We start from the raw sequence: 144,179 nt of genomic DNA, 5'->3' as shown, positions 1-144,179 counted from the left end.
ATTACAATGTAATCCCTGCATTGGCAAAGAATATGAGCCGCAGGGTACCAGTCCATTCTGTGAAAACCACACATCAATAGCACTTCCCATTTGCACATATTTGCGGTGCATGATTAGGTTTCACCCTCTATATTTCACATACATTTAACATATTTCATACATATATATGTATTTCATCAACCTCTGAGGCGAATTTCACTCCGCAGTTTCATCTGAATTACGAGAATACTTGTGATTCTACCAGTAACTGATTGTCTAAGAGGTTGCTGGTTCTTTAGCGGACAGGATCTCACTTGACCAATCGATAATTCGAATACAAACTGCCGAGTTCCTGCCTCTTTTCTCGATGCCTTTCAAGGCGTTATGAGAAAGGGGTTCCCCAAAATTACCAACGACTAGCGGTATCTTGCCACTAAGTGTAACTCATTTCTATAGTGTTTTGTGAAACGAAATGAGAGAAATAACTGTTACTGGCAACTGTCTTACGTTTCCACAGCGCAAATCGGGAATGTAATTAAATGTATCTGTGATATTGAGCCATGTGATATCAACTTTGGCCCCAAAACACGCTGGCAAAATTACTGGTTCACTGCACTAGTCATTGTAAAGATGACTCAGGCACTGAGCAACGGAAAGACACATAGCCCTTCATACTTTCAAAGAAAAATAAAATAACATGTCGTTTTCAGACGTTATCGCGCGTTACCCCTTCCCACCATTAGCCCCACCCATAGCTGTAGTAGGGCTGTATTACCCACACGAAATTAAAAAGAAGTAATTAATTATGTAGATACGAAATACCGAGCGAGATGGTGCAGTGGTTAGCACACTGGACTCGCATTCGGGACGACAACGGTTCAAACCCGCGTCCGGTCCATCCTGATGTGGGTTTTCCGTGATTTCCCTAAATCGCTTCAATCAAATACCATGATGGTTCCTTTGAAAGGGCTCGGCCGACATTATTCCCCAACGTTCCCTAATCCGTTGACTGCGCTGTTTAGTCCCTCCCCCGATTCAACCAACCAACCTTTATAAGAAATTTTGCTGCATACTTTTACGTCACTCGTTTTCACTCCAGAAAGCGGGTGATAGGTGTGCCAGGTTTGGTCGAAATTCCTTCAAGCATTGTGGAGACATGCTGACGTGTCACTGTCTTTACACAAACGCACACCCTTATCCTATAGCCTGCAACTCTTCGTGAGTCATTAAGATGTCTAGCGACACCGAAAGCTACAGATCTGACACTGATTTCGGCAGTTATCGAATATTTTCGCTTGTCACGTCCTCTTTCCATCACCTTCTCAGTAGGGATGGTTGAGGTTCATTACCGTAGAAGATCGTTACAGAAATAATTATACAAATGATGAGTCATATATAAACAAAATCTGATTGAAATCGCTCCAGACGTTGCAGAGTTAAGCTTCTAAGTGACTCACTTTTCAGTCCCATCCCTATGAGTAGTAACGGTTCTTACTCCCGTGGAAACCTTCGAAGACGTTGGCACAACTCACCAAAATTACAACGTAATCGGGTAAATGCTATAGCAACGCATAGAAGACGAACAATCAAATATTTGTTTTTATATATTCGATTTGACATTTGTTATTTCTGTAAGGTTTTGGTTCAAATCAAATGGCTCAACATCTGAGGTCATCAGCCCCCTAGACTTAGACCTACTTAAACCTAACTAGCCTAAGGACATCCCACACATCAATGCCCGAGGCAGGATTCGAACCTGTGACCGTAGCAGCAGCGCGGTTCCGGACTGAAGTGCCTAGAACCGCTCGGCCACGGCGGCCGGCTGTAAGGTTTTGGGACTGGTGTATTTATGGGCTATAGGAATTTATTAAAACAATTTATTACGTATGAATAGGAGCACTTTCTGTCGAGTAAGTTTAGTACCACAAGTACAGCTGTGTGCGATCAGTAAAAATGTTTCCCATGTGAAATGTCTTCTATTGTTGATTACCATGCACTCATAACTGGCACTGATATTGGATTCCATGTGACAATATTAATACTTGTAAATGAAAAACGTAGTCGCTGGTTGTGAACAGTAAAACTTCACGTGCTGACAACGGAAGATGAATATCTACAGATATGTAAGTTCTGATAAAAAGAAAACGCTAGAGATATCTAGATTTTTGTGGTAACAGACTGAGATAAGCTAGGAGCTACTGACGAGAATATTGTGACTCTCTATCGAAACCGGCTGGACATAATAAAATGTTATAAAAGTAAGTTATAGCATTGGTTCCTTCGTTTGTCATGTGATTAATTTCGAGTAAAGAATTCTTAGAAGCAAGGGACGAATCAGACACACTTTGTTTGCAGTTGTTGTTTTTGTTGTTCCTGTTGTTCTGGTATTCAGTCTGACACCTGCTCTGGTGGAGCTCTCCAAACTAGTCTAACAAGTGCACGTCTGTTTCTCCTTCATAAGAACCGCGATCTATGTACATTTGAATCTACTTACTATGAACAAGCCTAGCTCTCCCTCTACAATTCCTACGACCCCCCTCGACACACACACACACACACACACACACACACACACACTCACACACATACACTTCCCTGCACCATCAAACAGACCATTCCTTTCCGCCTGAAGACGTATCCTATCAACTGATCCCTTCTTTTAGTCAAGTTGTGCTGTAAATTGCTTTTTTTCTCCAGTTAGATGTAGTAACTCCTCATTAGTTTTTCGATTCATCCATTTAGTCCTGAGCATTCTTTCTCTGAACTACATTTCAAAAGCTGTGACACTACTGTCACGTACCGCTAAGCGATATGGTTTCATTTTTCTGCCACATTTCGCGATTATTTTATTGTGAGCACTGGACATATTTGCTAAAGAATAAATCTTTGCATTTCTCTCTCAAGGGTGATGTGTTTACGCTACGGTGTCATGTGCTTGTTTGTCAGCAGAAGGCAGTCGCTGAACCTCATTAGGAGAGGCGACCATCCCCAAGGCAGTGGGTAGTTTTTGTGAAAGTGGGGTTGCAGCTTACTCCGTGCTTTTGCGATTAGAGCCAGCACCTGTCGGTCTGAAGGTAGAGGATGCCTTGATGCCACCGCCGTCCACAGAAAATAATTCAGGGTGAAATTTTTGCCTTTTCTGCACGTCACCGTCTGATGCTGATGGGCGCACACCTTGATGATTTTGAGAAAATTTATATGTTGCAATGAGCGACACCATGATCCATATTCTGAGCAACTCGCTACTCACATGTTCCGGTATGCAATTTTACTTGCTGCATTGACTTTTTATTTGTGAATTTTTCTCATTACCCTTGAACCCAAAATCTGCCCAGAAAAGGATATCTCATTGCGTTTTCTCCGTGCGGTCTTTCAAATAATTTGGGACCTTCCCACAGTGTTAGCGTCATGTTGTGTAAATAAAACCGAATTTTTAGAGAATTTTGCTCTCTGTCAACTTCTTGTGAATTGTGTCCATCAGTTGGAGCAAATTAGAAGTCTGTTATCAGGAGACATGACTTAAATTTCCAAATACTTTAATTGTCCTACAACTTCTCCGTTGTTGGAAGACCCATTAAGAACAAATACAATCTACTGTGTACCTAAAGTTGTTCTCAATGGGAGAGTGCTATCGTTGACCAGTGACCAAACTCACGATCAGTTACTTACTACTCAGTGGAGGTAACGAGCATTGCACTCGCTCGTTTTGCATGGTTTTATTTGTTTTGTTTGTTTATTGACTACGGAGCGTTTTGTCGATTTCCTCTAGGATCATAAGTCTTTTGTGAGTTGTTTCATGATAGTTTGGCTAGCGAACTTCTGGTATAGCAACAAAGTTTTCAGTGAAACGTCATATCATAACGCAGATCAAAGGCGCACTGTCCTCTCTAACAGAGACGTCAAACTCACACCTTTGAAAGCCTATCTTAACTGTTTATCGACCATGTTCCACTCCCATACCAGAGTACACTTCAGACCAATACCTTGGGAAAAATTCTTCACACTTAAACTGGTATTAAGTAACAAATTCCCGTTTTTTCGAAACGCTCTTCTTTTTATTGCCTGTCTGCGTTTTATATCGTCTCTGCTTCAACCATAATGAGTAATTTTGCTGCTCAAATAACTACTAATCTACTTGATGTTTCTCACTTCCTAATAAAATTCTTCCAGCATCGCATGATTTAGTTCGATTGTACCCCGTTACTCTTGTTTTCTTTTGTTGATTGTTCCATTGTTCCACCAAATCCTTTTCCATCTGTGACAGAATTACAGTGTAATCAGGAAACCTGACAGTTCATTTGCTGCTTGCTCAAAGTGCAGACTGAATCACATAGGCGATGTACTAAGACCCTGTCTCATTCCCTTCTCAGCTGCAGCTTCCCTTTCATGTCCTTGGTTTGTTGGTGCACTACGAAGTGACTGCGTTTAATACAACAAAGAAACGAGTACTGTGCCCTTGAGAAAGTTTTATCCGGATCTGCATCCCGTTCACCCTCAAACTTCATTCTCTGAAAGGCTGCTATCAACCATTTTATGCTTCTAGTGGGAAAGATGTACAGTTTTTTTTTCGTATTTGAATTTGAATATCAAAAGTGAATCATAGAGTCACGTAATTTGTACGTAGCCTTCCTGTACATTAAAACAGCCACCGAATCCGGGCTCCCACCGATTCATTGGCGCTGTCTCTGAAATTGAGAATACGTATTTGAAGATTATACTGCTTCATTATCTCACAGTAAAATTGCAGTTTATCTACTGCACAATTGTGATATGTTACATGAATAATTTCTCGCTTTTTTTCTACTAATAACATCCTAAGTGAATCACAAAAAAATTTTCACTAAATGTAGAACTGGCCATGTGTAGAACGGTGTAAAATTTTGTCAGTGGACCAACGAGATGGATACGCTGTAATGGCAGATACATATATAGTCCTTGCACACATGTCATCTTCACTTTGAACTAGGTCCTAAAAGCGCATCTATTCAGGCTATGTAAGGAATCTAACTTTACAAGATCAACATTTGGGAACAGTTCTTAATGTGGATACACCAAAATAGCGAAATTACAAGTGGAAGCGCTTGCCACAGCCCCACCTTCCTTGTGGGTGTGCACACTACTACAACACCAAATAAATTATTTAATAAAAATATTGTTTGTTGTGAACTAGTAATTAATTATTACATTGCTAAAGGGAGCTGTTGCTGGTTACTGAATATTACGGGAGTAATTCAAATTAGGTTTTGTATACGAGTTGCTCGTGGTGTCAGCTGTATCATATGTACGTACATCCATGTGTATGCATGCAAATGTTGGTTTATAACCAATTTACGAGAATTGAAGCCCAAGAGTATTTTATTCAGTCATATGTATTCAGTCATATGCCCATGCATTCATACAACATAAATTTTATTTTTAGGTAGACTTCTTGTAGGTTTAAAATTTGTCTGGCAAAGAGTTCCAACCACATCACTTGCATGAAAATAATTAAAGTATGAACATTCACAAATTAATATGCTCCGATAAATATTAAATTTGATTTTGGCTCTGAAAGTTTTGTTTATTCATGGTTGTTGTCTTGTTTACAAACTAGTGCACTAAATTATCAAACTGGAAGCTGTACTTAAACATCATATTATCAAAAATTTGTAACAGTGGGGTATACAGAAACCTTCACACATACACTTCTCTTTTTTTAAAATGTATTTTAAGTTTCGCTTGCGTTTTCCCCTTCATTTTTATTATAGTGGGTATCACTTAACACACTCCAGCATTGGCTGCGTTCAGCGGGGTGTATACGCTATGAAGCTGAAATATGTGTATAGTTCCCGTTGTTGAGAGGCAAGCTTCGTACAGTTCAGGGTTAAGTGGTTTAGGTCTGGATCTTCATTCACACTGTGAGTCGTCCATATGAATCGTCACATATTATCTGCTTCTCCGTACTTGTGACTATGTTCCCTAGATTGAAACTCCAATTGCGATCTTACTTTCTCTTCCGACATATCCTGCAGAGAAAACAGCCGAAGCGTATTGCTGACGTTGGTAATTGCGAGACGTGTGTATTGACTGCAATGACAGTCCGGGAAAATTGCTATCTTTGCTGAAGGCGGAATGAACATTACGTGGAATAGGCAGGTACCAGCTGCAAAGTTCAACTCGAAAAGACGTCAAGTTTTGCAGATAATGGCAAGGGATCACGACTAACTCTTAGAGCGTAGAAATATAGAAACATATAATCGCATTCAAAGTACAGTTAACACATCATGGTGCGCACAGCACACATTCATGTAGCATGTGGATGCAAAGAGAAAATTGAACGAAAGGCAAGCAATATGCGTTGAAAATACTGAAGGAGCTCATTAAGCGTGGATGTGGTGAGCTCAAAAGCCCTAATATTCGAAAGGATTAACGGAAACCGGCAATACAGTCAGTTGAAAGAATGTCATGGGATAGCGATATGAACATATCCAGATGGCAGTAGTATGGCCCTCACAAAGTATGAAAGGGCAGAGCATCGGCGGAGCTGTCATATGTACCCAGGAGATTCATGTGAAAAGATTTCCGATGTGATTAAGGGCGCACGACGGGAATTAACAGACATTGAAAGCGGAATGGTGGTTGGAGCTCGATGCATACGACATTCCATTTCGGAAATCGTTAGGGAATTCAATATTTAGGAATCCAGAGTGTCGACTTTATGCTGAGAACACCAAACGTCAGGCATTACCTCTCACTAAGGACGGCCTTTGTTGTGTCTAGACAAGACAGCCTAGACACAATGAGAGGAAGCCGAAAGGCACGCGCTTAAACTCACGCAGGCTGGCGTGAGGTCTGAAACAGGATACGTAATGAATGCTATAAAGAAAAGTACGTAGCTCCTGGAATACTTAACTTTAATCCACATTTGTAGAACATCGCTCTTGATGATACATTAATAGAATCTCAATATAAATTGCTAGGTCGCAGCAAATGTAGCTGAAGGCTATGCTAACTATCGTCTCGGCAAATGAGAGCGTAGTGGTCAGTGAACCATGGCTAGCAACGTCGGCTGTACAACTGGGGCGAGTGCTAGTACGTCTCTCTAGACCTGCCGTGTGGTGGTGCTCGGTCTGCAATTACTGACAGTGGCGACACGCGGGTACGTCGTATACTAGCGGACCGCGGCCGATTTAAAAGCTACCACCTAGCAAGTGTGGTGTCTGGCGGTGACTCCACAGCCTTCACTTAACGGTCGAGAGCAGCGGCATTTGCATAGAGTTGTCAGTGCTAACTGATAAGCAACAATGCGTGAAAAAACCGTAGAAATCAACGTGGGACGTACGACGAACGTATCCAGTAGGACAGTGCCGCGAAATTTGGCGTTATTGGGCTATGGCAGCAGACGACCGACGCGAGTGCGTTTGCCAACAACAAGACACTGCAAATAATAAGTGGAATGTATAGCAGAATTGGATCGCTACCAAAAATCAACACCGTGTGTCAGGCGTCATTACGGCAAATAACCCACGAACAATAGAGGCTCTCCATTGGAACACAACGCTACATAAAATAAGAGCGGTAGCAAAAACCCACACAGAAAAAGTCAAGCTGTGCAACACACAAATACCAGGTGTTCCGGTATGAAATGAGCGTTAAGATACAAATGTGTCGTTAGGGAACATTTGTTGTGAACGAGCCTTAACTTTTTTTTGTTTGGTTGATATGACATCTGTCAAAGATATCTAGTATACATCAAGTCATGGAGCTAAATACACCATATGTTTTCGTCGTGTTAACAGTGTCGAATTTTGTACCAGAAACTCATGATTTGTAGAAAGCATTAATTTTTTGTTTTCATTTGAAAAAAAAGGGCTGCAGAGTCGCATCGAATGATGGTCGAGGCATATGGTGATCATGCTCTATCAGAAGCAACATGCAAAAGATGGTTTCAACGGTTCATAAATAATGATTTTGATGTAAGAAATGAAGAACGTGGAAGACCAACAAAAAAGTTCGAAGACGCCAAATTGCAAGCAATATTTGATGATGATGATACCTTGAGTCAGAAGCAAATAGCAGCAATGCTAAATGTTGCACAACAAACAATTTCTGACCGTTTGAAAGCTATAGGAAAGACCCAAAAGTGTGGAAAATGGGTGCCACATGAATTGAATGAAAATTTTGCTTCAAAGACATGAAAGAAAATCAATTTTGCATCGAATTGTGACTGGCGATGAAAAATGGGTTTATTTTAAGAATCATGGGTTAATCCGGGACAACCATCTGCATCGACTGCAAAACCAAATAGATTCGGCAAGAAGACAGTGCTCTGTGTTTGGTGGGATCAGAAAGGTGGCTTCTAAAACCCGGTGAAACTGTGAATACTAATCGCTACAGACAACAAATGATCAATTTGAACTATCCATTGATCGAAAATAGACCGAATGGGCCAGAAGACATGGCAAAGTAATTTTTGTACACGACAACGCACCTGCACACAAAGCAAAACTGGTTCAGGATACAATCAAAACACTTGGCTGGGAGCTGCTACCCCACCCGCCGTATTCACCAGACTTAGCCCCTTACGACTAACATTTTTCATCAATGGAACTCGCACTGGCTGAGGAACGCTTCGATTTCTACGAAGAAGTCGAAAAAGGGGTGTCTGATTGGTTTGCTTCAGAAGACGAACATTTCTACAGGCGTGTTGTCCACAGAATGCCAAAAAGGTGGCCAAAATGTATAGAAACCAATGGTCAGTATTTTGAATAAAATGTTTATACTTTTATATTGAAAATTAGTATTTCATTTTCACAAAAAAAACTCACTTTATACCGGTACACCTGGTACTCGCAAAAGCGTGGTACTTTGTTCAGGTCCTCCCGATACCCCAAAAAAATAGGAAGGACTATAGAGCACGTGATATACTGATTTATTCTGCCAACCTGCACCCTCAGCTTAAACGAGGATGGACTAGGACTACAAGGACTTTCACGCAAAATGCGCGGTACTAGTCTTCTTCAGAACCAAGTGCGTAATAGAAAAGGGACCACACTCGCCAACTGATCTACCGTTTCACAAATATCGTCCGACATCAGAGCTAGCGTCGGTTTATATTATCAGTGTCGCACACTCACTGAATTTTGTGCAAAATTATTATCTCAATAAAAGCTACAAACCAACAGACGTCCTAAAGCAAGACCATAGATCTCAAAGGAGTATCAATTCCTAATAAAAGGGAGCTGCGATTACCGCTGCACAACTGGAAAATCGTGTGGGAAAATTTAACGACAAAAATAATACCAGAAGGTGCCGGATCGACTTGGTACAAAGTGATAAACCGGACAATAGCGACTAACTCCAAGCTTTACTGCATCCAATTAAAACAGTCAACAGCATGTGGAGACTGTAATTCGGAGGACACAATCGAACGTCGTTTTGAGTGCCCGAAACTGTCGAGATATGGCGCACAGCAAGGGACATCATTCCACTGATCAGAAAAACGGACATACGCAATATACAGGTTTCTAACGCTATGATAGCTGAATGGAAATCATTTCCCAAAGAAAAGCGACACGGAACAATGAGGATCATGGCACAAATAATACATACACTCCTGGAAATTGAAATAAGAACACCGTGAATTCATTGTCCCAGGAAGGGGAAATTTTATTGACACATTCTTGGGGTCAGATACATCACATGATCACACTGACAGAACCACAGGCACATAGACACAGGCAACAGAGCATGCACAATGTCGGCACTAGTACAGTGTATATCCACCTTTCGCAGCAATGCAGGCTGCTATTCTCCCATGGAGACGATCGTAGAGAGGCTGGATGTAGTCCTGTGGAACGGCTTGCCATGCCATTTCCACCTGGCGCCTCAGTTGGACCAGCGTTCGTGCTGGACGTGCAGACCGCGTGAGACGACGCTTTATCCAGTCCCAAACATGCTCAATGGGGGACAGATCCGGAGATCTTGCTGGCCAGGGTAGTTGACTTACAACTTCTAGAGCACGTTGGGTGGCACGGGATACATGCGGACGTGCATTGTCCTGTTGGAACAGCAAGTTCCCTTGCCGGTCTAGGAATGGTAGAACGATGGGTTCGATGACAGTTTGGATGTACCGTGCACTATTCAGTGTCCCCTCGACGATCACCAGTAGTGTATGGCCAGTGTAGGAGATCGCTCCCTACACCATGATGCCGGGTGTTGGCCCTGTGTGCCTCGGTCGTATGCAGTCCTGATTGTGGCGCTCACCTGCACGGCGCCAAACACGCATACGACCATCATTGGCACCAAGGCAGAAGCGACTCTCATCGCTGAAGACGACACGTCTCCATTCGTATGGACGCATACGACCATCATTGGCACCAAGGCAGAAGCGACTCTCATCGCTGAAGACGACACGTCTCCATTCGTCCCTCCATTCACGCCTGTCGCGACACCACTGGAGGCGGGCTGCACGATGTTGGGGCGTGAGCGGAAGACGGCCTAACGGTGTGCGGGACCGTAGCCCAGCTTCATGGAGACGGTTGCGAATGGTCCTCGCCGATACCCCAGGAGCAACAGTGTCCCTAATTTGCTGGGAAGTGGCGGTGCGGTCCCCTACGGCACTGCGTAGGATCCTACGGTCTTGGCGTGCATCCGTGCGTCGCTGCGGTCCGGTCCCAGGTCGACGGGGACGTGCAACTTCCGCCGACCACTGGCGACAACATCGATGTACTGTGGAGACCTCACGCCCCACGTGTTGAGCAATTCGGCGGTACGTCCACCCGGCCTCCCGCATGCCCACTATACGCCCTCGCTCAAAGTCCGTCAAGTGCACATACGGTTCACGTCCACGCTGTCGCGGCATGCTACCAGTGTTACAGACTGCGATGGAGCTCCGTATGCCACGGCAAACTGGCTGACACTGACGGCGGCGGTGCACAAATGCTGCGCAGCTAGCGCCATTCGACGGCCAACACCGCGGTTCCTGGTGTGTCCGCTGTGCCGTGCGTGTGATCATTGCTTGTACAGCCCTCTCGCAGTGTCCGGAGCAAGTATGGTGGGTCTGACACACCGGTGTCAGTGTGTTCTTTTTTCCATTTCCAGGAGTGTATAACTTTTGGACTTAAATTAATGGACAACTTACAGTACATGACATATTTATGCGATGAGTACGAGAAAGTAACTCGTCATCGTAAATACAGGCTTACATACGGGAATTGTCTCAAGATTCCAATTTGTAAAACTTATGATAGTACTTTGAAATGAAACCTCAAAGAAAAAAGAAAGGCAAGACAACGCGAATTCTACAAAAGCGTCATCTATGAATCTAAGAAATAACTCAATGGACAATTTTCTGCAGATTTCCTTACAAAAGACTGAAATGTGACGGCGTTGTATTTTATATAATTATTTTTCAGATGAGCTTGTTCTCTGTTGTTATGTGAAACTTTTAAATGCTGAATAAATCTATTAAAAAGTTCCTGTTTCAGTTAGGAAGAACTAATGGCAGTGTTCGAGAGTTGCGCAGACCGCACGAAGACATGGGCCCAAGTTGTCAGCAAGGCAGTGTGCAATCCAATGGTGGCTCCAGAACGATGTGGGCTGTGTTTACCTGGAATGGACTAGGTCCTCTGTCTCGCTGAACCAATCTTTGATTGGAAATGGCTATATTCGGCTACTCGGAGACAATATGCAGCCATTCATGGACTTCATGTTGCCAAACACCGATGGAATTTTCGTGGATGACAATGCGCCGTCTCATCAAGCCAAGATTGTTCGCCATTGATTTAAAGAACACAACCGTGTACAAAGTCCTGCACCGGTAACTTTGGCAAAGTAATGACGGCTACGGAGGCAGCACGGCTCAATATTCCTACAGGGAATTTTCAACGACTTGTTGAGACCATGCCACGTCGAGTTGCTGCGCGACACCGGGGAAAAAAAGTGGTCCGATATGATATTAGGAGGCATCCCGTGACTTTTGTCACCTCAGTGCAATAGCCGTATGTGACCGTGTGGTGTGGATTCACAAGCAGCTTTATCCTCGGTCCGTTCTTCTTTGAACGAATGCACTCAATGGCCTGTCATGGGTACCGTAACGCCTGCACGCTATCGAGATCTTCTTGTACACCATGTGATTCCTGCTTCGGTGGTACGCAGCTGTGTGGAAACAACTGTTTTCATGCAGGATGCTGCAATATCTCATGTCCCTCTCCACTGAAAGATCTGCTTAATGCAACCTTCCACAAACGTGTTATCCGCTGAAGTTTTCCACATACATGGCCTGCAAGCTCACCTGATTCGAACCCATATGACTCTTACTCTCTGTTACGGTCGCAGGTTCGAATCCTGCCTCGGGCATGGGTGTGTGTGATGTCCTTAGGTTAGTTCGGTTTAAGTAGTTCTAAGTTCTAGGGGACTTATGACCTAAGATGTTGAGTCCCATAGTGCTCAGAGCCATTTGAACCATTTGACTTTTGACTCTGGGGATACCTAAAAGCCGGCCGCGGTGGCCGTGCGGTTCTGGCGCTGCAGTCTGGAACCACGGGACTGCTATGGTCGCAGGTTCGAATCCTGCCTCGGGCATGGGTGTGTGTGATGTCCTTAGGTTAGTTAGGTTTAAGTAGTTCTAAGTTCTAGGGGACTTATGACCTAAGATGTTGAGTCCCATAGTGCTCAGAGCCCAGCCAGCCCGATACCTAAAATAACGTGTTTACCAGAGACACGTTCTGTCTATACCTGATCTCAAGGCCTGTAATTGGAACTCGTTGCTTCGACTCCATCGGAACGTCTACGAGCAATTGTTGATCAAGTCGTTTTACGGATGCAGGATCTCATCGATGTCTCTGGTGCTCATATTGAACAAGTTGTGTAAGCATCATTTAGTAATAAAATTAACATTAGTTTGTCCTTTTCTACCCACATACCATTCCTAATCCATTAAACCTGGGAGCTTTTCTATACGGCTTTCTTCCATTCACAGCTCCAGATTTGCATCTGGTGGCGTAAACTAGAACTAGAATTTTTTCAACGTAAATGAGTTCCACAGTAATGAGTTAGCATATCTACGAAGTTCAATTGGCATACTGCAGTTACAGCATCCTCAGGACCTCTGTGACTAGCTGAACTATACATTTACAACCTCTTAGACACATGAAACCGAATTTAGTGATCTCATGTACGAGTATGTTCAACTATAAACAATTCAGAGCTTTGGGTGGCCAGTTTAACTTCCGGCAGTGGTAAGCGTAGAGCTTGATCGAAGTCCCCAGACACCATCTTTTGGACACTAGCTTTGCCACAAGGCAAATGCTTGTATATAGCAGATAACATCATTCTAAGCATCGCACATGGAGTTACCTGCTGTTCTTGGATTCACTAGGTATAATTTACCAAACTGACTCAACTATTTCGCAAATTCATGGTTTGTTCAGTCCCCGAATATATAGAGTGACCTAAGGGAAATGGGTGTCATTCAGTTGAATAATAGTATGCTTCTTTTTCATCATCTTCGTTTACTGTATTAAGGGCAGAAAATAAAAGAAATAACTACACTACAAAAGCAGGAAAAGCACCATTGTATAAAAATATTATTAAAGAACACAAGAATACACGTAGAAAAAGCACATTGAAAACGTCAGTCACAACGGAGGAGATACGTACTGCAGACATGTGCCCACAGTTGCCGGTCTGCACCTTCATCTTTCGCCGCTGTCGGCTAGACTGCTTCAAAGATTTTTAATACTCTATCCTTCCATCGCGCCCTTGGTTGTCCCCTTGGGCGTTTTCCAGCACGTTGAGAATGTAAGATTCGGGTTTGGACGGATCTGTCAGCTGGAAGGATGTCGCCAAATAACTATAGTTTCTTGTGCCCTAATTTTAGGTCGATAGGTGTCTTTCCAAACCTAATGCACAAGTCTTCTTTCTTTCTACGTTCCCCTTCATCTTCAATGATATTGTAGATCTGCCCATAACAATTTCGAAGTACCCTCGTCTCAAAGGTATGTTCTTCAGTTGTTGAAGTCGTTCAGATTTCACAACCCTGTAACATAACCGCTGTATTAATATCTTGCTGGATCTTATTGTACTGTGATATCAGTCGTGACCTGAATAAACTGTTGAGTCTAAAGAAGATGCGATTAGCGTTTATTATTCGTTGATGTACTTCTTGCGTGACTCCACTTTTATTAGTCAGTATGGAACCCAGGTACGTGAATTCCTGAACTCGTTCAAGGGTACACCCATTAATAACATTTGAAGGAAGGAGATTTAACGGTGTGAGACGAAGATATGTCTGGTTTTGTCTTCATTGATCACCGGCTCAGGTTTCTTTTCATTGTGGAGAAATTGGGAAGTATCAGCGCATACTTACTCGGGGGTGTCACCAGGAATCACAACATCGTCAGCAAATGGTACTATCAGTGTCACCGCCTACTTTTTCCAAGGCCAAGTTGTACAGCATTGGCGCCAATAGATCTCTTTGTCTCAATCCATTTCGAATACAGAAGGTTGGTTGCCTAACAGCACCTGACAAGTTGATTGAGATTAGCAAGCTACAATTCGTCGTACATATTTAGATGGGATGTGCAGTTCCTCTAACATTTCCATAACGTGGAGCTGTTGTAAACTTGGCGAAAATCGATGCTTTTTTTATTCATACAAAATGAAAGGTTAACATATTCAATTTTATTTACGTGGTAACTAGTGGATAATTACGTCGTCTGGTTTTACCGGTTTGTCTGGTTTACTGTTTTCCTCACCTTACCGAAACCTACTTATAACCCCAGCCAACAGATACTGGTCAATAATATCCACCTTTTCTTTAATAGCAACTTCCAACTCCATTAAATTCTGGGATTTGTCGTCATAGACATGCACTTTTAAACAACCCCCGTAACAACGAAGTCACAAGCGAACAAGTCTGGTCATCATGGCGGGCACGGAATTTAACAGAAAAGAGAAATGAAGCGTCTTTACCTCTTCCATAGCTGCATTTTCTGTACACGAAGTTGCATTTTTTACAGAATATAAATGGTCTTCGCCTTACTTATCCATATTGCCCACAATTCCATAAAAAAAGTGTTCAACGTGTGTATAAGTAAAGTTCGGAGTTCAGCGTAACAGATAGGCGTTGCTTCCCAAATCAGTGCCTAATCTCGCCAACAGCAGCTACGAGCACCACACAGTCACACGTGATCTTTGAGGAACTACGCTGATCTAGTCTACTTAGCCATTCAGGGGGCCAAAAATGTCTGTTTCTCATACACTATGTGATCAAAAGTATTCGGACACCTGACTGAAAATGACTTAAAAGTTCGTGACGCTCTCAATCGGTAATGCTGGAATTCAGTATGCTGTTGGCCCACCCTTAGCCTTGATGACAGCTTCCACCCTCGCAGGCATACGTTCAATGAGGTGTTCGAAGGTTTCCATTCTTCACGGAGTGCTGCACTGAGGTGAGGTATCGATGTCGGTCGGTGAGGCCTGACACGAAGTCTGCTTTCCAAAACATCCCAAAGGTATTCTATAGGATTCAGGTCAGGACTCTGTGCAGGATAGTTCATTACAGGGATGTTATTGTCCTGTAACTACTCCACCACAGGCCGTGCATTATGAACAGGTGCTCCAACTTGCTGAAAGATGCAATCGCCATCCCCGAATTGCTCTTCAAGCAAGAAGGTGCTTAAAACATCAATGTAGGCCTGTGCTGTGATAGTACCACGCTAAACAACAAGGGGTGTAAGCCCTCTCCATGAAAAATACGACCGCACCATAACATCACCGCCTCCGAATTTCACTGTTCTCCCTACACACGTTGGCAGACGACATTCGCGGGGCATTCGCTATACCTACACCCTGCCATCGGATCGCCACATTGTGTACCGTGATTCGTCACTCCACACAACGGTTTTCCACTGTTCAATCGTCCAATGTTTACGCTCCTTACACCAAGCGAGGCGTCGTTTGCCATTTACCACCGTGATGTGTGGCTTATGAGCAGCTGCTCGACCATGAAATTCAAGTTTTGTCACCTCCCGCCCAACTGTCGTAGTACTTGCAGTGGATCCTGATGCAGTTTGGCATTCAGGTGAGATAGTCTGGATAGATGTCTGCCCTTACACTTCACGACCCTCTTCAATTGTCGGCGGTCTCTGTCAGTCAACAGACGAATTCGTCCCGTACGCTTTTATGGTGTACGTGTCATTCAACCTTTCCATTTCACTATCACATCGGAAACAGTAGACCTACGAATGTTTAGGAGTGTGGAAATCTCGCGTGCAGACCTATGAAACAAGCAGCACCTAACTGCGTTCGAAGTCCGTGGGTTTGCGCGACCGCTACGGTCGCAGGTTCTAATACTGCCTCGGGCATGGATGTGTGTGATGTCTTTAGGTTAGTTAGGTTTAAGTAGTTCTAAGTTCTAGGGTACTGATGACCTCAGAAGCTAAGTCCCATAATGCTCTGAGCCATTTTTTGAGTCCGAGAGTTTCGCGGAGAGCCCCATTCTGCTCTCTCACGATGTCTAATGATTACTGAGGTCACTGATAAGGGAGTACCTGGCAGGTGGTGGCATCACAATGCACCTAATATGAAAAAAGTATGTTTTGGGGCTGCCCGGGTACTTTTGATCACCTAGTGTATGTCACCCTGTAAATCGGTTCTCGGGAATCTTAGATTCATGGGCTAATACTGCACTTACGCTACTTTTATTTTACTCAACCAATACCTTTTCGGGTGTGAATCATTTTTGTGCATTTCCTTGTTGTATAAACATTTACGGATCTGTCTTACTGGGCAGTGTCTTACTGATGTAGCTTTGCGAGGCATTCATCAACCTATCTCTATTCAAAACTTAGGAATAGTTGTTTGCAAATTAAGATGTAAAACATATCGGAACAAAGTAAAACCAGATTGTACGTTTCCTGCTGTCTGACTCTGCTAAGGAAATAGCCGCGTTCTTTTCCCCTCGTGGACGTACAAGGTCGTATATTAGACGTCGTGTCTCTGTCTTCTGTCGAATTTCGCAGCTGTAGTTGGTCTGCTGGCATGAACAGCTCAACAGTGGCCACTTGGCGTCCAGTGACAGATAAAAGCGTTTGCGCAAAGCAGTCGTTAGCTATTCTCATCAAAGATTTATTCTATTGTTCTATCTTCCATCTGTTCACTTGGCTACATCTACTGTCGACCTGCATTTCACTTGCATTGCAGTTGTGGCTACATTTTCCACTCCCATCTCTTCTCTGGCCCTTTTTTCCCCCTCATCTCTTGTATTTGCTCGTTGAGCAACCCTTAGTATTTCCATGGTTTTCTCATTGAAAATCCACGTTTGACTGTCATAAGTAAACATGTTTTCCATAGTGATTCTAAACTAGCTGTCTGAGACATTTATTTTGGAAACTGCTGTATAGGATACGAAAATCATACTACGATAATTTTACTGTCTCCGTACACCTGTCTTCTGGAATGAACATGCTTCATCCGTTTAAAAAGGCAGAAATCTGTGGCAGTAAATTACCTTAAAACTACCGAGAACGTAACAAAAAAGTAAGCACCTCCAACGTATATTCTCTCAGCAAAAAGCTTTTCAAAGACTTTGCGCTGATATTTCTTTGCTAGCACTACAATAAGCGAAAACGGAAATGAAGTATGCTATATAAAAACAAATCAGCAACGATGTGAAAAGTCGTAATTAAAACTTAGCGTAAATATTTAGCTGTGTTGGTGGTCTGTTATAAACTCGCTTCAATCTTCTTTCTGGCTTTCCAGCTGTGGCTTTAATTAAATCAGAAACGGTAGGAATTCCAAAACAGTTTAGCACTTTTGCGGCAGTTTCCGTTCTAAATGAGTTCCTGGCGCTCTTCTGCAACTGGTGGGAGTCCCAAGTATGAGAGACCTCAGATTTTAGTGAGTCACAATGGACACTCATCAGGTGCACGTAAGAAAGATCATCTTACAGTAACAAGTCGGCGGCGCAGGTAATGAAGAAAAATAGAAAGTTCCCCTAGAACGTATGGTTGAGATTTGAAACTGCTGCTCTAGCTTTTGTTTTAATGATTGTTAATCACTCTAGCATCTTGGGCTACGTCACTAAAGAATGTGCCTGAGAAGTAACCGTAGCAGAAACCACGCTTCGGCAGCTCTTTAAATGTAGGCTTACAGCCTCTAAATGTTTCCACATTTCAGTGCAGATAGGTGCTATAGTACTGAGGTATCAGTGTGCACACATCAACATTTTTCGAATAAAAAAATGCAGCGTCACACTTAATGGCATACACATAAATTGTGACACTTTCGTGAATTTCAAGGCAAATATGTTCGATACACTCATGGGAATATAAGTTGTTTAATAATGGCCCAGACGAGATTGTTACGAGAGAATATCTACGAGTATACCTTGGACAAGTCGTCGTTTAATTTTGTTACCAAAAATTTCGAAAATTACTCGAACTATTTACTTCGAATTTTTACACGATACTCTAATGAACATTTGGACGGCCAGAGGTTGAAAGGATTGTATTATACACACATCCGAAAAATTTTGCAATACCCCAGTTCCCAGAACTCCTGATGATAGACGTTGACTGGGATATTGTATCACATACACAATCCCTTTGGATGTTCAGAGATGTCACTGAACCCTCCCAAAGATATGGTATAAACAACCATGCATGAGCAGCGCCTATTAGACAGAAGGGATCCGAGAGGCGATGAGTTCCAGTCATTCCACTAGGAAGGAGGTACACGGCTCGTGTTGTCTGTAGTTCAACCATGCCTAGACGGTCAATACCGTGGTTCGATCGCGTCGCATTGTTACTTTGTGCCAGGAAGTGCTCTCAACAAGGGAAGTGTCCTGGCGTCTTGCAGTGAGCCGAAGTGATTTTGTTCGGACATGGAGGAGATACAGGGAGACAGGAACTGTCGATGAAAAGCCTCGCTCAGGCCGATCAAGGGCTACTAATGCAGTGTATGACCGCTACCTACGGATTATGGCTCGGAGGAACCCTGACAGCAAAGCCACCACGTTGAATAATGCTTTTCGTGCAGCCACAGGATGTCGTGTTACGACTCAAACTGTGCGCAATAGGCATGATGCGAAACTTCACTCCCGAAGTCCATGGTGAGGTCCATCTTTGCAACCACGACACCATTCAGCGCAGTACAGATGGGCTCATCAACATTCCGAAAGGACTGCTCAGGTTTGCCATCACTTTCTCTTCACCGATGATTGTCGCATATGCCTTCAACCAGACAATCGTCGGAGACGTGATTGGAGGCAACCCGGTCAGGCTGAACGCCTTACACACACTATTCAGCGAGTGCAGCAAGGTGGAGATTCCCTGATGTTTTGGGGTGGCATTTTGTGGAGCCGACGTACGCCGCTGGTGGTCATGCAAGACACAGTAACGGCTGTACGATACGTGAATGCCGAACTCCGACTGACAATGCAACCATATCGGCAGCATATTGGCGAGGCATTCGTCTTCATTGGCGACAATTCGCGCCCCCACCGTGCACATCTTGTGAATGACTTTCTTCAGGATGACGACATCGCTCGACTAGTGTGGCCAGCATGTTCTCCAGTCATGAACCCTACCGAGCATGCCTGGCATAAATTGAAAGGGGTTGTTTATGGACGACGTGACCCACCAACCACTCTGAGAAATCTATGCCAAATCGCCGTTGAGGAGTGGGACCATCTGGACTTGTGGATAGTATGCCACGACGAATACAGGCATGCATCAATGCAAGACGATGTGCTACTGGGTATTAGAGGTACCGGTGTGTACAATAATCTGGACCACCACCTCTGAAGGTCTCGCTGTATGGTGATACAATATGCAATGTGTGGTTTTCATGAGCAATAAAAAGGGCGCAAATGATGTTATGTTGATCTCTATTCCAATTTTGCTGTACAGGTTCCGGAACTCTCGGAACCGCGGTGATGGAAAACTTTATTTGGTGTCTTTGGTGTTTTTTGGTGTTTTATAAACACGTCTTCTTAAGTGTGTGATTGGTAGCTGAGACAGTTACAAAATTTATTTTGATATCGAAGTATGTAAATCTCATTACAGGGCAAGAGAATTGTGTTAAAATTTAATTCTGAATAGGAATATGTGGAATTCGCGCTACACGATGCGAAATCCAGAGTAGCCAGCACATTAAACAATTCGGCTGCGAAAAAGCAATGTTTCCAATGAAATTCACATATTCTATTTGAATGCACAAAATTTGATCAGATTAAAATGTTGGCCCTGATGTAGTTAATCTTTATCTTTAGTCTTGCAAATAGTCACTGTTATTCTAATTACGCAGCAAATGAGCATAAAATTTAACGCATCTGACTTTCTGATAAAACTGCTTGGAAACTCGCAAGACAGCACTTTACTGAAATCTATTACTGATATTAAGCCTCTAAACCGATACGGTACTGATGTTATTTTCACAAACACACTTTGGCATTCTCTACCTTACAATGGACATGAATTTTGATGACAAATTAGTTGGCCTACCTGTACGCAAGGAACGCTCCTCTGCTCTGCAACCTGACACTATTAGGAATATCGAGCTTACTTCCAGAACCAAATTTCATTTGCCGTGCTTTCAATGTACAGTGCAAAAGGGTATAGTAATAATTTCCACGAAAATGCTTCTCAGTAAACAACTCGCGGTGAGCAGTTCGAATATGCCAACAGTCAAATTAAATGAAAATGTGGAACTAATGGTAATGGCTGCTAAATGGGTACAAGTCTCCAAGTTTAACTATACTTCATTAAGGAATGACAACAATGCACCTTTTCATAAAGTTCTCGCATCTAGACAAGTTAGCACAACGCTTCTGAATTATTTTCCAGTCAACAATTATTTTCCTTGGCACTTGTTTCAACTATAAAACCAAACCATAGTAGCATTATAAGATTTCTACAGCAAACTTCAACCGTACTTAACGTTATAACAATAAGAAACTAAGCAGTTGCAAATGTATATAAAAATATTGGATTACTTTAACGTTTCGTTTTAACATTCTTCCACAAAAATAATCTCGTCAATAATTTTCCTTAAAACATATTCTTGAAAAAATCCCTTTTTAAATAATGCTGCCGCGACTACAAGGCAGGTCAACTTCCTGCCTTTTCAAACCAAGGAAATTGTCAGACCGGCCAATGCACACTACTGCTGCTCTCTGCAAAAGAAGTAACCTCTCTGACCAACATCTGTGGTCTCAAAAAAAAAGACTTAAAAAGAATATGTTTATACACTCCTGGAAATTAAAATAAGAACACCGTGAATTCATTGTCCCAGGAAGGGGAAACTTTATTGACACGTTCCTGGGGTCAGATACATCACATGATCACACTGACAGAACCACAGGCACATAGACACAGGCAACAGAGCATGCACATTGTCGGCACTAGTACAGTGTATATCCACCTTTCGCAGCAATGCAGGCTGCTATTCTCCCATGGAGACGATCATAGAGATGCTGGATGTAGTCCTGTGGAACGGCTCGCCATGCCATTTCCACCTGGCGCCTCAGTTGGACCAGCGTTCGTGCTGGACGTGCAGACCGCGTGAGACGACGCTTCATCCAGTCCCAAACATGCTCAATGGGGGACAGATCCGGAGATCTTGCTGGTCAGGGTAGTTGACTTACACCTTCTAGAGCACGTTGGGTGGCACGGGATACATGCGGACGTGCATTGTCCTGTTGGAACAGCAAGTTCCCTTGCCGGTCTAGGAATGGTAGAACGATGGGTTCGATGACGGTTTGGATGTACCGTGCACTATTCAGTGTCCCCTCGACGATCACCAGTGGTGTACGGCCAGTGTAGGAGATCGCTCCCCACACCATGATGCCGGGTGTTGGCCCTGTGTGCCTCGGTCGTATGCAGTCCTGATTGTGGCGGTCACCTGCACGGCGCCAAACACGCATACGACCATCATTGGCACCAAGGCAGAAGCGACTCTCATCGCTGAAGACGACACGTCTCCATTCGTCCCTCCATTCACGCCTGTCGCGATACCACTGGAGGCGGGCTGCACGATGTTGGGGCGTGAGCGGAAGACGGCCTAACGGTGTGCGGGACCGTAGCCCAGCTTCATGGAGACGGTTGCGAATGGTCCTCGCCGATACCCCAGGAGCAACAGTGTCCCTAATTTGCTGGGAAGTGGCGGTGCGGTCCCCTACGGCACTGCGTAGGATCCTACGGTCTTGGCGTGCATCCGTGCGTCGCTGCGGTCCGGTCCCAGGTCGACGGGCACGTGCACCTTCCGCCGACCACTGGCGACAACATCGATGTACTGTGGAGACCTCACGCCCCACGTGTTGAGCAATTCGGCGGTACGTCCACCCGGCCTCCCGCATGCCCACTATACGCCCTCGCTCAAAGTCCGTCAACTGCACATACGGTTCACGTCCACGCTGTCGCGGCATGCTACCAGTGTTAAAGACTGCGATGGAGCTCCGTATGCCACGGCAAACTGGCTGACACTGACGGCGGCGGTGCACAAATGCTGCGCAGCTAGCGCCATTCGACGGCCAACACCGCGGTTCCTGGTGTGTCCGCTGTGCCGTGCGTGTGATCATTGCTTGTACAGCCCTCTCGCAGTGTCCGGAGCAAGTATGGTGGGTCTGACACACCGGTGTCAATGTGTTCTTTTTTCCATTTCCAGGAGTGTATATCGATACTATAAAGGTTGAGTACATTTATCAAATTAGTAACTTCCTTAACATTTGTAGTAAAAACTTCTCTAAAATCATTATGCCAATTAGGACAGCTACCTTTCAAGGTTGTATATTTTTTTAATACATGTAACATACTAGGTCGGTGTATAAGTTCTTAGCGTTTTCCCATAAGATAGATTTAACGCACACTTCAGTTATTAACAGTATAGGCTCATTCACTGTTTACGCGTATAAGTCTGTTAACGCTGAGGTAGCTTTCCGACTGCGATACTATAGGCAGCACGTGGTTTTGACGTGAAAAACTCGTCGAGTCATGTACGGAGCGCATTTTCATTCGGAAAGGAAGTTCGTTGAAGGTTGGCTGATGGCTCTGAGCACTATGCGACTCAACTTCTGAGGTCATCAGTCGCCTAGAACTTAGAACTAATTAAACCTAACTAACCTAAGGACATCACACACATCCATGCCCGAGGCAGGATTCGAACCTGCGACCGTAGCGGTCACGCGGTTCCAGACTGAAGCGCCTTTAACCGCACGGCCACACCGGCCGGCCGTTGAAGGTTGTTCGATAGTGAGTGGGAAAGATGAAATTCTGAGGGCGCAAGATCAGGCGAAAAAGGTAGGTGCGGAATGACTACCCAGCCCAACTCCCGCCCAGTGTTCTATGTCAGTCTAGCAGGATGCAGAGGGGCGGGCGTTATCTTGTAGCATCACTTCACAGAGTCTTCCTGATCGTTGTTGTTGAATTCAGTCTGCAAGAGCTCTCAGTTGTTGACAGTGAACGTCAGTAGTGATTGTTACACCTCGGGGAAGCTATTCGAAATACACCACACCATCACTATTCCACCAGATTCGTAACACAATCTTTTGTGGATGCGCACAGTTCTTTGTATGGGGAGTTGCTGCCTTGTTTAGGCTCAACTATTCCTTTACTTTCCTTATGTTAGCATAAAGATACTATTTCTCGTCAGCAGCAACGAACGGGATCGGAATAATTGATTTTGCTAACGAGCTAGTTGATGACAAGCATGCAGAGATGCACATACGACCACCTGCAGATTTTTGCGATTTTGGCTTAGACCATGCGGTACTCATGCAGCCGATCTTTGAACCTTCCGTATTGCATACAAGTGTCTCGCGATAGTGGAATAATCAAATCTCATTACGTTTTTGACAGACGTACGTCAAATTTTACACGATAATCTACTGAACACTTGGATGGACATACGCTATACACTATCTTCGTATTATAGTACCACGTCTCGCACTCTATCTATATGGACGTAAGCTACATACTTTTTAAATAAATGATACTTATCTATGCATGAAATATATACTGTTAAAATATTGATATTAAGGCTCTAAGCCGGGCGGGGTGGCCGAGCGGTTCTAGGCGCTACAGTCTGGAACCGCGCGACCGCTACGGTCGCTGGTTCGAATTCTGCCTCGGGTATGAGTGTGTGTGATGTCCTTAGGTTAGTTAGGTTTAAGTAGTTCTACGTTGTAGGGGACTGATGACCTCAGAAGTTAAGTCCCATAATGCTCAGAACCAATTAAAGCCTCTAAAATTCTAGACCGACTTAGTTCTAATATTTACACGAAATGTAATTACTAAAGGCAGATCCCACAGAAAAACATATTATAACTACACGATATTTAAGCATGCAGACGACTAAAAATACGAGCCGTTTTTTAAACATAATAAACAGATTTGCTGTTACAATCTACTGCGAGATAGAAAATACTGTGGAGTGCTTTGAAAATGTGCGGTTACATTCCTGTTGTACTTGCCACAGCACTACCGCTGTAATTAAAATTTCGGAGTCAAATTGCGTTATCGCGGCTGAATATTGACTGAAAGAGTAAGCAACCGCCTCATTGTCCTGCTTATAAACCTGTGAGAACATATGGTGACGTGAACTGCGCCGAGTCTGTTGAACTGTAACGAAAATGCACTGAGGGTAGGTATTTATAGGCGATTTCTAGATTTGTAAGCACAATAAAAGCTAATGGGATTGCGACTGGCTGGTGTGTGTCTTCCCTTCCTTACAATCTGCGGTCGCTGTGCGAAACGATTCCTAGTGGAACCAAAGTTGGTTAATAACTTTTCAAGACGACAGTAGGCTCTCACAAGTTAAGAGAATGGATACGTTTGATGTCTTCGACAGCCGCCGATATTTTGGCAGGTTAACCTCCTTCTTTTTCAAGACACAAGTGTAGCGAGAGAAAGGTGTGTTGGGAAATTTAAACTCTTGGCAGAAAGGCTACGCCTACCAACAACCATAATATGGATTATACAGAATGATAACGCATACACCGCAAACAGCTAGCCGAAGAAGGCCAACGTCAAATGTTGTTGACAGTGAATACTAATTACCAGCGGGTGAGTAAGCGCAGTTAACTCTGTCCGTCTTTTGTTTCACTAGGGAGAGGACAGGATTCCAAACAAATTAAGTAAAAACTTGTGTCTGACTTTTTGAAAGTGCACGCCAGAATCTGCATAAGGTAACCCTTACCAACGCAATGTTTCGTAACAGCAGATTTTCTCAGCTGTTGTAAGCGTAATGACGCTTACGCTCTATAATCTTGTCCCCCACGGTCCTGATGGTCTGTCCAACGCATGACATGCTACATCTGCATTTTTTTTTTGATTCATCAGTTTTCTGACTGGTTTGAAGCGGCACTTCAGGAATTCCTCTCCTATGCCAACCTTTTCATCTCAGAGTAGCACTTGTAACACGGGTTATCAATTCTTTGCTGGACGAAATCAAACCTCTGTCTTCCTCTACAATTTTTACCCTCTATAGCTCCCTCCAGTACCATGAAAGATATTCTGTGATGTCTTAACACAGTCCTATAATCCTGTCCATTCGTCTTGTCAGTGTTTACCATATCTTCCTTTCTTCGGCGATTCTGCGGAGAACCTCCGCATTCCCTATCTTATCAGTCCAGTCCACCTAATTTTTTTCCAGCGTTCTTCATTCAGATGCTTCAATATTTTCTGTCCTGGTTGTACCATAGTCCATGTTTCAGATCCCCCTTATGTTCCGGTTTTACCACATGTATGTTTCAGAAGCACACAGTAAAGTACTTCCAAACTTACATTCTCAGAAATTTCTTCGTGAAATTAAGGCGTATGTTTAATACCAGTAGCCCCTTCTCTTTGCCAGAAATGCCTTCTTTGCCACAGCTAGTCTGCTTTTTATGTCCTCCTTGCACTGTCCGTCACGAGTGTTTTGCTGCCTAGATAATAGAATTCCTTAACTTCATCTAGTTCACTATTCCCTATTCTGATGTCAAGGTTTTTGTTGTTCTCATTTCTGCTACTTCCCATTACTTTCATTTTTCTTCGATTTACTCTAACCATATTCTGTACTCATTAAGCTGATTATTCAACTGATCCTCTAAACCTTTCGTCGCTTATTAAGCCTGTAAGGTTCGTTATTTATTTGATGGTTGAAGAACACACTTCACACCATGTTTTCCAGAATATGACCAATCCTCTTGAAAACACTACCTGGGTAGTCAAACAGGCCAGAGACATTGTTATTTTCGTTGATCACCCGATTCACAGTGGACGGATAGTGCCAAGAACGCGTAATATCTTCATTTACCATTCTGGTGAAAGATGTCTTCGAGGTATGCTGACAATCTTTCAGGACCTGAGACCGTATGAATCAAGGTACGAAGGAGTATCTTCGCACTGAGTCGAATGCTGACAGCTATCAGACTACAGATACTGAAAGGTGGCTACACTGAGCCATAGCGCCAGAGATCGCGCCAGAGAGTTTTGTTCCGCCGCCTCCACTGGCAGTGCTTATTGAGAAGTAGCGGCAAGCAGTTCTTGCCGAGAAGTTGTGGTGGACACTGCTTGTCGTGAAGTCGGAGTGAGATGTGGTAGTGGAGAGTGTTGTTCCATGTTTTATGCAGTGGTTTGATGGGAGAGATAGCAGATGTTGTTCTAATGGAGATATTGTAATGGTCAGAGTGCATTTCGTCAATATACACTCCTGGAAATGGAAAAAAGAACACATTGACTCCGGTGTGTCAGACCCACCATACTTGCTCCGGACACTGCGAGAGGGCTGTACACGCAATGATCACACGCACGGCACAGCGGACACACCAGGAACCGCGGTGTTGGTCGTCGAATGGCGCTAGCTGCGCAGCATTTGTGCACCGCCGCCGTCAGTGTCAGCCAGTTTGCCGTGGCATACGGAGCTCCATCGCAGTCTTTAACACTGGTAGCATGCCGCGACAGCGTGGACGTGAACCGTATGTGCAGTTGACGGACTTTGAGCGAGGGCGTATAGTGGGCATGCGGGAGGCCGGGTGGACGTACCGCCGAATTGCTCAACACGTGGGGCTTGAGGTCTCCACTGTACATCGATGTTGTCGCCAGTGGTCGGCGGAAGGTGCACGTGCCCGTCGACCTGGGACCGGACCGCAGCGACGCACGGATGCACGCCAAGACCGTAGGATCCTACGCAGTGCCGTAGGGGACCGCACCGCCACTTCCCAGCAAATTAGGGACACTGTTGCTCCTGGGGTATCGGCGAGGACCATTCGCAACCGTCTCCATGAAGCTGTGTTACGGTCCCGCACACCGTTAGGCCGTCTTCCGCTCACGCCCCAACATCGTGCAGCCCGCCTCCAGTGGTGTCGCGACAGGCGTGAATGGAGGGACGAATGGAGACGTGTCGCCTTCAGCGATGAGAGTCGCTTCTGCCTTGGTGCCAATGATGGTCGTATGCGTGTTTGGCGCCGTGCAGGTGAGCGCCACAATCAGGACTGCATACGACCGAGGCACACAGGGCCAACACCCGGCATTATGGTGTGGGGAGCGATCTCCTACACTGGCCGTACACCACTGGTGATCGTCGAGGGGACACTGAATAGTGCACGGTACATCCAAACCGTCATCGAACCCATCGTTCTACCATTCCTAGACCGGCAAGGGAACTTGCTGTTCCAACAGGACAATGCACGTCCGCATGTATCCCGTGCCACCCAACGTGCTCTAGAAGGTGTAAGTCAACTACCCTGGCCAGCAAGATCTCCGGATCTGTCCCCCATTGAGCATGTTTGGGACTGGATGAAGCGTCGTCTCACGCGGTCTGCACGTCCAGCACGAACGCTGGTCCAACTGAGGCGCCAGGTGGAAATGGCATGGCAAGCCGTTCCACAGGACTACATCCAGCATCTCTACGATCGTCTCCATGGGAGAAAAGCAGCCTGCATTGCTGCGAAAGGTGGATATACACTGTACTAGTGCCGACATTGTGCATGCTCTGTTGCCTGTGTCTATGTGCCTGTGGTTCTGTCAGTGTGATCATGTGATGTATCTGACCCCAGGAATGTGTCAATAAAGTTTCCCCTTCCTGGGACAATGAATTCACGGTGTTCTTATTTCAATTTCCAGGAGTGTATATGGAGGTAATAAACACTATTTTCTTTTATTCTTTCAGTGTCCTGAAAAGTGTGTCATTACAGGTTCAGTCAACAAAGCATCTGGCGTGTGTTCTTGTATTAGAGTGTAATTCTGATTTTCTTGCGCAATTATAGTATTTCTAATTTTCTTTTATCACTTCAGTATAATTGGTATTTAAAAATTCTTGTCTTGTTGAAGAAGAACCGTGCCAGATGTGCGTTGAGTCATACTAACACATACAGAACAGCTACACTTGTGTTTGTTGTTTCGTAGGTTTTATAGTTGCTGGGGACTTAATTAATTAATTGTGCTAACAGAAATTTCATTTCATTCATTGTTGTTGTTCCATGCAGTCAGATTGCGTACAATTACTAGTCAGGGCCAGCCGTTTGCGAGACTTGCGTAATCGGACTAACAGCCACTAAAAAAATATTTGCATTAATATTTATTTTAATTAAGCCCCCATGCAATACATACCGTTAAGAGTTAGCTGCCTAAAACAGCATGTCCCAACGTAACATGAGCATTCCTTGTAACCAAGACATCAAGAAAGGGAAGGCATCCATCTTTTCCCACCTCCATATTCGGGTAGACTGTATTTGAAGTTCCAAAAACCCTTGCAGTTTCTCGTTGCCATGAGACCTGACAACAAAAGTATCGTCTGTACCCCGAGATAGCCATCAGATTTCAATGCTGCAGCGTACGTTTCTCGAAATTTCCATTAACAGGTGAGCAACAACAGGTGGTAGAGGGCTCTCCGTCGCAAATCCCTCTTTTTCTAGTCACTGAATGAAGGAAGTGGAACTTACTGGCAGATGAAAACTATGTGTCGGACTGGGAGTCGAGCTCGGGAGCTTTGCCTCTCGCAGGCAAGTTCTGTACTGAGCTCCCTAAACATGACTCACGTCTCGTTCGTAAAGGCTTACTTCTGCCAGTATCTCAGTTAGGTTGGTGGTGTTTAACGTCCCGTCGACAACGAGTTCATTAGAGACGGAGCGCAAGCTCGGGTTAGGGAAGGATGGGGAAGGAAATCGGCCGTGCCCTTTCAAAGGAACCATCCCGGCATTTGCCTGAAACGATTTAGGGAAATCATGGAAAACCTAAATCAGGATGGCTGGAGACGGGATTGAACCGTCGTTCTCCCGAATGCCAGTATCTCATCTCCTACCTTGCAAACCTCACAGAAATTCTCCGACATAGCTTTCAGGGCTAACACTCCTGGGGATGGGGTACTATTGGAAGTACGACTCTTGGGACGGGTCTTGAATCATGCTCGTCTAGGTAAGCTGGTGACGCAATTGCCTGCGAGAGGTAAAGGCACTGGGTTCGAGAACACAGTTTGAACTTGGTACGAAGTTTCGTATCATTGCGCTATCGTATGCAGAACGAAGTAAACGGAATTCGACGTATATGAAACACTTTAGTTAATTAAATCCCAAACCTAACTTCAGTTAATTGCAACGGATCAGACAAAGGAAGGAGATAAAAAATGTTCAAATGTGTGTGAAATCTTCTGGGAATTAACTGCGTTAATTCCGTTAAGTCCGTTAGCTTACACACTACTTAACCTAAAGTATCCTAAGGACAAACACACACACCCATGCCAGAGGGAGGACTCGAACCCCCGCCGGGACCAGCCGCACTGTCCACGACTGCAGCGCCTTCTCGGCTAATCCCGCGCGGCGAGGGAGATAAACATTATGTAAATATACAAAAATATTAGAGTAATTCAACCACAATTCCTCTAATCGACATAAGATATACGCCTGGGTTCTAACGTGATGTACGCACATACTAGTGGGCTGAAAACAATAGCGAGGTGTTCTGCTACATGATAAGTCGAAGCACCAGTATTACCGAAAACAGGCCTAAGAGGAAGCATCTCCTTAAACGTTTTCGAAGGACCATATAGATGAGAGGGGGGGGGGGGGGGGGCGAGGAAATCAACACAGTGAGAGGTAAGACTCTCGGTCTCTTGTAACAAGGAACTTATCTCTCAACCCATGTCATCCATTCTGCGATATGCTGCATAAAACAGTAAGCAATGCATATTTTGAACGTAATTCTGCTTGTCTAACAGCACCGTATTATCCATTACCCTTGCCCAGGTGTAAGATAACATATCAGCGTCGAACTTATTGAAGGCAAGGAAGCCCTCACAACTACATGTGATACTGTAAGCAACCTCATAACGCAAACCAAAAAATGGTTCAAATGGCTCTGGGCACTATGGGACTTAACATCTATGGTCATCAGTCCCCTAGAACTTAGAACTACTTAAACCTAACTAACCTAAGGAGAGCACACAACACCCAGTCATCACGAGGCAGAGAACGCAAACCAAGATCACTACATTATGTTCTTTGAATTTTTTGATAGACTGAGCTGATGGCCATTGGCCGACACTATGGGGACGGTATGCCGTGAAATTATCTATTTAAAAAAATAATCAAGGTCTTATGTTCAGAAACACGAAATGAGCGTGTGGTATTGTTGTCCGAAACCCCATCCGGAGAAGTTCAGTCGCCGGGTTGCAAGTCTTATTTCGGGTGACGCCACATTTGCCGACTTGCACGTTGGCGATGATCAAATGGTGATGACAACACACACTTGACGAGCGGAGATAGTCTCCACCCCGGCGGGAATCGAACCCGGGCCCGCTGCACGGTAAGTAAACATGTCACCTCTCAGCTAAGTAGGCGGACTCAAGTTCACATTTTGCCTGCAATGGATATATTAAAAAGAAGTATGGATTGTTTCTCTTAGTCTTATACCGTAAATTTCCTTTTATACAGTATTTAGGTGGTTGATGGGAAGAGGTTTCCGACGCACGACGGGAAATAACTGGTGTTGAAGGCGTAATGGCAGTTAGAGGTAGACGCATAGGCCGTTCCACTCGGAACTCGTTAGGGAGTTCAGTGTTTCCGAATGCCACATTTCACGCATTACGTCTCACCGCGGACAGCGCAGTCGCAGACGGCCTTCCCTTAACGTCCTAGATCAGCGGCGTTTGCGCTGTGTTGTCTTGTCTAACACAGTAGCAGCTCTGCGTGAAATAGCAGCAGAAATCAATGCGGGATGTACGACGATCGTATCTGTGAGGGCAGTAGGAGGAATTTGGCGTTAGTGGTTAGTGGCAGCACACGACGGACGCGGGAGACTTTGATAACAACACGACGATGTCTGCGGCGCTTCTCCTGAGCCCGTGGCCATATCGGTTGGACACTAAGACGACTGGAAAACAATGTTCCCGGTCACACGAGTCCCGATGGTAACAACTGATCGTTTCGAGTGTGGCCCCACGAAGCAAAGGACACAAGTTGTCAACAGGGCACAGTGAAAGCTCCCGTGATGGCTCGATGATGGTGTGGGCTGTGTATACACGTAATGGGACTTGGTCCACTGATCCAACTAAATAGATCATTGACTGCAAGTGTTTATGTTTGGCTTTGTGGAGACCATTTGCAGAATTTCATAGTCTTCATGTTCCCAGCGGTAGACACATTGGGCCACACTTGCACGCAGTTGGACTGAAGCACATTCTGGATAATTCGAGCGAATATTTGGCTACCCAGATAACCCGACACGAATCCCTTGGAACACTTACGGGACATAATCGAGACGCCATTTCGTGCTGAACGTCCTGCACCAGCAATAGTTTCCAAGATGTGGACAGCTGTAAAGGCAGCATGGCTCAACATTTCTACAGGGGACCTCCAACGAATTCCTCAGTCCATGCCACGTCGAGGTGCTGCACTAAGCCGGGAAAAAGGATGTCCGACACGATATGAGCAGATTTCCATGATTTTAGTCACCTCAGTGTGATCAAAAGTATCCGGATATTAGCATGGTTGCGCCCACTTCGCCTTTACGGCGGTTTGAACTCTGCTTGGTGCACTTTCATGGAGGTGTCTGAATGTCTGTTATTTATTTATTTATTTATTTATTTATTGTTCCGTGGGACCAAATTAAGGAGAAGTCTCCATGGTCATGGAACGAGTCAATACATGAAATTATAACACGATATTAGAAACAGATAAAATGAAATATAAAAAAAAACATATTCAGGTGACAAGTCGTAAGTTTAAATGAAGACAATCAACAATGTAACACTGCAATTTGCTTAATTTTTTAGCTCTTCCAGGAGCTCCTCGACAGAATAGAAGGAGTGAGCCATGAGGAAACACTTCAGTTTAGACTTAAAAGAGTTTGGGCTACTGCTAAGATTTTTGAGTTCTTGTGGTAGCTTATTGAAAATGGATGCAGCAGAACGTCATGTCCGGTATTGCCAGAACTACAGGGCTATTACAAATGATTGAAGCGATTTCATAAATTCACTGTAGCTCCATTCATTGACATATGATCACGACACACTACAGATTCGTAGAAAAACTCATAAAGTTTTGTTCGGCTGAAGCCGCACTTCAGGTTTCTGCCGCCAGGGCGCTCGAGAGCGCAGTGAGACAAAATGGCCACAGGAGCCGAGAAAGCGTAGGTCGTGCTTGAAATGCACTCACATCAGTCAGTCATAACAGTGCAACGACACTTCAGGACGAAGTTCAACAAAGATCCACCAACTGCTAACTCCATTCGGCGATGGTATGCGCAGTTTAAACCTTCTGGATGCCTCTGTAAGGGGAAATCAACGGGTCGGCCTGCAGTGAACGAAGAAACGGTTGAACGCGTGCGGGAAGTTACACGCGTAGCCCGCGGAAGTCGACGAATAAAGCAAGCAGGGAGCTAAACGTACCACAGCCGACGGTTTAGAAAATCTTACGGAAAAAGCTAAAGCAGAAGCCTTACCGTTTACAATTGCTACAAGCCCTGACACCCGATGACAAAAGTCAAACGCTTTGAATTTTCGGCGCGGTTGCAACAGCTCATGGAAGAGGATGCGTTCAGTGCGAAACTTGTTTTCAGTGATGAAGAAACATTTTTTCTTAATGGTGAAGTGAACAGACACAATGTGCGAATCTGGGCGGTAGAGAATCCTCACGCATTCGTGCAGCAAATTTGCAATTCACCAAAAGTTAACGTGTTTTGTGCAATCTCACGGTTTAGAGTTTACGGCCCTTTTTTCTTCTGCAAAAAAAAAACGTTACACGACATGTGTATCTGGACATGCTGGAAAATTGGCTCATTCCACAACTGGAGACCGACAGCGCCGACTTCATCTTTCAACAGGATGGTGCTCCACCGCACTTCCATCATGATGTTCGGCATTTCTTAAACAGGAGATTGGAAAACCGATGGATCGGTCGTGGTGGAGATCATGATCAGCAATGAATGTCATGGTCTCCACGGTCTCCCGACTTAACCCCATGCGATTTCTTCCTGTGGGGTTATGTGAAAGATTCAGTGTTTAAACCTCCTCTACCAAGAAACGTGCCAGAACTGCGAGCTCGCATCAACGATGCTTTCGAACTCATTGATCGAGACATGCTGTGCCGAGTGTGGGAGGAACTTGATTATCGGCTTGATGTCTGCCGAATCACTAAAGGGGCACATATCGAACATTTGTGAATGCCTAAAAAAACTTTTTGAGTTTTTGTATGTGTGTGCAAAGCATTGTGAAAATATCTCAAATAATAAAGTTATTGTAGAGCTGTGAAATCGCTTCAATCATTTGTAATAACCCTGTATATACTTATATGGATATATGCATATAATTATAAACTAACTGCCGGCCGGTGTGGCCAAGCGGTTAAAGGCGCTCCCGTCTGGAACCGCGTGACCGCTACGGTCGCAGGTTCGAATCCTGCCTTGGGCATGGATGTGTGTGATGTCCTTAGGTTAGTTAGGTTTAAGTAGTTCCAAGTTCTAGGGGACTGATGACCTTAGAAGTTAAGTCCCATAGTGCTCAGAGCCATTTGAACCATTTTTTTTATAAACTAACTTACGCTATGGACAACACGCACACACATGCCCGAAGGAGGACTCGAACCTCTGACGTTGGGAGACCCACGGACCGCGACAAGGCGCATCAGACCACGCGGCTACCCCGCGTGGCTAGCAAGTGGCGCACGCATTTTTAATGAGTCGATTAAACGATTGATCACTTCTATTCCTCGATGAGCATCATTTGTCCCTTATAGGCACACGAGAACTTCAGGTAAAGGTTTTCCAGACGCCGTGATGGAATACTGCGACCTGTATGGATGCGTTATTTTATGTGTGCTACCAACTGCGACACGGTTCGTTTTTTTCCCCCTTATCCGATAAAGAGCGTTGAATGTCATCGTCGAAGCACTCTTACTTGGCACTGTTTTCATTTTACGAGGCCCAAAATTTTAATTCTTCACTAATTCAAGAAGGTTTAGAAATTTATTATGCCACCAATTATTATTCCTTATCGATTTACATACATTATTAACCATTCTGTTTTTATCTACTTCTAATCGTAAAAAATGCATATAAAGACGTTAATGCACCTGGTAATCGGACCCAGGTTCTCATCTCAGAAGCCAAATGTCTCTTGGTTGTTACGCCGTCGGCGTTTTCATTGCTTTCATTACTTTATTTGTATATAAGCAACAGTCAAAAAAATTTCTTTCCTCGACTTTAGAAGAAAATGCGCTTGCAGACCTCATATATTATAATGCAAAGTGCTTAGTTTTCAATTATCAACCGATCTTGTCGATTTTGAGTTAGTTGCGTGTCATGAAATTTAGGAGTGGTTTTACCAAAAAGGGGAGGAGGTGGCGGGGATTGAGAGAACATAATTATTTCATCTTAGGTTGCACACAAGTCACCTGCCAAATATGAGCCGAATCGATTCGACATGTCTGAGGCCTTCCCTTTGCGACTATGCAGCCACCGATGAATTATTATTTTATTTATTTGACCTGCGAACATTAAGAGTATCAGGCCATCTCTTACGTCCAGCCACGTCTTCTACATATTTTACATGATATCCGTTAAGCTAAGCATGATCTCTACCTAAGAAGGGTGGAAGAGAGAGAGAGACAAAGACGAACGTGATAAGATATGTACTGAGGTGAGAAGCTATATAGAGAGGTGACAAATGTCATAGGATGCATACTAATATCGTGTAGGACCTCCTCTTGCCTGACGTAGCGCGGCAACTCAACGTGGCATGGAATCAACATCTAGCTAGACGTCCCTGCCATATTGCCTCTACAGCCGTCCATATCTGAGAATTTGTTGCCGGTGCAGCATTCTGTGCACGAACTGACCTTTCGACTATGTACCATAGTGCTCGATAGGATTCATGTCGGGCGGTCTGGGTGGCCAAATCATTCGTTAGAATTATCTAGAATGTTCTTCAAACTAATCGGGAACAATTGGGGATCGGTGACTTGGCACATTGTCATCCATAAAATATCCATCGCTGTTTAGAAAAATGACATCTACATCTACATCTACATTTATACTCCGCAAGCCACCCAACGGTGTGTGGCGGAGGGCACTTTACGTGCCATTGTCATTACCTCCCTTTCCTGTTCCAGTCGAGTATGGTTCGCGGGAAGAACGACTGTCTGAAATCCTCTGTGCGCGCTCTAATCTCTCTAATTTTACATTCGTGATCTCCTCGGGAGGTATAAGTAGGGGGAAGCAACATATTCGATACCTCATCCAGAAACGCACCCTCTCGAAACCTGGCGAGCAAGCTACACCGCGATGCAGAGCGCCTCTCTTGCAGAGTCTGCCACTTGAGTTTGCTAAACATCTCCGTAACGCTATCACGGTTACCAAATAACCCTGTGACGAAACGCGCCGCTCTTCTTTGGATCTTCTCTATCTCCTCCGTCAACCCGATCTGGTACGGATCCCACACTGATGAGCAATACTCAAGTATAGGTCGAACGCGTGTTTTGTAAGCCACCTCCTTTGTTGATGGACTAAATTTTCTAGGGACTCTCCCAATGAATCTTAACCTGGTACCCGCCTTACCAACAATTAATTTTATATGATCATTCCACTTCAAATCGTTCCGCACGCATACTCCCAGGTATTTTACAGAAGTAACTGCTACCAGTGTTTGTTCCGCTATCATATAATCATACAATAAAGGATCCTTCTTTCTATGTATTCGCAATACATTACATTTGTCTATGTTAAGGGTCAGTTGCCACTCCCTGCACCAAGTGCCTATCCTTTGCAGATCTTCCTGCATTTCGCTACAATTTTCTAATGCTGCAACTTCTCTGTATACTACAGCATCATCCGCCAAAAGCCGCATGGAACTTCCGACACTATCTACTAGGTCATTTATATATATTGTGAAAAGCAATGGTCCCATAACACTCCCCTGTGGCACGCCAGAGGTTACTTTAACGTCTGTAGACGTCTCTCCGTTGATAACAACATGCTGTGTTCTGTTTGCTAAAAACTCTTCAATCCAGCCACACAGCTGGTCTGATATTCCGTAGGCTCTTACTTTGTTTATCAGGCGACAGTGCGGAACTGTATCGAACGCCTTCCGGAAGTCAAGAAAAATAGCATCTATCTGGGAGCCTGTATCTAATATTTTCTGGGTCTCATGAACAAATAATGCGAGTTTGGTCTCACACCATCGCTGTTTCCGGAATCCATGTTGATTCCTACATAGTAGATTCTGAGTTTCCAAAAACGACATGATACTCGAGCAAAAATCATGTTCTAAAATTCTACAACATATCGACGTCAGAGATATAGGTCTATAGTTTTGCGCATCTGCTCGACGACCCTTCTTGAAGACTGGGACTACCTGTGCTCTTTTCCAATCATTTGGAACCTTCCGTTCCTATAGAGACTTGCGGTACACGGCTGTTAGAAGGGGGGCAAGTTCTTTCGCGTACTCTGTGTAGAATCGAATTGGTATCCCGTCAGGTCCAGTGGACTTTCCTCTGTTGAGTGATTCCAGTTGCTTTTCTATTCCTTGGACACTTATTTCGATGTCAGCCATTTTTTCGTTTGTGCGAGGATTTAGAGAAGGAACTGGAGTGCGGTCTTCCTCTGTGAAACAGCTTTGGAAAAAGGTGTTTAGTATTTCAGCTTTACGCTTGTCATCCTCTGTTTCAATGCCCATGGATAGCTGAAAATGGTCTCTAGTTAGCCGAACATAACCATTTCCAGTCATTGATCGGTTCAGTTGGACCAGAGGATCAAGCCCATTCCATGAAAAAGCATCCCACGCCATTACGGAGCCACAACCAGCTTGCCCAGTGCGTTGTTGACAACTTGGGCCCATGGCTTCGTGGAGTCTACGCCACACTCGAGCCCAACCATCAGTTTTTACCAATTGAAATCTGGACTCATCTGACCAGGCCACGGTTTTCCAGTCGGATACGTTCGTCGTACGTCCCACACTGATTTATACCATTATTTTACGCAGTGTTGGTCCCCTATTAGCACTGACAACTCTGTGCAAACGTCGTTGCTCTCTGTTATTAAGCGAAAGACGTCGGCCACTATTTGTTCTTTATGAGAGGTAATGCAAGAAATTTGGCATTCTCAGCAGTCTATTAACTCTGTGGATCCTGGAATATGGACTTCCCTAACGATTTCCGAAATGGACTGCCCCCTGCGTCTAGGTCAACCTATCACTCCGCGATCTAAGTCTGTTAATTCCCGTCATGCCGCCAGAATGGCATCGGAAACCTTTTCACATGAATCGCCTGAGTACAAAACAGCCTTGTTAATGCACTGCCCAGTTATACCTTGTGTACTCGATACCACCTCCATTTGTGTATGTGCAAATCACTAGTCCATGAATTCTGTAAACTCAGTGGAAATAACGAAGGTACAAGGAAAAAAAGTGGCGTCACTGATAGAGAAATTAAATCATAAGGTAGCGTACTGATTAACACGGGGAAGACTGTCATGTATGTTAATTTTCGGAGACGGATTGATGTGCTTCAACTCCTTTTGAAAAGCAACAGGGCTTGGTATTTTGTACAGACTGCAATTTTACCTCTTAGAAGTAGGTACTGTATTACGAAGAATGAAAAACTTCGCCATCTGAGCTAATACCCGCGTTTGAAGAGCCCTAACAGCTCGAGATTGCCTCAGCCGGCCGGGCTGTGACAGCTGCTATCTGAGATGAGGCCTGCAGTTGAGTCCCACGCTTTTACCGCGCTTTTCTGGTTCTGCCCCGAGGGAATTTCAAGATGGAACTGAGTTCCGCCTCTGCTTTCCTACGTGATAGACGGAGAAACATCAGATACACACTAGCCCCATTAGCGATGACTGTTAGGTCAGTATTTTGATATTGAAATGGTCATTACTAGCGAATGTACTGTGTATCTGATGGTTTGAGAAAATATGCGATAATTAATTGTAATGGTTCTCCTTCTAAGATTAATAATACGGAAATGCTACGTGAATTTGATTCATCTGTCAGTCTGCCTCTGAAGAGTGAAGTAGAGTGCATTAATTACTGGGCTCCAGTGCTGCATTCCAATGTATGACTACCAACATGAATTGCACCTCTTGCTGTAAGAAAAGAGCATTAAAATGTCTCTGAGACTCTAACTGTACGGTCGTTCCTCAGCTCTAAATGCAGCAACAAGATCACTAGTGTTTGGATACTGATCGCCGTATGTAAGGTACTCCTGTAACCGTCTTCGGTTTTTTATATTAATTTAGTGACTATTATCGTGCTCATAGTTCCACTATTTTACGTGACAGGCGGGGCATAGTTTTTTCCCAACTAAAGTGGGGTAATCTCGAAAGCAAATCGTCAACCATCCTCTGAATTCGGAGCAGACGCAATGCAAATTTCAAAGTCGCACTTATTCATTATATGAATAATACATATAAGAAAGCTTTCAAAAAGCTTGTTTAACGGAGTGCTTCGTGTGAAAAGCCCTGGATGGTAGCGAGAAGAACGAACTTCTGTGGGAGAGAAAATCTAACTGGAAATACTGACACAGATGAAACAAACACCGCCAGTGAATATAAAAGTTACATCAGTGAAGACTGTGAATAGAAAACTGGTATTTCTTGAAATTTATCTACATGAGAACATGAAAAATGTGATTAAATGTGCTCACGCAATGAATAGTTTTGTTAAGTGGATTATATTGCATGAATGTTTGTATACCGAATCTCTTTCTTCCATCCCTGCCAACAAAAATTGAGAATGTGGTTTGTGTTCGAGTGCGACTTACGTACAGTACAATACGGCGCACAAATTCTTGGTAGCATGCAGTAAGACCTTCACAGGGTCAACACTCGGTTCAGTGATTGGCAGCTGACCCTCAAAATAAGAAAATGTGCAGAAAGACTCATCACCTTTCGATTACGCTGTTGGAGATAAATCTCTACAAGCAGTACAGCCGTAAAGTATCTAAGAATAATAATTCGCTGTGACCTGAAAGGAAATGATCACTTGAAATGTGTTGTAGTAAAAGCAGATGCCACGAAAATAATGACTGGAAGATTAACCGAAGAAAGAGATAGATTACGAAGAACTCCTTCAACTGATTGTTGAGTACTTGTTTTTAGTCTGCGATTCTTACCAGATGAGATAAACAAAGACGATACTGAAATACAAAGAAGAGTGGTGCACTTTGTCACAGACTCGCTTAGCAAACGCAAGAGCGTCACACTGATGCTCGTCAATCTCGAACAGCAGATCCTGCAGGGGTGACGTGTGTGTCATGGAGAGATTTATTTTTATAATTCTGAGAAAGTATGTTCCAAGGAGAGACAGACAACACCTTAGCGAAATTACATCGTCAATAAAAATCAAAGAATTTAGAACTCACATGGAAATTACAAGGAGTTCTTTCTCGAACTCACTATTGACGGAAGCAACAGGAAAGTGGTGAAATGGTAGTGGCTTCTGGCGCAGCAAATAGAAGTCGAAAATATTTAGTGGAATTTTGTTTTGCGTAAGGCCCAGGACCATTACATAACGTATTGATGTCTTAACATTTGCTGTCTCCGTCAGTGGCGTCTGGTAATGTGATATAGGCTTTTGAGGTGACTGGTAATTATTAGACGATTTCAAAAAGTAAGTTACACACTGTTATGCCAGGCCAGGTAACGTTTATACTTTAACTGAACGCTGAACTACAGTTCAAGGTGACACAGATAAAGGACACCATTTTTGAACGTAACCACCGAATGTCTATAAACAACGTTCGGAACATTCTGCCAATCATTCAGCAGTTCCTCGACGATGTAATTCCACTCCTTCGTCGGTCGACTGTCTTAACGTCTTCATCGTTGGAAAATTTCTCCCCCCCCCCCCCTTCCCAGACGTTATTTCAGCTTTCGGAAAAGATTGAAATCGCTCGGTTCAAAATCTGTACAGTATGGAGGATGCTTTCGAACCCCCCAACGAAAACACTGAAGCAAGCAAAGCTTGTGTTGAGCATGTGTCGGATATAGCATTGTCGATCGATAGAACAATGCATTCGTTTAATTTTCTTTGTATCGTTGCGCCACGAGGTCAGTGTTGCGCAGTACGAATCAACATTATTGACTGTGCTCTCTGTCCTAAACCCGGCGTACCCATTTTCTTCACAGTCGAAGGAGATGATGGCCATGACTTGCCCTGCTGTTGGTGCTACTGTTTATCTCTTCCGCTGGGGCGAGGCCGTGAGTCTCCATTCTACAGGGTGTTACAAAAAGGTACGGCCAAACTTTCAGGAAACATTCCTCACACACAAATAAAGAAAAGATGTTATGTGGACATGTGTCCGGAAACACTTAATTTCCATATTGGAGCTCATTTTAGTTTCGTCAGTATGTACTGTAATTCCTTGATTCACCGCCATGATTTCATACGGGATACTCTACCTGTGCTGCTAGAACATGTGCCTTTACAAGTACGACACAACATGTGGTTCATGCACGATGGAGCTCCTGCACATTTCAGTCGAAGTGTTCGTACGCTTCTCAACAACAGATTCGGTGACCGATGGATTGGTAGAGGCGGACCAATTCCATGGCCTCCACGCTCTTCTGACCTCAACCCTCTTGACTTTCATTTATGGGGGCATTTGAAAGCTCTTGTCTACGCAATCCCAGTACCAAAGGTAGAGACTCTTCGTGCTCGTATTGTGGACGGCTCTGATACAATACACCATTCTCCAGGGCTGCATCAGCGCATCCGGGATTCCATGCGACGGAGGGTGGATGCATGTATCCTCGCTAACGGAGGACATTTTAAACATTTCCTGTAACAAAGTGTTTGAAGTCACGCTGGAACGTTCTGTTGCTGTGTGTTTCCATTCCATGATTAAAGTGATTTGAAGTGAAGTAACAAAATGAGCTCTAACATGGAAAGTAAGCGTTTCCGGACATATGTTCACATAACATATTTTCTTTCTTTGTGTGTGAGGAATGTTTCCTGAAAGTTTGGCCGTACCTTTTTGTAACACCCTGTATACGTTCTCTTTGTTGCAGGTGTGAAGTGGTAAACCGACGTTTCATCACCCATAATGTCAGAGTTTAAGGCTAACTCAATGCCTTTCGCAGAATAACACTCAGGAAAGTCCAGAGACGCCACAATCCTTGCAGGAGTTTGTGATCCCGGAACACAGTGTGAACACCATTCCGATACTACAGACGATCTCGAACTATGGAACGAGCACTACCTATTAAGATGGGGATCTGCTGAACAATGTCCGCTATACTAACTGCGATTGCTGCGAATAAGTTTTTCGATTGCCTGCACTTATTTTCTGTGGTAGATCTCGATGGCTTTCCTTCCCGATCATCACCACCTTGTCGCCGGCCGCGGTAGCCGAGCGGTTCTAGGCGCTCAGTCCGGAACCGCGCGACTGCTATGGTCGCAGGTTCGAATCCTGCCTCGGACATGGATGTGTGTGATGTCCTTAGGTTAGTTAGGTTTAAGTAGTTCTAAGTTCTAGAGGACTGATGACCTCCGTAGTTAAGTCCCATAGTGCTCAGAGCCATTTGAACCATCACCACCTTGGTCAAATTGTTTTCACTATTTCACTACTGCCGGACGCGACATTTCATTTGGTCCATATACCACTAGAATTTCACGTTTTATGTGGGTGTACTCAGCTCTTCACCCAGGGGATAGCAAAGAAAAATTACTTAAGCTGGTTCTCCCGTGCGTCTATTGCCCTACAGACTCCACGAAGACACCTGCACGAAATATCGGGTTTATGTAACGAGTAGGGGAAACACGCGCAGGACATTCTGCTTCATAAATAGTCAAGTAAATAAACATCATCACGCATTTATTTAATTTCAATTGTTTAATTAGACATCTATTTTAAAAGTAATATTCGAGGATCTTCAACAAAACGATTTATGACGTCTCCCGTGAAACAATCACCCATCCCGTCTACAGTTTTCTTATGTACATTTTGCAAACAAAACCCCTTTAACCTGTCTTCGATCATTGTTGATCTTGCATGTTTTTACGCATCTGAGTGTACTGAATGATCCTTCAATTGTAGCTGTGGGATAAGGCATTGCTAGTAAAGTTTCTAGGGCTGTTGTCACCCTTGGATAAAAAGATTCTACTTGTTGGATTAATTCTGTTATCACCAGAGGTTCAAAGTTCTACCGTTTCTCTGTCCAAAAAGTGCGCTACTGTTCGGCTGCCGCTGTAACCCCATATAATTTATAAGATTTGGATACTTCTTCCACACATTTTTTTTCAAATTTATGAACTTTAATTTTTATTAGCTGATCAGGGTATAACAATAAAAGAGCAAACGCTGGCAATTTTCCTTTGTCGAACCTCGCTTCTAATGAAGCTGATAACGAATATAAACAGGACACCCATAGCGAGCGACGGAACTACTCTCTTAACGAACCAGCCCGGATGATTTGCCCTATATTGGTGGCGGCTTGCTGCCCTTGGAAGACACAGCTCTAAGTTCGTTAGCTTATTTTAATAATTCTTCACTTTCTTCCACGCAGAGCGCCTGTGTCCTGTAACTTCAGTTGTTATGGATTGGATGTGTTCTGCTCAATTATTGGCAAAGTTTCAGGCAGGAATGTGTTTGTGAACGGTTGCAGTAGAGAACTAAACTTGTCTATAATATTAAAGCCTATATGAATGTGGTTTGTCCAACTTTGGATAACAACTGGAAAACTACTTTTCTTGTTCCAGAATTCCCTTCCTGAGACAGCTCTTCCAAATCTTCCACAACTTCGACAATACGCTGCTTAAACATCGAAATACTTTTGTATTTATGAGATCATCTTGTTTCACACAGCAACGGTATTTATGATCCTATTTCTGACGCAAAACTAATTCCCTGGAAATTTTTTTTTGTATCTTTTACTGTTCCAGTGCAGTTGTGGAACTCAGGAACGTTTACAATAAGTTTTAATTTGTGGCGGGTGCAGTGAAAATATAAATCCTTTTTTGTATGTTTCTCTCAATATATCTAGGACACTGTCATTTTTTCCCGCCATCGAAGCACATCTTGTCGTAGCCTTGTCCTACACATTTGTTGACAACTATGTCTGATGCATTGATGAATCAATTAATTTCAGCAGCTTTCGTTTGGACATCCATTTTTTACAACTCTACGAAATCAATAAATTCTTCTTTTCATCGAAATACCCAAGATCTACTGATAACTGTACCTGCTTGAGGCTTTGACATTATCGATCAACTTGTCTCAGATTAGTACTCCACCTATGTTTAAAATCTAATTTTGACTAGGTGTTGTGTAATGTCCTTAGGGTAGTTAGGTTTAAGTAGTTCTAAGTTCTAGGGGACTGATGACCATAGATGTTAAGTCCCATAGTACTCAGAGCCATTTCAACCATTTTTTAAATCTATTTTTGTACTTTTAGAGACGAATATTGAGCATTTTTATACCCTTTGTAAGTTCTCACTCACAATTTCATCACCAGAATGAATTTTTAGTTTAAGGAAATCTTGAAATAAGCCCTCACCTTATTCTTTTCCTCTCAATGAGAAATCACGAGTTCCGCAAAAAATAATTGTATTGTCTACAGCGTGTAAAGAATTTCTGTTACCTTCAATAATTTTTGCGGTGGCCTGTTCGCGCCGTAACCTGTACATTTGTTTTTGCGGCGCTAGCAACGGAGCGCAGCGATCCGTCGCATGGCTGACCGACCGCTTCGATAATCGCATGTGTGTGGGCAAATCGCAGCGATGTGTCGCCGATTGTTGGTCGCGTGGAAATTCCAGGCACTCTGATTGAGCGTATGCAGTTCGGGCACGCAGTATAGCTGCCTGGCTGCTTAGGTGTGTGGCAATATGGCAGCGACACGTTTCTCTATTTATTATGCGTGGTTGTAATGTTTTGACTCATTCCGCTTTTCCCGAGTTGAGTGAGAAATTTACATCAGAATTTAAATTTATCCAGGGACCAAGAACCTCTCTGAGATGTGAAGTGGAAGCCGGAACTGCCATTTATATTAAGAAGTAATACAAAATAAACCCTCCGATTTTGCAGAGATTAGAACATTGAAGGTTGTGCTATAGAAATAGAATTGAGCGAAAATTCATAGTCGTGATATAATAGGCTTCCTCTTACGATTCTGAGTTATTTTTGAAATAATTATGTGCATTATTAAAGTTCTTAACTTCTAAGTGGAATGACGTATGTACCTGCTGTAATGTTAAGAGGACATTTTAATTTAAATGTTCAGAGCAAATCTATGGTACAGTTAAATTCAAATCCCTTGTCAGTTCATAAAACTAATTCTCTTTCATACAAGTTATAACAAGAGTTACAGTAATCAGTAGTGCTGCTACTGACAACATCTCTATATTGTGTAAATACATGCAGCTACGTTATCAGATTCACAAATAAAAAGGAATTGAGGACTGACTAAGATAGAATGAATTCTGTTTGCACACTGGAAAAATCTACGCGACCCATCTGACGTCAGTGAAAAATTTAATATATTCTGTAAAGTGATGTACTGTTCATATGAAAACCGTTTCGAAACAAGTTTAGAAAATTATAATTCTCATTTATCTTATATTTACGTTTCGCAAGTATTCTTTGCAAAACAGAAATCAACTGCAAGTGCTGCTAAACACAGTTCACTTTCCATAGTAGAACTTCTTGACAGAGTGACGTTCATAATACTGATTGAAATTGCTTGTCGAATCTCTCGTTTGTGAGGTGCCAAGGCGAGTGACGGATTACAGGCGGTATCGCATTCGACGGACCGCTGTGATGCATCACTCGTGTGTGGCGCCCTTTAAAGGGTCAAATAACAACTGAAATAACGAAATATGTTTGAAGGTGTATCCAATTCAAAATAACCTTTATTCAAGTTGTAACAACAACAACGCTGTACTATTGTACATACAAGTAATTTTTTTTCCATCTGATTTTTCGATAAATTAGTGTAATCGATGTTCTGATTTCATTTCTTTTTTGATTCATGTCATTGTGTTAAGAAAACTGTAAACAAGTTTCAATGTGAATATTAATGTTTATGTCAAATGTCAAGCAATGTTGTAATAGAATTGAAATGTAACAAATGTTGAAACTGTTGTAACATGTTTAAAATTATAACTGTGCGTCTGGTCCATACGTAGGCAATGTGTTAGCATATGTAGAATGCAAAACCTCGGGTGAATACCCCGTCTGTAAGAGAGCGGTAAAAGGTGGATGGCAGGCGAGCGCGGGAAAAATGCGCACGGGCGCTGCACGGCATAACGGGCTCAGCAGTAGTAGTCGGAGTTGCGCATTGGTCTGAGCAACACGTTCTGGATCGAGGAGGCTCTCCTGGAAGACGTAGTTTCATTGAACCTCGGATATGCCGTTGCAACGCCTATACAGCATGGCAAAATTCCATAGGCACTAAATGGAAAAGTATTGCGACGCTATGAAGAAATAAAGTGCCGATACATCAAGAGCCATAGCTGTGATTGTATGTGTGCTCTGTGCCTCACCATCTCGCCGCCTGCCAAACGCTGCATTGATACGAACAGGTTGAAACTTTTAGTACTGTATTCGTATGGACCAGTGTTACTTTTGTTCCATACTGTTCAATAACAACTTAAATTTTACCAGAACTGTCCTATCATTTAATTATCCTCACAACTATCCTAAACAGGGTCCTTTCCACATGTTGTGCAATCCGAGTGTCCCGAGATGAATAATTAAAGTTTGTGTTAATAATACACTCCTGGAAATGGAAAAAAGAACACATTGACACCGGTGTGTCAGACCCACCATACTTGCTCCGGACACTGCGAGAGGGCTGTACAAGCAATGATCACACGCACGGCACAGCGGACACACCAGGAACCGCGGTGTTGGCCGTCGAATGGCGCTAGCTGCGCAGCATTTGTGCACCGCCGCCGTCAGTGTCAGCCAGTTTGCCGTGGCATACGGAGCTCCATCGCAGTCTTTAACACTGGTAGCATGCCGCGACAGCGTGGACGTGAACCGTATGTGCAGTTGACGGACTTTGAGCGATGGTGTATAGTGGGCATGCGGGAGGCCGGGTGGACGTACCGCCGAATTGCTCAACATGTGGGGCGTGAGGTCTCCACAGTACATCGATGTTGTCGCCAGTGGTCGGCGGAAGGTGCACGTGCCCGTCGACCTGGGACCGGACCGCAGCGACGCACGGATGCACGACAAGACCGTAGGATCCTACGCAGTGCCGTAGGGGACCGCACCGCCACTTCCCAGCAAATTAGGGACACTGTTGCTCCTGGGGTATCGGCGAGGACCATTCGCAACCGTCTCCATGAAGCTGGGCTACGGTCCCGCACACCGTTAGGCCGTCTTTCGCTCACGCCCCAACATCGTGCAGCCCGCCTCCAGTGGTGTCGCGACAGGCGTGAATGGAGGGACGAATGGAGACGTGTCGTCTTCAGCGATGAGAGTCGCTTCTGCCTTGGTGCCAATGATGGTCGTATGCGTGTTTGGCGCCGTGCAGGTGAGCGCCACAATCAGGACTGCATACGACCGAGGCACACATGGCCAACACCCTGCATCATGGTGTGGGGAGCGATCTCCTACACTGGCCGTACACCACTGGTGATCGTCGAGGGGACACTGAATAGTGCACGGTACATCCAAACCGTCATCGAACCCATCGTTCTACCGTTCCTAGACCGGCAAGGGAACTTGCTGTTCCAACAGGACAATGCACGTCCGCATGTATCCCGTGCCACCCAACGTGCTCTAGAAGGTGTAAGTCAACTACCCTGGCCAGCAAGATCTCCGGATCTGTCCCCAATTGAGCATGTTTGGGACTGGATGAAGCGTCGTCTCACGCGGTCTGCACGTCCAGCACGAACGCTGGTCCAACTGAGGCGCCAGGTGGAAATGGCATGGCAAGCCGTTCCACAGGACTACATCCAGCATCTCTACGATCGTCTCCATGGGAGACACTGCGAATGGTGGATATACACTGTACTAGTGCCGACATTGTGCATGCTCTGTTGCCTGTGTCTATGTGCCTGTGGTTCTGTCAGTGTGATCATGTGATGTATCTGACCCCAGGAATGTGTCAATAAAGTTTCCCCTTCCTGGGACAATGAATTCACGGTGTTCTTATTTCAATTTCCAGGAGTGTATACATACATATACTTACACACATATTCATTATAGGTAGATACATATCTATTTTTAGACACACACATTGAGACTGATTCTATCTCAGCTCCTGACGCTAACTATATATCAAGAATTGTCTTTGCTAGGACAACATGTAGGACGCAAGAATGAGGTCAGGGTGAAATCTTGAAATGCCGATTGCGAGACTAAATGGACAATTGAGGGAAGTAAGAGGAGCTCGCACACATCTTCACAAGGTAATTTAAGAGTAGCGTAGTTTCGCATATGCATGATACAATGCAGCTGATAAGAAATGAGCAAAATATTCATGGTGTTTTTCACTGTTTATGATCTTAGAATGTTGTTCCCAAATGTAAGTCAAGAAGGCGAGTCCATCGTGAATTTGCCGATCGATGAGGGCGTAGACAATATGGCCCAACAACCACACAGCTGTTTTGTGTTTTGTACGTGGGAAATATTTATAATCCGGTACAATGACATTGTCAACAGGGACGTGGGCCGGCGTAGTTCGAGTGATGAGAGCCACACAAAGGAAACAGCATGATATTGCAGGCAGTGTTCTCTGGTGTCAGGCACGCCACACCTGCCACAGTGGGGGAGGCGAGAAGCTGGATTCGAACCTGCGACCGTAGCAGTCGTACGGTTCCGGACTGAAGCGCCTAGAACTAACTGCTCGGCCACCGCGGCCGGCACCCGACGAGGTCTGAGCTAGATATGGCAATCCTAATCACAACACATTATCTACCAGACTTTTTAATTTAGTTTGATATGGACATTGTATGAATATTTTTCATCACCTACCTTTGGCTCGACAAATGTAAGGATGTAGAGGCTTATCTCACTAGGGGTAAGATAGATACTGCCTACAGAAAAATTAAAGAGACCTTTGGAGATAAGAGAACTTCTTGTATGAACATCAAGAGCTCAGATGGAAACCCAGTTCTAAGCAAAGAAGCGAAAGCAGAAAGGTGGAAGGAGTATGTAGAGGGTCTATACAAGGGCAATGTACTTGAGGACAATATTATGGAAATGGAAGAGGCTGTAGATGAAGATGAAATGGGAGATACGATTCTGCGTGAAGAGTTTGACAGAGCACTGAAAGACCTGAGTCGAAACAAGCTCCCCGGACTAGACAACATTCTATTGGAACTACTGACGGCCTTGGGAGAGCCAGTCCTGACAAAACTCTACCATCTGGTGAGCAAGATGTATGAAACAGGCGAAATACCCTCAGACTTCAAGAAGAATCTAATAATTCCAATCCCAAAGAAAGCAGGTGTTGACAGATGTGAAACTTACCGAACGATCACTTTAATAAGCCACAGCTGCAAAATACTAATACGAATTCTTTACAGACGAATGGCAAAACTAGTAGAAGCCGACCTCGGGGAAGATCAGTTTGGATTCCGTAGAAATACTGGAACACGTGAGGCTATACTGACCTTACGACGTATCTTAGAAGAAAGATTAAGGAAAGGCATACCTACGTTTCTAGCATTTGTAGACTTAGAGAAAGCTTTTGACAATGTTCACTGGAATACTCTCTTTCAAATTCTAAACGTGGCAGGAGTAAAATACAGGGAGCGAAAGGCTATTTACAATTTGTACAAAAACCAGATGGCAGTTATAAGAGTCGAGGGACATGAAAGGGAAGCAGTTGTTGGGGAGGGAGTAAGACAGGGTTGTAGCCTCTCCCCGATGTTATTCAATCTGTATATTGAGCAAGCAGTAAAGGAAACAAAAGAAAAATTCGGAGTAGGTATTAAAATCCATAGAGAAGAAATAAAAACTTTGAGGTTCGCCGATGACATTGTAATTCTGTCAGAGACAGCAAAGGACTTGGAAGAGCAGTTGAATGGAATGGATAGCGTCTTGAAAGGAGGATATAAGATGAACATCAACAAAAGCAAAACGAGGATAATGAAATGTGGTCGAATTAAGTCGGGTGATGCTGAGGGTATTAGATTAGGAAATGAGATACTTAAAGTAGTAAAGGAGTTTTGCTATTTGGGGAGCAAAATAACTGACGATGATCGAAGTAGAGAGGATATAAAATGTACACTGGCAATGGCAAGGAAAGCGTTTCTGAAGAAGAGAAATTTGTTAACATCGAGTATAGATTTAAGTGTCAGGAAGTCATTTCTGAAAGTATTTGTATGGAGTGTAGACATGTATGGAAGTGAAACATGGACGATAAATAGTTTGGACAAGAAGAGAATAGAAACTTTCGAAATGTGGTGCTACAGAAGAATGCTGAAGATTAGATGGGTAGATCACATAACTAATGAGGAAGTATTGAATAGGATTGGGGAGAAGAGAAGTTTGTGGCACAACTTGACCAGAAGAGGGGATCGGTTGGTAGGACATGTTCTGAGGCATCAAGGGATCACCAATTTAGTATTGGAGAGCAGCGTGGGGGGTAAAAATCGTAGAGGGAGATCAAGAGATGAATACACTAAGCAGATTCAGAAGGATGTAGGTTGCAGTAAGTACTGGGAGATGAAGAAGCTTGCACAGGATAGAGTAGCATGGAGAGCTGCATCAAACCAGTCTCAGGACTGAAGACAACAACAACAACAACAACAACAACCTTTGGCTCCTTCAAAACAATGATATATTTAACAACTACAAGCTGATACAAACTCCCACACATCCCGGTCGTTTTCAATTCGCAATCGCATTCCCAGAGAAGTATACGAGCGTTCGGCCAAATTCGGGAATCTTCGTCCGTCGTCGGCGTCGCGGCGGCTGACGAGGGAGCGCTTTCTTACTGTGCTAGCGTATTGGCATGAAGGAAACTTGATCGGCCGCGCAACGCACTTTCTTAAAAACTTAACACATGATGGATCTGAAAGTAAGTAGTAACGTGACTGACAGTTATCGTGTATCGACAACACTGTGTACGTAGGCATACATATTATCAAGGGTTGAGGAAGGGGGGAGGGGCGGGGCGGTGGAGCGCAGCTGCCTCCCCTCTGTCCTCGCCTGGGAACGCCCATGACGTGTATCTGTGTGCAATTTAGACGTTTTGCTCACAAGAATCGCTCTGCGCTGCGTACTTTTAAGTATGGAGTACGCTTCTAGAAGCTGTACCATTTCAGTCGCATTCTTTGATGCTCGTGTTATCCGTATCGCAGCAGAACTGTGACCACGGTATAATGGTCGCCTAGTGGTTTTGATGATAAATAATGAGCGAAACCAATAAATATTTAAACTTCAAATATTTATTACTCTGGTGGCCATCTTAATTCCACTGTCCACCAAAGACAACGACACAACACAAAGTAGCACTTCTTTTACATGTTCTTTGCAATGTTTATCCACCTCGAACAATAACACACATACACTTTACCAAAGTGACATTCAGACTCCGCTCCCAATCCTTCTTGCTGCTTGTATTTATAACCTTGTCAAAGAACTACTAAAAAGAGATATAGGTTATAAGTCACATGTACATCTGTTATCTTAATTTGTGCAGAAAAGTTATTAATTTATATCGAGTGACATAATTTAACAGGTTGTTAAAATGACAGACAGATTTGTTGACTTGACAGAATAATTCTTTGTTACAAAAAGGCCGTTGTTTTAGAAGTTTGTCAATTGACTTCTGTAATTTGCATAAATAAATAAATAACATGAATTATTAAGAATTACATTGGTTTTCGTCTAAAATAGGAGTGTTTACGTGAATACTGAGTGAAAACGGTCCTAGTGAACAAATAGGTTTCACTGGGTGATTTTTGTTTAAGGAGATCCAAAATATGTAAGTTGGCCACTATTTTTTGTACTTCCTATTAATTATTTAAGATGAACTTAGTGTTTTTAGATGATGACATTTGCTGTATCAGTGATCAAGTGATATTAGCTTTTGTGTGGGTCAGTTATTCAGTATAATTTAATGGGTTGACTGTTTATGGAGACATGTTATGCAATCATTGTTAACATACACAATAACTTTTCTATAATCATAAATACTCGTTAAACTGGTTGAATTTGGAGGGTATCGCATACTTCGGTAAAGTAAAGCCTTTAATAGGTTCCATTACAACGGGGAACACCCAACATGTACTCTTATACTGACTATGCGCCACTCTTTTTGTAAAGGTCTTAGCGGAGAACGACATGTTTAAAATTGAAGTCACCTGCAGTTACAGAGACAGACACAGTGACATAACGACTCATGGAGCATTACATACGCCAGTTGCACTGCTGCTAAATCATTCACGTGTGCTGCCGGCGGAGTTACCTGCGGTGATTCGGAATGACATGCGTAATCGGGTTTTAGGATGTTGAGCGCTTACACCACGGTCCGTTACGTTTTGCTCTGACTCTGGGACACAACTAGTGACATGGTATGCACTCTAAACCTTTTGACGCTACGATATGTTCTAACGGCATAAAATGGACCAGAGATTTGTCTGTGAAGAGTAAAAAACTGACAGAGAAGGAGCACTGGTTAAAGTACTGGATATACATTTGGGAGGACTGTAGTTCGTCACATTCCCGCCAGAGCTATTTACTCTTTAGTTACTGTAAATCGATGAAGGCAAATACTAGACTGAGTCCGTTGAAAAAGATACAGCTGACGTACTCATCCTTCCTTTCCCAGACAGAATTCGTCCTTTACAACATCATCGTCGGCGGTGCCAGCTCCTTCCTCCCTCTCTTCTGTAAGCTGAAAAATGAGCTTTTCAATGGTAAAAAGGTAAGGACACGACGCAAAGGTAATACCATTAATACTTCCACTCGCATCAAATGATATATTCCGTCAATGGCGCGGAAAATCCGCTGGCTGCGTGTAGTCGCGGCATTGGAAAAGATTCATTTACTCCCTTTTACAAGGTTTCCTCTAAATGAAATATAAAGAGGAATCTCCATAGATGCCTGAGGACTGATCTTACGTACCGAAACAACCAATCAATATTTTTTCTTTTATAAGTCATCTGACTAACCTCTTCAGCTCAGATTAGCACTTGCAACCTACGCAACGATTATTTGTTGGATGTATTCCAATCCCTGTGTTCTCCTCCATTTTTCACCCTCTACAGCTCCCTTTAGCGCCACTGAAGTTATGTCCTAATGTCTTAGCACATGTCGTATCATCTTGTCCCTTTTTCTTATCAGTCTTTTCCACATGTTCCATTCTTCGCCGATTCTGCAGAGATAACCTCCTCACTACTTCTCTTATCAGATCACCTAATTTTCAACATCAATCTGTAGCATCACATCTTAAATACATCGTTTCTCCTCTGTTCCGAGTTTTCAACTGTCCCTGATTAACCGACATACAATGCCGTGCTCCAGAAGTACATTCTCACAAATTTCTTCCTCAAATTGAGGCCTATGTATGATAGCAATTCACCAAGAATCCTCTCTTGGCTAGTGCTGTTCTACTTCTTACACCCATCCTGCTTCATCCGTCATGAGTTATTTTGCTTCCAACGTAGGACTTCGTAACAAAATTTTTTCGTGTTACGTTTCTCGCTATTCGCATTTAACCTACTTTTCGCTACTTTCGTCTTTATTTGCTATTGTCTAAATCCTTATCATGTACTCATTAGATTGTTCAGGAAAGTTATCAGCGAATCTTATCGCTGATATCTTAAATTTTAATACCATTATTGCACCTTTCATTTATTTCCGGCATTATCTCCTCATTCTATACAGGCTCGTCCCAAAATTGTCTGAAAAGAGTGTTGCAGGGTAAGTTGCGCTGAGAAATAACTGTTAAGAAAAAAATTCAGTGTGCCGCAACGTTTTCGAGTTAATTATCACTGGAGAAGATAAGAGGACTCTGGGCACGAAAATTCAAGCCGCCGGCCGGACGTTGTCGCTAAAGGTGTTCCTCGTTCTGTTTTCTAAAAACAAGCGGCCGATACAAAAATTGGACATGGGGCGGTAGTATGTATCGAAGACGAGCCAAATGCTGAGCAGTCTCGCGTGCTATCATCTATGCTGTGAGAAAAAGGGGCACTAACTGTTTCGAGCATGCCTCTCGAATTTGCACGCGCAAGATCCTCATTGGCTTACTTCCTCAACGCTAACTAAATCGGAAACGGTGCTATGTATCGAATTTTTTTCTGAACCATTATTTCTCAGCAGAGCCCACCCTGCAACATTCTTACAAGCTTTCCTGACTCTTTCTGACCATACCGTAGACTCAACAGCAGGGATAAAAGAGGGCATCCCTGTCTTACACACATCTTAATTCGACCACTTCGTTGTTGGTCTTTCACTCCTATTGTTCCTTCTTGGTTCTTGTACATATTGTACTGGTATTTCCCTGTAGTTCTCTCCTATTTTTCTCAGAACTTCGAACGTCTTGCACGATTCTATGTTGTCGAACTCTTTTTCTAGGTCGACAAATGGTATGAACGTGTGCAGATCTTTCCTCAGTCTTTCTTCCACTATCAAGCACAACGTCAGGACTGCCTCTCTGGTACCTTCACCACTCTTAGAGCCAAACTGATTGCCATCTAACAGAACGTTGATTTTATTTTCCTTTCTTCTGTATGTTTTTCTTGTCAGCAGCTCCGATGCATGAGCTGTTACCCTGGTTGTGCGATAGTTCTCATACTTGTTCCACCTGTACAATTTCGAAGTTAGCAAGAGCAAATAAGAGCCTATTTAAATTATATGTGACGAATACTGTGAAATAAAAGTTTGTCACCGTTTGATCTTGGCTGTCTTCAAATGTAGTCTCGTAATATCATTTACATTTGAATACAAAATAAAGAAAAGAATTAAGGCTGTATAGAATAGATAAAATTATCATATCCCGTGGTTAAATTAAAATATACAGAGTTGTTTGGTTGCGAAGAAAATATCCGTTACAATATGTAAGGCACGACCCACGCTCTGCGAGGAAAGGGTCCTTTGTGCGCGGAGGAAGAAAAGTATTTTTGGTTAGACAGCTGAACTTACCCTTAGGGTATCCCAGCCAATAAGGTCGTTGGACTGCTCCTTTCTTTCTCTAAGAGCGTGTATGGGGCACACTATAAATTGTGGCGAACGAAATGCTTTTTATTATGATTGTATCTGGGGAGATTATAGTCGAGTGCCTCCATTTGCTTCTAATGGAGAAATAGAAGCTTAACTAAACATTATTGTTCGTAGAGTTGTTTGGTTGCGAAGAAAATATCCGTTACAATAAGTAAGGCACGACCCACGCTCTGCGAGGAAAGGGTCCTTTGTGCGCGGAGGAAGAAAAGTATTTTTGGTTAGACAGCTGAACTTACCCTTAGGGTATCCCAGCCAACAGGGTCGTTGGACTACTCCTTTCTTTCTCTAAGAGCGTGTATGGGGCCCGCTATAAATTGTGGCGAACGAAATGCTTTTTATTGTGATTGTATCCTGGGAGATTATAGTCGAGTGCCTCCATTTGCTTCTAATGGAGAAATGGAAGCTGAACTAAACATTACTTTACGTTGTACCTCATCTCACGATTTTACACCAGCTTACACTTACCTCATTATCATACTATTTTAAAAAGCAACTTTTTATTCCTACTGCGAGAACGTAACACTACCATGAAATGTGATAACTATGAAATGGAATTTTAATAATTCGGTTAAGATTTTTGTCCAGTTCATCTTTGGTAAAAATGTTGTTGTGATGGGGGAAAAATAAATGAAATAGAATTTTGGTGCACAAAAAAATCTTGATATGTGAAAAAAGTATGTGGTATTTGGACATTCAACTCCACCCATACCTATATGTATGATCTTTTCGCTTCCTCCATTGAATACAAGATGGTTGTCGAGGACGTTAGAAAATTACTAAGCGTTCTGCGCGAAATTTTCATCAATTGTGGAATCTACTTTTAATTAAAGTTATTACTGAAATCACTGTAGAGGCCAAAGCATCAGATTAAAAAATAAGTTATTTGACGTAGTCTTCAAACAAGTTTCATTTCGTGCCACTTATTTTACGGTTTACACTCACAAATAATTTTTTCGTAAAATTCTTAATGGAAAGAGTGTGATGATGATGATGATGATTAGTGGTTAATAGCGCAAAACGGCGAGGTTGCCAACGTCCTAGAGCGTAATAACTTTGCTAAAGTTTCTCAGAACCGTTGTTTATTCTGACGAAACTACTATTTTTGCGTGGAGCTGGCAAACCCTATCGTTCACAAATCAGTAAAACCGACACAAAATTTATAATTGTGGGTGAAAAAATTTGTAATCGCAGCTTCCTGACAATGTACAGAGAACGGTGGCAAAATGATACAACTCAGACGAGGATAGAGCAACCTTATGTGGACCACACAGAACAAGTAGTAGGAAAATTGGATGCCTCACTGAGATTCGTAGGAAGAATTAAGTGGTTTTCAAGCCGCTTCTTCTACCGATTCTTAACTATTGTTCATCAGTATGGGACTCTTAACAGGTAGCACTGACAGAAGAGATAGAGAAGATTCAACGAGATCATTTGATCGGCGCCAGAACATTACAGAGATGCTTAGCAAACTCCGGTGGCACACGCTACAAGAGAGGCGCTGTGCATCAGAGGGATTTACTACTAAAATTTCTAAGGAGCACTTTCCGGGATGAGACAGACGACATTTTACTTCCTCCCACATATATCTCGTGAAATGACCACCACGATAAAATTCGAGCTAATTAGAGCTAAGGCCGGATTAATTAGTAGTGGTAGAAGTACCCTCAGACACACACGGTCAGGTTGCTTACAGAGTACGTACGGATGTTGATGTAGATGTTCAGTTGAAATCAACATAATATGCAGACACATCAAGTGTTTATAAAATGTAATTCTGACTTTCAAAACCACCAGGCGAGATGTATGGACACGGAAAGTGACAACGATGGAACTGATCGCTTCGATTCACATTTAGATATTCTTGAACTGAAAAAGTTCTTCATTCGCGAAGAACTGAAAAAAGATTGGGAATTGCAAGGCCACGAAGAAAAGAAAACTTGAAAGGTCGTAGTTCGTAGTGACTGATAAAGTCATCGAGTGAAACAGAACTGATATCTTGCGTTCCCCCAAGGAGGTCCTCTGCTGTTCGTGATCGACATAAACGATTTGAGGGACAATCTGAGCGGCTCTCTTAGACTGTCTGGAGATGACGATGCCATTTACCGTCTTATGAAGTCGTCAGATGTTCAGAACAAATTGCAGAAAAATTCATACGAGATATGACCTATTGGAAATGTTGTCTTTTCGAAAATAGTAGTGACTAGATTACTTTTACAGTCAAGCACAACTATTACCTGCACAGATAATTCTCGGTAAATATGAACTAGGAACGAATACCACAGCGCATTCAATAGGCAACCTGTTAATTTCCCCTTCAAGGTCTGCTTAATTGTGTTTCTATATCGGAGATGCTTGTTCCGGTGTAACTTACTTGCGAGTTTTATGAGTGGTCGAACGATACTTTTGGTATTACGATCGACAAGTTTGTTTGCATAACGAATTCAATATTTATGCTCGTTGTGAGTTATCTTTACTCCAGCGGTAAACTGATTCACGATCAGTTGGACTGAAAGTTTGAATCCGCTGATTGGCTTCAGGTTCCATCAGAATGTCCTAAAATGTTTAGACCTCATCCACCGGAACGAATTGCGGAAATTGGTCTAGGCTTCATGAATAACACTTCTTATGAAAGCAACTTTTGCTGTTTTCTCTGCCACTTCCCTAAAGTTTTTATTGTAACTAGAGCATACCAGTCTTCGAAGGCTGTCACCAAATTAGTACGGAACTTTTGCATCAATATTTGTCTTAATTTTTTGACGTTTCTTTCGAGCGAGTTTAGAACACAATTTTTCAACAATATTGTGCACAATTTATCAGTTCTATCAAACACAAATATTCTTGCAGCATTTTCCATGCCTTTGAAGTCCACTGATGCTATGAAAGCACTGTGAATGCTAAATAGTTTCTCATTGACTACTCTTTCGGGAAGATTAGTCACTTTTCTTTATATTAGAAACTTTATTTGTTTTCTGTATGGGCTGTTAGTATGATCGAGGAAGTCTGTTACTACATGTCAAGACTGTTTAACGTACCAAAGGTAATTTCAGCGAATTTTCGCCGTTGCCTATTGGTGCAGTATAATTGGGGTATTTCCGTGCTATCATATTCAGGCGGAATTTTAATTACTGCACATCTATGAGCGTCTCTTTTTCGCACGAACTTGATGGAGATAACTGCCTCACCTCCTACCCAGTGCTATCATAATCAGGCGGAATTTTAGTTACAGCGCATCTGCGAGAGTCTCTCTTTCGCATGTACTTGACGGAGATAATTTCTCCACCTCCTACCTAGTTTTAGGACACTGTTTCTTGGAGAAAATTGAATTTTTAGAGTTTGATACTAATGTTTCCTTAACTAACAGGCAGTATTTTAATGTTCATCATTGGTTTTAGATGCTTAATCAGCAACCGGGTTTTCAGAACAAAGTATGGGAATTAGTTTTCTCCTATCGTTTGCCTAAACATGTTTTGGTAGAAGTACGCATCATTACTGGCATCTTAAACCGTCAGTTCCTGGTGTATAAGCGAAGTCAACGCAGTAACTACGGTGGAATGGAACAGTCAATTGGGAGCAGGCGGTCGACGTGCGGCTGCAGTGTTCCACCTTACTAATTGTACACAAATTGCGTCATCTCTAAACCAAAATGTTCAAGACATTATCCAGAAGGCCGGCATTTAACTGAAATGGAAAGCGCGGACATTTCTTTCCAGAAAAAAATTATCGCGAGACATGAGGCTTTTGTTGTCTTTACGAATCTACCTCAAATCGACAAAGTGCAAAATGGGTGTCTAATGGTTCGGCATGACGGAAGAGGGTGCGCAGGTAATGCGTGAACTGAGCGACAACCCAAAGAAATAGTATTCCGACACTTTCACATACTTGTATGACAGTTCTGCGGGCTTGACTCAGTTGCAAAAATACTGTGGTGTCACCGCCAGACACCACACTTGCTAGGTGGTAGCTTTTAAATCGGCCGCGGTCCGCTAGTATACGACGGACCCGCGTGTCGCCACTGTCAGTGATGGCAGACCGAGCGCCGCCACACGGCAGGTCTAGAGAGACGTACTAGCACTCGCCCCAGTTGTACAGCCGACTTGCTAGCGAAGCTACATTGACAAATACCCTCTCATTTGCCGAGACGATAGTTAGCATAGCCTTCAGCTACGTCATTTACTACGACCTAGCAAGGCGCCATTTTTCCTTTGCTATGTATCTAATGAAGCATGAACCATCAGACCGATGTACTGCAATTGTGGATTAAAGTTAAGTATTCTACCAGTTACTCTTGTTTTGCTAGTCTTATTTCTCTGACCTGTTCCAGACCTCATGCCAGCCTGCGTGAGCTTAATCGCGTGCCTTCGGCTTCCTCCAAACTCCGTGAATTGGCTCCTGGCAATTCACGACAAATACACTACTGGCCACTAAAATTGCTACACCACGAAGATGACGTGCTACAGACGCGACATTTAACCGACAGGAAGAAGATGCTGTGATATGCAAATGATTAGCTTTCCAGAGCATTCACACAAGGCTGGCGCCGGTGGCGACACCTACAACGTGCTGACATGAGGAAAGTTTCCAACCGATTTCTCATACACAAACAGCAGTCGACTGGCGTTGCCTGGTGAAACGATGTTGTGATGCCACATGTGAGAAATGCGTACCATCACGTTTTCAACTTTGATATAGGTCGGATTGTAGCCTATCGCGATTGCGGTTTATCGTATCGCGACATTGCTGTTCGCGTTGGTCGAGATCCAATGACTGTTAGCAGAATATGGAATCGGTGGGTTCAGGAGGGCAGTACGGAACGCCGTGCTGGATCCCAACGGCCTCGTATCTCTAGGAGTCGAGATGACAGGCTGCAGCCACGTCTCTATCCCTGAGTCAACAGATAAGGACGTTTGAAAGACAACAACCATCTGCACGAACAGTTCGACGACGTTTGCAGCAGCATGGACTATCAGCTCGGAGACTATGGCTGTGGTTACCCTTGACGCTGCAACACAGACAGGAGCGCCTGCGATGGTGTACTCAACGATGAACGTGGGTGCACGAATGGCAAAACGTCATTTTTTCGGATGAATCCAGGTTCTGTTTACAGCATCATGATGGTCGCATCCGTGTTTGGCGACATTGCGGTGAACGCCCATTGGAAGCGTGTATTCGTCATCGCCATACTGGCGTATCACCCGGCTTGATGGTATGGGGTGCCATTGGTTACACGCCTCGGTAACCTCTTGTTCGCATTGACGGCACTTTGAACAGTGGACGTTACATTTCAGATGTGTTACGACCCGTGGCTCTACCCTTCATTCGCCGGCCGCGGTGGTCTAGCGGTTCTAGGCGCTCAGTTCGGAACCGCGCGACTGCTACGGTCGCAGGTTCGAATCCTGCCTCGGGCATGGATGTGTGTGATGTCCTTAGGTTAGTTAGGTTCAAGTAGTTCTAAGTTCTAGGGGACTGATGACCACAGATGTTAAGTCCCATAGTGCTCAGACCCATTTGAACATTTTTTTCTACGCTTCATTCGATCCTTGCGAAACCCTACATTTCAGCAGGATAATGCACGACCGCATGTTGCAGGTCCTGTACGGGCATTTCTGGATACTGAAAATGTTCGACTTCTGCCCTGGCCAGCACATTCCCCAGATCTCTCACCAATTGAAAACGTCTGGTCAATGGTGGCAGAGCAACTGGCTCGTCACAATACGCCAGTCGCTACTCTTGATGAACTGTGGTATCGTGTTGAAGCTGCATGGGCAGCTGTACCTGTACACGCCATCCAAGTTCTGTTTGACCCAATGCCCAGGCGTATCAAGGCCGTTATTACTGCCATAGATGGTTATTCTGGGTACTAATTTCTCAGGATCTATGCACCCAAATTGCGTGAAAATGTAATCATATGTCAGTTCTAGAATAATATATTTGTCTAATGAATACCCGTTTATCATATGCACTTCTTCTTGGTGTAGCAATGTTAATGGCCAGTAGTGTACTATGTAGAGCTCCTGAAACTTTAAGACCAGCATCTTAACTTTTCTCGTTTTGTCTGATTAATCGAGTCTCTAAACTTTTTGGGCTGACGAGGTATTTTACTGAGAACTCAACATAACAGAACAACACTAATCAGTGAACCCAAACATTAAGGTGAAGAAACTAATACAAGAACATGTTGTGGGTTGTTTGAACTGGTGCAGCCCAATTCCCATTATTTATAAACAGTTTCAAACTGCTCGTTCTACCTCTTTCGTGAACGATCATAACTAATAACTGTTTGTCATGGGATCCCCGTATTTCGCATAATGAAGTAGTAAGAAATTCAGAAGCACGCCACACGTACTCTGCCATCCCAGCGGGCACTTACATGTGTGCTGCATTCCTCACATATCTAGATCAAAGTAAGTCTCCATCCCGGAGGCAGGTAATGGGATAGTGTTTCGGTTGTGTCCACTTCTCAACAGTGTGTTTGGGTTACATTTAGCGCTTGTTCTGTGGCTCATGGGGTGAAAGCCTGTAACGCTGTGGATGTTGACTGAGCTGTCAGATAGGACAGTTTCTTCCAACAATGCCGTTGATACTGCGTCAATTGTCAGTACAATTGCAACAAATGCACAGTCACATACAGTCACATTATGTATCTTGAATCAGGAAATGGGTTTGTCTACACGTACAGTGCCACAACATGCAAAGCACCACACTCTCTCAGTATGGTGGTTGTTGTTGTGGCTTTCCTAGACGCATCAACAGAGCAACAGAGAGACAATGTTGTGACCAGCAACAACTCAAGACGAAATTTCTCTTTTTAGACGGTTTTCTAGCATTTTAGATCAATCGCTGTTCTGAATATTTCATCGCCATCATATTCGTTTGTGGAGGCTCCGAGCAGGATAATCGTTTCCAGACTGCTTTCGTCGTCGTTATAAACGCCTAACACACAGTGTAATGATATAGGGTGCCATTCGGTACACTACATGATCGCTTGCGGTTCACATAGCAGATAATTTGAAGAGATGCAGTTACATTTGTGACGTTTGATACCAGTGGCTCTGCACTACCTTCAAGTTCGCGTTGATGTTATCTTTCAACTAGATAACACAAAGCTGCCTGTTGTCCTTGCTGTCCTGTTCTATCTCGTAACACAGGCTGTTGCCGCGACCGGTATGTTTTGTAAATCCTACAGCACTGAAAACATCTGGTCGTACAGGGACTGAACATAAATACGGAAATACCAAAAACGCAACGCATCGCCATGCCTAATACGAATTAGGAAAGCTGATGGCATTCAAATCAGCTTCCAGTCATCCCGGAATGGACGAATATAGATCCTGTATGAGTATGAAGGGAATACATAATAGGTCTATTTCAGGGAACGGTGATGGAGTTGAGAAACGATCACGCAGACCACAAAATCTCAATAATACTGAGGTACTGTGGTAGCCAGTTAAGATTCGCCATTTCATCCATGCGCTCACAAAACCACGCCTGGACGATTGGAGCTGTGTAAACAGGCACCCTGGCGTCTTGGTGCACAGTACCACAATATGGGAACAAACACAGTACCATGGGATGGACCTGGCCAGCCAAAATGATCACGTACTCCTTGCCAGCATTGTGATCTCGCAGGGTATTCATGGGGCGTACGGAATACCACAATATAGCTGCCCATATCACCACCATATTTCACTCTTGAACGTAAACTCGACCACAAGCTAGAAGTAATGTGAAACAAGATCTATTGCTGGTAAAAGAGCACTGCGTATTAATAACGATAAAGCCTATGTGGTGCACGACCTGTGACCACGGTATCGTCCTGACTTTAGCTAGAGTACAGCCTTTCTTCGTCGTAACAATAGGAGGAGGAGGGTGGCATGCCCTACACCCCATCTGCTTCTTACCCGCGCAGAAAATACGCAGTACTCATTCGATAGCTGGCTGAATTGAACTGGGCAGTCCTGTAACTACACAATGGATGTCACAGTTTTCGCTAATTGTGACTGGTTTGGGTGCATGGGTAGCCAGACTACCGCGGACCTTCTTAGCTGTGCTGGGTTCGTACCTCGGCGGCCGGCAGCTGTGTTTGCCGTGACTGTTGGCCAGAGGTGTGCAAATTCTCCTTCCAGCCTGCCTGCCCCTATCTCTGCCGCAACCATTGAAGCAGCTCAGCCCGCCGCAACGCCAGACACAAGAGTACATGTGTACTGAATTACTGTGGTAAAAGCGGACGAACACGGGTTTCCGAATGCCTGGCAAGCTTCACGGGACCGTTTCAACCTGCTGCACCTCACAACAGGTGGCGCTGTCAATCCAACGTGACTACAGGCTCTCTGAACGTGACTAACCAGGCATACGTTTGCGTAGGTAGTTTCACTGCAGCTCATTTCATAACGGTTGGAGCATCAAAATGAACAAACCAACAAAAAGAAGACTGAGGAGAAATTAAGAGTTCGGGAATGTATACCAGTCAGGAAACAGAGCCCAAGTCCAGCATGGCAGAAGGTTTCGTGTGTTTATGAGGCAGCTTCAAATAAATCGGTAGGTGGCTCGCAATGCAAATTGAGTATCATGTTATAGAACACTCATTCGGGAACTTCGAGCGTGTTACGACTTGTTTGTAAATCTGACCTCCGGTTTCCTCATTCCATAAATATTTTAAAAGAGGTCAAAGACTTAGTGGCTAACAAGTGTGTGGAAATGTGTGCTAAAGACTTCGGGTAATTCAGCAGCATGTAGGCTTTCTAGATTTAGGGCAAACGCTGATTGAAATAGGCAAAAAATATGGTTCATTGGAGGTTGAAAACCATATTCTAGTCGTATGCAACGTAATGCGAATAAAGTTTAGTGTGAAAGAAAAGCTTCTTCTTTCAGACATGTATATTTTAGATTAACATAATATGTGTGGAATTTATAATGAACTGTTTTGGTTATTTAGAGGAATTCTACGAACCCACAACACACATCCAGGAAAAAGTAATTAAATTGGTATGACTGAGGTTATAGAAACTAGACTTCCAAACCTTACTTTAATTGGCGCAGCAGTATAATAGACATCTTCATGTTCTTAAGTGCAAAGGATCTGGAGTTTCTGAGTTGGTTCTGTTACTACAGAGAACGTATCTTAGAGGTGATCTGATGGTGGTTCGAATTAAGAATAGTCAGTACTGCTCGAAAAAGAGTGAAGTTGCAAAAAAAACCAGTTCCTATCGAAATAAATGAAAGCGAAATAGCCGAAAAGGTAAAAAAGGGCAAATGAAATCCACTGTTTCCTCGCCTACAAGGACCCAAAATGAATTTAATTGAACCTCGTCTTCTGGTACTCGGATAACAAAGAGTTTTCATCAACTTGGTACTCGGATAACAAAGACTTTTCATCAACTTCCTAACCCCACTCGTAACAATACAGTGAAATCGTACAGAAGAAACTGCTACGTAGCGTAGCATAGCGAGAAGACGGGCATACAAGCATGTGTAGCCTGCTTGTGTTGGGCGTAGCTTGACATGGATGGGAGTTAAGTAGTCTGCCCGTTCTGCTGGTAATGTGCAACAGCTTGCCTGCTTGGCTGACAGGCAAGAGTGGGCAGGTTGTAAGCGGAATGTGTACACCCCTGCTGTTGACACGTTTTGCGGTTGCGGTGTTGGCGGCTGCGGAGCTTCAGGTATAGGCTTCAGTTTCCAATTAACTAGGGATGATCGGTATTTAACGTATTTTTCAAAATAACACTGTTTTGAACCGTCTGTATCAATAATACGTTCATTTTTGGACTCATTATATTTTTTTATAATTTTTTCCTCTCGCCTTAGTCCGCTTACCCATATGTCGCATACGGGAAGAAACATAACTGTACCGACAAACTTTCAGGGATGGAAGTATGGACCTAAATTAGGAAAAAAGTCCAACAAAATACATAGTTTAAGAGATGTGACCACATGTTTAGTAGAAAAGATGTGTTTCATAGTAGCGAAGACGAACACACTTCAGAGTCCATGTTTACTGTATTTATTTTCTTGTTTTCTTCCATACTACCGCCTCCGGTGCAGTTTTGATTCAGCCTGTGTCCAGAATGAGATTTTCACTCTGCAGCGGAGTGTGCGCTGATATGAAACTTCCTGGCAGATTAAAACTGTGTGCCCGACCGAGACTCGAACTTCGGGACCTTTGCCTTTCGCGGGCAAGTGCTCTACCATCTGAGAAGTAAAGCTGTGGGTACCGGCCGTGAGTCGTGCTTCGGTAGCTCAGTTGGTAGAGCACTTGCCCGCGAAAGGCAAAGGTCCCGAAGTTCGAGTCTCGGTCGGGCACACAGTTTTAATCTGCCAGGAAGTTTCAGCCTGTGTATTTCACAGGTTCCCTCATAGTTTGAAGTCCATGGACTCGTCGAAATCTACTTCATTTCTTCTTAATGATTTACCTTTTACCTTTATTTCCGTTGAATGTGACGAAGAGGCTGTTTTATTGACAACAATAATTGACTGTTATTTTAAGAAACTGAACTGTCGCTGAAAACTAATTCTCTGCTGTTCTACATTATTCGTTTCCAGAGGGCCCGTTAAAAGTATCTGTGATATTTAATCAAGTGCCTGCCTTCGTACCTGATTGACGGTTACGCACAGAACTGGGGTTCCATTCGCTGATTTTTTTCCTGGTGGAAGGACTTATATCGGGTGCGTTCAGCATTGTGAGGCCATCTGAGGAGCTACTACACCGATTACTAGTGGTTCCAAAGTCAAGAAACGCAACAGCTGCCGGAAGAGCGGCGTGCTGACCACATGCTACTCCACACCGCGTCAGTGACGCCAGTGGCAGAGGACGACGTGGCGGTCGGTCGGACCGGAGTGGCCCTCCTAAGACTAGAATGCGGAACTTCAACTTTTCCTCACTGAACAATGTAGCTGATCTTTGGCCTCTAAATACGCTGACAAAGTTACTGAACCGCTACGATGCTCGTTATCCAGCTTTCGTGGACGCATTACAGAACGTAAATGAGAGGAAATGCGCTTCCTGAATCGTTCATAAATCAGGTGTGTTTGAAATAGCTCTTGGTGTTCCTAAGACACACATTTACGTCACTCCTTGGCACCTCCAAACTCAGCCATAGGTACAAAAACAATACAAATAATGATTTTGTTTATTTACGCAATAGGGGTGCTTCTTTTCAGATAGGAAGTAATATGCATTCCAAGTTGGGATGAAATCGAGTGAGATGTTTATGAGAAGATGTAGAACGCACATACCGGGTGATCAAAAAGTCAGTATAAATTTGAAAACTGAATACATCACGGAATAATGTAGATAGAGAGGTACAAATTGACACCCATGCTTGGAATGAGATGGGGTTTGTGAGAACCAAAAAAATACAAACGTTCAAAAATTGTCCGACAGATAGCGCTTCATCTCATCAGAATAGCAATAATTACCATAACAAAGTAAGACAAAGAAAAGATGATGTTCTTTACAGGAAATGCTCAATATGTCCACCATCATTCTTCAACAATAGCTGTACTCGAGGAATAATGTTGTGAACAGCACTGTAAAGCATGTGCGGAGTTGTGGGGAGGCATTGGCGTCGGATGTTGTCGTTCAGCATCCCTAGAGATGTCGGTCGATCACGATACATTTGCTACTTCAGGTAACCCTAAAGCCAATAATTGCACGGACTGAGGTCTGGGGACCTGGGAGGCCAAGCACGATGAAAAGTGGCGGCCGAGCACACGATCATCACCAAACGACGCGCGCAAGATATCTTTCACGCGTCTACCAATACTTTGGTTTTTCTTTGGTTCTAATAAAACCCCCTGTCATTCCAAGCACGTGTGTCAATTTTTACCTCTCTATCTACATTATTCCGTGGTTTATTAAGTTTTCAAATTTATACTGACTTTTTGATCACCCGGTACATATATTCAACGATTTTTATATAAGATAGGATGCGATTCACCAACAGGAAACAGAGTTTACAACATTAATCTAGTTTTATACATGAATAAGAACTGCTGTCCTTCTTACATGTTTTTTTTTTCTTGCTGTTAAAATTTGAATACTTTCAAACAACACAGTTCATGCTTTGTCAGTACAATGGCGGCCTCCGTCTCCGAAACTTTTTCATCGTGGCCATTAAGCCGGAATTCCCTCGAAGCAACACTAGGCGACACGTGGCCGCAAATCGCACACTGCATGTCGCCTAGTTGTGCCACCTTTTACTGTGGGAGATGAAACCGTGCTACAAAATTGCTGTTGCCCTGAAAATGTATAGTCTAGTGTCGAATACTGTAAGTTGTGTATATTTGTGGCATGCACCTCAGTCAATTTCCCTGAAGAAACGCCAGAACAGTCTTTGCAAAGGGCAGCATCAACCGCGTTTTCCAAGTAACGTTGAATAAAAGAACAAAAAGAAAGAGTATTAAGTCTGCAAGCAGGGGGAGAGCTGCAACCACACCCAATATGATTGAATCACCGCATGGTTCACTAATATTATCTCACGTCTGAGTTATCACTTTCCTCGTGATTGATACGTTTCTCCTTCCTTCATCAACGTATTGTAAGCGACCGGCACACCATATTCCGAACCCATTTCCTCCTTACTTGGGTGATATATTACTTTTCTTTGGTTACGTTCATGACAGAATAGTTTAGAACATGGCTGTCTTTCTGCAACCGTATATAAGTTTCAATGGAGAAATCACACAGCCAACGGGTTGCAAATAATTGTTTAATACATTAACCAAGGTTTCGGCGCCTCTAATGATATCTTCATCAGAGTGAAAATTTAAAAGCCGTAAGCTACATTGCGAGAAGGTAACATTTAAAGCTCAGAGCAGACATGCTGAAGTCAAAACTTAAAAATTCCAGCCGTTGGTACGTACAACATCTGATGTTCCTTGTAATGTGCGCGTACCAAAGACTGAAACGTTCTTAATTTTTAAGTTTCAACTTGAACATGTCTGCTCTAAACTTTGACTATTGCCTTCTCGAAATGTAGCTTTACGGTTTTCAAATTTTCATTCTGATGAAGACACCCTAGAGGCGCCGAAATCTTGGTAAACGTATTAAAGAATTATTTGCAGCCCGCTGGCGGTGTTATTTCTCCATTAAGATACATGATAGAATGCTGTCCGTAAATTACTGATTTTCTTGCTTGCTTCCAAATCACTTCAACAATAGTTTTGGCGAGCTACTCCAGCTTATTGTCTATAATCACTACTTTTGGTGATTTTTATAGCTAATTTATCTTTTTAAACGTTGTCAATTCGAAGTTGGCAGTATGGTTGAAAAAAAATTTCAATTTTTTTCTCCTTTGCTTTTCGTCACAAACTGTTTATGCCACCCTGTGTCTCTTTGTTGGCTAATTAACTACACTCCTGGAAATGGAAAAAAGAACACATTGACACCGGTGTGTCAGACCCACCATACTTGCTCCGGACACTGCGAGAGGGCTGTACAAGCAATGATCACACGCACGGCACAGCGGACACACCAGGAACCGCGGTGTTGGCCGTCGAATGGCGCTAGCTGCGCAGCATTTGTGCACTGCCGCCGTCAGTGTCAGCCAGTTTGCCGTGGCATACGGAGCTCTATCGCATTCTTTAACACTGGTAGCATGCCGCGACAGCTTGGACGTGAACCGTATGTGCAGTTGACGGACTTTGAGCGAGGGCGTATAGTGGGCATGCGGGAGGCCGGGTGGACGTACCGCCGAATTGCTCAAAACGTGGGGCGTGAGGTCTCCACAGTACATCGATGTTGTCGCCAGTGGTCGGCGGAAGGTGCACGTGCCCGTCGACCTGGGACCGGACCGCAGCGACGCACGGATGCACGCCAAGACCGTAGGATCCTACGCAGTGCCGTAGGGGACCGCACCGCCACTTCCCAGCAAATTAGGGACACTGTTGCTCCTGGGGTATCGGCGAGGACCATTCGCAACCGTCTCCATGAAGCTGGGCTACGGTCCCGCACACCGTTAGGCCGTCTTCCGCTCACGCCCCAACATCGTGCAGCCCGCCTCCAGTGGTGTCGCGACAGGCGTGAATGGAGGGACGAATGGAGACGTGTCGTCTTCAGCGATGAGAGTCTCTTCTGCCTTGGTGCCAATGATGGTCGTATGCGTGTTTGGCGCCGTGCAGGTGAGCGCCACAATCAGGACTGCATACGACCGAGGCACACAGGGCCAACACCCGGCATCATGGTGTGGGGAGCGATCTCCTACACTGGCCGTACACCACTGGTGATCGTCGAGGGGACACTGAATAGTGCACGGTACATCCAAACCGTCATCGAACCCATCGTTCTACCATTCCTAGACCGGCAAGGGAACTTGCTGTTCCAACAGGACAATGCACGTCCGCATGTATCCCGTGCCACCCAACGTGCTCTAGAAGGTGTAAGTCAACTACCCTGGCCAGCAAGATCTCCGGATCTGTCCCCCATTGAGCATGTTTGGGACTGGATGAAGCGTCGTCTCACGCGGTCTGCACGTCCAGCACGAACGCTGGTCCAACTGAGGCGCCAGGTGGAAATGGCATGGCAAGCCGTTCCACAGGACTACATCCAGCATCTCTACGATCGTCTCCATGGGAGAATAGCAGCCTGCATTGCTGCGAAAGGTGGATATACACTGTACTAGTGCCGACATTGTGCATGCTCTGTTGCCTGTGTCTATGTGCCTGTGGTTCTGTCAGTGTGATCATGTGATGTATCTGACCCCAGGAATGTGTCAATAAAGTTTCCCCTTCCTGGAACAATGAATTCACGGTGTTCTTATTTCAATTTCCAGGAGTGTACTTTCAATGTGGATCAAGTAATCACTCTTAACAAAATATAGAAACAGATCTCTGCATTCGCGAGAATATGAATTTTGAGGGTGTAGCTGATCAACAAGGTACCAGCTAAACCAAAAGTGTACCACTCTCTAAACACGGAAGGCACGTACTGAAATTTTGAGAACTGCTGACCCCAGTAGTAAGAATGGCGCGCTATTGACCGAAATGCAACACACAATATCGCAAAAAAGCCTCAGTAGGCTGTAAAACGAAGCCCTAGAATTAAAAGCTCGCTGATGGTCGTACTGAGCACTGAAACATGTATAGAGCGCGATTATGTGTCACCGAATGTATTAGTAGGTGGCGATTCATTTCAACTACAGGAAGACATTATGAAACAATTTTCAGGCCATGACGAAAGAGGTTTTATAAGGACAGTAAGTACACCTACAGACACACACACGCTCGCAGAGAAGTGAAGGTCGGTTTTGGGTTGCTGGCATTAGTGTTTCAGTAAGTAGAAAAGTACTGTGACTGTCTGTGGGGAAAAAGAGACACTGTTGCCAGAACATGCGTTTAACTCCACAACTTCTTGAGGAAAAGCTCCATTGCCGAACCACTGCGTTCGCCTCAAGAAATATGACACTGACACAAGCGAAGGAAATGTTCGTGGATCGCGGAGGCCCGTAAACCAGAGTGATATTGGCAGACCACCATCAGCTTTAGAAGCAAAAGAAGTATGAGATGAGTTTCGGTGATACTGTACGTCACGTGAAGGATGTGTGCTTCGCTTACTGCTGATATGTGGACAGCAAGAGGAAATGTGAATTACTATGCAAGGAAAATGACACATTAAACAGAACTATAATCACTTTTTTTTGCATGGAATCTATGACTAAAAAAATCCTATTTCTGTGGATCACTGGGACTGAAAGTAGCATGCTATTCCACAAAGCGCACTAAGTTTGTTTGTTTCGTTAGTAGTCCACTCCATGACGCGTACAGCAGGCGGCACGGATCCGCTGACAGTCGGATAGCAGGCGATAAGCGGCCGCAGTGTTGCCTCGGTGGAATTACTCCTTTATCCACTCAGCAGTGCCTCATTAACAGCTCTCCGTAGGGTGGGTGAAACTCGCAACTGGAACTTATTCGTTCTTTCCACAAGCCAGCTTCACTTCCTCCGGCGGAACGCCGAGTGCAAAATCGTTCCACTGCGCAAGCATTGCTATCGTTCCAGCGCGGATGCAGCGAAGCGTTTACAAAAAGATGGTTCAAATGGTTCTCAGCACTATGGGACTCAACATCTGAGGTCATCAGTCCCCTAGAACTTAGAACTACTTAAACCTAACTAACCTAAGGACGACACACACATCCATGCCCGAGGCAGGATTCGAACCTGCAACCGTAGCAGTCACACGGTTCCAGACTGAAGCGCCTAGAACCGCTCGGCCACACAGGCCGGTCGAAGCGTTTACAGCTCCAAGACCGCTGTTCTGAACTAACGTAGTATGCAAATAATATATGCTGTACGAGAGGGAAGCACAGATATTATAATGAGTTTTGTGTGTAGCGGCTTGCGGTCTTAAACAATGAATAAATGAAAGAAATTTACTAAAGCGTGGCAATATTTTTCTGTAAGAGTTGAACGTAAGAAATTTACACTGTAAGATATTTGTGTTCAGACGTTACTTTTCAATCGATTATGTAACGTTCTCTATTTTTAGACTACCATGGATCTGCGGTCAGGCCGTCACTTTAAACTGCAAAAAATAATTCAAAACTACCCTACAAAGTTGTGCGTTCAATTAATGACTCAACAATTAGAAATTTCAAAGAAAATCTTCAGCACTTAAACTGGGATGAGGTGTACAAGGAACCTGAAGCTAATTTAAAATATAACATATTTCATGATACACTTGTAAGAATTTGAAAACTGTTTCCCCAAGAAAGTAGTTAAATCTAATTATAAGAAACCATGCAAAAAAGCTTGGCTTACCAAAGGAATAAAAATATCTTGTAATCACAAAAGGGAACTGTATCTAACAACAAGAAAGTGTAATGACCCAGAAGCAGCAAAAATGTTCAAATGTGTGTGAAATCTTATGGGACTTAACTGCTAAGGTCATCAGTCCCTAAGCTTACACACTACTTAACCTAAATTATCCTAAGGATTAACACACACACCCATGCCTGAGGGAGGACTCGAACCTCCGCCGGGACCAGCCGCACAGTCTATGACTGCAGCGCCCTAGACCGCTCGCCTAATCCCGCGCGGCCCAGAAACAGCCAAATATTATAAAAACTACTGTGCTACATAAAGAAAGGTTATTAAAAAATCCAGAAGCATGTGCATCATGTCTGAGATTAATACCTCCGATAACAAAATTAAAACAATTTGGAATATCATTACCAAGGGAGACAGGGCAACCAAGAGTACAGGATGACGGCATCACCATCAAAGCGAATGGAAAATTGATAAACAACAAGCCGGAAGTCGAAAACATTTTGAATAACCATTTTTTAAATGTTGTAGAGAAAATAGGTTCTAAATGTTCAGCAAGGCAGTTCACTTATGAAATTTTTTATTAACAATCTGAACGAATTCAAAAGTAATAGCAGTGTATATGAGCACAACACTAGGAGAAAGGATGATCTTCACTACTCAAGGTTAAATCTAACTTTGGCTCAGAAGGGGGTAAATTATGCTGCCAAAAAAGTCTTTGGTCACTTACCTAATAGCATCAAAAGTCTGACAGATTGCCATATAGCATTTGAAAGGAAATTAAAAGAATTTCTTAATGCCAACTCATTAGATAAATTTTTGGATATAGTAAGTGGGTAATTTCCCCAACCCCTAAGAAAAAAATTAAGTGTCATGTAATATTTTGTGTAACGTAATATCTTATATAGGCACCTTTTATTACCCTGACACGTTCCACATCATTACGAAGTGTCGTATTCATGATCTATGGAACAAGTACTAATCCAATCCAATCTAATCTAATCTAATCTAATTCGTATTCGTTTCGTGTTCTGCTTTAGTGTCAAACAGGCTGAGCGTGCTTTACAGCACCTATTAAGTAATTAATCTACTATATGGTTGTAACTGACGCAATCTAATCTTCAAATTTCTAGTTTTAACAACGTAACAGTAAATCCAAGATTCCACCCTCTAGAATGCACTTATTGCTCAAGGTCCACAAAGCATTACAATCGTGTCGAGTCATAACGTTCCTTGTTGCAAGCAAGAGCCGAGCGGTCGTCGTCCTGTAGTTAGCTTCTTGGTCTGAACTCTTGCAGTTGCCCCGAAAACCGACTGCACAGTATTCCTAAAAATCCTTCCCCTGACCATTTGCCAATCCTACTTGTTTCGTGTGCCTTGTCATCGCTTAGTAGTTCTCAGCTCCTCCTTGGGCAGCTGTCTTCCTCTGCGCATTTGAGGTAACCTCCGTTTATGACAGGGTACCTCAGATCTGGGTGACGCTAGGTGCGGTTATTCTAGAGTGCTACAATGTATACAATGGTCAACTCGTTGCTTGCCTGGATGAAGTTCGTGAAAAATTATGTCTGATAAGTTTTCGCCTTGACTTAAAGCTACCAAACTGATACTGGTTTTCATGTGTGTGAGGCACTTTAACTAAAATTTCAGGCTTATGCGAACTTGCTTCCAGTACAGAAAAGAGCCATTCTTACATTTAAAAAAACATGTGAGTACGTGATAGCCTTTGGCTGTGTCTGGTAATACTAGAACTTTTCAGCATGAGATCATAAGACAATGCGTTCAGAGGACGTAAAAGTAAAGTACACCAGCGGTAAGACAGCAACCAATTCAGTCACTCCGGGATACCAATGGTAATATTACCGAAGATTGTGCCACTAACGCAGAGTTACTAAACAAAGTTTTCCGAAATTCCATCACCGAAGATGCCGAAGTAAATATTCGAGCATTTGGATCAGTATAAGCCACTAATGTGAGTAACTTGGAAGTAATCATCCTCGGTGTAGCGAAGCGGCTTAATTCACTTAGTACCATATTTCAGTGGCTGCAGTATTCTGATTACGATGCAGAGTACCTTTGCACATGCATGCATGTAAAAAGAAACAGGCACTGCGACGCCTACAGCCGTTATGAGATTCATTAAATGAATTCGCAACTTCGAATAATGACAACCATCAGCTGAGGAATGGAAAGACGACAATGAAAATTTTTGCCGGACAGTGACTCGAACCCGGATTTCTCGCTTATTGCGACCGGTCGGCTTACCGTTTTCTTATTCGTTGATCTCATTTTGTTCGTTACAGTTCGTTCTGTTTGTTCAGGGCAGACGTCCCACGACGCTTGCTCAAGTTTATCATTGATCCATTAACTCAGTTTTTTATTCCAGAAGGTAGCTAACCCTCTGACCCAACACGATTTTTTTGAAAAAAAATAAAAGAAAAATGAAGGGCACAAAAAAGATTCGTACACGGCTCGCCCGTGTGGCAGTCCATCAACGTGACCAATTTGCTTTTTTTTTTTTACGCAGATTTCCCACTTATCGCGAGCGGTCGCCTTTCCAATTCTTTTATTTTTTAATTTTTTTTAAATTTTTTTCTTATTTTGTTTTTAAGGAAGGTAGGTGAAACACAAACCTTTATTATTCACAGAACCATAGTACTTCCTTATACATTATAACTGTCCTGGAAGGAACCTTATTGCCGTCCTACTATGCGGCATCAAATAACAACAAAGTTAAAGTGGGGTCACTTCCGGCACCCTTAAAAAAAGGATTTATTGATATTAAAACAAAATTCAAAGAAACATTCCACTGCTAACTGTGTTAGTTCTTCCTGGGCCGCAGAATCGCCTAGTTTTTCGTAGCTGATCACTTTACTTGGTCGGTTCCACAACAACAGAACCGCCGCTCATCTTTACTCTCCCGGCACACCCCAGGTATATGGTGGGCCCGCAAAAACCGTTCCTAGAAAATTTGCATACCTGTCCTTGTACTTTCGTAGTCGTAACAGTTTTGTGTCTCTCTATATTTGTAATGGACCGTCATCCCTGTAATCCAAATCACTACGTTCGTGTTATGACGCGGAAAGTATGTTTCCTCTGGAAAAAATACTATTTAGGAGGATATTGCTCTATATATAGCGGGCCGCATGAGCGCTATTATCTTCGTTGCTAGAGTCCAGACAACCAACGCCTCCCCGCAGACCAGCCGGTGGTCGTCTGTATCCAGCATGCCACGTTGCTGACACATGGACGAATCCGCCAAATCCATTGCTTACTTTTTGTCACTCGTTGGGTGTTTCCAGTTCACTATAATGTACCATTTTGATCTGACTGTTGTAGGTAGCTGGGGGTGCTGTACCATGCGCCACACCACGTGCCAATTAGCGGAAGGATGTTTCTGTTCCACCCTGTTCCGGGTGGTCTGTCGAAGAAACAGAGGGTACACGTCCTTCGATGTCGACTTCGGGACGTCGGTAAACGCTCTCGCACGTAACTATGTTCAAAGATGAACTTGTGCACATACGTTAACGGGAACGATTTATGGCCGACTCTGACTGGGGGAAGATGCGATGATGGTACCAATTCTTCGATGACAGTCCCCGTAAGCGAGTAATTCCTGTTGCGCCACTGTTTTAGCATAGTAGTAATATACATGGCACGTGCCTTCTAGTGCACGTTCACTAAACCAACGCCCACTTCTCGCGCTGACGGGAAAAGCGTCTTGTACTGTTCCTTAAAGAGCTGTCCCAGGCTGAATCCTCATAGCCAACGTGCGCGTCAAGGGGAGAAGGTGTGTAGGTGGCACATCATGGGAGCGAGGTAAAGGTTGACGAGTGACACTCGCTGCAGCATATCCATCAACCGTAGGGCTTTCAGTCGTACTGACGTGCGAACTCTGTGTAACAGCCATCGGTAGTTGTCAGCAGCCGTTCCCGCCATCTCCTTATGAAAGGTGACACCCAAACATCGGAGGGTTTGCACCACAGGTAAGGGTCCTTCCGTTCCTGGTTCTAGTCCATGCCCCACATGCACGGAAGTTGACCTCACTGCCAGACGCCATCCCGTACGTCTGTAGCCAATCCAGTGTCGATCGAGTCTCCCCCTCAGTCCAGACGAGGAACACAATGTCGTCCACGTATGCTCAACATCTGAATGATAGATGCCGCAGAAAGCTCGCGCTGAGACGGCGGTGAAGGCCTGCGAGGCACGGTTCTAAGGCGATCGCGTGGACGAGGATCGACAGAAGGCAACCCTGTCCGACTAACATTAAGACGTTAAAATACTTTATTCTCCCTCCGTTGTTCACCGTCGCTAACATGGCGCCGAACAACAGCCCAATCACTGCAATGGTCAAGAATGGCGAGACACCCTTCCCATTCATCATCGCCGTGAGGTACACAAGATCCCCTCGATCAAAAGCATGATCTAAATATACAGCAACCAGTGCCCCCTGGAGGTGGCGTGCAGCCGCGAGGGCAACGGCGTCACGATAGTCTCCCAAGGCTGTGTCGATATTACTAATGCCGCCAAGACAAGTCTGATCGACATGTATTCGATCCGCCAGCGACGTTTTGATACGGATGACCAGTACGCGCATAAAGATCATGTAGTCACTATTAAGTAGGGTCAAGGGGCGATAACCACAAAGTCGTCTGCCACCACGTGATTTTGGTATCGGGCTAATGAGCCCTTCCGTGACTTTTATGGGAACCGGTACTTCCTGCCGCAAAAGCTCATGAAACATGCATAACCACATCGGTGTCATAATGGCCACAAAGCCCGGTAAAATTCCAACGGGAATCCGTATGGACCTGAAGACTTGTTGGAGGCACCTCGTGTAATCGATTCCTCCAGCTCCTCACACGACATTTCAGGTAACATTTTCGCTTCCTCGTTCACATGCGTCGCGTCTGGGCTTTCTTACGGTACGTTCTCCAGCACCCTCTGGCCCTCGCCGTAGCTCGCACAGAATCTGCTAAAATGACCTGTGACCGCCTGTGCTATGCCCCTTTGTGTTGAGAAACGACGACCGGCGCCTAGATCGATCTCATGAACTTAACGTCCTTCGTCTTCTCGTTCTTTCCTTTATCACATAATGCGTTGAGGGAACTTCGTTGGGCAGGCGGTCCTCCGACTTCGCGCGTATCGTCATACCCGCCGTCCTTAGCGTCGCATGTTGTACCAACGCCGCCTTGACTCGGTGCACGACCGTCTGGCGTTCTGGTGTAGGTGGTTGAACAAACATTTTCCGAAGGGCCGTATAGTAAAAGTCAGTGGTCATGCGCTGCTATCGAGAAAACTCCTTCCCATAACCTGTCAACGTCCTCCGTAAAGCTGGCTTCGCGCACTCGATCCACAAATGCAGGACAGAAGCGTAAGAATTTCGTATTTCGGTATTTAAGAAATGTCGGATCGCTAGCATGGATGTAGAACATCATTTTGATAGATTGCAGACGTCGTGCAATGACAGCACAATGAGTGGTGACGAGACGGACTCGGGACATTAGCGAGGCAGGAAGAGCAGGCACGGGTTGTTCTAGGGGGACAGAATCACGAGGAGATCGAAAGATTGTTAGACTGGCTCTGAAGGATACTACAGCTCAAATCCGGACAGATTATAGTATAGGCAATGTGTAACCTCGAACACTCGGAAACAGAATATTGGACCTGCGTTGAGATCTGGAGTTGCCGAGCGTCGCTTACCGCTGACATCATGCCGCAGAGTTGCACGGTGTAGAACCACAGTCAACTGGTGACACGTAGTAGCATTCTGTGGTGCTGGACGATGAAGCTCGCTTCTGTTTATGCTAGCAGATAAACGCCAGTGTTTCCGTAGACGACCTAGAGAGAAGCCATACGAAACAGCGATTCTCTAAACCCAAAACACTCTAATGGAATGCTGGTTTGGGGATGAATGCTCGCCGGAATGTGGCAAGAATGCTAAAACCTGTAGCCATTCAAGACCGAGGTACCAAATGCTTTTTTCCCAGCAGGATAGTGTAAGACCCTATAGTGCAGTTCCTTCTACAAACTCTTGAGGAACGTACGAATCTTTGACTGGCTTGTCCTGTATACTGATTAGTCCCCCGCAGAGAATAGGAAGACGTAAGAGTTGCTTCCATGCAACAATGGAGACCAAAGTTTACTCGTGCCGGTGGGGTCAGTCTTCTCACTGTTGTTCGTGATGGAACTGGTGCTTCATAGTGCAATATTTTCCGTTTACATTAGCGTATTTCCAAAATTGTCTCACTTATGTTAAAAGCCGAGGGAGTTCATGAATCCAGATTTCGCAGACACTGCAGGACAAAATTTTCTTCCTACCTGAGGAACAGGCGTCTAAAACGGACGGGTACATCTAGTAATGCAAAGCTGCAATCAGCTCGAAGATATGGGAAGTGGTTGACCCTTCTATTTTTCCATTTTTAGAGCTGGCTGCCCATGTATTTACAGAGGGTGCAGGTTAGCCGGGAATCCGAGCTATGGTTGTTGTTGTTGTTGTTGTTGTGCTCTTCAGTCCTGAGACTGGTTTGGTGCAGCTCTCCATGCTACTCTATCCTATGCAAGCGTCTTCATCTCCCATCACCTACTGCAGCCTACATCCTTCTGAATCTGCTTAGTGTATTCATCTCTTGGTCTCCCTCTACGATTTTTACCCTCCACGCTGCACTGCAGTACTAAATTGGTGATCCCTTGATGAGTCAGAACATGTCCTACCAACCGATCCCTTCTTCTAATCAAGTTGTGCCTCAAGCTCCACTTCTCCCCAATTCTATTCAATACCTCCTCATTAGTTATGTGATCTACCCATCTAATCTTCAGCATTCTTCTGTAGCACCACATTTCGAAAGCTTCTATTCTCTTCTTGTCTAAACTATTTATCGTCCATGTTTCACTTCCATACATGGCTACACTCCACACAAATTTTTTAAGAAACGACTTCCTGACACTTAAATCTATACTCGATGTTAACAAATTTCTCTTCTTCAGAAACACTTTACTTGCCATTGACAGTCTACATTTTATGTCCTCTCTCCTTATACCATCATCAGTTATTTTGCTTCCCAAATAGCAAAACTCCTTTACTACGTTAAGTGTCTCATTTCCTAATCTAATTCCCTCAGCATCACCCGATTTAATTCGACTACATTCCATTATCCTCGTTTTGCTTTTGTTGATGTTCATCTTATATCCTCCTTTCAACACACTGTCCATTCCGTTCAACGGCTCTTCTAAGTCCTTTGCTGTCTGTGACAGAATTACAATGTCATCGGCGAACCTCAATGTTTTTATTTCTTCTCCATGGATTTTAATACCCACTCCGCACTTTTCTTTTGTTTTCTTTACTGCTTGCTCAATATACAGATTGAATAACATCGGGGAGAGGCTACAACCCTGCCTTACTGCCTTCCCAACCACTGCTTCCCTTTCATGCCCCTCGACCCTTATAACTGCCATCTGGTTTCTGTACAAATTGTAAATAGCCTTTCGCTCCCTGTATTTTACCCCTTCCACCTTCAGAATATCAAAGAGAGTATCCCAGTCAACATAGTAAAAAGCTTTCTCTAAGTCTACAAATGCTAGAAACGTAGCTTTGCCTTGCCTTAGTCCAGCTTCTAAGATACGTCGTAAGGTCAGTATTGCCTAACGTGTTTCAACATTTCTACCGAATCCAAACTGCTTCCACGAGGTCGGCTTCTACCAGTTTTTCCATTCGTCTGTAAAGAATTCGCGTTAGTATTTTGCAGCTGTGACTTATTAAACTGATAGTTCGGTAATTTTCACATCTGTCAACACCTGCTTTCTTTGGGATTGGAATTATGCTCTCCCAAGGCTGTCAGTAGTTCTAATGGAATGTTGTCTACTCCCGGGGCCTTGTTTCGACCTAGGTCTTTCAGTGCTCTATCAAACTTTTCACGCAGTATCGTATATCCCATTTCATCTTTATCTACATCCTCTTCCATTTCCATAATTTTGTCCTCAAGAACATCGCCACTGTATTGACCCTCTATATACTCCTTCCACCTTTCTTCTTTCCCTTCTTTGCTTAGAACTGGGTTTCCATCTGAGCTCTCGATATTCATGCAAGTGGTTCTCTTTTCTCCAAAGGTCTCTTTAATTTTCATGTAGGCAGTATCTATCTTACTCCTCGTGAGATAAGCCTCTACATCCATACATTTGTCCTCTATCCATCCCTGCTTAGCCATTTTGCACTTCCTGTCGATCTCATTTTTGAGACGTTTGTATTCCTTTTTGCCTGCTTCACTTACTGCATTTTTGTATTTTCTCTTTTCTTCAATTAAATTCAGTATCTCTTATGTTACCCAAGGATTTCTACTAGCCCTCGTCTTTTTACCTACTTGATCCTCTTCTGCCTAAACTATTTCATTCCTCAAAGCTACCCATTCTTCTTCTACTGTATTTCTTTCCCCCATTCCTGTCAATTCATCCCTTATGCTCTTCCTGAAACTCTGTACAACCTCTGGCTTAGTCAGTTCATCCAGGTCCCATCTCCTTAAATTCCCACCTTTTTGCAGTTTCTTCAGTTTTAGTCTACAGTCCATAACCAATAGATTGTGATCAGAGTCCACATCTGCCACTGGAAATGTCTTACAGTTTAAAACCTGGTTCCTAAATCTCTGTCTTACCATTATCTATCTGAAACCTTCTAGTATCTCCAGGGTTCTTCCATGTATACAACCTTCCTTCATGATTCTTGAACCAAGTGTTAGCTATGATTAAGTTATACTGTGTGCAAAATTTTACCAGGCGGCTTCCTCTTTCATTTCTTATCCCCACTCCATATTCACCTACTACGTTTCCTTCTCTTCCTTTCCCTACTGTCGAAATCCATCACCCATGACTATTAAATTTTCGTCTCCCTTCACTACCTGAATAATTTCTTTTATCTCATCATACATTTAATTAATTTCTTCATCATCTGCAGAGCTAGTTGGCATATAAACTTGTACTACTGTAGTAGGTGTGGGCTTCGTATCTTTCTTGGCCACAATAATGCGTTCATTATGCTGTTTGTAGTAGCTTACCCGCACTCCTATATTTTTTTATTCATTATTAAACCCACTCCTGCATTACACCTATTTGATTTTGTATTTATAACCCTGTATTCACCTGACCAAAAGTCTTGTTCCTTCTGCCACCGAACTTCACTAATCCCACTATATCTAACTTTAACCTATCCATTTCCCTTTTTAAATTTTCTAACCTACCTGCCCGATTAAGGGATCTGACATTCCACGCTCCGATCCGTAGAACGCCGGTTTTCTTTCTCCTGATAACGACGTCCTCCTGAGTAGTCCCCTCCCGGGGATCCGAATGTGGGACTATTTTACCCAAGCGGACGCCATCATCATTTAATCATACCGTAAAGCTGCATGCCCTCGGGAAAAATTACGGCTGTAGTTTCCCCTTGCTTTCAGCCGTTCGCAGTACCACAACAGCAAGTCGTTTTGGTTAGTGTTACAGGGCCAGATTACTCAATCATCCAGACTGTTGCCCCTGCAACTACTGAAAAGGCTGCTGCCCCTCTTCAGGAACCACACATTTGTCTGGCCTCTCAACAGATACCCCTCCGTTGTGGTTGCACCTACGGTACGGCTATCTGTGTCGTTGAGGCACGCAAGCCTCCCCACCAACGGCAAGGTCCATGGTTCATGGGGGGAGCTATGGTGCAAGTGCTAATTATCAGGTTTTCAAATCACTGTCAGAAAGAAAAGTCGTCTTTGGTACTAGAAAATAACTTAAACCAAGTAATCTGACACTTTCTGTTTCCTTAACTGAGATTTAAGAGTTTTCCTCGAAGGTAAGTTACTTTCGCTTTGAAGAACCTCAACGTATTACACAACAGCTATACACATATTGTCACCGAAGTTAAGCGCTGTCGGGTGTGGCCGTCCCTTGGATGGGTGACAATCGGTGCCGCCATAAGCTGTTGTCATTTTTCGGGGTGCACTCAGCCTCGTGATGCCAATTGAGGAGATACTCGATCGAATGGTACCGGCTCTGGTAAAAAAAAAAATTAAAAAAATCCTAACGATCGGGAGAACATTGTGCTGACCACAGGCTCCTCCTATCCGCATTGTTACCGTAGGATGACACGGCGGTCGGATGGTCCAGATGGGCCATTTGTGGTCTGAAAACGGAGTGCTTATACCCATGTTAGTGGTTAAAAGCATGGTTCAAAAAATGGTTCAAGTGGCTCTGAGCACTGCGGGACTTAACTGCTGAGGTCATCAGTCCCCTAGAACTTAGAACTATTTAAACCTAACTAACCTAAGGACATCACACACGTCCATGCCCGAGGCAGTATTCGAACCTGCGACCGTAGCGGTCGCGGAGTAACAGACTGTAGCGCCTAGAACCGCTCCGCCACCCCAGCCGGCAAATGCATGGTTCCGCAAGGGGCCATAAATTTGATTGTTACGACTGGCTACTTTCGGCTGTCAAAGAAATACAGGTCTATCTTTAATAGAAGTTACTCTGCAGAACTCGATTAGCTAAGACTATTTCACACATTTTATTCAGTCTGGCGCAAACCACAGCATCCTATTGTAACTTGTCAGGATAGTCAAACCCGACGCTATTATCTCACATTTTGTATCATACCGAGTTGATGAATGGTACAGCTACCCTTCTAAGCAAATTTATTTCAGACTGCCACGCCTCTTTAAGCAGATTCAGCTAAACACAAGATGCTTCAACGTGGAATGAATGTATCTACAAAAACGTCTTGTGGCTCGCCTTCCTTTCACTTCTGCCTGGGATGGACCAAACCACATCATTATATATATATATATGACAAGATATATTTTAGTGATAATTACTAGTTGTTAGAGGAAAAGACGTAGTCAAGTATATCAGTAATATAGCCTTTTGACTTCTGTCTCGTGTTCTTCGGCCGAAGTTTGTTTGGTGATATTTTTTTGTTTCGTCAGCACGATTTGCTGGCATTGTTGGAGCTTCATCCGTGTTACTGGTGGCGGACTGGAGCCGAGTTCGCTGTCGCTGATTATTTGTACCCATCATGCAAATTTCTGAGCACTTTTCCCATTATTTTCTGAGGCTGCCTCACAGTAATCCAGCATTTGTTTATATTAAAACTTTTCTCTTTCTTGTTGTATCTGTTGTCATGTTCGTGAGTTTCTATGGCTTCCTTGAAAAAGCGGGCGCTGTAGCTAGTCTCCATGGTGAGAACTTTCGTATCGGCAAACTTTATTCTGTAGTCAGTCTCACACAGAGCGCGGTACACCATGGATGACTTCTCCACCTGTCCCAAAAGCGCGCTACGATCGTATTAATCTTCTTTTCTAACTCGAGGGATGATTAGACAGTTTGTGCAGGTATCGATCCTTATGTGTCGGTCTTCGATGCGCTCTGTGTCTCAGATTCCCACCATGCCTCCACACCAGAAAATCTAGAAAGGATAGCCGTTGGTCCTCTGTTACCCGCATAGTAAATTTATGTTGGAATGGAGACTGTTCTGATGTCTTTGGAGTCACCGAAGTGATCCTCACCACGGCTCCACACGGTGAAGCCGCCGTCGACGTACCTAAGCCACAATTTAGGTTTACATAGTGCCAAGTCCGGAGCCTTTTGAAAAGTTCCACGAATAAATTGGCCAGCACTGGACTAAATGGACTACCCATGGCAGGAAATGGAGAACTCGGCCTTGTTGGAACACGCACTGTATGAGACCGACCACATGACAAAAGTCGCCGCAGTGGAAGTCCATTCTGTGAAGAAGAGCTACCACTCCCACTTTTTCAGGAAAGCCTTAGAAATTTACAAACATGACAAAACTCCAGCAAGTAAGATGAAAGCCTGAAGATAAACGGAGCCTGCATTCCCGGGCTGCAGAGAGTGACCGTTCCAGTTAGCAAGGGGCGAACCAAAACGGCAATGTCCAGGGAAAAGGCATTTTCGTTGGCGCGACAGAGATGTAAAATCAGTGGCCGCCACCAGCAGTGCAGGCAAAAAGTAAAAGGAATTGTCAAGCAAACTTCGGCTACAGAATCAGAAACAGAAGGCAATAGGCAATACGTGAACAAGTTGCCACAAGCATTTTGTGAATCAGTTACGTTTGATGTAGCGTTAAGCAAGAAGCAAGTGAATGGATGTGCACTAGTCACGTGTACTGGCTGTTCGGTATCTCTTAGGGTGTTTAGATCCGTATGAATGACTACTGACCATTTTAAGATCCGTTGTATATGAACGTACAAAGTTTAACAAAAGCCTGGTGATTGCAATATAAAATAACTCTTCCAGGAAAGACTGATAAAAGCGTTTCCTAATAAAATCTGAAGCTCAATGAAGCTAGAAAATTAACATTATACTCTGCTATTTTGTGATGTATGTCTTGTTAACTACCTGTTTACCCTCGTTTTTGCTAGTATGTCGGTCCTTTCATTGTACTACTCTAGGAAGTCTTTAATGAAATATGAATACCTAAGTGGTTCCAATGAAATATGAATACATTGATGGTTCCTACGTTATTAGTTTACATTCTCAGCAAAGACGACTCTGTGTCTGTATGTTCAAATGGCACGTCGTCTGCTTTTTTAATTGTTTTTAGTTTTCGTTACAGCCATCTATGGGCTACATTTACACAACTTCAAAAAAAAAAAAATGGTTCAAATGGCTGTGAGCACTATGGGACTCAACTTCTAAGGTCATCAGTCCCCTAGAACTTAGAACTACGTAAATCTACCTAACCTAAGGACATCACGCACACCCATGCCCGAGGCAAGATTCGAACCTGCGCCAGTAGCGGTCGCGCGGTTCCAGACTGTAGCGCCTAGAACCGCTCGGACATCTCGCCCGGCTACACAACTTCCCTCACTTTCCAAAGTTGTCTTCCTTCCTCTTTCGCCAGTACTCCTTCATCCGTTGGATCACTCGTGCACGTTCCTCTGCCGAGAATACTCTGTCTCTTCTTCCTCGTTTTTTCCTCGAAGAATTCCTTCACCTCCGCAAACTTTTTCCTAAAGATTTGCCTACTCGCAGCTTCTTCTGCCGTGATTCTGCATTTTTCTAGATCCCAGTGCACTTCTTTCACCTAAGGAACTTTTATCTTCCTGTTCTCCTAGAAGAGAAGAATCTTGTTGGCGAGCCTTCTGATTCCATTCCTTTAATATGTCCATAGAAAGACATTCTTCTTTTCTTCATTGTGGCGGTGATATTTTCAAGTCGTTGATAAAGTTCTTGACTTGACCTTAGGCGGAACGTAAATTCATTTGATATTTTTCTGGGCCCAAGAATCCTTCTTAGAAATTTCCTTTCTTTCTTTTCCAAGACTGAAAGTCCCTCCCTGGCTATTGTCTCAGATGCATATAAACAGTAATGTTTGACGACTGTGCTGTAGTGTCGGAATTTGGTCTGGTATGAGAGTGATTTAGATTTGTATGTGTTCTGACACAGTCTGAATGCTATTTCCTTTTTTGTTGCTGCCTTTTCACTGTTGCTTGAATATCTTCTACGTACTTGAACCTCTGAACTCTTTTGATGTCTGCTTTATTAATACCACTTTAAACAACGCTAGCCTTAACGCTTACTCGGATAAAGCTAAGTTTCGAAGACAGTTTATAGTTCAATCCACAAGACAGTATCGTTCAGTCTCCACCAGTAGCATAGTCTATTGAATGGTGAACGTCACACTCTTTACTATCCAAAATAACACGAAAATCAGTTCTGCATGTCACTAGGAGAAACGGCTGTCCATTTGCGTTCACTAGATGTGACAGCTGTAGGTTCTAGACTGCTCATTCCTAATACAAGCTCTGCCCCCGATAGCTTCTGAGCTGGATCTGGAAAAAAAACTTAACTTGAAATTCTTGGCTCTTGTTTCTCCTCTTTTCTCCGAAACTATTCATCCCTTGAGAAATCCTCTTGTGTGTCGAATTTCGGAATTTATTTTGTTCTTGAAATATCAGTGAATCATCGCAACAGTAGCGAAACAATCGTGTTCTAGAAAGTTTTGAGTTCGTCCTTTCTGTTCACGCTATTACTGCGTTCGCCTTCTCCATAGACAATCTTGAGCTCCTACACTTTTTCCAGCTACAAAACTGTTCTCCCTTCCAGAAAATAATTGTTCCACTAATTAACTTCACCCTCACTCCCGTCTCTTCATGCATATCCAAACTGATTTCTGCCTTTGCAACTGCCACACTTATACAAACATTTTTCATAAATAAAAAGTTCCCTACTGGACGAAAGCCTCAGAACACGGAGAGGTTTTATATAATTACAATGACAGAATAATATGACACCTTCGTGTAACATTTTTCTTTACATTAGGATATGAATTAAATAAGGGATTTAAAAGAACACTAAAATACAAGTTTAGAATATATTCAGGCTAGGTATTAAACTGATAAGAGGCTGCTGAGTAAACACAGAAGGGGCTGAAAATATGTTAGCTATAGAGGCCTTCGACGATTTGTGTCGTATTTCCCATTATTGAAGCAAAATGGCTCTGAGCACTATGGGACTCAACATCTTAGGTCATAAGTCCCCTAGAACTTAGAACTACTTAAACCTAACTAACCTAAGGACATCACACACACCCATGCCCGAGGCAGGATTCGAACCTGCGACCGTAGCAGTCCCGCGGTTCCGGACTGCAGCGCCAGAACCGCTAGTATTGAAGCAGTTGGTTCGTTTGGGAGCTTGCTGGTATAACCTGAAAATGGCCTCTAATGCCGATATTGATGAAACTGGGCGCCCAAATAAATTTTAATTTTTGGCATAAGCTTTCTTCTGCAGCAAAACAGAGGTTTTCAGGTTCACATTCCGCTCACTCATTCTGAAATGAAATTTATATCCAGCTTATAGAAAGGCGCATTTTTTTTATTCGTGTAATATTCTCTTCAAATTCAGAAATATTTTTCCAATGTCGCAAATTACCTCGAACCGGAGAGAGTTTGGTTAAAATCGTAAGGATTTAAAAGTTGTTCGCAGATACAAGAATTCCGTTGAGAGAAGTTTCAGGCGTTCCTAAGGACTCTTCAGATGTTTAACTGTGAATAGCTTCGTTGTAAAAGAGAGTTTCTCATTTACTGGATATTAAATCAGACTTTAAAAAAGGTACCAACGCAAGTCTCTCGAGAGGACGCGTTCGACTTTCAAAAAGGCTTTGAGAGGCGAGGTTTTTCTTAACTGTGTTTCTTATTACCTGCTACGTTGCTGTTATTCAAAGACAGTCCTTCTAGTCAATCAGTTACTTATGGAATCGTACTTTTCTTGACCTGATGAAGCTAGCTAATGGTTGAAGAAGTTGTTAGTAGCTACACAGAATAAGAAACTGGTTACCGCAGACGAGAAAGCAATTTCAAATTGAAATTAGAAATAATTCCGAAATCTGTTTGAGAGTGAAAGGAAAGCGATTTGTGACACTTAGAAATATAAATGATAAGGGATGATTAGTAACAAGAGAGGTCCTTTCGGACGGAGCAAAAGTGGACATTACATTTTCAGTGATTCCATCCCGGAATTCGACTTTAGAGCTTCAGGGATTCCACGAGATGTCTAAACGTAGGCTCTTGAGTGTGGCTTTGAACTCACTCTTCATAAATGTTAAATGCAACGCTTTACTACCGCGTTTGGCGTTTAAAATTGAGGCGGCCGAAACTCAGTATGCATAACAGCCAAATAGTGTTTTTTCAGGACTCAGTTCACAAGGTTTCCGCTTCACTGAGGAAAAGGAAACAAATTACGGCAAAGAATCACTAGTTTTGGCCAAATTAAATTCACCTACATTCTAAGATTTGTTTCTGGATGTAGTGGGAAAATGTCCACAAGGAAGGGTTACTTCATTTTTATTTTCCTGTTTTATTTCAGTAACTATTTTATTTCTAGCTACTGTTGTGTACTGGATACTTATTTGCGTGCAATATAATCCTCTCTTGAAGTTCTGGTTGACTCTGGAAAAATGTTATTCCTATTGTCGAACTGCCCTACAGGCATAGTTGGTTTTTTAAAATCGCCTTGTTTTGTGGAAAAGGGCTAATATAGATATAAAAAGGAAAAAATGTCGATTGCAGCAGGATTTTAGAACATAGTTTGTGTTCGAACATTATGAATTACCTCGAGGAAAACGGTCTGTTGACACACAGTCAACATGGGTTTAGAAAACATCGTTTCTGTGAAACACAACCAGCTCTTTATTCACATGAAGTGTTGAGCGCTATTGACAAGGGACTTCAGATCGATTCCGTATTTCTGGATTCCCGGATGGCTTTTGACACGGTACCACACAAGCGGCTCGTAGTGAAATTGCGCACTTGTGGAATATCGTCTCAGTTATGTGACTGGATGTGTGATTTCCTGTCAGAGAGGTCACAGTTCGTAGTAATTGACGGAAAGTCGTCGAGCAAAACAGAAGCGATTTCTGGCGTTCCCCAAGGTAGCATTATAGGCCCGTTGCTGTTCCTTATGTATATAAACGATTTTGGAAGCAATCTGAGCAGCCGTCTCAGGTTGTTTTCAGATGACGCTGTCGTTTATCGACTAATAAAGTCATCAGAAGATCGAAACAAACTGCAAAACGATTTAGAAAAGATATCTGAATGGTGCGAAAAGTGACAGTTGACCCTAAATAACGAAAAGTGTAAGGTCATCCACATGAGTGCTAAAAGGAACTCGTTAAACTTCGGTTACACGATAAATCAGTCAAATCTAAAAGCCATAAATTCAACTAAATACCTGGGTATTGCAATTACGAACTACTTAAATTGGAAGGAACTCACAGAAAATGTTGTAGGGAAGGCTAACCAAAGACTGCGTTTTACTGGCAGGACACTTAGAAAATGTAACAGACCTGCTAAAGAGACTGCCAACACTAAGCTTGTCCGTTCGCTTTCAGAATTCGGCTGCGCTGTGTTGGATCCTTTCCAGATAGAACTGAAGGAGCATATCCACAAAGTTCAAAGAAAGGCAGCACGTTTTGTGCTATCGCGAAACATGGGAGAGAGTGTCACAGAAATGATACAGGATTTGGGCTGGAAATCATTAAAGAGAGGCGTATTTCGTTGGGACGGAATCTTCTCACGAAATTCCAATCACCAACTTTCTCCTCCGAATGCGAAAATATTTTGTTGGCACCGACCTACATAGGGAGGAACGATCACCATGATAAAATAAGGGAAATCAGAGCTCGTACGGAAAGATATAGGTGTTCATTCTTTCCGCGCGCTATACGAGATTCGAATAATAGAGAATTGTGAAGATGGTTCGATGAACCCTCTGCCAGGCACCTGAATGTGATTTGCAGAGTACCTATGTAGATGTAGAAGACTCAGTCGAATATTCAATTGTCAGTATTTGTCTGGCATTTACATTTTTCACCTTGTATTCTACTGATTTATACCCGTAAATGTGGCTGAATTCATTAACACAGAAGTAGAGCTTATATCGTTTTGAGGCTTATCATAATCGGCGGTAAGAATTAGATCAGTTTCGAGCGCGTCCATAAAATTCTCTTGGACCGCGTCATAAAGCAGAATATCAAATTTTTGGTCGCTTATAATAGCGGGCGAAACGTTGTTTTCTTTCGCCGCGTAACACGGTCTGCACCCCGGGAGAATTTTATGCAAACTAAATCCGGTTGCGAAATCCTGTAAACGTACAACTATAGTTTATTGTGAGACCAGCTTCTTCTCTTCCGTTAGCTTATTCATTGTACTGTCTTGCAGTATAATAAAGCAGTTTATTTGGTCCTGACTCCATTTATTCTTAGGCCACATTTTGTTGCCGCTAGACTGGAGACCACTGATATCGTTAATAAATAGTAAATGTAGAGTATGGACCATAAAGGATGAGAACTTACCGTTTCAGGTCAATTTGTCAGCCCACTGATCTTAATCCTCACTTGCAGATGATGTCACATAGCCGTTCAACGATATTTTCCGGGAATTCGTCATAGTGGACAAGGGAATCCATAAGGAATCCACTCTCTTCTTTTCCATTACCGTCAAGTCCGTTGTTGGTAAATCCTTTGGAGTTTGTAGATAGTTATGTTCAGAATGTCAAACATTTAGGATGATGATGATGATGATGATGATGATGATGATGTTTAGATTGTGGGGCGCTCAACTGCGCTATTATCAGCGTTCGTACAAAGTCCCAGTCTTTACACAATCCAGTCTCGCCACGTTCACGAATAATGATGATGATGATGAATTGATAAGGACAACGCGAACACCCAGTCCCCAGGCAGAGAAAAATCCCCAACCCGGCCTGGAATCGAACCCGGGACCCTTGACCCAGAGGCAGCAACGCTAGCTACAACGCGAACACCCAGTCCCCAGGCAGAGAAAAATCCCCAACCCGGCCTGGGATCGAACCCGGGACCCTTGACCCAGAGGCAGCAACGCTAGCCACTAGACCACGAGCTGCGGACAAATATTTAGGAAGCAGTTGTTTCAATATATACGAATACTTCCATCTATTATTTGCTTTTCCCTGTAAAACTTATTGTAAATTTTTGACAGTCAGTATTGAAGATGTGTCCGTCGGTGGTTAGACGCGAGTAGCCTCTAAATAGACGAACTATTCTTGTTTACGCCAGCCTAAGGAAAAGTTACATCTATTAAATACCTTGATTAAGGTCACCTGTAGTAGTGGCTTGGCTCGTCACGTCACAGCATGACGTGGTTTGTAACACAGACCAACTGTAGAGAAACTGACTCCACCGTGAAAGCCAACAAATATGCAATGCCCTGATGATATTTCACAGCATTTGGTGATATTAACACAACTCCGTTAATACAAATTCATGATAACAAATTAAAAATCTTCGAAGTATAAGCGCAACGGCCGTTTCCCTTACGACGAAGACGTGCTGCTTCACATTGAAACATTTCTTGCAACTACTGTTTGTTATAGGAAGCTGTTTTTCTGAGCCAGAAGAACTATGCATGTTACATTCATTACATTAAATCAGTTTTCCAGTAAGAAAGCATCAAGTATAGTTTGACTGAATACATTTTTGGCAGATTTGAATGTGGGCCCATGAAAAAAGAAACAGCAGTAGTTAGTATTGGGACACGGCATTCCATCCCATAAACTGACATCCGGCAACTGTACAACACAATACAGGAACCTTCGCATGCTTGCATTCAACATTCTGGTGGTTACAGCGGTTATTAATGTACCAGCATTTCACGTTTGTCGCGTTTGGATTAACCGGGTTTCAATGTTAATCGCTTACCTATGTTGCCCAGATAAATCATATATGGGGTGAAAATGGTGTTATTTCTCGGAGCACATCGATTGCTGAGTTGTACCGAGAATCCACCTTGAGCGCTATTATGGCCCGATTTTCCGAGATGGAAGTACGTGGATCCGCTAAAGCGCTCAGCAGTATACCACACCTCGACATCCATATACATGTCTATGATCCAATGAATGGAGGGTTCAGTTATATTAAACTCCCTATAGATATTGAGAAAAAGCAGGCGTGCATTAATGTTCAAAATAAGTATGATAATGCGTGTTTTGCATGGTCAGTCCTGGCTTGCGAGAGAAATTACAAATACAATTACAAACATCATCCCGAGCGTCCCAGCAGTTACGAAGTCAAAGATATTAAGAGACAGTACAACTTTGATGGAATAGAGTTCCCTTTAAGAATCCAGGACATACCTAAGCTTTAAGCTCAGAATACCGCAATATCGGTCCACATTTGTGGCCTGGAGAGGAAAAGCAAGTCAGATGAGCAGAACAAGCATACAGTAGTAGGCCCCCTCCATTTCTCAAAATTTGCATGTGAGCGAGAGTTGCAAGTCAACATGCTGCTCTTCTCCGAACGTGATAATTATCACTACGTCTGGATCAAAGACATGTCCCGACTCATTTCCTCCCAGTTAAGTAAAAATGAACATAAACAACATATTTGTATAAGGTGTTTGAATTATTTTTCATCTCAAGAGTTATTAGCGACACATCTATTAGATTGTGCATGCAGGGACCCGGCACGTGTTGTTATGCTCACTGAGGAAAATAACTTCATTAAATTTAAAAATGCTCACCACGAGCAGCGTTGTCCTTTTGTTGTGTACGCCGATTTTGATGCTTTCTGGCTCCTATTACTCGTTGTGAAGGGAACCCCTTAGCCTCACACACAACCTTCACACAAAAACACTTACCTTATGCGACTGCGTTCCAAGTTGTATGCGCATATGATTGTAAACTTAATAGCTATCAGTCTTATGTAGGGGGCGATCCGGCGGTTTGGCTTCTCACTGAGCTTGGAAAACTTTCATGGCAAGTTCACAAGCTCTACAGCATCAATATTCCCATGACCAAATCAAAGGAAAATGATGACTTGTATGAAAAGGCTGTTAATTGTCATATTTGCGGGCTGGCTTTAGATAGAAAAGCTGAGACTCCTCGTAGAGACCATTGTCATCTTACGGGTAAGTTCCGCGGTGCAGCCCACAAAGCATGCAACTTGAAGAAACAATCCGAAGTGACGCGATAATAGAGGACAAACATTATCCGCCACAGGAACGTAGGTGGAACCAGGGTAATAATAACTGGAAACCAACCAATAAAAATGGAAGGGATCAACCAGTGCAGAACTGGAGAGCGAGTGAAGACCGCAATCCAGAACCTACACAAATAATCAAAATACGTCCGGCGAACCCTGGCCGTGCGCAAACTGCGCAAAACAGACAAGAATGACTAGGGCGGCACACTCGGCAGCGGAAGAACGCGGCCGGAAACAAAGTAGTGTATAATTAGATTAGATTTTTGTGATTTGTTGGCGATGTTTATTTGGATTAGTATAGGCACTGTTTTATTTGTGTTTTGTGATTATTTGTTTTATGTTGTGTGTATTTATTTTCCTATTTTCATGTGCTTGTCTTATTTTGGCATGGATTGTGTGTATATTATGTGTTTGATGTTAAATTTTGTTGTATGGGGACCACTGGGTCGCTTAGTATAGAAAATTTGCTTCAGCTATGACACAAACAATATTTAGAAGTATTAGATTAATTATAGAAGGGGTTATCTTATGTAGATAACTTCCTATACAAAATTTTATGGCAAGGCTATTGGACAGGAGAGCTTTCAGGATAAAATCTGGCTCTGTGGTGGATGGATTTGGGCTGTGTTGAGCGTGTTGTGATGTGGTAGGTGGATATTGCGTCCCACCGAATGTGTTGCGTTTCTTGAGACGAGTGCAGGGTATGACGTCCGATGCGGTAGTGTTCAGGACCCACCCGTTGCGTTATCGGCGTATGGTGATTGTGGGTGTTTCGGGTGATAATTATGAGGTGGTCTGTCCGACGCAGTAGTGTTCGAGACGCACCTGTTATCTCAATTGTGTTGATAGTGTGATTACGGTGATCAAAACGACTATCCGGTGGCCAGTCAATCGAAATTAGGCGATAGGGACGCATCAAACATGGATAATTCGTAATCGGTGCGATGAGGATCTTGTGTGAAAAGACTAGTTTTGAGCCGTCATAGAAAGACGTAAATCAGGTGGCTGGTCGCACGCAATAGCGTGATCGACAGAGCTTATTGATGATTTGGGCCGTAGGAATGTTGTAGAGACGTATTAGCGACGCTAGCCGAGTCTAGGCTTAACTATTTGAGTTAAGCAGAGACGCTAAAACAACACGCCAGTCAGTTTAAAGGATGATAATGAAGGTCACCACAAAAGATAGATGCTCTCAAGTCCAGCCATGAACCTTGACCACTATCACTGATTTTTACTTGTTGTAGCGTGTAAAACTAACTCTTGTTTTGTTCAACAGATAAGCATGACGTTGAATTGAGCCTACCGTTACAGACAGAAGCAGACTAGGAGCGGAAGACCAATGCCATAATCAGTCAAACTAGCGTCGTCTTCAGAATTAGACTAACTGTTCTAAAACATATTAATCTTTAACACCATCAGTGGTTGAATTCGTTGTGTGGTGAGCAGATCGAGCGTCTTCATCACACAAGTTGCTGAGTGGGACGGAGAGCACGTAAGAATGGCGTCATCAGCTGAGCTGTATGGGAGCCAAACGAAATCAAATTGAATGATGGATGAGTCTGCGAAACGTAATCCGAGTGGTCCTATACTTTCGGTTCCTCTGAGAAGGTAAATATGCGGTTAATTTCTTCCTTGATTACAACACCGAACAGTTGGTGAAGAGAGTCTTATTGCACTCCAAGTAATAGTATTACAGGGAGGGAGATATTGCTGCTGTCATGGAGATCAGCCAGTGGCATCAAAGTTATAGTGTAAATTGAGGATATATGGATAGGTACGAGGCTGGACATTACTGAAATAGACTGAACAAGGCTGTTGGCAGTTTAAGTACAATACGTTCTATCTCTGTATTGACATCTTTGGCCGCAACAGTGACAGTGTATCATTTACTCACTGTGGATGCTATGATGAATTTAGCAACTGTAGAGGCAACACACTGCGTATTTCTAAAGCATCAAACATACATGCACCTCTGTGGTATACTCTGTTGTAAGGGACTCGTCTTGTAGAAGATGGTGGATACTAGGAGAGAGTTTATATACGGGGATTGGAAATTTAACAGTGGATAAACTATTTACTTACAGCTCGTACAAAATAAATATGTCTTTCAAAGTTTTATTGACCTTCAAAGTAGTCTCCAGCATAGTGTATAACCCTTGCCAGTGACGCTCTTAGCAGTGTCACATGTGTCGACAGTTCGAGTGGCGCGGTCTGTTAATCGATGAGTTGCAGCAGTCGTCAAGCAAATGCCGTGAAGTGTTTCCTTCAGTCAGAAATCGAGTTGAACTCACGAGGACTTACGTCAGGGGACCGCAGTAGGTGGTACAGCACTCAGCAGTCCCATCAGTCAAACAAATCAGTAACAGTTTGCACTCTACGTGCTTGAGCATTGTTCTGCAAAATGATGGTCAGGTCCCGCAGAAAGTGTCATCACTTCTGTCTCTAAGCTGCTCGTAGGTTGTGTTCCAAAATATGTAGTGCTTTTAGTCGATATTTATTATTTCACAGAGAAATATTACATCGTCGTCATCGTCATCATTATCATCTTTTCCATACCCCTCCTCCGGAAGTAAGTACCATCTTGGCAGTGATAGTAGTGGTGACGGCGATGCGGAGCTATCGGGGATAGCTTCTGAAACTAAAATCAATAAATAAATAAATAACATCAAAACAAAATGAAATTAGTTTTGTGCATCACATAGACAAAGAATCAGTTATGCACCGAATTTTCAGTGTATTAGCATACCTTGTCATAGATACCTGGCTATTTCGAGTCAGACAGTATCGCTTTTGTAATGAATCGCTTTTGTAATGAACCTCGCTTGTAGTTACCGGTACTCATAACTGCGACGAGCATTAAACAATACTACTTGTAAGCCGTATATTTAGGAATGAAGTACCATCGACATTAATCGAAAACGAAGATGATGTATAATTTGACCGATATTTCATGGCTGTAAGCTGTAGGGAATAGAATAATCGAATCAAGCACGTTTAATAGATTGAATCGAGGCCTCGTAAGCCATTAGCCGGCTGCCGAAATATTAATGCGTGAAGCACGTAACTGCCACCGTCACAACTTAGCAAAAGATTTGGCAGGGAGCCGAGAACTTTCAGGCCGTGTGTAAAATCGGTAAGCGAGTCTAAGGATTCCAATCAGTTCCTTGTTGACCAGTCTGGTGCGGCAGTTGAAGATAGCAAAAGCCGAACCTAAGTTTAAAATTTCACGTTTAAGACATCGTTCAAGCATGAAAACCGTACAAACATGCAGTCTCTTGACCTTCGGACGGACCCCCGTATGGAAGATGTGTAACTGACATAAGGAAGTACCGTCAAGATTTGAAAAACAGACAAATCATCTGGTCCGGATGGCATTCCTGTTAGATTTTAGAAGGAGTACTCCAGGGAATTGGTCCATCACCCCGCCTCTCTCTCTCTCCCTCTCTCTTTCTTTCTCGTCCAACACGAAGATCGAAACGAATGGTATAAAGGAAAGAAAGAAAGCGCGGGTCACTCCAGTATACAAGAAAGATGAAGGAACAGACCGCAAAATTACAGACCAATATCCCTAACTTCGGACTGCTCCCGAATCTTTGTACGTATTCTCAGTTCGAATATAATAAACATTCTTGAGGCTAAGCTGTTTATGTTCATGAATCAGCCTGATTTTAGAAAGCATCATTCGTTCAAAACTCGGCATGCCTTTATTTCACATGATATATCTAGAACTATAAAGGAAGGTAACAGGTGGATTACATATTCTAGATTTCAGGAAGGTATATGACACGATCTCCCATCGCAGCCCGTTAACGAAGGCACGAGCATATTTAACAGGCTCAGAGATAAGAGAGTGGCTATATCCAATATGCAGCCCAGTGCAATTGGATAGCTGCTGTTCTCTTTATACTTAAATGATTTGGCGGGTCAATAGTCTGCCGACGATGCAGCGGTCTACGATAAGTCATCAAAGCTGAGTGACTGTAGGAGGACACAAGACGATTTAGACAAAATTTCCATTTGGTGTGATGAATGGTCGCTAGCCTTAAATGCGGAAAAAATGCAAGTTAATGCTGATGAGTAGGAATAATAAACCAGTAACTTTCAGGTGAAGTATTACTATCGTCCTGCTTACTTCACTGGTGGGATTGATCCGTTCCAGGTCATGTTGAAGAATTTCGGCGAATGGCTTCTAGATTTGTTACCTGTAAGTGCCATGGAGCTGCTTTCAGAACTCAAACAGAAGTCCTTGGAGGACGGTGTTCTTTCCTAGGAACTGTAAACACTAAATTTAGAGACCCTCATTTCAAGGTAACTACCAAACGACTCTACTGCAGCTAACATTAATTGCGCATAAGGACCACGAAGACCAAATACGAAAAAAGTAGACCTCATATGGAAGCGTCCAGACAGCAGTTCTACCATCACTCTATTTAAGATTAATTGTACATGGGGCCCATTGAACTTAAAGAATTCGAAACATGCAATGCCGTAGACGTATACAAAGAAAAAAAAACTCTGATAATAACTTCTCTGTAATGCAGTAGAAACACGCATACATGAAAAGCAGGAAATACACCCGTCTCAAAGTTAGCTAATATCGACTCTGGCAGCTTGTAGGTGTAGGGTAGAGTTTCGATGTTTCTGTCGCTGGTTTCGAGTGGTTCTGCGAATTTTTTTCTTGGCAGGATAACACCAGTTGTATGGTATCGTCAGTTTCCGCGGCGTATTGCGATTTTATGCCGTCCTTCTGTAGTGCTTTGCATATAGTTGTGTAATTAGGACCTATCTTTGTGATTAATTACGCAATTAGGATCGATCTTTGCGTCAGTTTCTCGACCAAAATAAATAAAGTACACTAACCTAACCTTCCTCTCCCGCATCTAGACAGGTTTCATGTGTTGGGGGTGCACTTGAGCATTCCGTCCAGGAGCACCAGGGTTCGAGTCCCAGAAAGGGCTCCGGCATTTTTAATTTCCCATCAATTCCATGTGTGTCTGGTGGTTTAATTGTGTTAGGTAGGAGCACTTGGCCTTTCCACCCAGGAGGAGCAGGGTTCGAGTTCCAGAAAGGGTTTCTCTCTCTATGTCACAACCCCGCGCCGGTAATAACGACTAGAGAGTCAACACTTGCCGGATACACTGCGTGCGACCTTGTTGCTGTCTACTAACGATGCTTAGGAAAGGACTCTCTCTATGTCGCAACCCGCTACGGTAATAATGACTAGAGAGGCAACACGTACCGGATACATTCGGTATTTTGGAATGGTGCTGGCCGTGTCCCAATACTGTAGTTCGGCGGGTGTCGTTCGACAAGTTACCAAAGAACCAGTTTCAAGTATGAAATTATTTGCTGTTGGCGAAGAACGAATTGTGAACTAGAACTGTGTGCTTGACCTTGAAAACCGCTCTTTACCTAGCGAAGGTATTTCGATTGATCGTATGGTGCACACAAGCACGGATAAACTGAAAACTACGAAACTGCAACTTTCTCGACAGCCTCAGCGTTTGTATGGAGTTAAGAAGTAATGGAGGAGAACTGCTAGTAATTTCTCGTCTTGTGTTGGCACCTGCGGCACGATTGTGTGATCGATAGGAAGGGTGCATAGCTCGTTCAGCGGTAGGCAGATGTCTGTCGAGTCATGATCAGTCCATAGTTTTCACCGACAGCATTAGACAAATAGTATTATTTTTTAGGTTACAAAATGGAATGTTTGATTCCTGAATATTTTACAACTGGTGTACCAGCTGAAACTTCCTGGCAGATTAAAACTGTGTGCCGGACCGAGACTCGAACTTGGGACTTTTGCTTTTCGCGTGCAAGTGCTCTACTAACTGAGCTACCCAAGCACGACTGAGGCCCCGTCCTGACAGCTTTAATTCCGTCAGTACCTCGTCTCCTACCTTCCAAACTTCACAGAAGCTCTCCTGCGAACCTTGCAGAACTAGCACTCCTGGAAGAAAGGATACTGCGGAGACATGGCTTAGCCACAGCCTAGGGGATGTTTCCAGAATGAGATATTTCACTCTCAAAGGTTCGCAGGAGACCTTCTGTGAAGTCTGGAAGTAGGAGACGAGGTACTGCCGGAAGTAAAGCTGTGAGGACAGTGCGTTAGTCGCGCTTGGGGAGCTGAGATTGTAGAGCACTTGCCCACGAAAGGCGAAGGTCCCGAGTTCGAGTCTCGGTCCGGCACACAGTTTTAATTTGCCAGGAAGTTTCATAGCGTCGCACACTCCGCTGCAGAGTGAAAATTTCATTCCGGTCTACCAACTGCTTAGCAAGTTTAGGAACAAAATGGAGGAGGAAAGATAATCAGTAGCAAAAGAGGGATGTATCGTTTGACAGAAGGAATGCTGTCTGGACCTTGTGAATTGCTGAGTGATTCTTGTGTGGCTGAAGTGCTCACAGCAGAAATGTGTGGTCACAAACAAGCGACCAAGGGCGAGTTGCTTCTACAATAATTACAGACCACTCAGCTGCATGCGTTCTGTTTTTTGGTGCAGCGATTGTCTGCTTGTGGCAGGTCAGAAATGTTGGTCGTAGGCACCTGCAATTTTAAACTTGTATGGCCCAAATTTACACAAATGGAGCATAAAGTTATATATAATGAATATTTATTTCCTTTTAAGTTACTATATAATCCCAGGACACTTGAATGGAATGGTCTAATGAGTACAGTACATGAATTAAGAATCAACGGAAGAAAGATGGAAGTTATGAGGAATAACAGAAATAAGACAAACGATAAACTGAACATGGAAACTGAAGGCTGGGAGACAGACGAAGTAAAGGAAAGCAACATACGCTGGGCGAAGCAAGGAGGACATACGACGTATACTAGGACAGGCAACTAGCCTAGACCTAATCTGTCATCGGCCTCAATCTGAGTCAGAATTTCATGAGTACGGAGTACAGAGTGGCATCAAGGACAGTGTGAAAACCGAAAGAGAATCAAAGCGTCTCAGATGCAGTTCTACAGAAGGAAGTTGAAAACTAGATGGACAAAGAAAATAAATTATAAGTAAGTTCTCTGCGGAATCGACGAAGAAAGGAACATATGGAAAATACTGACAAGAAGAAGGGACAGGATGACGGAACATCAGGGATAAACTTCTACGGTACTGGAGGGAGCTGTAGAGGGTAAAAACTGTAGGGGAAGACAGAGACTGGAATACATCCATTAAACAGTTAGGATGTAGGATGCAAGTGGTACTCTGAGGAGGATCGCAGAAGAGAGTGAATCGTGGCGGAACGCATCGAACCAGTTCACTGGACTCCTATTCGGGAGAGCGACGGTTCAAATCCGTGTCCGATCATCCTGAATTAGGTTTTCAGTGATTTTCCAGAATCGCTCCAGGCATATGCTGGAATGGTTCCGTCGAAAAGGGACGGCCGATTTCTCTCCGCATCCTTGAAATAATGCTAGTTAGTGCTCCGTCGCTAATGACATCGTTGTCGTTGTTTCTTCCATCCTTCCATCGAACCAGTCCGAAAATTGGTGGATGCAAATAAAAAAAACTGTGTACACTGACGGAAAAAATCGCAACATCAAGAAATAAATAATGTAGGGTAGTGAAGTTTCGGGAATGATTTGTCTGGGCAACATAGGTAAGCGATTAACATTGAAACCCGGTTAATCCAAACGCGACATAAGCTATTGCAAACGTGAAATGCTGGTACATTAATAACCGCTGTAACCACCAGAATGTTGAATGCAAGCATGCAAAGGTTCCTGTATTGTGTTGTACAGTTGCCGGATGTCAGTTTATGGGACGGAGTGCCATGACTGCAGCACTTGGTCGGTCATTCCTGGGACGGTTAATGCTGGTTGTGAATGAAGCTGGAGATGTTCCATATATGCTCGATTGAAGGCTAATCTGGTGATCAACTAGCCCAATGCAATATTTCAGCACAGCGCTGGATTAGCCGAGCGGTTTAAGACACTACAGTCATAGACTGTGCGGCTCGTCCCGGCGGAGGTTCGAGTCCTCCCTCGGGCATGGGTGTTTGTGTTTGTCATTGGGATAATTCAGGTTACGTAGTGTGTAATCTTAGTGACTGATGACCTTAGCAGTTAAGTCCCATACGATTCCACACACATTTGAACATTTCTTATTTCGGCACTCTGCAATCTTGGTCTACAACAGCGGTCGAGCGTTATCCCATTGGAAAACATCCCCTGGAATTCAGTTCGTAAATGACAGAACAACAGTCCGAATCACCAGAGTGATGTACACATTTGTGGTCAGAGTGAGTGACGTAAACAACGAGAGGGCTCCTGACATCATACGAAATCGCAGCGCTGACCATAAATCTAGGTGTAGGTCCAGTGTGTCTGGCGCGCAGACAGTGTGTTTGCAGACTCTCAACTTGACTCCTCCTGACCAACACACGGCCACCACTGGCACGGAAGTAGAACTGACTTTCATCAGCTCCTCTCAGTTCTCGCTTGACACCACCGGAGTCGCAAATGGCGGTGGTTTGGGTTCAGTGGAATGCACGCTGCAGGGCGTGTGAGCTGTCCGTAAAGAGATCGAATTGTAATTGTTCACTGTGTTATTGCGGTGCCAGTTTCTGCTCAGACTGCTGCTGCACGTGCAGTACGGTGCGCCAGAGTCATACACCGAACACGATGGTCTTCCCTCTCGGCAGTTCCACGTGGCCGTCCGGAGACCGGACTTCTTGCGTCCGTACCTTCTCGTGACCATCGCTAACAGTAGTCACGTACAGTGGTTGCATTCCTGCCAGGTCTTTCAGATATATATCACAAGCAAGATCCAACTTCTCGTAGCCTATTACACGACCTTATTGAGACTCTGTGATGTGCTGGTAATGGCGTTTTTGTCACCTTAAAGTTATTCTTACCTAACATCAACTCATCACGAATAATCTCGAAGGTAATTAACGTTCACGACCGTTACTATGCGCATTTTAAGCGAACCTCATTTGCATTCTCATAGTAGCGCTAATAATCCCACTCTTATGCGACTAGGGCGAAATTTAAACAGACATCATACAGATGTAGAAACGTGTCTACAAACTTACGTTTACGTCGCACAACTCCTTGGTGTTGCGATTTTTTTGCTGCCAGTGTGTATGGAAAACGCTCTGACTGAACATAACTCCCTGACGAAGTTTGACAAGTTGCGAAATGATCAGCTGTTGGAGTAAAGAACATGAGTTTTATCTCGTTGCACACAGGTACTAATTGTCGAATCAACTACGCCTTTATTGTAACAATTTTTATACTGCTCCAATATTTAGCGTGTTTGGCTTCACAACTTCCTTCACAAAAGGATTATTCATTGAACAGACCTGACAAATTTTCAATGAGAGAATCGTAAGAGAGAACTGCGGAGCAGTTACCTTCAACGGAAGAAAGTTGTTTCCCGTCATTTTTTGTTCTCACTCCTCCGACTGGTCGGTATGGTTCAGCAAGACTGCGTCTGATTTGCCAGCTTCTTCATCTCAGAGGAACACTTACATCGAGTCTTGACCTGAAATTTTTTTAGCCTCTATAGCTCCATCTGGTAACATGGCAATTATTTCTTGATGTCTTAACATGTGTTCCATCATTATATGTACCTCTCCTTGTCAGTGTTTTCCACATAATCTCCTCTTCGTTTCTACGAAGAACCTTCTAACATTCTGCGTGGTGTCTGTTTGTTCTAAGTCGTGTATCCCTACCAGTTTCGCGCAACGACGCTCTGAGCGTGTTTTTTAGGGAATTGACTAGTTTGAATCTAGGACCTCTTGCTGGTAAGGAGACGCCAGACCACACATGACATGTAGAGTTCAGAAGAGTTCAGTGAGACTAGCGATGATATAATCAAATACTTAATGATTTCAGCGTCAGCTCCACTGCACTCCCTGTAAAAGAATCTTAATACTAACTAAATTTAGTGGAAGGGGTTCAAGGATTTCCTATTTTTAGTTAGCTGGTAAAATAACGTCGAAAAAGCAGTTAAGTTTACCATTGGAAATTTTATTCTACTCACAAAAAATTGTTTATAAATTGCTCTATTGAGATAAGGAAATATTTTAATACAGGATGATAAAAACCAACTGCGTTCAACAAAAATGTGAACGAATATTCCCTGAATGGGTTTCCAAGTTCTACAATGGATCGAAGGATGACCTATGCCATATCACATCTATAATCTAGGTTTAAATTAAGTTTCATACAACAGAAAACTATCAGAATGGTCTACAGTGACCCTCAATTATCTTTAATTACTTATTTAACTTGTCGTAAATTACAGTGGCTGATGTGGCTTCTCAATAATTGTATAACAGAAAAATCATCGCGTTTCAGATTTTAACTTCTCGTAGCAAATGGGAATACCACGAAGTTTAATTGACGATCGACACTAGTGTTATGTAAAAAGGGGGTGTAACAGATGAGACTTCTGCAGTTCTGAATGAAGCCTTATGCGGCTCTTATGCGGCATCGCGTGCGTTCATTACCTTGTCGATGTTTAGGCAGCGTCAGGGGGCAGCGGATGGTGCAGCTCCACGCACCTCGCCGTCTCAGAAGCAACTCTCCCCCACTTCTCCTTACTACAATTTACCGAAGTTGTTTTTAAGAAAAAGGTATATGGCTGTGTTTTCAAATGACCAATCAGGGTCTCAAAGTTAACGTTAACCTCTGCCTACAAAAATTCTGTCTATCCAATGAGAAACGTTATACCTTTCGTGGTGGGGCAATGTTTTTAACGTTTGCAACGTAACAGAGACACGTATAGTCTCACGCTAAAACTTTCAGCTGGTGTGGTCCTTTTAGTGTTATCGTAAGATCTATACTGTTCTTCTGGAGGGCTCTATCTTTTATCATGGGCTAGGGCGTGGGCTTGGCGGTCGGCTGGCGACATGGGTGTCCGTCCCTTATCGTAGGGCCTCCTAGCCTACACGATTCTGCTCTCGGCTTCTGTTCTCGTTTCTTCCCTCGGAACTGCGTCTGTTTCACGGTGGGAAGGTATGATATGCATTTAGGCGTTCTTGTGTTAGTCTGTGCTATTTCATTTGCTCACTCTTGATTGTATTACTTTGGTTAATTTAATGTCAGGATTTATTTGGAGCTATGTGGCATACTGCCGGATTTGCTATCATGTCAGGGTTTTCATGGAAGGTGTTGGATTTGCCTGACACCTTACATATCATCACCCTTCGAACTTAATTTTTGCACTGAAGTTAGGCAATGATTGAATCGTTGTCTAAGTCAGTCAAAAATTATTCCTTTATCTAAATTTTGTTGCCTACTGTTCAGCCACGTTATTCTAGTTCTATGCTAGTTTGTATTACTAATTTAGTTTTATATTCTTCCACATTATTCTCAAAAATATGATTATATTGACAAGAGAAGAATATTTTTATGCTATTATCATTATTAAATTTTAATTATTTTCTTTCTTTATTTAAGTGTGAAGTTTGTTTTTTTAAGAAGTTTGTTATGGAAAATGAGGAGTCTTTCACATCGATTTTCTTACAAATATTTTTTTTATAAATGTAGTAATTAAGTAAAATCTATTCTTAACACATTTTCTAAATGTTATGTACAAGCAAAATGTTTTTGTTTCTAGACACTCATTTCAGCATTGTTACACTAACAAATAAGAATTATTTCCAAGAATTGCTTTGACAAAGAAATATACATACACAAGTATTGAGATATTATCCTAACAAATGGTACAAATGTTAAAAAGGGAAAACATCGAACAAGATAATTTTTTATTCTTTGTTTTTATAAGAAGAAAATAAGTAAAATATAGTTATTCTTTTATTTTTATGAGAAGAAAATTACCAAAAGCATTACACTCACCAAGAATAAACGAAATGTTTATCTGACGTCACTAGCGTACAGTTAGATTATTCAGTCGTTAGTGAAGAGAATTTTTGTCTTTGAGCCTATCTGGATTTTTTTCTTTGTGTCTCTGTTGATTGTCGGTAATGTGTGATTGACGAAAATGCGCTGATAGATTAAAAACTGATGTATTTGATATTACACTTCGTTATTAAAGTTGTAATGGCGAAACTGCGCAGGTATCGTATTATGTCAATTTCTACATGTGAAGATAATACTACAGGCTGCTATACAATTTCTTTTCCTTTTTACTATATTGTCTTTCACTTCTTTCCTGCTTAATTTTCATTATACATTGAAAATGGTATTTCAGAATGACTTTTGCAAATTTAATTATATGTGTAATCATGTTTCTGTTTACATAATGTATTTGTTATGAAAGTGATTCCCATTTTCAATTATTCTGATGTTGTGCACTTCTTTATCTGTTAGCATGTTATTTGAATTCATTTTCTGCGGACTGAGTAATGTAAAATTGTAATTTTGTATAAAACTGTAAATCAATGTAAACAGAATCTTCGAAAGTGTTATGTGAAGCGAGGTGTATGAGCGATGTAGATTCGCATCGCTAGGTCGAAAGAGAAGGCATTAATAAAGAGTCTGGAACGAGAAGAAGAGAGTGGAGGTGACTGTCGTGCCGCATATGTGCTGCTACACATTGTGTTCGTGGCCGATGAAAAATGTCAGCATTTGCACAGTACTAAGTTTGTGATCTCGGTTTGTACCACGATTAAAAGAACTAGTGACTTTACGTGTCTCGTTGCTCATTTGCGGAACTGCTTCTTGACTCATTAAGCATAAAACTTCGATATGCAAAGCGGTAAGTTATGTGTACACCGTAATGACATTTTTTCGATTGTAGACAGCACAAACCTGTTTAGTGGTTACCAGGCACTGTGGAATGAAACAAAAAATATGGTCACACATTTACGTGGCGTATATTGATACGAAGAAGTTTAATTGTGAATGTACAATGTGCTGATTGCAGTTTTTTTTTCAATTGATTACGGAGACAATTGTACAACACGGCATGAATTATTTGGGAAAATCACGGAATAATGCTTTACGATTGAATTAACTTGATTTACTTTCGTTCCGCGGGCGGATATACCCTGGAAAGTGCCCCGCCGCAATCGGAAACCGTAAATCTGATTGTAACAAACATTATTACGTCAGGTTACATCACTCGTTAATGGAAAAAAGCTTGTTTTATTTTCGCCGTTGTATGAAAATACCCAGAGTGGAATTAATTCTGCGAACACGGAGCGTACCTGTCACATTTGTAACTGGTGGTCACGATCAAAGAGATCAGCGAGACACCACCAGTTACTGGATTACACGCTCAGTGATCATGGTCCCTCGACGCGGATGTCGCCGACTCGCTGCCAGCTAAGTGAAAACTAAGTTGAAACTATTTTTAAAAAATATTGGCTAAGAGATACCGTGAACTACATCGTTCTAATCAGTGATGTAAAAACTCTTTATACGGAAACAGCAATAACCTTACTTGGTCATTCATTTTACGTAATTGTAAATTGTCTTGCTGTAATACTACTCACATTTATTTTCAATAACGTTCAGAACAGTAGTTAAAATTTTGTTTCATTCATTTAATTTTTTTTTCATAACCGTAATAACTTTGCGAACCTATTAACTTCGGTCATTCTTGCAAAAAATAGTTACTAATGGTAATGAGATAAGAATAAAACATTTTTGGTTTCTTTTCATTTGCTTCTAATTGCAAATGTTTCTTTACTTATGTAGTCTGTAAGTGTTTATTTACATTTGCATGTTTTGTTGTTTCTCATTTAATCTCGTACTAATTATTGTGCTCTGACGATGAATTTTGCTCACTATTTATTATCCGCCTTAACATTTATAGGTAGAAACACGTCACGGGCTGTTCAATTTGTTTAGGAGAATATTTTATTAGTGGTAATGTGTTTCATTTAGACTAATGGGTGATCATTTGTAATGTTATAGTTTTTTGGGCAATTAATTGCATGTGTGAATGTATTGTTCAGCCAGGCTGAAGAACAGTAGGGAATTCCTTGTTCCAATTAACTAAAAATTTCTGGGCACGATGAACTTAAGCCGCGCGGATTGGCCGCGCGGTTAGAGGCGACGTATCACGTATAGCGTGGTCCCTCCCGCCGGAGGTTCGAGTCCTCTCGCGGGCATGGATGTGTGTGTTGTTTTTAGCATAAGTTTGTTTATGTAGTTTGTAAGTCTAAGGACCGATGACCTCAGCCGTTTGGTCCCTTAGGAATTCACACACATTTTAACATTTTTTGATGAATCTAGGGGAGATGGATCGAAGTAGCTTCAGTTGGAGTAGTCGAACACAGTCAGTTCTAGCCCAGTCGAGGTTCGAGAGGTGGTGTTTCGGATGTTAGAGTTACATCTTTTTATATTCCCTGGTCCTTTATTGTCACACATTGCGACTGTGTTGCGATAGGGCGAATGAAACAATGAATACATTTTCATATGTGCTGTAATGTGCCAATGTCACAGAGTATAAAGCTTTCGCTAAGACTATTTATTGCTCAATACCTCACAGATCTCTGGTCGCCACACTCACCCACTGCCACGCACCGCGGTCGTACTCCCTTTCTAACAGCACCAGACCAAGGACTATCCACTACCACAAACACGAGTGCATGGCTGTGTGTTGTCATCTAGAACCCATGTCAGTATGTACACACACAAGGCTTTTACATGTAGATGTAGATTAGGTATTCCAAATGCGTACAAAAAAAATTAATGAGGAAATGAAACTCGATAGAGTGATTACCAGTCTTTTGCACAATTCGTATTCTACGCTTCACAGAAATGCTCGTAGAACACACAACTTTTTTAAAAAAATTTGATTCCAGCTAGAACTGAAACCAGGGATCCCACAAGGCAAGCGAGTAGTATTTCACGAAAGACCCACACTGTTTGTCAAAAAGCACATACTTCAGTTTGGTATATGCAACACGCCTGGGAAAAAAAATACAGAAAAAAACATCCTTTGCTATGGTAGCGTGAGTCATGTAATGTACTTCTTTATTCAAAATTGCCAGAAACGCACTATACACATTTCCTTGAGGGAGGTCTTCAGGTATTCTGAAATGCATCGCTCCGTTATGAGTGGTGTAGCAATGGCGCGTGGTTAATGATTAGGAGTACATGTTGTGTGTGTTTTGTGTGATAACTCCATGTAGGAATGGTTATTAACATTTGTCGGTCTCTCTCGAGTGTGCGCGTGTTTTCCCAGCGAGTTTAGGCACCACGTCTAGAGATGTAGAATCTGGATCGCTCCGCGAGATCACAGAATTCTGCAGCCAATCCCACACTACTGGCCATTAAAATTGCTACACCACGAAGAAGACGTGACACAGACCTGACATTTAACCGACAGGAAGAAGATGCTGTGATATGCAAATGATTAGCTTTTCACAGCATTCACACAAGTTTGGCGCCGGTGGCGACACCTACAACGTGTTGACATGAGGAAAGTTTCCAACCGATTTCTCATACACAAACAGCAGTTAACCGTCCTTGCCTGGTGAAACGTAGTTCTGATGCCTCGTGTAAGGAGGAGAAATGCGTACCATCACGTTTCCGACTTTGATAAAGGTCGGATTGTAGCCTATTGCGATTGCGGTTCATCGTATCGCGACATAGCTGCTCGCGTTGGTCGAGAACCAATGACTGTTAGCAAGATATTGAATAGGTGGGTTCAGGAGGGTAATACGGAACGCCGAGCTGGATCCCAACGGCCTCGTATCACTAGCAGTCGAGATGACAGGCATCTTATCCGCATGGCTGTAACGGATCGCGCAGCCACGTCTCGATCCCTGAGTCTACGATGGGGACGTTTGCAAGACAACAACCGTTTGCACGAACAGTTACGACGACGTTTGCAGTAGCATGGACTATCAGCTCGGAGTCCATGGTTGCGGTTACCCCTGACGCTGCATCACAGACAGGAGCGCCTGCGATGGTGTACTCAACGACGAACCTGGGTGCACGAATGGCAAAACGTCATTTTTTGGACGAATCCAGGTTCTGTTTACAGCATCATGATTGTCGCATCAGTGTTTGGCGACATCGCGGCAAACGCATATTGGAAGCGTGTATTCGTTATCGCCATACTGGCGTATCACCCGGCGTGATGGTATGGGGTGCCATTGGTTACACGTCTCAGTCACCTCTTGTTCTCATTGAAGGCACTTTGAACAGTGGACGTTACATTTCAGATTTGTTACGACTAGTGGCTCTACCCTTCATTCAATCCCTGCGAAACCCTACATTTCAGCAGGATATTACACGACCTCATGTTGCAGGTCCTGTACGGGCCTTTCTGGATACAGAAAATGTTCGACTGCTGCCCTGGCCAGCACATTCTCCAGATCTCTCACCAATTGAAAACGTCTGGTCAATGGTGGCCAAGCAACTGGCTCGTCAAAATACACCAGTCACTACTCTTGATGAACTGTGGTATCGTGTTGAAGCTGCATGGGCAGCTGTACCATTACACGCCATCCAAGCTCTGTTTGACTCAACGCCCAGGCGTATCAAGGCCGTTATTACGGCCAGAGGTGGTTGTTCTGGGTACTGATTTCTCAGGATCTATGCACCGAAATTGCGTGAAAATGTAATCACATGTCAGTTATAGTATAATATTTTTGTCCAATGAATACCCGTTTATCATCTGCATTCCTTCTTGGTGTAGCAATTTTAATGGCCCGTAGTGTAGTAAGATATCTAAGTGTGGCATGCGTGCGTAACGCTTGGAGGTTCATCTCTCGAAAGTTGATTCCCGTTTCTTAGTACTGCCAGCTGTAAATTGAGATCTGAGTTGCACAATCTGATTGAAATCCTGTATTGGATTACTGTAAGAGTGATTGCATCACTGGCGTAGTGAGTTTAGCAGTGTGCAACGAAACCTGCACAGAGTAGGTTACTATGCGGTATTCTCCTGGAACTTGGAGTGTTCTGAATTCTTTTCTCAGCTTGGCACCTGGATTATGAAATGTGAAAATACTGTCTAACTTCGGTCATGTTCCGTTTTGCAGCACCTTAGGGATTAATTCCTGTATAGGCACCGAAGCGTTGTGGAGTGATTTTGGTTAGCGTACGTGTTCCTGGACAATCATGTATCCCATGTTAAGGAATCGGTTTTGGCTCCAAGGTAAGTAGTTCCGCAGTGGAATTTGATCGGTCATAAAGCACTCATGTGTCTTGTGTTGTTTCGTAGGCAAACCATAAGAAAGATAAGAGCTTATAGTTGGTCTGTCTGACGGCTTGTATTATTTGTTGTGCTTTGAAATTGCAGTGGCATCCTTTTGAAATCTCTTATTGATTCCATATCTCATTGGCATGATAAGAGTAGTGAGTACATTGACGAGGGAATAAGTGACACGAAAGGAAAGACGAGAAAGTTTCGTATGTATGCTGTGTGGAAGCATGAGCAACATAAGACTGGAGGTACTTTGTCATCATCTTGTTGATAGTCTTTTTGTTCTTGTTTTGTCGGACGAACGTGGCCCTCTTTAGATACGTCATCCCCTTGTGTTGCTCTGTATTTGCCTTGAGTATTCTCGTCGTGATTTTGATATTCCTTTTGTGTTGACCACATGTCCGCGCATTTATTTTAAGTCGTCGGCGTGTGTTCATCAGAGTTTGGCTTGAGGATAGCCGTTGTGTACTTTCACTGGTTCTAAGGAACGAGGTCTTTATTGATTATGTTATGTGAACATTTCATATACTTGTGCTGATTTTTTACGGACGCGTCCGTATTTTTTAAGTTGTACCCTTGCGTTGCGCAAGGCAGAACGAACGTACGTTCGTTGTCAAGGTTATCTACTTCCCTCCGTGGCTATCTTGAGCTCTCATCCGCGAAGTGTTGCAGGAGAGATGTTTCGAGTATTTTAGTGATAAATTAGCCTATGGCGCTGATTACTACTAAGGATACCGTCGTAGGCTGAGTTTTACTATTTGTGTTGATCAGGCTAGTGCCTGTTTAGTTCTAAAGGAGTTATGTCCCCGCTCTGAATTGCAAGCACAGATTTGGCTACTGCTCATGAAAACTAGTTGAGTGATATTTTATCATAATTCTCTACTGTCATAGTTATAAGTGAACAAATAGTGAGTACTCTGTCTTCAGTAGCTTTGGGTGTAGCTTAGAGAGCGACCGCTACTGTATCTACTAATGGTAGTAATATTTATTACTAACTGGGCACGAGCAAAATATGTTGAGTACGTAACTACATAGCCATAAATTCCGTTTATTAATCGTAGTGCATGTTTAAGTCATACTTAATACTTAATGAGAACAGAAAAGTTGAAATTCCTGTGTAATGATTATTCAATTCAAGTTTTAGTACACTGCCCGATTGAACCTTTTGTGTGGTTTTAAATACTGTCAGATAGCGGTGTTTCGTGAAGTGAAATCACGTGATAATCCACATTTGTTTCAGAGCAATAATGCTTCCGTTTGCCATCGGAATTACACTTTCAGCAGTGGTTCAGCTAGGTCATGTCCTCACTTCTGTCATCTGGCTCATTCCAAGGACGTAGGGCGTTCCCAATTGGCGTTGCGTCAGGAGACTTAATGAAATTTGAAAAAAAAATTAAAAAGAATAAAAGAGCTGAGAAATACGTTTATCAGGCCAACCTACCCTCGGTCGCAAATAACGGAGTGCTCCAACTCCCTTCCACGCTCCCTGCTGTTTCGCTTTGGTTGAGGAGAACTGTTTACAAGCATTGTAATAAAAATAATGAAATTAAGCAAAAATCAGTAAATTTGTCTTCGTTTTAATTGTCCCATTACGCCTAGCCTCTCTCTTAAGGCTAATTAATTTTGAAACTGATATTTCTCCTGATAAATGAGTACAGAACTGGAACGTGCACTCGATGTGGTTAGCTGGCACAGAAGGTGACGGACCACATACCAAAACCTCATGTGTTGTAATTAAGAGTTTTCTGCCCCTTATCGCTTCATACGCCTTCAGTTCAGAGATTCGAGGAACACAAAGGAGTACCACCTGCAATATGACCAATAGAACCATTGCGGTGTTCAAACTAATACTCACGTTGACAAAAGTACTGCTACTGAATCTTTCTAGAAATCCGGGACTCGAATCTGGGACCTTTGCGTTTCGGGGGAAGTTAATTACCGACCGAGAAATCCACGCACGACTCATGACCCTCTCTCTCAGCTTTACGTTCGCCAGTATCTCATCTCCTACTGGCCAAAATTAGCAAAAGTTCTCCTGTGTACATTGTAGGCCTAGGACTCTTGGAAGGAAGGTACTGGTTAGATACTCAGTTGGCACAGCACTTGCCCGCGAAAGGCAAAGGTTCCCAGTTCGAGTCTCGATGAGGCACACAGTTTTAACCTGCTAGGGAGCTTCATGTCAGCTCACACTCGAATGCCGTGTGAAAATTTATTCTGTGAGCTTTATCATTGTTGCATATTGTTTCTAATCGCGTGTAAATTTATTATGAACTGACATTAGCCGTACAAATAGGTCTTTTTCCTCCATTTTAATATAAATTGTGTGTGCTCTAATCTGATTCCGTTAATTTATACCACGCATTTGTTCAGTAGTGTCTGATAATAGTGCCACTCAGTAGATTAAAATAATAATAATAATATATAACTGAGAAATAACTCATCAAAGAAAGTATCATTAATATAACGAATGTAGTAAACAGTTTTTATTCCATAACTCCGTCTCTCTCAATGTTTCACGCCTGTGCAGCATGGCAGCGTACATTTTCCTATATATACATATACACATATACACTACTGGCCATTAAATTTGCTATACCAAGAAGAAATGCAGATGATAAGCGTGTATTGATTGGACAAATATATTATACTAGAACTGTCATGTGATTACATTTTCCCGCAATTTCGGTGCATAGATCCTGAGAAATCAGTACCCAGAGCAACCACCTCTGGCCGTAATAACGGCCTTGATACGCCTGGACATTGAGTCAAACAGAGCTTGGTTGGCGTGTACAGTTACAGTTGCCCATGCAGCTTCAACACGATACCACAGTTCATCAAGAGTAGTGACTGGTGTATTGTGACGAGCCAGTTGCTCGGCCACCATTGACCAGACGTTTTCAATTGGTGAGAGATCTGTAGAACGTGCTGGCCAGGGAAGCAGTCGAACATTTTCTGTATCCAGAAAGGCCCGTACAGGACCTGCAACATGCGGTCGTGCATTATCCTGCTGCAATGTAGGGTTTCGCAGTGATCGAATGAAGGTAGAGCCACTAGTCGTAACAAATCTGAAATGTAACGTCCACTGTTCAAAGTGCCTTCAATGAGAACAAGAGGTGACTGAGACGTGTAACCAATGGCACCCCATACCATCACGCCGGGTGATACGCCATAATGACGATGACGAATACACACTTCCAATATGCGTTTACCGCGATGTCGCCAAACACGGATGCGACCATCATGATGCTGTAAACAGAACCTGTATTCATCCGAAAAAAATGACGTTCTGCCATTCGTGCACTCAGGTTCGTCGTTGAGTACACCATTGCGTGCGCTGCTGTCTGTGATGCAGCGTCAAGGGTAACCGCAGCCATGGTCTCCAAGCTGATAGTCCATGCTACAAACGTCGTCGAACTGTTCGTGCAGATGGTTGTTGTCTTGCAAACGTCCCCATCGTAGACTCAGGGATCGAGACGTGGCTGCACGATCCGTTACAGCCATGCGGATAAGATGCCTGTCATCTCGACTGCTAGTGATACGAGGCCGTTGGGATCCAGCACGGCGTTTCGTATTACTCTCCTGAACCCACCGATTCCATATTCTGCTAACAGTCATTAGATCTCGACCAACGCGAGCAGCAATGTCACGATACGATAGACCGCAATTTCGATGTTCGTCTATGAGCATGTGGACACTAACATTGGTACTACTAATGCGTGTTGTTGTGATCTTCAGTCCGAAGTCTAGTTCGATCTAGCTGTAGACGCTAGTCTGTCTTGTAAAAGCCACTTCATGTTTGCATGACTACTACGTTCTACATCCATCTGAACATATTTCCTCTAACCAAGACTTAGTCTCCGTCTTCAGATTTCACTCACCACAGTCTGGTTCCATTATCAAACTGTTTATTTCTTGATTCCAAAGGACCTGTCTTGTCAACCGATCCCTTCTTTTGGTGAACTTCTGCCACAATCTTATTTACTTCCCAACTGGAATTAATACCTCTGCAGCAATTACGCGAATCACTCACATAAATTTTGACATTCTTCTGTATCATCAGTTTTAAAAAATTAAATTTCCCTGTCTGCTGAATTTTTTATCGTCAACGATTCACATTCATGCAAAGCTGTACTTCAGGAAAATACTTTCGGAAAAGATTTCCTGAGACTTCAAATTATATTCGATGCTAACAAATTTCACTTTCTCAGAAACGTATTTCTTGATGTTATTAGCCTGTATTTTCTATTTTCTATCCTCTCTATTTCTGCCGTTGCCTAGCTACCTAATCTAATTACCGCAGCATCGCCTGATTTAATTCGACTCCATTCCATTACCCATTTCTTTGATTTTCATTCTATAACCTCTTTTCAGTTTACTGTCTGAACAAATGGTCTTCCATGTCCTTTGCAATCTGTGATATACTCAGAATGTTGATATCATGTCTTATTGTTTTATCTCCTCTCTGTGAGCCACTATTCCCTACCCTTATCTCTCCTTGGTTTTCTTTACTGAATAACATTTTGAAACTACCATATCCCACTCCGTTCTATACTTCTGCTTCCCACTGGTTCTTTTAACTGCAATATGATCCTGTACAGGTTGTTCAAATGCTTCGGCTCTCTATAATTGTTCCCCTCCTAGTTTCGCGATTTACAAGAGTCTACCCTGACAACGGTGTTAAAAACTTTCTCTATGTACAAAAATGCTATCATCGTCGGTTTGCCTCTCTTCAGCCTTTCTTCTAAGGTAAGGCTTAGGGTCAGTATTGCCTAGCGTGTTCTTACACTCTTCTGGAAACTGAACTTTTTTAGAGTAAGGTCAACTTCTCCCAGTCTTCCCATTCTGTACTAATTAATTCGTGTCAGTATCTTGTAACCATGACGTATTAAACTGATGCTTTGATAATATTCACACCTGCTGTCAACACCCATCTTTTTTAAAACTGGAATACGTAGTTTCTTCTTGAAATCTGAAGGTGTCTCATACAGTATATTTTGTCTATAAGGGGCGCATGCGATAGCTTGTAGGGTTGGGGATTGGGGGGAGGGGGTAGGGGTAGAACGTGGGGATATGGAGTATTTTTAATATTTTAGATGACGAAAGGCGACTTTTAATTAGCTATAAAACATTTCAGATTTGACCCTGTAATCTACGTAATACCGACTCTGAAACCTTTTCTTAAAAAAAAAGAAACACCTACAACACTATATTTTTTCCTCTCCCTAATAGCTAGGGGGTTCCGCAGCCCGCTCTTGGCGCCGGGTATGGGCGCCCTTCCTTATCTATCTGGAGGAATAGTTTTGTCATGGTACGTTCTCCCAAGGACCTCGGTAATTGTGAGGAAATGTCATGCCTTATTTTGACTTGGGTCTTTCAGTTCTGTGTAAGATTTGTCTCTTAGTACATACTGTTATCTACTTCGTATTATCTTTTCATAATATAGACTCCAAGCATGTTGGTATTCTTTGTTTAGTCCACCTACACATTCCTTCCTCTTCCGGCTTCCTCTTCTTTGCAAAGTACGTGCTTGCCATTTGAGCTCTTGATACTATACTTTTCTCTAGAGTTTATTTATTTATTTTTAATTTCCTATAAGCGATCTTTATTTTTCCCATAGGGATACTTGTACTACAGTTTGCATTTCTCCTAGAACCATTCCTTTGAGTTATTGCATTTTCTGTCAGTCATTTTAGGCGTCTGCATTCCCTTTCATCTGTTTCATTTGTGCATTTTGTATTTTCTCTTTCCGTCAACTGAATTCAATGTCTCGTGCGTTGTACGAAGGGCTCTACTGGGCCTTGTCTTTCTTTCTGTTTGATCCTCTGCTGTCTTTACTGTTCCAGCTCTTTCTCCCGTTTCTGTCAATCGTCACGAAATGCTCCGTTGAAGTACACATAATTAGAAATATTATATGTTAGCAGCAAAATGTTAGGTTAATAAATAATACTAGTCTAAAAGTCAGTTGCTTTCACATTTTGTATCTTACGATGCTGACATTTCAAAAAACGGTGTTCTCTTCAAATCACTGTTTTGGCTGTAGAATCCGACAGAAAGTGTAGAAATGTAGGTGCTACCCGCATTGTATGCATGTTTCACACAAAACAAATTTCGATTAATGCATAACAGCTTGTAATACAGTTCAAAGGACTTTAGACGATAAGAACTGAATTGGAATGGTATTGAATGTCGGGAGATAATCATGACAAAAGTAATATTTGACAAAGGATAATGATAAAGACGAAATACAGTGGTAGATTCACGAATTTAATTTCCACACAAAGCCGTCGAAATCAGGTGGAAGCTTTCCCGTGTCGCTGTTCGGTTCATTACTCTGCGGTAATCATGCGGAAACTTCTGAACGAACACCACAACTTGGTCCGGAGCTGAAAGTCGTTGCACAATGAGCAGCAACTGATATTTCGCAGCGGCCTGTTTAACAGCTATTGCGTCCCATTACCCTCGTATCGTGATAACGAGCTGCGTACTGTTCGAGTTCAGTCACTGATCATGCCTGCGGGCATACAGCAAGTGTTTATCAGCGCATTTCATTGTAATAGGTGCTCTGGCTCCTCTCTGCACTTTCCAGTGTTCGGTATCGTTTTCACATTAATATCCGATCGTGGACTGTTCAGCCGTAATGACGTGTGCAATAATTTGCGTAAAATTTTTACTTCTCACATCCTCATATAAATGTCGAGGACCCATTCCTGTCGTTACAATTTTGTACTAGTTAAACCAATTTGTTTGTTTTGTACATAAATTTATCTAAGCCGTATGGATCTGCTTTGGGCTGGCCGGAGTGGCCGAGCGGTTCTAGGCGCCACAGTCTGGAACCGCGCGACCGCTACGGTCGCAGGTTCGAATCCTGCCTCGGACTTGGATGTGTGTGATGTCCTTAGGTTAGCTAGGTTTAAGTAGTTCAAAGTTGTAGGGGATTGATGACCTCAGATGTTAAGTCCCATAGTGCTCAGAGCCATTTGAACCATTTTTGAACTGCTTTGGATCAGTGACTGGATTACAAATTTATGAAATAATTTTACTGTTTGAATCACTGTTTATTAATATTTATTAGCGCGACACGTTTCGACATCATTCGGCTATCATCAGATGCTAAAATTTATGGTAAAGACTATGGGGCCAAACTGTTAAGATCATCGGTCCCTAGGCTTACACATTACTCAGTCTAACTTAAACTAACTTACGCTAAGGACACCACACAAACCCTTGCCCGAGGGTGGACTCGAACCTCTGACGGAGGGACACGCGCGAACCGTGAGAAGACGCCTCAGACCGCACGGCTACATCACGCGGCTCATAAGGTGCGTTACAGCCAAATGTACATTACTCTGAAGTATGATGAGGATATTCTGCTGGGTGTGTCAGTGAGGTTATGTGCCGAGATTTAAGCCTGTACAGAAAAATTCATTTATTTCAATGCATACTGTAAATGACTGGGAAAAAGGATTTGGAAGTAATAAGGGAAATATTATTTAAAGGGTTAAATGATTTTTTAGGTTATTCTCTAATGTATTATCGGATAAAGGAGGGTTTCGGCTATCTGAACAGTCACCGTAGCTAGTGAAAAAAATTCAACAAGATTTCGTTATGAATGTATAGATATAAAAATTAAAAATCTTCTTATGTCCATGCTTCAAATGATTTCTTATACCTCTTCAACTCTGGTATCTTTCAGATCTCAGCACAAAGGCGCTGCTACTAATTAATTAGTGGGTGCAGGATTACTCATTAATAATCATCTATGGCCTCACTTTTATTGTTGTCACAGATGTTATGACTATCTAGCGGACAGATAGTGCGTCCTTTAATCAACTTAAAAAAGTTAACCGCCACAACTCCTTAAATAATTCAAATGTTTAAATCGTTTCATTGATGTCCTTACTTAAATTGTTTTTCTGGAGCTTTATATGTCTGATACACAGACCACAGTAATAACCACAGTACCATCACTTAACATTATCACATTCATATATTTATATTCCAAAGACCCATTAACTCCTAAACTTGTTTCAGTTGCTATGGTAGTTCAAACAACGAAAATACTTTTTTATGTAAGCATACTTATGTCGTGGTGCTTATACATAGTACGATTATTTGGTATTTCTTGGTTATTCAGTAAAATTAAGATAAATATTTCAAACATTTTTTTAAAATTTTTTAGTAGAACAAGCATGCCACGTTGTAGAAGTTTTTAAAGAAATTTGCGTTGTTACTTTGTAGCTTATCAATTAGCAACCTGTTACTACGTACTGAGCCATGAATGAAAATTCGTGGTTCTTCATACAATCCTTTTGGTGACACTTGTCCAGTTTCTGTAATGTATGAACATGCTTCGTGATAATTGGAGAAGGTGGCCAGTATTCTTGATGTGGGCGGCTATTGCTGATCGAATATAATAGTTTGGCAAGGGGGAAGTAGGAGTAATCCGCTGAATTACAGGTCCATATCACTAACGTCGATCTGCAGCAAGGTTTTGGAACATATACTGTATCCGAAGATTATGAAGTACCTCGAATAAAACGATTATTTACGCACAGTCAGCACTGATCACAGAATACCGTTCTTGAGAAACACAACTAACTCTTTATACTCGTGAAGTAATGAGTGATATCGACAAGGGATGTCAAATTGATTTCATATTTTTAATTTCCAGAAGGCTTTTGACACCGTTCCTCACAAGCGTTTTCCAACCAAACTGCGTGCTTATGGAATATCACCTCAGTTGTACGACTGGATTCGTGATTTCCTGTCAGAAAGGTCGTAGTTCGTAGTAATAGACGGATTTCATCGAGTAAAACAGAAGTAATATGTGGCGTTCCCCAAGGAAGTGTTATAGGCTCTCTATCGTTCCTGTTCTATATTAACGACATAGGAGACAATCTGAGTAGCCGTGTTACATTGTTTGCAGATGATGCTGTCATTTACCGTCTTGTATAGTCATCTGCTGACCAAAACGAATTGCAACATGATTTACATAAGATATCTGTATGGTGCGAAAAGTGTCAATATCTCCTTAATAAAGAAACGTGTGAAGTTATTCACGTGAGTACTAAAAGAAATCCACTAAATTTCGATTATGCGATAAGTCACACAAATCTGAAGGCTGTAAATTCAACTAAATACTTAGGGATTACAATTACAAATAACCTAAATTTGAACGATCACATATATAATGTTGTGAGCAGAGCAAACCAAAGACTGCGATTCGTTGGCAGAACACTGAGAAGGTGCATCAGTCTACTAAAGAGACTGCTTACAACACGCTTGTCCGCCCTACTCTGGAGTATTGCTGTGCGGTGTGGTATCCGCATCAGGTGGGACTGACAGATGCCATCGAAAAAGGTCAAAGGAGGACGTCATTTTTTGAACCATCGCGAAATAGGGGAGATAGTGCCAACAACATAATACTGGAACTGGAGTGGCAATCATTAAAACAAAGGCGTTTTTCGTTGCGACGGGATCTTCTCTTGAAATTTCAATCACCAGTTTTCTCCTCCGATTGCAAAAACATTCTGTTGGCACCCACCTACATAGGGAGAAATGATCATCACGATAAAATAAGAGAAATCAGAGCTCGCACAAAAAAATTTAAGGGCTCGATTTTCCCACCTGTTCGAGAGTGGAACGGTAGAGAGACAGCATGAAGGCGGTTCACTGAACCTTCTGCCAAGCACTTTATTGTGAATAGCAGAGTAATCATTTAGATGTAGATTAATAATTCATGTGTTTGTTTTATGGTTTTTGGAATTCTCTCCCACTCTGTATGCTGTACACACTATACTGCAAGTGCCTGATAGTGCGCGTTTCACTGTCGTTGTGTTTAACTTGTGTTGCAGTGTGTGCTGCAGTTTGTTATGTATAGTGATAGCGATGTTAATTTTGTGCAGTCTGAAAATATTTGCTGTTTTGTAGGAGAGAGTGTTTGTGGATGGTATGTAAGCAGTGGGTTTATTCTTTATTTTATGTGTAGCAGTTGGTTTGATATTGTCTTTCCTTTCTGCGTGAGGCTGTCAATAAATATGTCATCATAACCATTTGCTGTAGGTGTCTGTGTGGTCATACTGAGTTCGCCAAGTTTGAATATTTATCTATTGATGTATCACTGGTGATGTTAATTAGTACTATGTGTGCATATTGTTTGTTTCTTGTAGACAAGTGTCTGTCGTTTTTGTGAGGAGTTCGAAACTGTGTGAATTCTTTTCTTTCCTGATGATACTGTTGTTTTCATATTCAACAGTAAATTTTACATTTCTGCCCTAATTATTCAGTGTATTTAATGTGTTATTAATTCCAATTATGTCACCGTCTACCAAGAACAATGTATCAGTATAAATATTTAGTATGTGCCATTACATAAACATGCTTATACAAAAATAATTGCATTTCCTTTGATTGATAGGAACTGAAATAATTTGATTTTAGATGTTTGGAATGTAAACATCTGATTGTGTTAGGTGATGGTGTTGTGCATAGGGATTACTGTGCTCTGTGTGCCAAAAAATAAATGTACAAAAAAAATGTAAGTAAAGACATGAATGAAATGATTTAAACAATCAGCTCGTTTAAGGTTTACACCAAAATAAATTAATCCTTCTGTACAAGATTAAATTTCGGTACAAAACCTCACCGGGCACTCAGTACATAATCTACATCACACTTCAAATTAATGTACATATTACGATAACGCATATGATGATGGAGGTATTTTACCGAAAAAGTAAAAGGGTACTGAAGTAAAAGGCGATTGAAGCAGTAAAAGTAGTTCAGAAATATCGAATGTAGTTACACGGACATCTTATTGCTGTTTTTACCGTCCAATAAAATGTCGGTACAGTGTTTTGTAAGTTAGAATGAGACCTCTGCGAAGGAGACCTTGTTACAAAAATTTAGTTTTCTACGAATTCATAACAGGTATTTCTTTTAAACGAAATTTGATGACGTTATTAGAGTCTGAAAGTAATAGTCGTTATTATTGACGCTGGATGGAAACAATAGAGGTCTGATGTATGGATCATTTTCTTTTATTCCAACGGTATTGCTTATGGATAAATCTAATTTTTCTTTTCCGTCTTTAAGTCCAGTAGAAAACACATTTGCATCAGTCCTTAAGGTCCATCGACCACCGTTTAAAACATTGGTCATGAAACCGAGAGCACGAATTGAGGATTTTCGTTTACAAGGCCGAAGTTAATTTATATGAAGACTTTGGTTCAACTGAAGAATGGGGTACAACCCGACGACTTTGACCATGACGTCATAGTTTACTCATAGATGTCTTTATTATAGAGCCATAGATGATAAATCGGTTATCTTCCGTGGCGGGGCGTCATCATTGTAAACGGAAATAACGTGTTTTCAAAAGAGAGGACTAGACATTGTGTACGATTTTTGTCACTTGTATTAATTTAAATCATCAGTACTTATTTTCATTCTTGGTGAGTCTGAGTTATTTTGGAAGAACTGTTTTTCGTTCTGGATAATTTTTATTTTTTGATTTTCGATTGAAGGTATTGATTTATCCATTTATGAAGCAGGGTTCGTCAACTGCAGTTCGGAATACAAATTTTACAGAATGTAACTCCATCTTCTGGTGGAGTATGGGACTATGGCTGTTCAGTGTTCAATAAAAACAATACCAATCATCGTTATACAGGTTTATTTCTGGGCAACCAGTTTCGAAGTTACACTATAATTTTATATTGAAATACAGAGCATATTGACTAAAAGAATCAAGTGTTGCATATTACTTTAGGTAATGAGTATTATACAGTCAATGTTATATCGGAACAATAAATCTCGTTAAAATTCAGAGCGAATTGCTTAAAAGCTGCAAGTACTACATGTAAATTTACTTAATTAAAAGAACTTAGTCTTAATAAAACCCCATAATACACCGTAATATACACTATCAGAGTTAATTATTTATTCATACATATTGTAAAATCTTCAGTATCATCATAGACATATCAATAAAACAGAAGTGTTATAGTAACGTAACCATCAGTCCAGCATATCTATTGTCTTCAAAACGTATGGCTAAACGTGGCAGACGCTTGGTTGTCAAAAAGTAAACCACGGGTAAGAGGAACCGACAAATCATATGTAAAACAGTAGCATGATCATATGTCCTTGTGGCACAAATTCATGGTGAGCTAATCCTTCAAAGTCAAACAAAACTATCAGCATGCGAAAAATTTGCAACCTGTAGTTCAGTTGATCTATACAGGTCAACAGAAGGATAGGATACTAGTACCAGCAAAGACGAAAAAAGCGAGATACTTAACAATGGCACCTTGTACCTCAGCTGAATTACGAAGGCTGTTCTTCACCTGACCTAGGTAGGTCAACTGAAGTATGGGATACAGTCTTTACCTATGTCACTATTTTTCGCTTTCGCTAGTATTAGTACCCCATTCTTCAGTTGAGCTATACAGGTCATCTGAAGTACGGGACACAAATTTTCGCATGTCAAGTTTTTGCCTTCGCCAAACACTACTATCCTATTCTTGTATTGATCTACGTAAATAATAAGTATGAGATACAAATTTTGCGTATGTCACTTTTATTTCGCCTTCGCGTAGTTGAACTGAGGTGCAGTATGCCAATGTTATACCTTATTTCAAAACAACAACTGACCATATATTCCAATTTTGGCTTAAGTGGTCCATACTAGCCACCGTTGCTCTCCAGGAACGAGGTGTGAGATGGGAGTTTCGGACGGTAACATCCTTGTATAAAACAATATCTGTTCTTAGAAGATACAAAGAAATGTGCCAAACTGTTTATGTTGTTACGAGAGCGGTAGCGCTACTAGTGCAGATTTGACACGTGACGTAATGATGACGTCGCTTACCAAGAACTATTTTTTATAACATACAATAAAAACTCGTTAATTTTACAGATTATTGTGTATAGCAATATTACTAACAAACATTAACATATGGAATTATAACACTGAAACTTTGCCTTGCGCTGTATCTGGGGTTTCTTCCATTACATGAATGAAAGCTTGGAAGTAGTTCCGCAAGTAACCTGTGAGGTAATGCATCGACAGGACCACATGTTAGACTTGTGACGGTTGTGCTGAGTTGCATGTTGTATATATTTCATCAGTTAATATTTTTAATTAGCGATCACATGTTGACATTATCATTAGAGGATATTCAACTTAACTTGAGAGTAGATTTTGTTTGCTTACATCGTTAAAAAAGATCTGTTATGGTTCTTGTTTACGGAAATCAACTCCAAAAAGCTCGTTATATCGCCTTTGCGTCGACCAGCTGCTTCATGCGTACTGACTTTCGTCGGTTGATTAAGGTTTTAATAATACTATGTATCCAATTTCCCTTATGTTCTTCCTATCTAGGCCACATGAAAGCTCATAACAGTAGCACGACAGTCAGTTGTTCTTGATGACGGAGGATTTCTTTGAAAGCTCGAGATTTTACCAATATTGGACACGGCAAGTAAACAGAGTTTGTTTTACAGAAGCTGTGGGCACGCAAACGATTTGTATATAGTGGAGAAAACGCACCTTGCCAATACGATGCGAGAAAAACTTTCAAAGGAGTGTATTAAGCAACAGCTGTGAAAGTCGTCCTAAAATTATTCGATTGACGAGAAGAAAGCTTGAAGTGGCCAAACAGGTGTACGTAGCCACAGAGAACTTAGAATGCTACAGAAAAGAGAGTACCAATGGGGAGATTTCAGTGAGGAGACTTCGGTGGGAGCCTTCATTCGCTAAAGCTCGTGGGTGGTTCAGCACCGTGTTTTCGAGCGTAATGACCACTAGAAAAATTGTAAATCAAAGTTTTTGGAATTGTCCTTAGAACCGGCAATGCTGTTAACCAGTCCCTTGCTGAATTATTAACACATGTGCAAACAATAACAGTCCCTACTTCTCACATATTGTGAATATACTATGACCAACAGAAACAGTGTGCAGTGAAATGTAACTTAATTTGATGAACTGGTGTCTATACAATTATAAATTTACAATATAAGAATACAATTACAAAGGTACAAAATACATCATTAAGGAACATAATAGTACAGATAACATTTGTAATAATACAGGCTTTACAAAAGAATAGAAATAAACATGTACATCAGTGTTACAAGAATTATGACATAAGTCAGTAAGTAAAATAATGAGAATAGTTTTCGAAACATTAATTTCACGTATGAGCATTGAAACAGAAAAGAATTAATAATGTCTAAACATCTTTACAAAGTAAATAACATATTATTAATGCAATTTATATTTTAGGATAACAGTATACCTCATCATAGTGAATGTAGCTGAGTATTAGAAAAATTCTACAACATAAGTCTTATCAGATAAACACATAAAGACAGGAAGAACGCAAATACACAAGGTACACAGGCACATAGCGGAATAGCACGAAAGGACAGGACAGGGTCTGTTTTCAGTGTGACACTTGGTACTGCAGTCCAACCCAAAACTTCATTTCATAAATGTTTCCTCTTATTTCACTTTTTTTATACCTTGTTAATGCATTTCTTCCAATTCATCACAACTCGCTCTCTTACGTAGCCTATCCCCTCTTAAGCTAACTTAAATCTACTGAGCTCAGATGCTAAACTAAGGGACGAAGCAATGCAGCAGCACAAAACAATTAACATAAATAGCAGTGACAAAAAATGCAAATTGGCAAAGCAAGCAGCAGTATATCTAAATTAGCAAAGCAAATGCAACATTACAACTAATATGAGCCAATGTGCAGCAACAAGAAAAATAAATCAGTAGTGAAACTGGCTTAACAGAGTAATACAAAGTGAAATTTAGTAGCACTGTGCCTGGCAAACAGCAGCAGCAAATGCAATAACTTATATCTAAACATATCAAGCAGAAAAAATATTACAGTAAAAATGCCCATGTCTAATATCTATGTCACATCTGAACACTAGAGTGATGCATCAAGATAACTTACTCTAGCAGACAAGTTACCAAATCGTAAAAAAAACTATGTATGCAATTCCTGTGAAGGGAAATGTCTATTTGTGTTCCCTTTTTTTTTTAAGAAAGTAGATCATAAAATTATTGTTTAATGGATCTGTAGACAGAAAACATTTACACTAGTACATCTATTAAATTTTATTTTAATCAGTGCTGCAGTGCAGCTAGAAACTAGATATTAAAGAAAATGAGCAAATATATGTGGCATTTCATAAGGTAGAAAAAAATCTCTCAACTAGAAAGACAGTAGTCATAATCAGGTGTACAGACATAAAATATTTGTCATCATTTCATTAGACATTTCAGTAAATATCATAAATTAAGAGCTCCACAGTGAAGTCATATCTTTTCAAGTTTGAGTGTGTCGTATTTGCGATGCTCTCTACAAACATATGTCAATAGTGAGGATAATGGCCTCTTTTTTTCTCCACCTAATGGCTTTATTTTTTCAGGAGACTATCGCTCAGCTGGGCTCCCACAATGTATTACGTCAAGGTCACTTACCTCTCTTACCGAAATTTACAACAGAAGTTTCCGCTACAGTGACAGTTTGATACAAAGAAAATTTCACAAATCGAGAAATTACAGTAGAAATGTGTAGAAACAAAATCCTATAAATATAACAGTGTCCAAAAAATTTTCGGTGGCGTTGTGATACATTCACGCATTTGCACACATTTCATAACTCTTAAAGTACGATTTTTCGTTTCCAACATCCTTTTTCACAAATCAGAGTCCCTAACCACTACTCACTATTCCTTATCTTATTACACATATCCCCCCATGAACCATGGACCTTGCTGTTGGTGGGGAGGCTTGCGTGCCTCAGCGATACAGATGACCGTACCGTAGGTGCAACCACAACGGAGGGGTATCTGTTGAGAGGCCAGACAAACATGTGGTTCCTGAAGAGGGGCAGCAGCCTTTTCAGTAGTTGCAGGGGCAACAGTCTGGATGATTGACTGATCTGGCCTTGTAACATTAACCAAAACGGCCTTGCTGTGCTGGTACTGCGAACGGCTGAAAGCAAGGGGAAACTACGGCCGTAATTTTTTCCCGAGGACATGCAGCTCTACTGTATGATTAAATGATGATGGCGTCCTCTTGGGAAAAATATTCCGGAGGTAAAATAGTCCCCCATTCGGATCTCCGGGAGGGGACTACTCAGGAGGCCGTCGTTATCAGGAGAAAGAAAACTGGCGTTCTACGGATCGGAGCGTGGAATGTCAGATCCCTTAATCGGGCGGGTAGGTTAGAAAATTTAAAAAGGGAAATGTATAGGTTAAAGTTAGATATAGTGGGAATTAGTGAAGTACGGTGGCAGGAGGAACAAGACTTTTGGTCAGGTGATTACAGGGTTATAAATACAAAATCAAATAGGGGTAATGCAGGAGTAGGTTTAATAATGAATAAAAAAATAGGAGTGCGGGTTAGCTACTACAAACAGCATAGTGAACGCATTATTGTGGCCAAGATAGACACAAAGCCCATGCCTACTACAGTAGTACAAGTTTATATGCCAACTACCTCTGCAGATGATGAAGAAATAGATGAAATGTATGACGAGATAAAAGAAATTATTCAGGTAGTGAAGGGAGACGAAAATTTAATAGTCATGGGTGACTGGAATTCGTCAGTAGGAAAAGGGAGAGAACGAAACATAGTAGGTGAATATGGATTGGGGGGAAGGAATGAAAGAGGAAGCCGCCTTGTAGAATTTTGCACAGAGCATAACTTAATCATAGCCAACACTTGGTTCAAGAATCATAAAAGAAGGTTGTATACCTGGAAGAACCTTGGAGATACTAACAGGTATCAGATAGATTATATAATGGTAAGACAGAGATTTAGGAACCAGGTTTTAAATTGTAAGACATTTCCTGGGGCAGATGTGGATTCTGACCACAATCTATTGGTTATGAACTGCAGATTGAAACTGAAGAAACTGCAAAAAGGTGGGAATTTAAGGAGATGGGACCTGGATAAACTGAAAGAACCAGAGGTTGTACAGAGTTTCAGGGAGAACATAAGGGAACAATTGACAGGAATGGGGGAAAGAAATACAGTAGAAGAAGAATGGGTAGCTTTGAGGGATGAAGTAGTGAAGGCAGCAGAGGATCAAGTAGGTAAAAAGACGAGGGCTAATAGAAATCCTTGGGTTACAGAAGAAATATTGAATTTAATTGATGAAAGGAGAAAATATAAAAATGCAGTAAATGAAGCAGGCAAAAAGGAATACAAACGTCTCAAAAATGAGATCGACAGGAAGTGAAAAATGGCTAAGCAGGGATGGCTAGAGGACAAATGTAAGGATGTAGAGGCTTGTCTCACTAGGGGTAAGATAGATACTGCCTACAGGAAAATTAAAGAGACCTTTGGAGAGAAGAGAACCACTTGTATGAATATCAAGAGCTCAGATGGCAACCCAGTTCTAAGCAAAGAAGGGAAGGCAGAAAGGTGGAAGGAGTATATAGAGGGTTTATACAAGGGCGATGTACTTGAGGACAATATTATGGAAATGGAAGAAGATGTAGAGGAAGACGAAATGGGAGATAAGATACTGCGTCAAGAGTTTGATAGAGCACTGCAAGACCTGAGTCGAAACAAGGCCCCGGGAGTAGACAACATTCCATTTGAACTACTGATGGCCTCGGGAGAGCCAGTCATGAAAAAACTCTACCATCTGGTGAGCACGATGTATGAGACAGGCGAAATACCCTCAGACTTCAAGAAGAATATAATAATTCCAATCCCAAAGAAAGCAGGTGTTGACAGATGTGAAAATTACCGAAGTATCAGTTTAATAAGTCACAGCTGCAAAATACTAACGCGAATTCTTTACAGACGAATGGAAAAACTGGTAGAAGCCGACCTCGGGGAAGATCAGTTTGGATTCCGTAGAAATGTTGGAACACGTGAGGCAATTAAGATTAAGGAAAGGCAAACCTACGTTTCTAGCATTTGTAGACTTAGAGAAAGCTTTTGACAATGTTAACTGGAATACTCTCTTTCAAATTCTGAAGGTGGCAGGGGTAAAATACAGGGAGCGAAAGGCTATTTACAGTTTGTACAGAAACCAGATGGCAGTTATAAGAGTCGAGGGGCATGAAAGGGAAGCAGTGGTTGGGAAAGGAGTGAGACAGGGCTGTAGCCTCTCCCCGATGTTATTCAATCTGTATATTGAGCAAGCAGTAAAGGAAACAAAAGAAAAATTCGGAGTAGGTATTAAAGTCCATGGAGAAGAAATAAAAACTTTGAGGTTCGCCGATGACATTGTAATTCTGTCAGAGACAGCAAAGGACTTGGAAGAGCAGTTGAACGGAATGGACAGTGTCTTGAAAGGAGGATATACGATGAACATCAACAAAAGCAAAACGAGGATAATGGAATGTAGTCAAATTAAGTCGGGTGATGCTGAGGGAATTAGATTAGGAAATGAGACACTTAAAGTAGTAAAGGAGTTTTGCTATTTAGGGAGTAAAATAACCGATGATGGTCGAAGTAGAGAGGATATAAAATGTAGACTGGCAGTGGCAAGGAAAGCGTTTCTCAAGAAGAGGAATTTGTTAACATCGAGTATAGATTTAAGTGTCAGAAAGTCGTTTCTGAAAGTATTTGTATGGAGTGTAGCCATGTATGGAAGTGAAACATGGACGATAACTAGTTTGGACAAGAAGAGAATAGAAGCTTTCGAAATGTGGTGCTACAGAAGAATGCTGAAGATAAGGTGGGTAGATCACGTAACTAATGAGGAGGTTTTGAATAGGATTGGGGAGAAGAGAAGTTTGTGGCACAACTTGACTAGAAGAAGGGATCGGTTGGTAGGACATGTTTTGAGGCATCAAGGGATCACAAATTTAGCATTGGAGGGCAGTGTGGAGGGTAAAAATCGTAGAGGGAGACCAAGAGATGAATACAGTAAGCAGATTCAGAAGGATGTAGGTTGCAGTAGACACTGGGAGATGAAGAAGCTTGCACAGGATAGAGTAGCATGGAGAGCTGCATCAAACCAGTCTCAGGACTGAAGACCACAACAACAACATTACACATATACATATTCGTCGACATTTCTTCAATATTTCATCATAATAAATACGTAGTGTATTCAAATTCCTCATATAGCATCCGCTTATTGATCATATAAACATACCTCAACAGCATAATACACATCGTCATCGTAATAATAACATCATAACAGATCAATCACGTCTCAAAAACGTCACAGCTTGTTTCAGTAATTTCAAGACCTTCAATAAAGTCATCTACCTCAAACGTACTTCAAAAATCATGATCCCTTACCAAATACGACATTCAAAGCTCTCATAGCATCACAATGGTTCCGAAAAAATAAGAACAGTTCACAAAGTACAGACTAAACACAATTTTATAAGTGTGAAGTTATCAAACTGTTTAATTACGTAAACATCTGTCACTGACATAGTAAAAAAAAATGTTTTTTTCTCTGTTAAATAATCAGATAGCTGTGTAATTCTGTGTTAGAGAAATATGGTACCGATTTGTAAAGTTGTATAAGCAAATACCATATTAGCTAGGGCTCCTTGTGCTTGCCAAACACATGCTACACAAAGTAAGCTTGTACCCCCCTGAGGATTAATGTATTTCTACCCTCAGGTGTTACAGATTACAGCAATGGAATGAAATGTATCACGGAAAACTTTCTTTGTAATTCAAAAATCTTTAAAAATAAATGTTTTAAGTACAAAATTAATCACTCAAATACGTGTACTGCCGCGCTAAATTGTGCGTCTTGTTGTAACATAATCTCTGTCATTACTTAAGGGTAAAAAATGTGCCAAGTGTCGTAATTATCGTCGTCCGTAAGCAAAGGTCTGTGGAAGTCAATGTACTTACCTCGTAATAAACAAAAGTGAAATGTTTTGCCTATAGATATCGTAGTTATTACAATTATTGCCGTGATGAAGTAAGTACTGTACTGTAACATATTGTTGTGCTACGGAAAAGGCTGCCTCATTGTAGCTGTACCACAAAGTTACTACTAAAACATGTTTTACTTTCCAGAAGAATTCAGAAAAATTGTGCAGATATAAGACAGATACAGCGCAAAAGCAATAATACAAATTGTGTCGCTCATTAGTAGCGTCGTGGTATAATCGTGTAGCTGTCAAAGAGACCAAATACTAAGTCATCTTTAATCTCACAGAAAGTACTTCAAATAAAGAATGTCTTTTCAAGTAAACCAAAATGTTGCATTAAAATCTCATTAGCAGTGCCAGTATATGTTCCAAGTATGTGAGCATTATAGTCGTTACATAATCGTGCAACTAACAAGCAAGAATGTACACACACAATAACACTGTGTCGTCTGTTCACTATATCAAAGCATTCGTAATTACTGTCTAAATATGTTCCCTAGGTTCTGGACTGGATAGTTAATTTTAAAACATAGTTGCATGTTAACAGTGTCTAAGTGTGACAAATTGTGTTAGTAGCATGAAGTGAAAAATTTTATAGCAAAGACTACGTTAAAAAGCAGATTATCTCTCAATAAACGGTTTTACATGTGAAATGTGGTGCAATCCTTTACTCTTCATAGTACTCAGAGTTTCAACTTGAACGCAATTATCATGCGGTATACGTCGGTAAAGAATACTGGAATTTTTCTCAAGGTTAGCGTCCATGTTATTTTTCTCTTGGCTGTCTGCAGTGTGAGTCACTGTCTGTCTCTTTGTTGGCGCGCGTCGTTATTAGGATTAGGAGACCTAACTTCTACAAATTCACCTTGACGAGAAGGCCCTGCCTTGTTTGAATCTCGCCAGTTCTGATGAAATTGAGGTCTGTCGTTATGAATACATCGTCTGTCGTCATGTCGGTAATTTCTGTAATTAATTTCTTCTCGGTCACGTGGTGGAGAACTTCTCCCTGAGTCGTAACTGCGCGGAGGACCATTGTGTCTGAAGTTATTCTGTCTCCCTTGATAATAATTGTTTTGGTTCCCATATTGTCTGTTTCCACGGTTATCTCTGTCACATTCATAACTATGGAAATGCGATCTTTCTCTGTAATTATTACTACTCTGCCAACGGTTGTCATATGGGTGGTGTCTGTTTTGGTCACGATTTTCATTGTAAGAATAGCCTTGTCGTGTCCAGTTATTATTTCTGTCATCGCAGAATTGTGACAGATGTGACCTGTGATTGTTGGGTTCCAGTTTTCGCGCTCCGCGATTGTAAGTGTCAATTTCCAGTTCTTGTCCCTGAAAAGCTTCAATGTCGTCTTTGCAACGTCCTGCCAAAATAATATGTCGTAAATGTTCAGGCAATTTGATTAAGCAAATGCGGATGAGTTCTGAGGGGCTCTATGGGTTTGAAAGATATTGATTCTTATGTAACATGTCTTTGAAATATTTGACAAGACTGGATAATTCAGATGGTTCGAAATGTTTCATCATTATGATGCTATGTTTTACTCGGTCTTGTGTAGCTTGAGACCAATATGCTGAGAGGAAGGCATGATAAAATTCTCCTTCGCTGTGACAATCGTGAATGACCGATCGCATTCTTGCAGCTGGTTCATTCTCTAAGTAGCCACACATAAATTCTAATCTCTGCTCTAATGACTAGTTGGGAGGAAAACAATGACAGAATTGATGAAGTCACGCTTTTGGATGAATATTGTTGCCAGAATTCTTAAATGTTTTGAATTTACGTGTAGTAATAAACAGCTTATAGTCAAAATCATCATGTCGGCGAGTCGCATGTCGGTCATTGGTACGTCGTTTCGGCGGTTCCATCTCAAAATTCGGTGTACCTTGCCAATTTCTTTCATAATTTCCGAAATGCCCTGTTTTATTATTTTGTGACTGTTCCGTATTTCTATGTCCCTCTTCCCGTATTGGAGTGCGAGTGTCCTCTGAAATATGTAATTCTTGTATTACCTGTGTCAACTGATCTTGTACTTCCCGGATTTCTCTTTGGTGTTGCGTATTAATGTGATTCTGATTTTGTATGAATTTCCTAATTTGTTCGTACTCTTCTGTATGATTAAAGACTACCGGTCTTGTGTCATTCATCTACCTTTGTAGATAAATTATTTAGCTGATCCGAAAGTTCGACTACTTTCTCTGATAATGAGCTAATTTCCTCCATGTGTCTTTCTGAACCAATTTTCAGAGTATCTACTGTGTCCTTTAAGTTTTTGCAAGTAGCGTAACCGAATCGGTAGATGCAACTGAGTCAATTTTAGCCCACACACACTAGTGATTTTCATGAACAATAGTTTGCAGTTCTTTTATGGCTGCTTCGTGATTCTGTAATGCATTTTCATGACGGAAAAAAGTAGGTTGGAAATGCTCACAAATTTGTGTTTTTACGTCATTACAGACTTTTTGACATTTCGATTCGATTTTATGTAACTCAGTAGTTAAATCTTCACGTGATTGCTCAAGTGTGGTGTCTAAGCTTTGAAGATTTTGTTCCATTGTGTCTAACTTTTGAAGATTTTGTTCCATTGTGTCTAACTTTTTAAGATTTTGTTCCATTGTGTCTAACTTTTGAAGATTTTTTTCTATTGTGTCTAACTGTTGCTGTGTTTGTCTCTGATTTTGTTTCATTTGTTGCATTAATTGCAATAATATTGTATTTGTGTCTGGAATCTGTTCCTCTACACTTTTCGACAGTGCATTAATACCGCCAACATTCATATTCCGACAGCCGGAAAATGTGTCTTATTTGAGAAAACGGTGAGGACGCAAAATCTGAATCTACAGTATTTGCAAGATTGTGTCCTGCCATTTCGGATTCCTGAGGCGAGCTGTTGCCGACCGATCGATCGATAATGCTTCCCTGTTCACTAATTGTTTCACTGTCTACGCCATTATTTGCCGCCCGCTCCATTTCCCTATGCACAATTACCAAATTACTACTTTGAACATTAGTTAATTCATTACACAGTGGTGCTGATAAGCGACGCTCGTCGTCACTATTATTTCTCAGTTTACTTTGGAGCCTAGTGTTACGTTTTTCACACGCCATTATTGTCACAATATTTCACACGATAACACAGAAAAGCACATTTTGAAGAGCAAAATAAGGAAACACATTAACATAGCACTGAAAATAATATCTAGTTAATTGCAAGCACAGCTGCGAAATACTTGGTGCAAATCTACATGCATGCCACAACTGTTTTACTGTACAACAATGAAAAACTACAACTGCAAAGGAAATTCTCTCTATAATTACGTGCTAGCAATAAACAATAGCTACACTAATTACAAAAAAATCAGAAGATTCCAGTGACGAATCCTCGGCTACGGGTCGCCATATGAAACGTCCCCATAGAAAAATTATGAATGACTGCGCTGGTAAACCCCTTCCATTATTTGATTTTCCAACAGCTGAGCAGAACTGAACGTACTCAGACATTTCTCTCTTTACCTATTCTGATCAACACTAAACTGACACACAATATTTTTAGCGCAACGCAATCTGACTTTCAATAATCCCTACAAATAATGGCCCTGACTAACATTAACCTATACCTTTCACAAATCACTTACCTCACAAAAATCTTCGTTACTCGAACTACTGCAATACAGCGAGCGCCACTACTGCCAGCTAAATAAAAGATTCTAACTACTGAAGGCACTAACTACTGATAAGCATAGTTAGCAAATGAAAGATTTTGATAGAGAACAAACAATGTATTTACCTTAATAGTGTTCAAAAGTCATAATATATATAGCAGTTCATGACATCCAGTCTTACAAATTTCCTGTCTCTGATGGACGCACGTCCAGACCACCCGCTCTCAAAACTCCGCCATCTCTCTCCCCACATCCACCACTGCTGGCGGCTCACCTCCAACTGTGCAACGCTACGCGCTGTTAACAGCCAACCGCCCAACACTACAATAGCGAACAACAATGCAAACCAGACACAGACTGCACACAGCACAGCCAGTGATTTTCATACAGAGTGCTACGTGCCGTTACCAACATGAAAACCTAAACAGCCAACTTACAGAGTGAATAACAGCCAGCAGCTTACACCAAGCTCCGGCCGCAACGTAAGAGGCAAGCGGGCACGCCACACTCACTTCGCCACCGTACGTGCTGTCGACCGATGCCCACACACATAGAAACAGTACCATTGCCTGGAAAAAACACGAACTTAACACAGCTTCGACGTAGGACACTTCTTAAGTATCGTGTTGCATTCCAGAAATGAAGAATGAACCTAACTCGGGAAGCGAATGTCACCCACAAGCGTCGGCCGAACGTTCACCTGCTTCTCGGGCCTGTTGAAGACAAAGAAAGGGTGGGGATGTCCTGATACGAGCAAGCCTGAAGGAAGACGTAAGAACACTGAAAAGATATCATTTCAACATAGAGGGACTCACGAAGGCAAAAGGTTCAAATGGTTCAAATGGCTCTGAGCACTATGGGACTTAACATCTGAGGCAATCCATCCCCTAGACTTAGAACAACTTAAACCTAACTAACCTAAGAACTTCACACATATCCATACCCGAGGCAAGATTCGAACCTGCGACCGTAAAAGCAGCGCGGTTCCAGACTGAAGCGCCTAGCACTGCTCGGTCACAGCGGCCGGCAAGGCAAAAGGAACAATTCTCGAGAAGATCCTAAAAAAGAAGAAAGTGACTGCGCTACAGGAAACCAAACTAACGAAAGACGCCCTCTCAAGGCCCCAAACTCCAGGTTTTTCCTTGGTAACATAAAAAGAACACGAAAAACATGGTTTGGCTGCAGCGGCAAAAAATATCTCCCTAAAGCATATCAGTCACCTGACAAATGCCACTGAGCATGCTTCTACTATAAAACTATGGGGGTCTCGACAATCTGGAATGTATTTAAATCTCTAAGTGACGACTCGACCACGGAAAGCCTGTCAGTTGCTGAACACCCGGTGGTATATGTTGGGGATTTTAACTCACGTCACACAAGACTGGGTTACACAAAGTGTAATGAGGATTGTGAAAGGCTGACCACTCGGGCAGATTTAATTATTTATTATTAAGAGTAAATCGCCATTTGACTGTGTGTTATTATAGTTACCTTTTGTGCTATCCAGATTTTGGCTTTTATGCCAATGTCAAGTACAATACTAAAAATTATTAGACCATTATTAAGTCATATCTGCCTCAACAGGTGTGACTTAATAATGGTCTATTAATTTTTACCACTACTTGATAATGGCATAAAAGCGGAAATCTGCATAGTACAAAAGATACATATAACATCCAGTCAAATAGTGGATTACTCCTTTAATAATATTGCATGACTGTGACTCAACGTCATCGACAACATTTTACTTGTGAAGATTGACATGATGTGCTAGATCGACTCCTGACTCTCGCTCCACTTCTCGTGAAGTAAATGGTATTGTCCTTCAAACGTAAAGGAGGGTACACCGGAGTTTCCCAAAAGTCCACACTTGCACATGATAATCGAAGTTGGAGTATCTCTATCGATTATAGACAGCGCATCACTCTCGCCGTGGAACCTAAAGAGGGCAGACCGGAGAAGGTATCAAGAATAAGGGGACGAAAAGGACATCGAGATTCACCAACTCACAACAAACTATAGAAGATTTGTCGGGTTACTGTTGATCGCAGCAACAAGATCCTTCCCTCGTAGAAGATGGGAGGAGTACCGCCTACGCAGGTCAGATGAATGTGCGAAACTATTGGATTACTTTAAATGACTGAAGATAGTGAAGTTGCTTAGCGCATAATCGAGCTCTTAGATCAAGAACGAAGAAACACGTGGCACGACACGGTATACCCTCGAAACGTTACATACTCTTGTCGCAAGGATGGGATTTACTACGAAAACTGGGAGGAACAAACCAGATGATAGCTGGAGCTACCAGTGTCTCGCTAAGCAAGATCGCTTCCACACTTAAGAAAACGTCTAAAATAAAAAAAATAGTAGTTTAGATATGAAGAATGTTAGAAGAAATGTCAAGAAAAATTTAAAAAATTATTCTGAAAGGAAACAATTGCGTGTGCAACTGATATTGGTGAAATAGGCGCTGCTAAAGGAAGTGTAAAACCAGGAGGCTCCAGGTGTCGGTAATGTACTACTAGAATTAATGAAAAATTTGTGACCAAAAGCCGAATAATGATTGGCCAAATTCTTCACGGAAATAAATGATTCTGTAAAAGTGCAAAAGATATGGTAGGAGACAAAAGGCATTGCAGTGCTTAAACCAGGGAAAACTGTAGACAATCCTAACATGTTTACACCTATATCCCTACTGTGTGCATCCTAAAAACTCTTTGAGAATTTATCGACCTCCAGACTAATGCCACTTGGAAAGGTGCTGCCGGTGGAGAAAGCTGGTTTCAGCAAAAATAGGAACTGCTGTGAATAAATTCTAAAACTAAATACGTACACTTCGTGAGCATTATGCTAAATGAAACTTGAAACCAGATTCTTCCAAATCTGTAACTATCACTAAGGATCTGAATAGTAAAAAGACTATCAGGAAGTCGATCTTTAAACTCAACTAAACATGAAAACACTCATAAATACTTAGGAATGAAATTTGACCGTACGCTTTCCTACGGGCGCCATATAGAAGAAGTGAAGGAAAAACTGAAATCCAGAAACCGTTTACTAACCAGACCAGCAGGCAGTTCATGGGGAAGAGGCGCAAACATCTTACGCGCATCAAAGTTATCACTGGTATTACTACCGTAAAATACTGTCCCAGTATGGGCAATCACCGCCCATACAAAAAAGTTAATGTGGAGCTCCGTGAATTAATGAGGATGATAAGTGTCTCACTGACCAACGGACCAACACAACCTGGCTACCAGTGCTAGGCAATATCCAACATCAACAGATCAGACGCAAAGCTGCAACGAAAAAGCAGTGGAAGAATTCATCATTATTTACACACCATGGATCGCCTGAAGTCGTGGACATCTCTCTGGGAAATCTTCCAAAAATTAGCAGTTTTTCAGGATGAAAAGAACTATCAGGAACTGTGGCGAAGAAACGCACCTCAAAATGGATCCCTTATTGCTTGCCTGACCAAACAGGTTCCTGGTTTTGACCTTCAAAGAAGACTCTGGACAAGATTAAGCTGAACAAGAACTGGATCGGGTGGCTGTAATGGCTTAATAACAAAGCGGAATCTTGCAAACGATCCATTCTGTGAGTGCCAATGAACTTCAAACTGTGTAATTTATGATTGCAAAATACGAGGAATCAAATGCATTTACAATCTCTTCTGAGGAGGCATCCAGAGGCCGAGTAATCTTCAGTGTTCTAGTTGACTGTAGTGTGTATAGTGCACATCTTACTTCATCAACAAACTTTTGTTTCTTTTTAAATAGTTCTTTTACGTTCGTGAGGTTCAGTGCTTTTCAATTCAGTTATACTGTCTGTCTGCAGTGTGTGTAGTGTATTTTGCTATCTACTTAATATTTTATGTTGTATGTTATCTGATTTATTATGATTCGTAGTTTTTATTCCGTGATGTATTGAGGTCTTCGCCATGTAGAACGAATGTATGTATCTTCGTATATCCATAATTGAAACGGACGACTTGGGACCTCAGCTAGTATAATATATGTTAAAAAATGACGAAGTTCCTCCAGATGTATTAAGGTGTTGGTTTTATTGGCAACTAGTTTCGATGCTGTTACATCATCTTCAGGCCCATATTTGTTGACAGAAACCGTATGTTCAAAAAATGGCTTTGAGCACTATGGGACTTAACTGCTGAGGTCATCATTCCCCTAGAACTTAGAACTACTTAAACCTAACTAACCTAACGACATCACACACATTAGTGCCCGAGGCAGGATGCGGACCTGCGATCGTAGCAACCGTATGTGTCTAACACTAGTAGTCAGTGGTCAGATGGGCGTGTTCCTACGTGCCTTCCGCATGGAGCACGCTTATCTCACTACTAACTACTAGTGTTAGACACATACGGTTGCTGTCAACAAGTATATGCCTGAAGATGATGATGTAACAACATCGAAACTAGTTGCCAATAAAACCAACACCTTAATACAGCTGGAGGAATTTCGTCATTTTTTAACGTAGAATCCACTGGAAGCCACGATATTAACTGTTATGGAGGAGCATTTCATTGGATGGCTTGTTATTAACACAGTCGCAGCCACGTGTGGCTTTATACAGTGTTTTCTAAAATTCAGTGCTCAAACGAACAGGGATGATACAGGAGACAAAAACAGATATAGTTTGTAAAGCAACCATGTGACGGAAATCCACGTTGTGTGAGCACTGATTACGCGTAGATAATACACGAACGGAGCAGACAAACGTCGTTGTGTGTAACTTTGTTACACGAGATGTTAGTCTGAGGTCATGCTCTTTGACACGGAGTCAGTAAACAGCAGGTGGCACAAGTGCCTGGATGACAATTGCAGCGTCAAAATGGAACCACTGTACGTGAGGAGAACTGCGAGACGTGCACTTTGTTTACGGTGCCGGCCGCGGTGGTCTCGCGGTTCTAGGCGCGCAGTCCGGAACCGCGCGACTGCTACGGTCGCAGGTTCGAATCCTGCCTCGGGCATGGATGTGTGTGATGTCCTTAGGTTAGTTAGGTTTAAGTAGTTATAAGTTCTAGGGGACTGATAATCACAGCTGTTAAGTCCCATAGTGCTCAGAACCTTTTTTTTTTTTTTTTTACGGCTCGGCTGTAGGCAACAGTTGAAGACACCAGCCAATGTACTGCGAACGTTTCTCTATGCGCAAACATCTCCATTATCGCACATTTACGATGACAGTAAGCAGGGTCAATGTAGGTAGACTATGGACGGTACGTACGCCTTACGTTTAGGAAGAAGTGCTGTTACACTTTGAGAACAATCCAGAGACAACTACAGGAGCAATTTCTACTGTGGTCAGTATTCACCATAGTTTAGTATGGGATGTGTTCCGTGAATAGCTGCTTCGTCCTTATCGTCTTGCCGGCCGCGGTAGCCGAGCGATTCTAGGCGCTTCAGTCCGGACCCGCGCGACTGCTATGGTCGCAAGTTCAAATCCTGCCTCGGGTATGGATGTGTGTGATGTCCTTAGGTTAGTTACGTTTAAGTAGTTCTAAGTTCTAGGGGACTGATGACCACAGATGTTAAGTCCCATAGTGCTCAGAGCCATTTGAACCATTTGAACTTTATCGTCTTACTATTTGACGCCAGGAGACTCTCCATCTTGTCTTGTGTAAAACAGCAGACTAATGAAGTTGTTATGCACACGGATGAGGCTCAATTTACTCGTAAGGTATTTACAATGGTCACAATGCACATGTATGGTCGAACGAAAACCCACGTATTGCAGTTATCCGAGGTCATCAGATACGTTTTGCGGTAAACATGTGGACCGGTATTGTGGACAGCTAGTTACTTGGGCCTAACGTGTTGCCTACTCGACCTAGGTGGCCCATATACAATGTGTTTTCGAAAGTTCACCTGCCCACACTGTTGGAGGAGATACCCAAAAATCTTCCAGTGTGTGTGAATTCCTAAGGGGCCAAACTGCATAGGTCATCGGTCCCTAGACTTACGCACTACTTAAACTAACTTATGCTAAGAACAACATATACACCCATGCCTGAGGGAGGACTCGAACCTCCGGCGGTAGGGGCCGCGCAGTCCGTGACAGGACGCCTCAAACCATGAGGCCACTCCGCGCGGCTGAGGAGATATCCTACATATCACAAGAAGGATGTAGTTTCAGCATGATGGAGACCCAGCGCACTTTGCACCACCAGTCCGAGCAGTAATAACCAGTACATTTGGCAGACGGTGGAACGGCCGGGTAGGACATGTACATTGGTCTGCAAAATCCCTAGACCTCACCCCGTTAGACTTCTTTCTCGCGGCCTACGTGAAAGCTGAGGTGCATTCCACTCCTGTTGACTCGGAGGTGGAATTTGTTGCCACAATTTTTGCCGCAGCCACACAAATACAGAACACATCGCGCATTTTCCAGCGAACACGTGACTCCCTGATGATAATGGTGCTCAATTTGAACATTTCATGTAATGTAGTAGTGATGAGAACAACAAAGCAATGATAAATATTTAACACTGTTTTATGCTCAGTCATACACAACATGCTCTCGCATACTCAGTACGCCAACAATATGCGTTACCGATACATAGCTGCTTTACGAAATATAATTGTTTTTGTACTTGATGAGACACCACAAGCGTTTACTCTCAGCTGGAAACACATTGCTTATATCGTCACATACATGCATTTCTTTTATTTCCGGCAACAAAACTTCTGGTTCTTCGTCTACCGGTTTCGATCAGCAATGACTAACTTCAGATCTGCAGCAAAACATGGGAAATAAAATACAACTAGTGAACAGATTAGGTCATAGAACAATAAAATATGCCATAACGAAAAATTATTGGTTTCATGGATGTGAAAACATGCGATAAAAATATGGCGAGACAAACTGTTTTATAACATGAGCTAACATAATAAAGGCAAGGTGCTGTCGTCACAAAATCGGCTTTGCGTCGTCGTTCATATTTAGAATATGGTGCAAACTAAGCCTCAGTTCAGGCAGAGTCACACTGTCTCCCTCGCTACTGTCCATAACTAACTGTTGTACAGCAGGTGCCGTAAGCTTGTTAGATGCCGCTGTTGTATGTCTACACACGTCAAATATAAAATTGCACAGAACGTAATAAATGAAGAGTACAATCAGGCAACTCTACAGTGGGCTTGCCAAGTGTACTAGTCATTACAGTGATAAAGTGTAATAATTAAAAACACGAATAAAGTAAAATTTAAATTTTTTTAAAGGAAATGGTTAAGTGATAATATATTGTGATTCTGAACGCTCTTGTGGTCATTTTATACACTCCTGGAAATGGAAAAAAGAACACATTGACACCGGTGTGTCAGACCCACCATACTTGCTCCGGACACTGCGAGAGGGCTGTACAAGCAATGATCACACGCACGGCACAGCGGACACACCAGGAACCGCGGTGTTGGCCGTCGAATGGCGCTAGCTGCGCAGCATTTGTGCACCACCGCCGTCAGTGTCAGCCAGTTTGCCGTGGCATACGGAGCTCCATCGCAGTCTACAACACTGGTAGCATGCCGCGACAGCGTGGACGTGAACCGTATGTGCAGTTGACGGACTTTGAGCGAGGGCGTATAGTGGGCATGCGGGAGGCCGGGTGGACGTACCGCCGAATTGCTCAACACGTGGGGCGTGAGGTTTCCACAGTACATCGATGTTGTCGCCAGTGGTCGGCGGAAGGTGCACGTGCCCGTCGACCTGGGACCGGACCGCAGCGACGCACGGATGCACGCCAAGACCGTAGGATCCTACGCAGTGCCGTAGAGGACCGCACCGCCACTTCCCAGCAAATTAGGGACACTGTTGCTCCTGGGGTATCGGCGAGGACCATTCGCAACCGTCTCCATGAAGCTGGGCTACGGTCCCGCACACCGTTAGGCCGTCTTCCGCTCACGCCCCAACATCGTGCAGCCCGCCTCCAGTGGTGTCGCGACAGGTGTGAATGGAGGGACGAATGGAGACGTGTCGTCTTCAGCGATGAGAGTCGCTTCTGCCTTTGTGCCAATGATGGTCGTATGCGTGTTTGGCGCCGTGCAGGTGAGCGCCACAATCAGGACTGCATACGACCGAGGCACACAGGGCCAACACCCGGCATCATGGTGTGGGGAGCGATCTCCTACACTGGCCGTACACCACTGGTGATCGTCGAGGGGACACTGAATAGTGCACGGTACATCCAAACCGTCATCGAACCCATCGTTCTACCATTCCTAGACCGGCAAGGGAACTTGCTGTTCCAACAGGACAATGCACGTCCGCATGTATCCCGTGGCACCCAACGTGCTCTAGAAGTAAGTCAACTACTCTGGCCAGCAAGATCTCCGGATCTGTCCCCCATTGAGCATGTTTGGGACTGGATGAAGCGTCGTCTCACGCGGTCTGCACGTCCAGCACGAACGCTGGTCCAACTGAGGCGCCAGGTGGAAATGGCATGGCAAGCCGTTCCACAGGACTACATCCAGCATCTCTACGATCGTCTCCATGGGAGAATAGCAGCCTGCATTGCTGCGAAAGGTGGATATACACTGTACTAGTGCCGACATTGTGCATGCTCTGTTGCCTGTGTCTATGTGCCTGTGGTTCTGTCAGTGTGATCATGTGATGTATCTGACCCCAGGAATGTGTCAATAAAGTTTCCCCTTCATGGGACAATGAATTCACGGTGTTCTTATTTCAATTTCCAGGAGTGGATAAAATTAATAACATACACAGGAACAAGCTTATGGAGCTAATAAAATAAGACAAAGTTGGTAAAATAAGTAGGGAAACAAGCGGAAAGGATGAAAACAAAAGACTAAAGTAAGTAATCAGAAGTATATGTTAGCGTAGCCACCAGAATGTAGCATAGGTGATAGTTAAAGGAACATAACCGCCAGAGGGCCCTACGTACCCTGCGTGCGCCATTCCAAGAAAAGTGTAGTATTGTAAGAGTCACGTACTAAGACACTCATATTAATGAAAAAGTGTTACATACGAGTAAACAGAAAATGGATAATCAGACGCGAGAGTAAAACCAAAAACGCAAGAAAATGGATCAATTATGTGACGCACTCTATAGTATGTAACGACAGAGCAAGATATGTATACGAGCAGCCTTTAGTCGTTAACTCCCTCTTCCCCACTGTCCCTGGCCGCATTGATACCTCCGTCTCACCACTCGCCCCTAGCTTCCAGTACTTGGATCAGTTACCCCCTCAGACATCAACACTCCCATTACCGCACACGACATCACACTCGTCCACCGCTCCAAACGCAACACCGCCCCTGGTCATGAAGGCGTCACCTACCGCCATCTCAAGGAATCCCCCCCATCCTTCCTGGCTGTCCTTGCTACTCTGTACAATGTCCTTCTCTCCACTGGATTTTAACCCGACCTGTGGAAGACTTTCCATGTCCTGCTGTTCCCTAAACCCAACAAACCCCCATGTGATACCTCTTCCTATCCTACCCTCTGCCTCACCTCCGTGTTCAGTAAGGTCTTTGACACCATCCTCTCTCGCCATATTCACCACCACCTTAACCAGCACCACCTCCTTCCCCTTACCCAGTGTGGTTTCTGGCCTTCCTTCTCAGCTGACGACCAGCTCCTTAACCTTACCAATCTTATTTCCCTCCAACTTAACACCCGTTGCTCTGCTATCTTTATTTCCCTTGACCTCCAGAATGCCTACGACCCTGTCTGGCATTCTGGCTGACCCAAGCTTTCTCTATCAACTTAGTCCGTCTCGTCGCTTCCTTTCTCTCCCTATGTGACTATCCACAATTCCAGCTCCTGTACTTTCTATTCCTCTCCCGGCGTGCCCCAAGGCTCCATCCATTCCCCTCTTCTCTATCTCCTGTATACAGCTGATACGCCCAAATCTCCCCTGCCTGTTCATCTTCTCCGATTTGCTGATGACACCGCCTTCCTAGCCTTTTATCCTACCATTCAATGGTCCCAACATACCCTCCAAACCCACCTTGACCAATTCACCTCTTGGTGCGACCAGTGGTTCCTCCATATCAACCCCTCCAAGACCCAGGTGATCAACATAGGCCGCACCATCCTCTCTTTTCATGATTTCTACCTCACCATTTAAGGCCGACCTATCCACCTCACCCCTACGCTGAAATACCTTGGCCTCACCCTCAACCGCCACCTCACCTAGACTCCCCATCTCCTTACCATCCAACACAAAGCTCACAACAGATTCCACCTCCTGAAACTCCTGTCTGACTGGATATGTGGTCTGCTATCCTTCCACCATCCTTCACACCTACAAATCCTTGATCTGCCCCATCCTTTGTCATGCAGCGTTGCTTGGACTTACGCCCCTCCCAGGTTCTATAAAGCCCTCCTAATCCTTGGACACCATGCACTCTGCCTCAAATTCTGCATCCGCCTTCTGTCCCCCACGTGCATCCCCTACGACCTCATCCCCTTTTGCCATCTTCTCCTTTTCCTTGAACACATCTGCACCCTATATGTTGTCCACCGACTTGATCCCAGTCACCCCCTGGTGTCTCCCTTTCTCTGCACCCCCAGCCCATTGCCACGCCTTTACCGTTGTGTCCCACCCTCTCTCACACCCTCTACCTCCTTTCCCAACACAACTTCCTACATCTACCCCTCCTGGATGAGGAGCTTTGCCCTGACATGTACCCTTCCTACCAACTCTAACCCCACCTTCCTCCTGCCTCCTCCTCAGAGCTCCCTCTCCTCCTCCTCCCTTCTCCTGAGCGGCTTTCTCCTCCTACTCACCCTCCCTCTTCTGTGCACCCCTTCAGTGTCTCTTCACTCTCTCCTGCCTTGTCTTCCCTCTTCATATCCTGCCCCACCTGTCTCCTGCCTCTTGGTGCAATCGCTGGTGCCCCTACATTTTACATGCAGCCCCCTCCCCTGCTGCACTTGGCTCTCCTTTTCCATTTCCTCAGGCCTCTCCCTCGGCAGGTCCCACCTGGCGGTTTTATTCTTCATCATGGGTGCTCCAAGTGGGTTTAAAGTGTGTTGTTCTGGAGTGTTTTTAATACGGTGGCCAACTTTTAACCTGTGTGTGTGACTTCAGTGTCTTTTTTGTGCTCTACAAATCGCCAACTGTGTTTTTTAATATTATGTCGACTTTTTTAACTGCCCCCCATGAATGTCTCCATGTCAGTGTATTTTTACCTCCATTATCTCCCCTTACTCAGTTTTATTTCCCCCTTTCTTATCGCCTTATATGTAACATTGTCTGCTCGTATTAGCTGTCATGGCACTCGGCTGAAGAGCGGTTGATTGTACCGCTGACAGCCCATGTGGGGCAGGGGAATGAAATCATAATAAAGAAAAAAAGAGTCATTAACGTGAAACATTGTCAATTAAAACGCAATAGGGATTGAGGGTCGCTGTCGTCTCCTGCCTTTTGCTCTGTAAATTTCACGCTCGTCCAACAAATCGAGAGAACAGCCTTCATGTGCTCTGTGGAGAACACGCGTACTTTTCTCAATATGTCCTGTAGTATCACCGGTTTCTGCTGAGTGTAGCCCAAAGGCAGTTTTGTTACTTGTATGTAAATCCCCCTTAAACGTACATTAAAATAGCGGCCAGTTTGGCCAGTATAACACTTACCACATTTCTCACAGTCGAACCTGTATACACCGCAACTGTCAAATTTGTCAAGTGCACTTCTCAAATAACTTGAAAACCGTAGATGAATTTTGATTTTCTAAATAATTTCTCTATTTT

This window comes from Schistocerca cancellata, chromosome 1 (genome assembly GCF_023864275.1).
Source record: "Schistocerca cancellata isolate TAMUIC-IGC-003103 chromosome 1, iqSchCanc2.1, whole genome shotgun sequence".
Taxonomy (NCBI): domain Eukaryota; kingdom Metazoa; phylum Arthropoda; class Insecta; order Orthoptera; family Acrididae; genus Schistocerca; species Schistocerca cancellata.
Note: the sequence above shows the minus strand (reverse complement) of the source record.